Raw genomic sequence first — 144,179 nt, forward strand, 5'->3', positions numbered from 1 at the left:
GTGAGGAATTTCATAGCGGAGATGCCACCTTTTTTTTTTTTTTTTTTTTTTTGTGAATCTCCAATGACTGATATGAATCTTGACCCTTAAGAGATGTTCATGAATTTTTAACAAAACTGAATTTTCTTGAGGAGCATGTAGCCAAGTAGGAGGATAAGGCATGTACCAATCTGCCTCTGATACAAAATAAAAGTGTTACGGTTACCATCAAGGAATTTTGCTCATTTTTTTCCTCTATGCCAAGCATTGTTCTTTTTCACATTTCTAAATTCTTCTACTTCAATGAAGTAAACATCATTTTACAATGAAGGGAAAATGGGATTCAGAGAGGATAAGATACTTGACTAGAAATGATAAAACTGGATGTGTTATGGGTTAGTTTGACTGCCTACACTTGTCCTGCAGGTCTAGAAGGACTACGGGTTGGGTGGGAAGGTAATGAGAATATGAGAAAAGTTCAATTTGACTGGAGAAAGTTGTTCTGGGTCTCTTTAAACTTTTTTTTTTTTAATTTTTTTAGTGTTTATTTATTTTTGAGAGAGCAAGAGACAGAGTGGGATGGAGGAAAGGGCAGAGAGAGAGGGAGGCACAGAATCTGAAGCAGGCTCCAGGCTCTGATCTGTCAGCATAGAGCCTGACACCAGGCTCGAACTTGTGAACCACGAGATCATGACATGACCCGAAGTCTGATGCTTAACCCACTGAGACACCCAAGCGCCCCTGGGTCTCTTTAATCTTATCCCCATTCACAAAGGGCCAGAGTAAAACTGACTTTGTCTTTAGATAATATAAAGCCAGATTGCTTTGCCTTGCATTTTATGAATCACTCTGTGACCATGAGTCTCTTGCTATTTCTCCTTGTTTTATTTTCTCTTTGTAAAAAATTTGGTACTCATATTTGGTTATAAAGTCAGAGATATTCTGGCTCAATTTTTTTTCTGGATCAATTTTTTATCATGATTAGAGATGTGTGGCCCTGGGCAATTTTTAAAGCTTTCTGAATTCTAGTTTCTATATCCATGTAGTTGTGATAGTTTTATTTACCTTTTGTTATTTAATGAAGATTGGAAATAATACATAAAATTTAATAAACATTTTGTCAAGCAGGGATAATAATTATCCTTAGGATAATTTGGGGGATTAAAAACATAAGGTGTATAATGAGAGTGTTTTGTAACATGAGCATTTGTATCTGAGAAAAAAGAATCACTACCACAAAAGTATAAATAATATATATGTTGATTATATATATAGAAAGCCACTCTACACTGCCTAGTGCACAGTAGCTGCTTGGTAAATATTAACCAGTAGGCCATACAGCTCTATATAAATGCTAAAAATAAGACTGTTTTATCACTTTTTATATGCTATTTTAAATATAATATACATATAAAATCAATTCATGATTTTTCATAGATTTTCAGAAAAAAGAATGAAACTCCATAATTCTATCATACAGAGACATAGTAGTATAGCTGATGCACATATACACATATGTGATGAAACATATGTGTAACTGTTGTCATACCTGATTTAAATGAATTATTTATGTACCATTTGACAATATTTACATCTCTTGACATCAAATTGTTATATGTAACATGTCACCAAAATTTATTCTTTAACGTTTGATTTATTAAAAAAAACCTTTTTTCTATTGGATCTGTGCATAAATCTTTGACTTTCCCCCTCATTGTTTACTATAGAAAAATTTCCATCTCCAAAAGTGAAATTGCTGCACTAACAGATATGTAGATTTCTCAAGTTTTTTCACACATCATTTCAACCTGCCTTCCAGGAATGTTGTCCTATGGCATTCTTCACTTTTTCTTTTATAAAAAAAAAAATATCTAAATTCCAGTTAGTTAATATACAGTGTAATATTTGTTTCAGGTGCACAATATAGTGACTCAACACCTCCATACAATACCTGGGGCTCATCACAACAAACGCCCTCCTTAATCCCCATCACCCATTTAACCTATCCTCCCACCTACCTCCTCCCTGGTAACCATTAGTTTGTTCTCTATAGTTCACCTTTTCTGTACTATTTGGAAAAGGCCTTCAGTTTTCTTCCTTTTCTTCTTTTTTCATACTGGCAGCTACTCTGGAATCTCATGTAAATTATTGTGCTGAATGTCAAAGCTTTGAAGATCATTCACACAATTTTCTGTTTATTTAAGAGCCTTGTCATTTATTGGATCAGGAAAAATGGTCTTATTTTTATTTACTTATATCTTATTCCTTATTTTTATGATAGTATGCATTTAAAAGTATGAGGAAAGTTACTCTGGAATTTCAAGATTTAAATCTATCTTCCTAAATCCAAAAGTGGTTTAATATGCCAAATTTAGCAAAGTATACACATTGATTTATATCCATTTTTATCGAGCTTCAGTTGAAAATATTTCTGCCACTAAAATGCCTATTAATATTAGTGCCAAAAGCCTAAAATTACTATAAGAAGAGTATTTTGGAAGTTGGGACTCCTGAAACCTTTAAATCACTTTTAGTATGAACTTAAAGTTAGTCCTTTGGGATACAATTATTTTGTGTGCTTGTGTCACTCTTCTAAAACCAGCTACTTTTATCTATAGCTCTCCAAAATTATCTTTGCATTAGGAGCTAAGAAAAAATAATATGAATAACACATTTACCAGTTAAATGAAAATAAAATTATAACAAGTGACATCATCAGTATGTATTAATACTATTCAAAAAAATGGATTTGTATTTATTATTTTGGTAACTAACTGCTTATGACTTATATGTGCTAAAATAATGAAGGATAGCATGAAGATATGTAATGATGCTATTGACTGAATGTTTATGTCCCCTCATAATTCATAAATTGAAACCTAATCCCCATTGCGAAGGTATTTGTAAGTGATGCTCTTAGGAGGCAGAGCCCTCATGAAGGAATTGTTGTCCATATAAAACAGACCCCAGAGAGCTCCCTGGCCCTTTCTGCCATGTGGGGAGGGGACATGGAAAGAACACCACCTTCTGTGAACCAGGAAGTAGGCTCTCATCAGATACCAAATCTGCTGGTAACTTGACCTTGGACTTCTCATCTTCTGGGACTGTGAGAAATACATTTTTGTTGTTTATAAGCCACCCAGTCTATGGTATTTTGTTATGGTAGACCAAATGGACTAAAAAATTGACAATTTCATATTGTAGGGGCAAAACTAACATTTAAAAAACTCAGTATGTTCAGGAAAGTAGAATTAGGCATTTCTAGTTTGTAGTAATGATGTTGAGTCAATATTTCTGTTTTATTCACAAATATATCAGTGTTAACTAATTGGGGGACTTTTTTCATTTTGGTTTCAATGAAATTCAGTCACATCACACTTTCTTGTAAGTCTTTTTGGCTTCATTATTAACTTCTCCTTTCTGCCTGAAAAGCCCATCATTCCTAAAGTGATAATTCTTCCTGAGAAGAAGACTGTCTCTTAAAAATAGAATAACTTTATGGGATATATAGGAATGAAAAGTTAGGACAATATGTAGGTTCATGGAAGAGAGGGTTTATCAATAGAGCCTGAATCAAACTACTTGAGAATAATGTAAAATTGTGCAAGGGTTATTTTCCCTTTCAATACGAAACTGTTTGTGGCTCAAAAGAATTAAATATGATGTTAGGGGAAGAGCTAAATAGAGCCCAGCAAAGGACAGAGATTAGAGCAAAACGAGAAAGGCAAAGACTCCAATGTTTTCAATGCAAATCTGATAAGTGGGTAGTATTTAATATAAAGGAACCTCCTAGGTAAGTAAAAGTCAGCCAAACACTGTCAGTGTTATTTTAAAGGGAAAGATTTATAGAAGAACCCTGTTGGGGGGAAAGGGGTTGTGAAACTGTGTAGAAGGAAAATAACATATGCAAAATGGTAGACATAAAAGCTGAAATTGAGAATTCAGGAACATCATGAATGTGGAAACAGGTGTTAAGGGTAAATGTCAGTCCTCCAAAAATTCCCACACTCATTTGGAAGGACAGTAAATTTCCTTTGAATGCATTGGATGAGGTTGTAATAATTGTACTTAAATCTTAAAAGACAAGGTGATCTCAATCATATTGAAGGAGTTAGGGCTGATATTTGAATTTTGTCATAAAATAATACTTTATACCAAATCCAGTCTTACAGAAAACCATCATATCTGTTTCTTGCATATATGATTTTCTGTTTAGAATGTTAAAAGATGTTATTTTTTTATAAAATATTAGTATATGCTAGTTTACTGTTTTGATAATATGAGAATATAATTTGGCTTTTGTTAATTGATGTACTTGCTTAACTTCTTATTTATTAAAAATAGACAATAAGAACATACTTTATATTAAATTATTAAACTGGTCATTCAACAAATATTAAGGACTGATCACAAAATATTGAGGAAAATAGGCATGATCTCAGGTCTCAGAGAGATCACATTCTGCTTGGAGAGACAATAGTCAAATAAGAAAATTAAATTAAAGATACAACCATGCCAAGCGTTACGGCGAAAATACATATGTATCATGAGAGCATTAGATTCAGATCAGGGAATTTTCCTTAAATAAATTTTGCCTTAGCTGAAATCTTACTGTTGCATAGGAGATAACTGATGAAGAAGAAAGGGGGAACACTACCAGAGGAGGAAAGTAGAAGCAGAAAATTGGTGCTGCAGAAGGAAGAAGTTAGAACTTTCCAGAACTATAAGAAGTTCTGTATTGCTAGAGCACATGGTGAAAGGGGACATAAGGTATGATATAAGCCTGTAGTTATATGGAGGGTACCATTTCATGCTGGGATATTCAGTCCTCTTTTAATAGTTTTGGCTTTATTTTATTATAAACCATTAGAGAATTTAAGTGTACCTAAAAGAAGCCAAAGTTGATATGATTAGAATTTTATATTAAAGAAAATCCCTATTTTTGGTTTTAGAATATAGATTGAGGGGCACCTGGGAGGCTCAGTCAGTTAAGCATCTGACTTCAGCTCGGGTCATGATCTCACAGTGTGTGGGTTCGAGCCCTGCGTTGGGATCTGTGCTGACAGCTTGGAGCCTGGAGCCTGCTTCGGATTCTGTCTGCCCCTCTCTCTGTCCCTCCCCCACTCATGCTCTGTCTCTCTCTCTCTCTCTCTCTCTCAAAAATAAACATTAAAAAAATTAAAAAAATAATATAGATTGAAAGTGTGAAGAAGTAAAACAATCTAGGAGTCTATTATGGAAATCCATATGAGTGATAATAGTAACTTGGGTTATTATGATTACTACGCAAATTGCTAGAGTGAATAGATTTGAGGTAAATAGTTAAACTTCAGATCATAAGTGTACATTGGATATTTGGAGGAATGGACAAAAGAATGGAAATAGTTAAGAATGACATTGTGTTTCTTGCAGTACTCAACAGGGGGTAGAGTCATTCAATAATACAGGCATCTCTGAAGAAGGGAAGATATAGGAAGAAAAGATCATGAATTTATTTAGAATGGGTTGAACAACTGGTGGTGGCTTTGAGCTATTTAAGAGGAGATATTAATGGGAGTTGGACATAATAATATGAAATAAAAGAAAAAGTCTAGGCTAGCTGCAATGACTTCTGACACCAATTGCTAAGATTTAAGCCATACCTCACAGGTTAAGGGCACAGTCCTCCACAAGACTACATTCCCTTCAGACACCAGCTGTAAGTTCAGGGGTCCCCAGACCACTCTCACTTCCGACCAGCTAACTTCTAATTTGAGAGATCCCATTATCTTCTCAGATTCAAGAATTCATTAAAACAGCTTACATAACTCAAGAAAATGCTAACTTATGACTATGGTTTTATTATAACAAATTGATTAAGGTTAGAACCAGCCAACGGGAGAGATGCATAGTGCAAGATCTGGAAAGTTTCCAAACGTGAAGCTTCTCTTGTCCTCTCCTCATGGTGTCAGGACAGGTTAACCTCCTGGCACACTGATGTGTGACAGTACACAGAGTACTGCCAACCAGGTTTTACCTAACCTTCTGTATCCAGAGTTTTTATTGGTGTTTCATTATGTAGGCATGATTGATCAGATCATTGATCACATGACTCAAACTCAAAATTGGCCTTCCTCCCTTCCTCAGAGGTCAGATTGATATCACTTGGCTCAAGATCCCAACCCTCTAGTCCCATGGTTGGTCTTTCTGGCAAGTCCAGCCCCGTCGTGAATCATGTCATTAGCATAAACCCACCCAAAGGCACCTTGTTAGCTTATACCTCTAGTTGTGGCATAAGGAGGCCACATGAATGACAAAGACACTCCTATCACTCAAGAAATTCCAAGGATATGCACATTATCCAGGAACCAGGGACAAAGGTCAGACATTTTATTTACACATTAACAGAACTGTGAGGAATCTACATCTAGGCAGTTGTCACACCTGGAGGTAAAGATACCTTATCCAAGTATTTGCATGTTGAATTTGGGAATGGTTTTAAGACTACATTGAGGTTTTAGAATCTCCAACACTGAATGCTAACTCACCTTGGTGCCTTCCCTAAGGGAAAGGAGTATCAGGCTGGTGAGGGCTTCCCTGGCCAGGTACACGAATGGAATTCCTCCTGCTTGTAAGGGATGGAGAACACTTTCAGGTTGGGCTATTTGTCCTGTTTTTTTTTCCCAGGCTTCCTCCTGCATACCCTATGTCTCCTGGTGAGAGGTTGGAAGGAAGAATCAGAGATTAATGAGGCTTCCCAGACTAGAGTGCTTTTTGTTGTCTCTCTTGGCAGTGCTATCTCTCTTGGTATTATCCCACCAGGAGGGGATTTTCAGGCTTTGTGGAGAAGGAGGTGGCCTTCCCTGGTCACTTACTATTAAAAGATCTCTTGATGATCTACAGGCTCACCTGGAGTCTTTGGCAGGGCTACCATTTGCTCTGTGGAAGAATGGACCTACTCAGGATGTCTTCTGCTGCTAGGTTGAGAGTAGGGGAAATGCTGGGTCAAGGTTTCTTTCTGGTGAATGGAGGCCATAATACCACTAGCCACTGTGCTCTTCTTCCAATCTAGGGATCCCAAACTACTTAGCCTCCTTCTTAGCAGCTTTGAATCCTTTCCTTTGCTTACCCCTGGCATTATTCCAAGGCTTTATAATTAAAATTAATGAGGGGGAAAACAGAAAATGGGGCTGTTTCATCTTGTCTGGACTGAAAGTCCCAATGAGGTTAGTTAATAGTTCTTGCTTATACTATGAGTCATCTTAATAAAAATTTTACTCACACTATGCATTTATGGACTATGTGGTAGTTTCTTAATCTATAAAACTACAATGAAAAAATATAAGCAAGTTTATCTTTGGATATAGATATGAAAGTTAATGACAATATCACCATGGTACTTTTAATATTTGAAATAGAATTATTTAAATTGTAGTTCAAACCATGTATATACAGAAATTATTTAAATCCATACATGACCTAAGGAGTCTGAATCTGTTACATAATGTTATTAAGTTAATTGAGTTAATTAATTAATTAGAGAACAAATTGAGGGCCTAACATTTGCTGCTTTCTATTCTATATCTAGTGGATAACAATGATTAAACAGATAAAGCCCTTTGCCTCGCTAAGCAAACATTCTTGAGAAAGGAATGTTTTTAATATGTTTTCAAAATAATACAGTTACTATATTTTAAGGTTATTTTAACTTAGAAGAGCAAACTCATCAAGTTTATACTAAAAAATAATTTATTAAAATTCTGAATTCTTAAGATTCACTACCTATTTTGCAGTTATGTTTTTATCTTACTTTTATTCTTATCTTTAATCTTGAATAAAATAATCTTAAATTTCCAGGTTGGATTACTTAACAAAGGCATTTCAGGGCAATTTCTAATCTCTAAGCTCAATATCATGAGCTAATCAGGTAAGGTATAATTTCTGACAATTTATGTCTAAATAAATGCTTGGAAAAACAACCCTGCAGAGTTATTTTTTCAGATATTTTAAATTCTTACGTGTTTCATTTTCAAATAAAATTACATTTCTCACCAGTGATGCAAGTCAGCCTTATAAATGATATCATTTATAGAGGATGGGTATGCAATTAATATTAGATGAGTAATAAGGGCAAACTTAATTTCACCTTAAAGAAGTAAAAGCTTATTAGCAAAAATTCAAATCTGACACTTTAAAGCCAAAAAAAAAAAAAAAAAAAAAAGAAAGTTCAGAGAACTTGATTTTGTATTAGCACATCTACTTTTTGCCTCCTGGGTTATACTAGGCTCTAACTACTGCCTTCAACACCATAATTTAACACTAGGAACTCACTCTTTCCTAATGACACAATCCTTTGAGCAATACACTAATAGATCATGGGCTGATGATGTACATTAATGATGAATCACACTAATATATCATTTTCTCTGTCACACAGGTGTTTTATCAGATTAATTTCATCGGTGCAATGACCTGTGATGATGATGCATTGCTGAAGGATGGTGCAATTCAGAAAGAAATGAAATTTGGAATTAAACCTGTATTCAACAGCTTTAAGGCTCTATTGAAAATTTTGTAGAAACAATAGATATGAACGGGATATGCATAAATATTAGGTATATATTCTAGTATTTAATGGACAGAGTAAAGCAGCTTATATTTCTATTTACAAGTTATTTTTAAAAAACACAATAAAATCCTGACATAGCATCTGACTTCTTGACAAGTAGTTTCTACCTGAGTATGAAAGAATCACACTTATATCAAATGGTTTTCTGTAAAATTAAAATGTTGTTGTTTTCTCTTTTTCTATACTTAAGTAAAATTATTAAAGTCAGCAGTTTGATTTTTAATTGTTTTTCTTACTTGGTCATTTAGCAAAGTATACATTTAGTGCCATACATATTAAGTAAATAAAATATTTTACATAGTGGATTTAGGTCAATTTAAAGAGATTTTTGAAAGTGTACTATACATATCTAGTCAAAAAGAATATATTAAGATGATATTTTCTCTTGATATATATGAAATAACTTTTTAAAACATCATTAAGAGGATTTTAATTAGACTTCTAATGGTGATAATGAAAAAAAGTGCTACCTATATTCTTACTACATTTTCATTTTTAATTATAAAGTTGAATAACAATTACTATTCTACTAAACTACTTTTAAACAATTATCACCTATATACTACTGAAAATAGTATTAAGAATATATTTAATCATGTATTTCAGAATGTTTTTTTAATGAAACAACTGTTTTGCTTTTCTTCAAATCAAAACCCAGTATTTCAGAGTATCATGTAAATATTAACATTTACATTATAATTCTTACTATCATTTTTAATCCTTCATCAATTGCCATAATGTTCCAAACTGATCTATATCTATGCCTGACATGCATGGTTTTTCTGTCACTTTACAATAAATGCTATGTTTGTCATATTAATATTTAACATAAAATATCTCTGCTTATTTAGACCATTGAGTCAATTTATTGACTTAGGACATATCACAATGTTGATTGAAACATAGAAATGATGTTGTACTTTCCTACTAGGCATTTGATCTCACCCAGAAGGGATCTAGTTGAATACCAAATCCAACATTCTATAAAATGATGTTGTCTCTTCTATTTCTTATCCTTAAATCTTTATTTTCAGACAAGTATAACTATCTCATATTTTATAATTCCATCACATTGGTTACCTGGCTTATAGAATAAGAGTTATAACAGTAGGAAGGGAAAGTGGAAGACTGCAACTTTCCCACACTTGGTCAAGATAGTAATCTGAAGAAATATTTCATCTTGCAGGGAAAGGAAGAAGTTAGTGCCTCAATCAAAGATTGAAAATATGCAAAGACAATGTGTCTATCATATTCCCATTTAATATTTTTAAAGTTTTTATTTAAATCCCGGTTGGTTAACATACAGTATATTAGTTTCAGGTGTACAATACAGTGATTCAACACTTCCATAAGCACCCGGGACTCATCATAACAAGTGCACGCCTTAATCCCCATCAACTATTTAACCCATCTCCCTGCCCACCTCTTTTCTGGTAACCATTAGTTTGTTCTCTGTAATTAAGAGTCTGTTTCTCGGTTTGCCTCGCTTTTTCCCCCCTTTCTTCATTTGCTTTGTTGTTGTTTTTTAATTCCACATAGGAGTGAAATCATATATTTGTCCTTCTCTGACTTATTTCACTTAGCATAATACTCTCTAGCTTCATCCATGTCGTCGCAAATGGCAAGATTTCATTCTTCTCATGGCTGAGTAATGTCCTATTATATATATACACGACATCGTCTCTATACATTATCAGTTGATGAACAGTTGGGCTCTTTCCATAATTTGGCTATTGTTGATAATGCTACTATAAACACTAGGGTGCATGTATCTCTTTGAATTAGTATTTTTGTATACTTTGGGTAAATTGATAGTTATATAATTGTGTTCATGGGGGAGACCAGCTTAGAGTCTTCCTACGCTACCTCTGTCTTCCTCTTTTTTCAGGGAGTTGCAGAACTTGGCCCTTATGAGTGTCCAGGCCACCTTCAGGAGCTGTATCACAGATTGCCAACTCTTCCAACCCCCCTGAAGTTAGGCACCCCATTTAATTATTTTTCTTGGATTTAGAAAAACCAATTGGATTGTGGCAGATGATGATGAACTACCACAAAATTTACCAAATGGCAGTCTCAATCACAGTTGCTATATTAGAAGTAGTATGTTTTCTGGAGCAGAATGACATAGCCGTAACAGTTGCTGCATAACTACTTACCTGGAGAATTCATTCATCTCAAGCTTCAACAGTAATGAGAATCAAAAGAATAGATATATTGCTGCCACAATAAAATCTCACTCAGGAGTGTCTCTAAGGACCGTAGAGGAAGAATATCCTCCTAGATGGGATGGTTGAAACATATACCCTTACTTGTTCTCTTTGTATGGAGAAAGATGTAGAGAAGCTTGAGGTTTTGATATACATGACTCCTGCATAGTGACAATTGGCTTGGTACATTTTCAGTGACAGAAGGAAGAAAATTAGAAAACGGAATGAGAGGAAGTCTGAGGAAGAGACATCTGGATGGTAAAAGACAGAAGACAAAGTGGGCTTATTTTTTTTTTTCTTTTTCTCTACAAGTCAATGACCTCTAGAAGAGGAAATCTGAATCTAAGGGGCCAGCATTACTCATTCTTTAGAAGTCAGCCAGCTTCATTTTCAGCCACCTCAGTGCTGGCACAATGGGCATATAAATGGGTTGGCTATGGTGGCAGAGGTTATGGCCAGGTATGGCCTTAATAACATGGATTCCCTCTTATCAAGGCTATTCTAAATACTGACACCACAGAATTTATTGCACATTGCCAGTAACTGAGACTGATGCCATGTACTTAGTAGGTACTATCTTTTGATGACTTAAGTCTGTCACTTAGTGGTAGATTACTTTGGAGACATATTTTTCATCCTCAAGTGTCAGTGATTTGTCCTTAATATAGAACTGGTCTTATCTCCAGATGTAAGTTTACCTTTCCTGACCCTTATGTGTCTCCCAACCAAACACTTACAAATGTCTAATTAATTGGCATGGTCATTCATATAACATTGACTCAGACAAGAGATTTATTTTACAAGGGCTATGTGACTATGAGTATATGATCATGATTTCCACTGGTTTTACAATGGATCCCATATATCTGAAGGGATTGGCCTAATAGAAGAGTGAAATAACTGTTAAAGACTCAGCTGAGACACTAGCTTGGATTATCAATCTATGGATATATGGTGTGTTGCCAATTCCTGATAAATAGTGACATTTAACATTTTAACAGCTACAATACAAGAATCTGGGAACTGGGATATGAACATCACATTGGTTCCTCTTAACAATAACTTAAAAAAATTAACTTGGAGAATTTGTGCTTTCTGCACCCCCTCCCCCTGCCCTGCCATTATTTTACAATCTATTGGATTAGAGGTCCTTGTTCCTACTGGCAAAATACTTCCTCAACAGAACATTGTAAGGGGTCCATAGAAATTGAAATTATGACTACTACTCAGCCACTTGGGACTCCTCCTTCCAGTCAACCATTAAACAAACAAACAAACAAAAAGAGTTACTATATTGAGGGGGATAATGGCCAATTACCATAAGGAGCCATAAGCTACATGGTGGAGGAAGTTAAGAATACATCTGAAACTGGGGAATTTACTGGGATTTCTTTTGGTTCTTTCCTACCATGTAATAATTGCAAATGGGCAATTGAAACAGTCACAGGACAATGGTAAAGCAAATATGGGCTAATAACTTTTGGGAAAAAAGATCTGGGTCTATCCACACTGGTAAATAATCTTGACCAACCCAAATAAAGCCCAAAAGTGAGGGGAATTCACTATGGGTGGTGGAAAAAAAAAGATGACAAATATTAATCATTACCTGGGGGACATCTGCTATTGTTGAAGAAGACACTATTTGGTTTCTTTTTCTATTAATTGACTTGTATTATTTCTTTTAAGGGATTGGGTTACCACCTTGAATAGGCTTTGTGGTTGACTGGCCTTAATAGAGTTGAGTGGTATGAATAATTAACTTCATCGGTCACCTTTTGGCACAATGTAAACCTAAGGGCTTTTTCTGGCTCCTAGCACTGCTGAAGCAACTATTTTGAAGTAGCCTTCTGGGAAGCTTCACAGATAAAATGCACAGTGTCTCAGCCTGAGCTTTTTCCTGCCTATTACTTCCATCCCCTGAAATTCTCACCTCTTTTATCTATCTATGTGGAATGCCTGTGGGAATCCACTAAACACCAACACATATAGAGTCTTGAATATTAGGGGCTTCAATGTGTAATACTGTCCTTAACCACTAGGGAATAAAGGCAAAAGATAAATATTTCCCCCTATGTCCTTAAGTGGGATTATTCTAAAATGCATTTTAAAGATCTCAGGTAGATCAAGCCCCAATCATCCTTAGGAGGGGTCAGTCATAAGATATTTTTTGATTAGTTGTCTGCCTGTCCCTCTTCCAGTCTCCCAAATGTTTATTGAAGCCAAATTAATTACTAAAATGCTATGCTCCTATACTTCAGTTTTCTTCTATCTTGCATACGAAAGAAATTTCACATATTGCCTGCCTTCTAAGTGTCTGTGACTTATACTTTGAGCTACTGTACAAATTTTTATATCATTTATATAGCCTGTAAGAATCATACATAAGGGAATAATTGTTAACTGTCAAATCACAGTGTATTTCTAATCATATTCCATCAGTAACACATGTTTTACATTGTTAAGACATCCTGTCTGAAAAACAAAACTCTGGAATGGAATGTAAAAAGCCCATTCTTTTAGATGGTTTGAATTATTCATGAACACAGCACCTTGTCAGCACTTAGAATGTAATCAAAATATAAATGATGCATGTGCATGTCGTGTCCAAATTCCATACTGGATATTCTAAGTTATACACAAGTATCACTATCTTTTAAACAGCAAAGCAAACTTTCAACTATGTAATACAGTTTTGTTAAACCTAATTAAAATGTTTTTATGTTTAAATTTACCTGTCACAGTCTTAAATATAAACTATTAACAATGACTCCATTAAAAACTCAAGTATGCTATCTAGTAGGACATAATGAACTACTTTAAACCCTTTCAGAAAAAAATTGACATACTATTTCTGTATTTTTCTGATAGGCTCTCATGAGGTTTCTTGAAATTTCACTTTATATTAACAGATCACCCTAAATAATATGTTATTCATTTTATTATGTCTAGGAAATTTAAACAGAAAAATTCACTACTTGGATTGTTATGCATGAGGACATAACATTAATTTATTCTGTAACTAGTAAGTAGTGTATATTATAAAAGTATACTATGTTGTGCAACTAGTAAGTAGATTTTATGAATGTATGAACCTAAACTCCACTACCTGAATCTGATATTAATTTTGGAACTAGATAGGGATGTAAAATAGGAAATGAGATGTGTACAGATTCCAGTATATGTATATACACATATATACATACACATATGAATGTATCTGTGTATAGACAGATAGTTAATGAGTTCAATATTAAATGGGGTAGAGAATTATTTGACAAAATACTTGCCTTTAAGCAGCATAGGGACAAATAAGGAGAACTGATTATCATCTGGGAAAAAAAAAGAAAAAAACAGTGATAAAGGAAGTGATAATTGGTGCTAACTGGAATGGAAATTCATGATTTATGTATTTAGATATTAATTCAATTACATTTATTAGCATTTCTTATATGTAAGGTATATTGCATGCACAGAGTATATGATGAATGATGAAGACAGATAATACTTCTGACCTTATAAAGAAGCTTCAAGAATAAGATTGTTGGGATGGATCAGATTATAAAAAATTTACTCATAAGAGACACACCTTAAATGTAAATATCCAGAAATATCAAAATTGAAAAGATGGAAAAAGATATTCTCTGCAAACAGTAACCAAAAGAAATCTGAGAGACCTATATTAATTATAGTAAAAGTAGACTCCACAGAAGCATTATTAGAATGCTTCATAATGATAAAAAGATATATCTCCAGGAAAATAAATAAATCAAATTTTCATGCAATTAAATTCACGCTTTTAAAATATATCAGGTAAAAATTGCCATTTCTAAAAGTATGAATAGATAATTCCACAACCATTGTGAGTTATTTTCAGTACTTCTCTGAGAACTTGACAGAGTAAGTAGACCAAAAATTATTATAGACAGAAGATTTGACCAACATGATTTAAAAACTTAACCCTAATTAACACATATAGAATAATGTATCCAACAGCTGGAGAACACATTATTTTCAAGTGCACCTAAAAGTTACCAAAATTGATCACATAATGAGTCATAGAATAACATTTCAACAAAGTACTAAGGACTTAAATTATATACAGTAATACCAGTGAAACTAAAAAAATAATTTCAAAATATACCTAGAAATATTTGAAAATTAGGCAATGCGTTTCCAATCTACCCATGTTATGATAGCTAATTTCATGTATCAACTTGACTGGATCATGAGACGTCAAGATATTTGATCTAACATTATTTCTGGGTGTGTTTGTATGGATGTTTCTGGATGAGATTAGAATCTTAATTGGCATATTGAGTACAATAGATTGTTCTCTTCAATGTGGGTAGGTATCATCTCATGGAGGGCCTGCAGAGTGAAAATGTGGAGAAAGAGTAAATTTGCTCTCACTCTGATTATGTGGAGCTGAGCCATTTATTTTCTCCTGCCTTTGGACACTGGGACTTACACGATTGGCACTGCAGTTCTCAGAACTATACCATAAGCTTTCCTGTGTCTCCAGCCTGCCTGCAGACAGCGTTTTATATACATAATCTAAAGATACATTATATTATTTTGTTAATATATTAGATATTATCATCATGTATATATAATATTACATATTATATTATATATGTAAATATATTATTGGTTCTTTTTTCCAGATAACTCTAATACACAGGGAACAGATGCCATTGAAAATTATTTTAAGTTTGGTGATAATAAAAATACAACCTAGAGGGGAGCCTGGGTGGCTCAGTGCATTGAGCACCCCACTTTGTCTCAGTGAAGTCACGATCTCCAGGTTGGTGAGTTTGAGCCCCGCATCCGGCTTGCTTCTGTCAGTACAGAGCCCACTTTAGATCCACTGTCCCCCTCTTTTTCTGCCCCTCCTCTTCTCTCTCTCTTTCTCTCTCTCTCTCAAAAATAAACATTTATAAAAAAATAGTCATTTGTTCTGGGATTAACCACTTTTATTCTTTTTTCTCTCATTCCACAACTAATTGTCCAGTTATGCACAGCTTGCCTCCATGAAGTCTCATCTGCTCCATTATTTCTAAGGCCACTACCAACAAATCATCTCAGGTCCTAATTTTCTCCAGCTCACTGAAAACTACTGAAACGTAATTCCTGTTATGTTCATTCATCCTAGACATAGTTGCCAATATAATCTTCCTGATGTAGTATTTAGCTTCCTTATTTGCATATATAAGCAAACTTAAATTCGTCTTTAAGGATATATAAGAAATGTCTCAAATCTGTATTGTGCAACTGTCATGTGATATTTCCTTTATATAACTGGACTCATCCAACACCCACTGTCACCATGCTTTCCTTTCTGACATCCCTTCTGGATTAATGCCTCCTTTTCTGTCTGTTAACATCTTATCTGTACTTCAAGTTTTATTTCACTTGTTACCTTCTCAAAAAACGCTGATGAGTTATTTCCAACATCTCATCTTCCAATTCTTTGATTCCTTGAAGAAGTAAGTTCATTTTAAACTTCTCTGACAGTGCTTGTATGCTACCACAAAATGATTTGGTTAGTACTCTCATAACCTACTTTACTGTGACTTTAAGTTGATTAAATTATGTTTTACTTTTCTTTGTATCATCAGTAGGGTATAATACATGAAGAAGTAGATGGAAACATCTAAAGATAAAACAACATGTTGAGATTTATTTTGTCTTGTTTTGACATATTGAAGGCCATTTAAATTTTTTTATTGAAGGTAAGCTTCAATTCAAGCTGAATTGAATACTTATGAACACATATATAAAGAAGAAAATATTTGGAATGAATACATTTGTATCACTTGGAAATACTATGAATTAAGTTTTAATTTTGACTCATTGCACATAAAACAGTTACATTATTTTATATAAACATTTATTTTTTTTTACCATATCATGGTTTTGGAATTAATTTTCTCAGGGCAAACCAAATCAAACCAGAAAATTCCTTGCATAATGTATAAATTAGTACAAGCTGCTATAGGAAAATTCTAAATATATTTTAGGATACTGGGAGCTTCCCTTCTCCCTAACCTCTAGTAATTCAGTGCATTTGATAAAATGCCCCATATAACATCTCTAGTGTCTTGCTTTACTTTCCTGAGAACTTATATAGTGTAGGTGAATATGAGAAGTTTGAAATAGGTTAGAAATTGTATAGTTCAATGATTCCAAATCCACCTAAATGCCGTACATGAATTATAATTTCATTATAGAGCAATAAATTTCAAGTATTGAACACTTCTCCAGTTTATACTTAATGAAGTGGCTATAAATTTTAGTCTTTAATTCTAAGGCTCTCCAAATGTCTTTTATGTGGAATATATTTACAAGAAAAATACTATTTAATTCTAATAAAGCATTTACACATATTCATTAGCTACTACAAAAAAAAAACTATTAGGAATATTTTCCTATTAACTTTTGAAATATCAATCTGGAACTATTATTTAAAAAAAACCCTGAACCATAGATATATAAAATACATGCTTTCTAATGATGAAAATTATAGAATAATATTGTGATGGAATTAAAGGGGATCAGTCAAAAGGATCTAAATTAAGTTGTTTAATTAACCTTTGTGTTTAAGAAACTAAAAATAATTCTTACTATCATTCTAAAAATACTCAAAATATATTATTTTTTAAGTTTATTTATTTTGAGAAAGACAGAGATAGCACTAGTGGGGGCGGGACAGATAAAGGGAGAGAGAGCAAATCCCAAGCAGGCTTCACACTGCTAGTACAGAGCCCAATGTGGGGTCTGAAACCATGAAACCGCGAGATCATGACCTGGGCCCAAACCAAGAGTTGGATGCCTGTCTGTCTGACTGAGCCACCAAGACACCCCTCAAAATACATTCTTAAGTAAAATTTTGTCAACCAGGTGTTATTTGTAAGTGAAGAATCACTAAATTCTACTCCTGAAACCAATATTACACTATATGTTTGCTAACTAGAATTTAAATAAAAACTTGAAACAACAAAAATAATGAGTCATAAAAAATTTTTGATAGAGTGACTGCTTTGTTTTACTCTGAATAATTTATTTTCAATTAATTGTATTTATTCCATTTTGAGGAACAGGAATTCTCCATGGAAAAATGAAATTTTATTTATAAAGCAAAATGATCAATATTGATGTGGGAAACAAAGGCAGAAGGAAATGTAGATAAAATTAAGTTTTCTTACAACTTGCAGTCCGTTGACAAATACTTGAGGCAGGCAGAGTACAACATTCCTCCAGGAACCCCCACTGTCTTAATGTTAATTCTTTGCTAGAGAGAAAACAACTTTAGCTTGCCTACAGGTAGGCCTCCAAGATCCTGTGAATCTTCTTTAGCATATGAAAACCCTTTTGGTAACTTCCTTTTGTCTTTACCTCCCCCAACTCCCAAATATATAATCAGTCACCCCTCACACTTGTAATGCAGCTCTTTCTGCCCATGGGTCCTGTCCCAGTGCTTTAATAAAACCACCTTTTTGCACTGAAGACGACATCTCAAGAATTCTTTCTTGGCCGTTGGCTCCAAACCCCAACACTTCAAACCTCATCAAATATCAGGTACTTGAAATATTTAATTGTGGTGATTCATGAAAACTATCTTCAAATAAAGTTAAAAAAAATAAACCAAATATTAAACACTTCATTTTTAAATCTCACCAAAAGCAGCTTAGATTTAACTTTTCTAAGAGCTTTAATTCTATCACAAAATATTTTGAGAGTTATCTCCTAGGAATAAATTTCAATTAAGCTCCAAAAACTTCCCTATTTCTTAAACCAATAATACATTATCATGAGAAGTAAGACAAGAGTAAAAGAAAAGAAAAAAAAATAAAGCATAAAATTAATGCCTTCGAATTTAGACAAGTGAGGATTGTTTTCCTGGGGAAAAAATGGGTAATGGAAGCTGTAATATAGTTGTGATGAATTTGGAGAAATGTTTTTTCAAAATCTTTCTACTTTGTTTTCTCTTTCAGACTTTGTTATAGTTCCATAGACTCAATCAAATGATAACAATGTTCCATGACCAAAAGCAACAAGGTATAAATCTGAATATGGATGGTAGAAAACATGATCTGTCATCTCTCAGGTGCTCTTTAGAAGTGTGGTACAAACATTAAAAAAACAAGTTAAAGATAACATGAAAAAATATGAATTTGCTAACCAAATATACAGCCAGAAGTCTGCTAGTAGTTCGTTAATTGATCTAAGTGATCTGCACACCTCTAACGATAGAACAAGTTTAAACTTGAGTGATATGCCTCAAGGGGAGAGCATACTTCTCAAGACTCTAACTGGAAAATGTTTACTGATGCAGAAAGTACCCAGAGATAAAGTATGTGGTCAAGCTCCCTTGTTCTCGTTCAGAGAACTGAAGACCTGAACTTATGAAATAGAGAATTTAAATGTTTTTAAATAATCAGGAAGAGGTGCAGGTGCACCGAGATTATTATTTGATCATCAGCACTTAAGGTAATAGGAAAACTACCACATGAATCAGCAATATAAATAAACTGCTAAAAGGAAGAGAGAATATATAATTCCAAATTGGATAAAATATCAATAATCATGAAAAGTTTGTAATCCGAATAAACTTAAAGTACTTGTTCTGAATTTTATTAAGTAAAACATGAAAAATTAATAAGAAAATTAAGTTAAAAGAAAATAAAGCTGACAGAAATAAGATTGATAATGAAACTTCAAATCTTTAAAATGCAAATGGAAGAAATGATGAATAAAGATTCTAGGGAAAGAAATGTTTTGGAATATAGATTTAAAAACATTACTGTCTAAAGTCAGTAAATACACTACTATAGATAAATGTATCTATGTAAAGATATAATTACTTTATACAGAAGTTATGACTCATTTGCTGGTCAGAGATTTGGTAAAAGCAAGACCGAAAGATTGTAATGAGGATAGCTAAACAAAATTATGTGAATGGGCTTATCAGAATAAACACCAAGTGTGATAGTATGTATTACTATGAATGCTACCACAGTATACCCACTAGAAAGGCTTTTGATAATTTGGTGGACATTGTGACCACCTGGTAGACTATAATCAACCTCTTTCCTCAGCCACACACATGCTTACTCAATAGGTTGATGAACCAAGTGGCTAATGAGCCATGGGACTGGGACAATGCATAGTTGCAACAGCAGAAATTTCTCATAGCAAGGTTATGGCCCAAACTTGAATACCCAACTGGTTAGTAGCAGTAAACTATTCTTTGTCTCTGGTAGGTATTAATCTACAGAGGTAAATGTGCCACAAATCACAGACTGAAGGCAATGGTTTTTCCTCAGTATCAGAGATACAAATTCTAGAACATTTTTCTTCTCAATAAGCCATGTTTATTCACATAATTTTTTGACTAACTTTATACTTCATTCATCTTCTTGGTATACCATATAGTACAGTTTCTAATTCTGCAGCAAAGTGATGCAGTATGTACCAACACATACTGGATTTACTGATTTTATCATATTCCATATTACTCACACACAATTTGATTTACTGATTGTGCATAGCTTTTTGAAGATTCTGTTAATTGCCATAAAAACATAAAAACCTTACAAGTTTTAGGTTACAGAGTATGATATTGTTCTTTGAATCAGAAACCCATATATACTTCTGTTGTTTCCCATAGCCAAAATGTCTTGTGAAGAGAATCAAAGAAAAATAGAGAATGCATCTGGCTCAGTTACAAAATTTTCTCTCGGTCATCTTAACCCAGGAATCTGCTGGGTTTCAGGACTTAGAACCTAAGGAAGAAATGCCTTTACTCAGGGACCTAATTACAAAATATAACTTTATGGAATTAAAAATTGAGGCAGCCACCACCCTTTGGGTAGAATTCCTCATTCCACTGGAGAAACAGTAACTTGTTGGTCATTGTGATTGATACTTACTATGAATAGATATCAGAATTTCTATCATATAAGGTCTCAGGGAGGTTATGTGCAGTATCCAGGAAATTCTTTGGAGTCATTTCTAGTACTGTCATATTAATTGGACATTGTAAAAGGAAGATCACAGAAACCCCATATGGGCAAGTTTACCAAGATTTTAGACACTTTGGAAATAGAAAGAAAAAACTCCAGCATCTTAAGTCCTCTGCAGGGTAAAAGGACCCAAATAAATAGTTGGGAAAGGTAGCTATAAGTAACACATCACCCTTGTGACCAGCTAATGAAATAAAGATTGAAGTAGCTTTTCATATTTTCTTCTATTTATTTCCAAATTATGTTTGCATATATTAATTTTATATATTATTTTATTTTCCCCACTTACACCAATATTTATGTTGTTGGTGATTATCACTATAATTTAGCTCACAGCTTATATTACATGAAATTCAAAATGTGATTATATTTAAGAAAAGAACATCACTCAAAACTGAGCAGTTTGGTCTCCTTATTTACAGAAGGAATGAGTATATTTTAATATGTGTAGCATTGAGGGTTTTTTTGTTATACCTGTGTCACAAACAATAAGAAAGGGTATTCTACATACCTTTGAGTTTTCAATATTTGAAATATTTGTCTGATAGCATTATTTACCTTAGGAAGAAAATTATCTGCTTATTTCATTAAAACCAGAGAAAGCATTCTACCTTCCAAAAAGAAAAAAAAAAAGAAAAAAGAGAAACCAAAAATTGAAATGAGAAAATATTAAAATAATTCAGATATGAGAAAAAGAGACACTGGTGAACATTTTGAAATTATACCCTCGATATCCTTGATATTTATGATTTAGCTCTTAGAAAATTATTTTTTAGCTTCAAGTTGGTAATTTGTACTATTACCATTTTTTGTATATTGCTATAAAATTTCTCTTTTCAGCTTTTAAATTTATTTTATAAATCAATGTACAACACTTAATGGATAAAAATGATCTATTCATTTTCCCAAACACTTAGAGGAAGATAAACATTAAATAATAATTTATAAATCATTAATATAGTATATGTCTACATTTAGGTTTTAAAAAATGTGGATGATTCTGAAACAAAGTGGTTGATTATGTGTTAAAACTAGTGTGTACTTGCAATTCTAACTAATTTTAAAATGAAAGTTAATTTTTTTCTAGAGTTTTTTGTGGAAAGCGTGCTCTATCATCTCTATTCATAGATGTATCCACTTATTAATTGATATTCTAATATTAACTAATCTGTTAAATAAAATTCTTACAAATTTCATCATAGTTTATGGAATTTTTCTCCAGATTATATGTGACCTAATGTTTTTATGATATACCTATAAAGGTGAAACAAATATCAATTTATTTATTTATTTCATATTCCCCTAAATTTATTTTAACAATATTTAAACATACTTTATATTTTGAACATGGCATTTTAAATATAAAGAGAATATTTGCATATATACATTACTTTAGGATGTAAACCTTAATTTTTTTAATTATTTGAGTGACATGAATATAGACCTCACTGCAATATAAATAAAACCATAATAAAATAAACTAAATTTATAATTTTATAGGTAATAGGTATAATTGATAGGTAAGTTCTGGGAACTTCTCCAAAAGTTATTTGAATATTTTAAGGCAAAAGAGAATTCATGAAATCTAGCATTTATTTTAGAATTATCTGTAGACATTCACCATAAACCATATCTAAAATTTAAACATGGTTAATCAAATTTTGACTTCATTTTAATGATGTGAGCACAGTCTGTTTTAGGTATACAATGTAGCCAGGAATAATACTAGAGTGGGAAATTCTATCTCAGATATAAATTGGGAATACTTCAGGTAGGCAAGTGTTTAGGATTCCCTCCAGAGCCCCTCTAGGTACTCTTCTTTTCTTCTTCTTTTTTTTTTTTTTAATTAAAGTTTATTTATTTTGAGAGAGACAAAGCACATGAGTGGGGGAGGGGCAAGGAGAGCCACTCCCAAGCAGGCTCCCCACTTCCAGCATACAGCCCCATGCAGGGCTCTAACACACAAACCATGATCATGACCTGAGGTCAAGAACCAGATGTTTAACCAACTGAGCCACCCAGGCACCCCAACACTCTTTCTTTTAAAAATTCTCAACCCTTTCCCAACTCCCCTCTTCCTATTGGAGGTGGGGGTGTCCCAAGGTTCCTAGTCCTAATCCATTCATCCCTGGGAGCTTGAGTTGTGGGGGGGAAATTTGCTCCATCTCAGATACCCCCTCCAGAAGCCATGGCCCTCTCCCAGGTACTCCATTACAACTGAATTATTGCTCCATACAATACCTCAAAGCCAATAATCTAAAAACAAAAGAAAGACAACCACATTAATATTCTCTCCTTTTGTGAATTCCATTTTCTTTATTTCCATTTTATTTTCTCCTATTTTCCTTTGAACATGCCTTAAAAGAGAACATGCCTATACGTACATAAAATTTTAGTGTGACAATTTAAAATGTGTGATATTTATTTATATCTCATCACATATATTATACATATTATATATTTATATCTCATTACAAATGAGAATTTATGCATAACTATAATGGCTGTTGGCCTTTTGTATAAATGTTACATATGTCTGCTACTCTTAACTTGAATAAACTAATACAAGTAATATAAGTAATATCTTTGTTATCAATAAAAGAGAAAACAGGGGCACCTGGGTGGCTCAGTTGGTTAAGCATCTGACTTTGGCTCAGGTCATGATCTCATGATTCATGAGTTCGAGCCTGCTTTGAGTTCTGTGTCTTCCTCTCTCTCTCTGCCCTTCCCCCACTCACACTCTTTCTCTCTCTCTGTCTCTCAAAAATAAATAAACATTAAAAAAAAGGAAAGAGAGAGAAAGCACTTTGTTTTTGGCCTTGGAATCACCAAGGGCAACATCTGACTTTTTTAAAAATATTTATTAATGTTGAGTGACCTATGTTTTTTTCTATATAAAGTACTCTGTGTGGAAATACATTAACTTTTTTAATGTAAATATTCCTCTATATCATGATGGTACTACCTGCAGGCTTATATATCTTTGTCTAGTACAATCTAATCAATATTTTACACTCAATTTTCATAAATTCTGATTACATGTTCAACATTGATATATGAGATCACAAAAGACCTGAATCTTTTATTCACATATGATACTTATTATACTCTTTAAAATACTTGAAGGAAATCCTATTCTTTATAATCTCTTGCTTCTCATAGTCAACTGGTTTACCTTTCTAAATATAATTGTAATATCTGAAGAATTTCCACAAAAAAAAAAAAAAACCAAAACAAAACACAAACCACTAATCTTAGCTCTGAAAGGAAGAGTATGGATAATACAAAGCATTTTTCTTACATAACTTCTATTATAAATATATATATTGAAACCACCCCCAAATATATATTCACATACAAAAATAATTAAAACCACCACCCAGCTACTTGATTTTTAAAACAGTATATGCCATAGTATTTGTATTAAGTCCTTGTGGAAGGTTGCTAGATATGTCTGAGTATTATTTAGGTTAGTTACCATGTCTACTTGAGAGATATTTAACTGCCATCATTGTGAGAATTTAGAGAGATCAGAAAGGTCTAGTGAATGTGTTAGTCACAGAGCTAGTAAGTACTAATACAGGCTGCATGTAAACTTAGTGTGTACTATAGTTTCTTCTAGAAAAAGCTTCATGGAGGAGAAGGGATAGAATTGGATACCATTTGAAGATAAGAAAGGAGAAGGGCACTATGCCTAGCTAAGTGAACAGCCTTAGCAAATTCATGAACTGATATGAAACTTGAATGAGAACAGTACAATCTAGGAAAATAAAATCGTTTTCCAAATATGCACCTCTTCTAATTTCTCTAGGAAAACAATATATTTTGTTTTTGTTTTTGAGGTTTGCAGCAGTAACAAGAAGCATTTTTTATATTCAAATGAGATGGTAAGTCCAACCTAAGTATCTGTGGCAAAGAGGAAATACCTACACAAATCCTTATTAAAATTTACACTACCATAGAAAGTAGAAATATGTCAACTCAAAAATAAATCCAATTTGAATGTGGAATGTTCTTTCAAATAGAATAAAATGCAATTATACGAAAAATTTCTCCACCCTTGACCCTGTATCAAAGATCAGCCCAAATCATTTGTGAAGTGTCCCAGAAGTGTAAATGAAGCCACAGTTTCAGTGTTACAATCAGAGCAGAGACTATCATCTATAATTAAATTATGGATTATGATAACTTTATTACCCATCAACTTGGCATTAAACAGCATGAATCACAGCATGGGGTCTCTGTCGGCTAATGCTCCTGGGATGAGGATCCAGATGAGACCATTAGAGCTGAAAATAAAAGCTAGCTTCTAGATCTTTGGCAAGGAGATAATGTCCTTTGGCAATGTTTATAGGAAAGAGGGAGGCCCAGAACGTAGGCAATAATTCTCCCCTAGGACATATATGTATTTAAAATCATTCCTCAACTCTTAGAAACTAAAAAGAAAAATGGTTTAGTTGCTAAGTGTCTTTTACAAGATATATTTAATATAAGATGTGCCTTCAAAGAGGAGGGTCACTAAATGATGAACAAGAAGAGAGCTATCCTGATGTCTTACCTCTGAAACATATAATGAGAACTAATATAAATAACATAAACAAAACAAACGTTTATTCCTAAACAAGCCAACCACTAGATTTTTTTTCTATTACACATTATAGAATTCTATAATGTGTAGAGTTCTAGTGAAACTCGTTAGTATATGTAAAAAAATTAAAATATCAAATGCTAAATGATTTATTGATACTGCTACTAAAGCATGGTTTTATTATTAATGACTTTTTAATACTTTAAAGAATAATTTCTTTATTGTCAAAAAAGACTTTTTGAGACACTTATTTTTCCTTTTGTGGGTTAAATGATTACATAGCTATATGTCTTATGATTTACTTCTTGGTTGTAATTGAAGTAAGTGATCATTGCCATTTTGCAGATAAAAAGATGAAAAGAGGAAATTTAGACCATAAATACACAAGTGACATAAAATAGTAGATGTAGAAAATGGAACTCAAACCAAAGTCTGCATGCTACTATGTGTATATTATTGCTTCCCGGATGCTGTTCATTTGTTCATGGATCACTCAGTTTTGCTTGACTTGTCAGACTCCTGAATGAAACAATGATGCAAAGACTACAGAAGCGTAGTGTTAATTTGTGCTGTTGTTGCTCTTTGTCTTTCAGAGTAAAATGTTCTTTGTGTTTTTATTTTAAACATCTGAATATGTGAGAGAGATAAGTATTTGAGAAAAGAAAATATATCAATTTTACGGATATTTTGTATTTTACTTAGAATAATCATTTTATATTAAAAAATAAAAATAAGTGCTAAGAGAATAATCTCTTTTACCTTAATCATCAAAGTAAGCTTTGTATCCTGATGGTTTATTCAGGATTAATATATATTGTGGAGGGTCTCATAACTGCTTATATAACACTAGGTAATGTCAAGAAGAAAAAATCCAGTTTGAGAGATACGTTATTTGACATAGCAATAAGACATACAGAAATAGCATAAGACAGTACATATTTAATTATTTCACTGCGTTAAAACTGCAGTTTTGCTCAAACATATTTAACTTATTCCCTAATTCTATATACTTATTTCTATTTTTTTTTGACTAAGTAATGAAAACTGCAAAATTACTTGCATTGCTAAACAATAAATTATAAACTGGTTAAACTATTTATAGATGCGAAACATACCTATTTAGAAATCTGGCTACAAAATACATTTCAGTTAGTTACTTGACTCAGTCTTTCTGAGTGTTTTATACTCAATACCCGCTTTTTCCAATTGTCCTTCAGGAGTCAAACATCCGGTTCTAGTTGATTTTGATGAAGGTGAGTTACTCTACATCATCTGGAAGGAAGCTTGTGCTATTCTTAGTTGCTATAACCAGCTGCATTACTGAAAGCAAGCTCTGTCCTTACACATTATAAATGGATAGCTTCAGATAAGAAAAAGCTATCTTGGTGAATGGTGGCCAGAATTTTGATGTTTCTGTCTAGTAAGTGATAGGGTTATCACTCACATCTCTAGGTGATTTGGGAAGATGGCTGTCTGGAGCAATAGATAAAGACTCATTGGACTGTTGCTGAGGAAAAGAAATCGGAGAGAGGCAAGTGAATTCATTACAAAGAAACATACCATAGTTTTCAAGCTATGGAAAAAAAGGGGGAAAAAACTGTGAAAAATCAACTGCATTTTCTCTTTGATAGGCATGTTCTATGTTATTGAATTGTATATAAGAAATTAGTATACAAAAGGTATATCAAGCTTCTTGTTTATTTCTTTTAATCAAGCAACATGGTGGTACATTTGGAATAAAGTTGTAAAGTAGCTCAATTCAAATGACAAGATTAACTATAAATGATGTAATAAACACAATATGCTCTATAATAGAATGGAGGAGGTCACAAGTGCTAGAATCAATATTCTGTCCAGAGAATTTTTTCCTCTATTTATTTAGTTTTATTTAGTAGAATTATTTTAAAGGAACTAATTATCTATTGGCTTCTGGGGATGTTTAAATTGCATAAATAATAGAGATAAGTGTTAAGTGTTATTTATTGACTAAATATTTTCTAAAGTATACAGAGAGGAGTTCATTGGATGAGAATAGAAAATCCAATCTATGTTGGGAACTGCAACAACAACAAAGTTTCTATGAAAGTAACGGGATAAAAATATTACTAAGTTTGAATTTGAACAATGTGGACTTGCCTCAGGCTTCTTATTAGGAGTGCATCTTAGAAGATATCCTTAATCACTCTGACCCTGTAAATTCAACTTCAAAAGGGGAAGACTACAGAAAGGATTACAGATTACAGAAAGGATTATGGTGAATGAAAACCATTCATTACATGTTATGCCTGCAATAGCAGGTATCCAATGACTACTAGTTATATTCTTTTGTCTTTCTGGAGATTTTGTAATAATTTCTTCTGTCATGCTTGCTAATTATAGAAGGGGGGATATTCCTAAAGTCTGCTGTGGAGGCAGACTGGATTTTGACTCCAGTTGTTATTATTTCAAGAATCATGAAAATAAGTAACTGTAAACTGTGTTTTCTGGAAATACAACTTCTGAAGATCCTGATCAAGTTTTTTAAGGTTGTGAATTAGCTAATCTGATCTTAAAGTTAATTAGTCTTCATAAATGTTAATAACTGAGCCTTAGATATGAGAGTTGTCACATAAATGTTGAAGTAGCTTGTACTGCTATTGAGAAGCTCTATGTCCTTTAAAAATATTTTAGTAATTTTTATGTGTGTTCAATGTGATTGAAGTAAAAACTCCTAAACCTATAAAAACTGCAGCTCCACACATTGAAAATTAGGTGGCATATTTCCTCTTTTTGAGAAATTTGCTTTATCCACTCTCTTGCTGTTAAGTTTCTTTATGGAAGATGATATTTTTTTGTATAATTCAATTAGATGAACCCTCCTCATTCACTTATACAAACTATACTCTGAGAAAATGTGATTTTTTTCCAAAATCAATTATGAATAATAGGTAATTACTAGTGAGTTATCATTTAAAGGATGGCATCCAACTGAACAATGTAGTGAAATAATAAAAGTACATTTCCAAATGGCCTAAAAGTAATATACTTTCCAGACATTCTCTAGAAACTGTTAATACCCTAGAATAAAACTGTAATCTATTTTATCTATTTGTAGGTCACTTGTAGAAAAATTGTTGGTTTTTTTAATGGTTCTGAAATGTGGCTTAATGTCAGTTCTTCAGCATTCTAAGCTGTTAAACATTTGGGGTGATTCTGAATTATGTAACTTAGAAAAAGACAGAGTATATATATTCTTTATGCTATTCTCTATTTCCTCTATAGCTTAAAATTAATTTTATCTCTGAAAATTCTGAACAAGTCACACTAATTCTTTAGTGAATCTTGTGGAGATTTAAAATAGAGCTATAATTTTTACTATGTGTTTTTAATCAAATCAATGCATATTCAATATATAAAACATAAAATACAGAATTGGAAAAGAAATATAGCCATTCATATTTTTGCTATAAAGATATTTCTATGATAGAGTGCCATTTTAATGTATATATTTGCGATCGTTCTGAATTTACTATTTATATAGTTAATATTACGACATAAATGCTTCTCCAAGCCAATTATTACTTTTTAACATCATTTTTAAAAGGTGCACAATATTTAGGGTAATCATATGTGTTGGTTTGCCTAGTTCAGCCTGGTTTACACCTGTTGCTGGCCCTCTGCCAAATCATTCCTTATGTAATGTGTCCAACTGAACGAAATTTTATGTAGTTAATTCAGTAATATTCTTCTGAGTTAATGTCTAAAACTCTTCATGTTTATCCATTTACATAGTTTCCCATATTTGGTATTGCAAAAAAACAATACTCTGGTAACACTTTTAAGCATACACGTTATTTTTCTTATGTAGAATTTATCTTTGGTAAAATTTCCAAGGTAGAATTGACTGAAAATAGTACTTTCAAACATTTGTTTCATATTGCTGAATATCTTTGCTATTTATTTTCTCATTATGGAGTCGAGAGTCTTTCCAACCTGTTTTCCACTACATGTCCTTTATGCTGTCCCCATATAATACTGTCAGTGAACACAAACTCAGCACAAATATTGAACTGTGGCAAAATTTACAGAGTATGGAAACTGCTTTATGTTTTGTAGATGACAAGAGAAATGTGGTTCTCATTTAATTAATGCTTTGCTGCTCGAACACTAATTAGAGATGTTCTTTTTCAAAAAATGTTGACCAAATCGCACTTTAGTAAATGTGAATATAAAATGTATATACATAGCCCTTTGTAGCAATGTGGATGGAACTGGAGAATGTGATGCTAAGTGAAATAAGCCATACAGAGAAAGACAGATACCATATGTTTTCACTCTTATGTGGATCCTGAGAAACTTAACAGAAACCCATGGGGGAGGGGAAGGAAAAAAAAGAGGTTAGAGTGGGAGAGAGCCAAAGCATAAGAGACTCTTAAAAACTGAGAACTAAGGGTTGATGGGGGGTGGGAGGGAGGGGAGAGTAGGTGATGGGTATTGAAGAGGGCATCTTTGGGGATGAGCACTGGGTGTTGTATGGAAACCAATTTGACAACAAATTTCATATATTAAAAAAATAAAATGTATATACACACATATATAGAATAGAAATTAATATATATACATATATATACATACTATATATATATGTATATATACACACACACATTATATGAATTTTAATCTTTTCAAAGTGGTACAAATAAATTTTCTGTTATTGTATTAAAACACTAGATTTACACTTTTAACAGCTTATAAAGTATATAATACTGTATTGTTATATATAGGAATGATGTACATCATCTCCCTAGAACTTATTTATCTTGCATAACTAAAATACTGAAATGTTGATTAGCAACTCCCCATTTCCTCTCCTATCAGCCCCCAACAATCATCATTCTAATCTTTGTTTCTATGAGTTTGACTATTTTAGATACCTCTTATAAATGAAATCATGCAACATTTGTTCTTCAGTGACTAGCTAATTTCATTTAACATAATGTTTTCAAGTTTCATCCATGTTGCCTATTGCAGGATTTCCTTCTTTTTAAAGACTAAACAATATTTCATTGTATGTATATACCACATTTCCTTTAACTATTCCAAAATATCAAAGAGGAGGGAGCACTTCCAAGCTCATTTTACCAGGCCAATATTGCCCTGATGCCAAAGCCAGAAAAAGACACCAAAGAAAACTATAGACTCATATTGCTGATGAACATAGATGCAAAAATCCTCAATAAAATTCTAGCAAACCAAATTCAACAAGGGACATTCAACCTTGGATGTAAGGATGGTTCAAAATATGAAAATCAGGGACACCTGGGTCCCTCAGTCAGTTAAGTGACTTTGGCTTAGGTCATGATCTCACAGTTGGTGAGTTCCAGCCCTGTGTCAGGCTCTGTGCTGTCAGCTTTGAACCTGGAGTCTGTTTCGGATTCTGTATCTCCTTCTCCCTCTGCCCTCCCCAACTTGTGCGCACAAGTTCTCTCTCTCTCTCTCTCAAAAATAAATAAGAGGGGCGCCTGGGTGGCGCAGTCGGTTAAGCGTCCGACTTCAGCCAGGTCACGATCTCGCGGTCCGTGAGTTCGAGCCCCGCGTCAGGCTCTGGGCTGATGGCTCGGAGCCTGGAGCCTGTTTCCGATTCTGTGTCTCCCTCTCTCTCTGCCCCTCCCCCGTTCATGCTCTGTCTCTCTCTGTCCCAAAAATAAATAAAAAAACGTTGAAAAAAAAATTAAAAAAAAAAATAAATAAATAAGAAACATTAAAAAAAATAAAAATACGAAAATCAATCAGTATGACATACCACATTAACAGAATGAAAGATAAAAGTCACGTGATCATCTCAATAGATGCATAAGAAGCATTTGACAAAATTGGTACTGTCATGATAAAGCTCTCAATAAAGAATAGAAAAAAGTTAACTCAGCAAAATAAAGGGCACATACAAGTAACTTTTGAACAGAGGTTATATGGTATCCAATGTCAGATGGCTGACAAAAATGTTAGAATTTAATTGTACAACTTTTCAAGAGCTCTGAGAAGATACAGACAATAAACATAAATATCCCTATCTTTCCAACTAAATAATGTGTATAGTTGTTTCATCTTTTGATCAATAAACTATTATAAAGCATTCAGAATGTTCTTGAGACTTTCTTCAGTGCTAAAAAATCTTGCTTTTCTTTGTTAAAATAACAAACTTGCTAAACAGTGAAGAAATATCTTATTTTTCATGCTAAATTCTATCAATGTTTAAGGGCCAACATAAGTCATCTCTTTCTTGATTAAAACTTTAATGGTATTTCAGGTAGAGGTATTACTTACATTCAAGTGTCTGACTACCTGGGGTTTGTTTCTTTTCTTTTCTTTTCTTTTTTAATTTTTTAAAATGTTTTTATTTATTTTTGAGACAGAGAGAGACAGAGCATGAGCAGGGGAGGGGCGGAGAGAGAGGGAGACACAGAATCCGAAGCAGGCTCCAGGCTCTGAGCTGTCAGCACAGAGCCCGACACGGGGCTCGAACCCACGGACCATGAGATCATGACCCGAGATGAAGTCGTACTCTCAACCGACTGAGCCACCCAGGCACCCCTGGGGTTTGTTTCGTATTCTACAATAACTATCCACATAAATTTGGATGAATACTAAATATCTTTTGGTTTCAGTATCCTCATGTTTAAATTATCAGAAGGATACAGATATTTCTAAGGTAACTGTCTGCCCAAAGGAAAAAAAAAATCTGTAATTTTAGGGGCGCCTGGGTGGCTCAGCTGGTTAAAGTCAATGACTTTGGCTCAGGTCATGATCTCATAGTTCATGAGTTCAGGCCCTGCATCAGGCTGTGTGCTGATGGCTCGGAGCCTGCAGCCTGCTTCACATTCTGTGTCTCCCTCTCTCTTTTTCTGCCCCTCCCCTGCTCATGCATGTGAGCTCTCTCTGTCTCTCTCTCTCAAAAATAAAATAAACATTAAAAAAATCTGTAATTTTGGGGGTGCTTAGGTGGCTCGGTCAGTTAAGCGTCTGACTTTGGCTCAGGTCATGATCTCACGGTCCGTGAGTTCGAGCCCCGCGTCGGGCTCTGTGCTGACAGCTCAGAGCCTGGAGCCTGTTTCAGATTCTGTGTCTCCCTCTCTCTCTGCCCCTCCCCTGTTCATGCTCTGTCTCTGTCTGAAAAATAAATAAATGTTAAAAAAAATCTGTAATTTTATATATGGACACATTTTGTCAGGAATATGTTAATGTATCTGTAATTTGGAGCAAAAAGTATCCTAATGCCCTAATTTTAAATGCTTAAGTTTCAGAGGTTTGTCTTAATTTTTTCAATATAATGATTTTATGACATAAATTCTGTCTGTTAATTAAAGAGAATTCTGTGAAGTGCTTCTTATTTGAATTGAGTCTTATAGTATTTTTACTTTTAGTTATATTATGAAATGCAACAACAATAATCTTTGATAGAATTATCTTTAGTTTATTCAGTATTTTGAAGTAGTTAAGTCAGAATGTACAGAGTTATTGTACTTTGGAAAAACTCTGAAAGGGAGAAGAATATATCCTTTCTCTGAGTATTAAAGAAGTCTGTGAAGACTGAAAAGTTAAAGGAGTTGAAATCAGTGATGATGGGTCAGATTTATCTTTTTAATAAAAATATATGATTTCTACAAGAGTGACCAGAAGAGGAAGGCCATTCAACCATAAGTTGGTTTACTAAGTATCCTTCAATGTCAACAATATGAAATCCATAGCAAACTCATTCTTTCAGAGAATGTTATCCTTGTTCTGGGTTTATAACTGAGGTCAGAGACCAAACCATGACATTAAGCCAAAGTTATTAATTTTTCTAGAAAACTACATAAACATATTATTTAAAAATATTTATATCAAGCCTGGTAAATATTTATGCCAAATTATATGCATTATGCAAATCTTCTAGTTCAACACTGATCTTGTGAATCCTTCTATTAAATTGAATGTGGAAATTAATCTGCAAAAATATTGGTAAATTCTGTGTCTCTTGGTTGAACATGTTTACAAATGTATCTTTTCTTATAAGCATCACTATACTTGGGTTATAATGATATATTTTTAAAATTTAAAATCCTAGTGTATGTATCTAAGTATCTGTATCTATGTTATTTTGATGCCACAATATTTTCAATCAATTTTACAATGCTCATTCCACCTGTTCACACTGGAAAATTTGACTTTTGTGTGGTGAATAATCTAGGAAATCTACCTATATAGTCTCACAACCTCATCATAGGTTTTATATTAAAACATTCCAAAAGTTTGCATTTCACTTAAGTAGATTTTATAAGATACTTTATTTCTTTTTTGTTTAATAGGTATTTTTTTACGTTTATGTATTTATTTTGAGAGGGGAAAAAAGAGAGAGAGACACAGAGAGAGGGAAAGAATCTCAAGCAGGCTCCATGCCAAGCATGGGATCCAGATGTGGGGCTCAATCTCACAATCATGAGATCATGACCTGAGTTGAAACCAAGAGTTGGGTGCCTAACTGACTAAGCCACCCAGGTGCCCCAGGAGACTTTATTTCTATTGTGTTTTCCCTTACTCTGGAAATCTTGTCAAAGGTTGTTATGATTATGTTTTGTGACTTTATAAATTATGTGGATGTATAACTGTATTTGTAATAGTTTAAAACAGGGAAAATAATTTGCTGCAACAAAGCTTCATTTTATCTTTTGCACATGGTTAAATATGTGCACATCTAAGCACATGGCTAATTAGTGGCTTTGGGGGGGCTGAAAAGATGATCCCAACTTGTTATAGTATTATAATTTCCTGAAAATTATAATTGCCACTTTTAATGACACAGTCTACAAAGGCTAATCATACACTGGATAGTATAAGAATGCCAATTAAAGGGTAATGGTCATTCCAAAGGTTAATGCCTGTAACTCTTGAAAGAGAATAAATTGATAGAACACAATCCATTTTAAGGAAAAACTTCCCTCCGATGATGAGGTGATCAACTATCCTACTGGCAATTCAGTAGACATAATCATCTCATCCATTACCATTAACATGTCTAAAAAGTTTTGGCAAATTAAAAGTATGAATCTTTAGCATTTTTTTTAAAAGGACTTACTTTGAATATGATTATTTGAATGACAGAAAAGGAGAGCTGTTTCAGGTTTTGGAGAAGTTAAAATGCATCTAATAAAAATGTCATGGCTGTGTGATGATATTGAAGTGTTAAGCTAAAGTCATGGCCAAATGTCCTACTAACATGCATGCACATATTTATACAAAAACACCACTCGAAACTTAGTTTCCTTTTGAAAAGCTTGAGTTTATAGGATGATACAGAATAAAAGTACTCTGTAAATAATCAGTTAGAAAAAGAACTATCATATTTGAGCATTATGAACCTTACCTCATTCTGAAAAGGAGCTAGCTAAAGTAAAATAAGAGAAATGGTCTGCTGGCTCCTAATTCATGAAGTGACAATGATGAATGAGTGGAAGTTAGCTCCAGCTGTAGCTGTATTTTAGCTCCTAGGTAGCTTTTGCTGCTAGAGGCACTGAAAAAGAACCCCACAAAATTTCTGATTAGCAATAAACAAATACCTTCCTTAAAGTGGTATCTATTTAGTGTCCAACAGGGAATCCATTCATTTTTCTGGGAGAGAACTTTTCTTTTTTAACAGCTATAAACACATCCAAAGACATGTTAAGTCTTTGGGGGCCATGTTAGGTATCTTGGAAACATTGTGATTAGTAGTTTCAGCTTTCCAAAAGTTAAGCAACCTCTCAGAAGAGAGGTTGAAAACACAGTATTTGACTTAATTGTGTTCATCTCTGCACAAGATCTTCAAAAGGGGGAAAAATGCAAAACACAAGGCTAAATTTAGGAGATAAAAATAAACTAGTAATACATACCCGTTGCCTCATTTTTGTCAGGACAGTTTAGCCCCACTTTTAAATAAAAATGTTTCCTTAACATGTACCAAAATCTTATTTTCAAACCCAAAGTCCTCTCTTGATCTCTCTCCTCATTCATATACTAATGGTTGAAATTAAACCCTATTATTTCCACAGCCATAAAATCAGCGTGCCCATGGCCACTTCACTAGATAGCTCCATCACGTCTGTGAAGCAATCATACAGGAAAATGCAGGAATTGCAGAGCGGAGGAACACTGCTTAATTTTGCTGAATTCTAATCCTGCAACTATAAAATGGGAATTAAAATACCTGCCACATAAATTTACTCTGAATATTAAATAAAAATGAGATATCTGATACATCAGAACTACCTTAATGAGTAATCTAACTATATATAATATTTTATCTCATTTACTGTCTTAACTTTTTTCCTTCTTTGGTATTAATCTTGAGTAATTATAATAATTTCATAGTGGCAAACAGAATTGTGAATATTTACTTCTTAATAACTTCTCTCTTTGTCTATGTGCCTCTCCCTCATACATATATGCTGACATATTTCAGAAAAATACTATTTCAACTAACAACAAAGTATTGCCTATTGAATGAAACATGCCTATATATACATTTCCAGTTTAGTATATGTGCTGCCAAAGCGAACACTACACACTTCCAGTTTAAGGAATAAAATATTCTATAAATACAATTGAGTCAACTATATATACCACTTCATTTCCATTATTCTCTTCCCTACCTTTAATCCCAAAAGAAATAGCTTCTCATTAGTTTCAAAAAGATCATTTACATTACTTACTTTCTTACATTTATTGCATATACTGATGGTATATATATATATATATATATATATATATATGTGTGTGTATATATACATATATATGTGTGTATATATATATACATATATATGCATAATAGTCTATTACGTTAAATTTTAAATAAATAGCATCATAAATACAGTAGTCATACATTTTACAGTAGACATTTTTCTGGGGATTTCTTTTCTCAACTAATATTCAGTTAGTGAAATTCATTCATGTTGCTATATAAACATTTATTTCTAATGGAAAAATAGTATTCTGTGTTTTAACTACACAAAACTTTATTTATCCATCGTTATTTAAAGTTTATTATTTTAAACTTATTATCTCTATAAGTGTCTTAGTCTGTCTGTGTTGCTATAACAAAACACCACAGACCAGGTGGTTTTTGAACAACAGAATTTTTTCTCACAGTTATGGAGGATGGGAAGTCCAAGATTATGACACCAGCAGATTAAGTGTTTAGTGAATGCCTACTTCCTAAATGATGCCTTTTTGTTATGTCCTCACTTGGTAGAAGGGGCCAGGGGAGCTCTCTTTTCTATGGAGTCTTTTTTATAAGAGCACTAATTCCAATCAGGTTTCCATCCTCATGACCCAGTCATTTCTCAAAGGCCCCAACTTCTTATCATCACATTAGGTATTAGGATTCCAATGTGTGAAATTTGGGGCACACAAACATTTGGACTATAGCAATGATATACTTACCAGTATTGTTTTAAATATATCCCTATTTTTAAAATTTATTTTAAATATTATAATCAATCATGAACCCACTACTCAAAATAACTAGGTATCTACCAATAACTTACATATCTATGTTCTCACCCTACCTTCCACTGCTTTTTTGTGTGAGTATTGTGGCACGTATATGTATGTGATGAAAAATATATTATTTAGAATTGGTTGCTTTTTTATAGAATGGATGTCAGGTTTTATTTATTCTGGGATTTTTCTTCACTCAAAATTATATATATATAATTATATATACACATATATATAAAATTATATATATATAAAATTATATATATATATAATTATATATATAATTATATATATATCAACTATATATATATATATATATATATATATATATATATATATATCAAAAGCAGACAAGGGCCCTACTAAAAAGAATTATAGGCCAATATCCGTGATGAACATGGATGCAAAAATTCTCAAGAAGATACTAACAAATCAAGTCCAACAGTACATTAAAAGAATTATTCACCACGATCAAGTGGAATTTATTCCTGGGCTTCAAGGGTAGTTTGATATTTGCAAATCAATCAATGTGATATGCCACATTAATAACAGAAAGGGTAAGAACCATATGATCATCTCAATAGATGTAGAAAAAGCATCTGACAAAGTACAGCATCCATTCTTGATCAAAACACCCAACAAAGTCGGTACAGATGGAACATACCACAACATCATAAAAGCCACATAACAAAAGACTCACCTCTAATGTCATCTTCAATGGGGAAAAAGTGAAGAGATTTTCCTTTAAGATCAGGAAAAAGACAGAGATGTCCACTCTCACCATTACTATTTAACATAGTACTGGAAGTCTTAGACTCAGCAATCAGACAACTAAAAGAAATAAAGGGCACACAAATCAGCAAGGAACAAATAAAATTTTTGCTATTTGCAGACAATATGGTACTATATGTAGAAAACCTGAAAGATTCCACCAAAAAAAAATGCTAGAACTAATGCATGAATTCAGCAAAGTCACAGGATATAAAATCAAAGTACATAAATCTGTTGCATTTCTATATGCCAATAATGAAGGAGCAGGAAAAGAAATCAAGGTATCAATCCTATTGACAACTGAACCAAAAACAATAAGATACTTAGGAATAAACCTAACCAAAGGTGTATAAGATCTGTGATCTGGAAATGATAGAACACCTATGAAAGAAATGAAGAGGGCACAAAGAAATAGGAAAACTTTCCAGGCTCATTACTACCTAAATAAAGCAATCTACACAATTAATGCAATCCCTATCAAAACACTACCAGTGATTTTCACAGAGCTAGAACAAACAATCCTAAAATTTGTATGGAACCACAAAAGACTCCAAATAGCTGAATAAATCCTGAAAAAGAAAAGCAAAGTTGAAAGCATTATGATTTCAGACTTCAAACTATATTATAAAGCTGTAGTCACCAAGATAGTATGATACTAGTACAAAAACGGACACATAGATCAATGGAACAGAACAAAAAACCCAGAAATGAACTCGCAACTATATGGTCAACTCATCTTCAAAAAAGCATGAAAGAATATCCAATGGACAAAAGACAGTCTCTTCAACAAATGGTTATGGGAAAACTGGAAACCAATATGAAGAATGAAATTGCACCACTTTCTTAAACCATACACAAAACTAAATTCAAAATGGATGAAAGACCTAAGTGCAAAACAGGAAACCATCAAAATCCAAGAGAACACAGGCAGCCACCTCTGTGACTTTAGCTGTGGCAACTTCTTACTAGACACATCTCTGGAGGCAAGAGAAACAAAAGCAAAAATGATCTACCAGGACTTCATCACGATGAAAAGCCTCTGGACAGCAAAGGAAACAATCAACAAAACTTAAAGGTATCCTATGGAATGGGAGAAGATATTTGCAACTGACATATCTGATAAAGGCTTAGTATCCAAAATCCATAAAGAACTTATCAAACTCAACACTCAAAAAACAAATAATTCAGTTAACAAATGGGCAGAAGACATGACTAGACATTTTTCCAAAGAAGACATCCAGATGACTAACAGACACATGAAAAGATGTTCAACATCACTCATCATCAAGGAAATACAAATCAAATTACAATGAGATACCATCTCAACCGGTCAGAATGGCTAAAATTAACAAAACAGGAAACAACAGATGTTGGCGAGGATGAAGGGGAACCCTCTGACACTATTAATGGGAATGCAATCTGGTGCAGCCACTCTGTAAAATAGTATAGAATGGATATATATATCCACTGTGTGTGTGTGTTATATGTGTGTGTGTTTGCGTGTGTATGTATCCATTGCTGAATCTTCTTTAGTCTTATGAATTTGTCTATTTTTCCTTTTGTTCTGTCAATTTTTGCTATGTATATTTTAAAGCAATTCCCTTTGTATATTTTAAAGGGAAGTGGGTGGAGGATGGGTGAAATGGTGATGGGAGGGCACTTGTGATGAGCACTGGGTGTTATATGTAAGTGACAAATCACTAAATTCTATTCCTGAAACCAATATCGTACTATATGTTAACTAACTAGAATTTAAATAATAACTTGGAAAAAATAAAACTGAAATGTTAAAATAAATTTAATTTAAAAAATAAAAAACAAAAGTCCCATAAAAATTGTACATACTTTCTAATTGAGAATTGAGAGATCTTTATGTATTCTGGATACAATTCTTTTATAAGATAAGTGATTTGAAAATATACTTTTTTGGAGTCTGTGGTTTGCCTTTTCATTTTCTTAACAGTATCTTTTTCAGTGCAAACATTTTCAATTTTGATCAAATCTAATTTAAGATTTTCTTCTATATAGAGTGATCTTGGTGTCATATCTAAAATGTCATTGCCAAACTCAATGTCACATAAATTTTCTCCTAGTTTTCTTCTATAAGTCTTATAGTTTTACAATTTATATTTAAGATGTAGTACCCATTTTGAGTTTTCTTTTTTCTACCTCTTCCCATATAAGGCGGGTGATGGGAATGGGGATGAGATCATGGGTCTGACAAGGGCTTTGGTAGTGGCTACTATTTTCTCCTGATGACATGGGCTTCTATGAGGGTTTTTAGGGCCACAGTTCTTTTGCTCTTCACCCTACAGATTAAAGCAGTTTTTTTCTGTAGGAAGAGGGGGGAGATGGGCCTGGACATAATTTTAGCAGTGGCTGCTGTTGCCCTCCCCAAACTGAATCCTCAGAAGCAGCATTCTCAGGATACTTCACAATCTGTCTTATGAGCCTATGTTCCTGGAGAAAAAGTCTGTGAATGCATGAGAACCTTTTATGTTGTGGCCAACAGGGGTCACACACTTTTCCTGTATCTGACACACAGCCTTTATTAATTATTAAAATTTTCTAGCTGAATCTTCTTTAGCCTTAGGAATTTGTCTATTTTTCCTTTTGTTCTATCAGTTTTTGCTTTGTATATTTTAAAGCACTTTTAGTAAGTCTCCATATATATTGTGACTATGTTGAAATCTTATAGGAGTTCCATCTTATCACTCACAATTGTGTTCAAGTCTACTCATGTATTACTTACATAGCTGCATCAGCATTCTTACATTTAGTGTTTTCATAGTACTTTTGCCCTTCCTTTTACTTTCAAACTATCCTAATCTTTATGGTAAAATGGGTACATTCTCTTTCTCCCTCTCTCCCTTTTTCTTTCTTTCTCTCTATTAAATTGGGAACACAGCTCATTTATTTTCAACTTAATAATTACTAAAACATGATGAAGTCTATACAAATTGTTGTGCTGCTTGAATTGAATCTTACAGGTTCTAATATATATTGTAATTATAATTAGTTCTTAGTGTTTACATTACTATTCTAATTGCTCTTGATCTATGAGTAATTAAGGAAGCCCTTTCCTAAAATTGAAATGGCTTGGGATTTATATATCTATTAAAATTAATATATATATTTACTATATTATGGTCAGAAAAATAAAATACAAATATTTCTCTCATATATCTAATAATCCCCAGTTTTCTCTATTACATGTCCTTTTATAAGCATACTCACATTCTAATATTTCATGCATATTACTTATTATATTAAATATCTTGTTATTTTTTCAGTCCCTAGATTTAAACAATAATAATGGTAACAATAAGGTATACGATTTTTATAGATCCTACTCCATGTCAAGAATACCAGAGTCAGTTTTACACATACTAAATACTTTAATTTTTAAAATAAATCTATGATGTAACCACTATTATTATCAGTATTTCATATGAAGAAATTGAAACACAAAGTAGTAATTTGTCAAAGATACAATAGCTAGTAAAAGGGGAAATGACATTGAAATAGAGAATAGTCTGAAAAATACTTCTTAAAGAGGAATGGTTTAATGTGTACACTTCATTTCTCACATTTCTAACTGGTGATGTTTATGTTTTCAGATCATTATTTCATATGCTAATATTCCCTTAGCTCTTTTAGTATGTTTATTTCTCCAAGTTTAAATTCTTGACTTTTCAGTTCTAGTAATTCTGATTTTGATAGACTGTAGTTGTGTGTGTATGTGGGCACACCCGCGCGCGCACACACACACACACACACACACACACACACACACACACATATTTCCTTTGAAATGATTGTGCTAATAATATATCTTGTTACTTCAGTCTGGAGCTCATTGTCCTCTGGAGATATCAGCTCTTCTCTCAGCCAATATATATTGGCAAAGCCCAGGACCCAGTGCCTGGGACAGCCAATTAATTCAGCGGTAGGGAGAAAACAAGCTCTAATTTGAAGACACCCCCTCCCGCCTGGCACCATAAAATCAGTCAGTCATTTCCTCACCCTACAAAACATTTTATTAGGTCAAGGCTTCATCCTTTGCTAATGAGGAAAAAAGCAACATTGGTGCTGAATGTCTTTAGATTATTTTTTATCAGGCCAGGGGGTTTGTTTAGGGTGGAAAGCAACATCCATTTTGTCATCCACTCAACTGCTCAAAAGGACAGGACAATGTGTACTGGCTTTGTTAATAAAGTATCACAAACAGGTCTAAGACAAATCAGGTGCAGGGCCAGATACTGTTTCTTCCAAGTTAATGATAGGAGAGATACAAGGGGGTAATTGTTTGTATTTCATTCACTCATTGTCTTCTGTCCTAGGCCAAAACCACCACCCAAATATACATAAGTTCAAAGCAGTTTTCCTTGTGACCCAAGTGACTTCTTAGACCACAATGTCTTATTTCCTTTCATATTATCTTTGGGGTTCATTTTAAATAACGGAATGAGTAGTTTGGTTCAGAATCTTGATAGGCACACATTAAATGCCATAAGTGTATATAGCTGAGGAATACAAATTGAGGAAAAGCAAAGAGTATCTGGATGAAAAACAAATTTAAAAAACTCTATGCTGTTTATAAAAAGCACACTATAATGAATTAAATGAAAGTAAAAGGATAGAAACGATACTTATGCAAAAACTAACCCAAAGAAACTGGTATATTAATGCTAGACAAAATAAATTTTAAGATTAATTTTATGAAAGGTGAGTCATTTTATAATGATAAATGGTTTAATTCACTACAGAGACATAAAACTAATAAATTTGTATAAACATAATAATATAACCTCAAAATATAGAGCAAAATTCGAGAGAACTGAAAAGAGAGACAAACATACAAGAATAGGAAACTTTAATGTGTCTTTCAGTAATTTATAGAGAAATGAAAATTGTCAGCCTATAAATAGAAGGTTTGGACAGCTTCAATTTGATATTTGGCCTAATTGAGTAAGCAGCATTGCACTCAACAATGCAGAGGATATACTCTTTACAAGTACACATGGAAAAATTACCCAAATTAACTATATGTTGGTCCACAAATCAAGTCTCAACAAATTTAAGAGGACTCAACTATCATTCAACTGAGCTAGAAACTACTACTGTTATTTTCACTACCTCCATCATTATTACTACAGGCACTACTGTTGTTGATGTTGTTGTTATTATTAGTAGTAGTAATACAATGAAAATGAAGACATCTTTCCAGTGTCACATATTTGGAAATTTAGTAATACACTTCAAACTCATGAGTCAAGAAATCAATATGGAATTTAGAAGATATTTTGAAGTAAATTAGTATAATAAGGTTAATGTGGCTATTGTTAGAATAATGGATCCCAATAAATTTTGCCACCCCATTTCACAATATCTTGTTTCCCTAGGAATGTATCATTACTAGTCTTCAGGTAGATTCTATTTCTCCCTTCTCCTTTCTTATCTGAACTGGTCATTTTTGTCATCTACTCTCAAAGAAGGCCCACAAAGAGCCATACCTCCCAGTATTCAAATTTCTGTATAGACTCTTCCACACTGAAGCTAGGTTGGCCATGTGATTATTGTATCCAGTATACTATGGAAAAGGTCACTGTAACATTTATATGTTTATATTTTGAGGCAGAAAAATTTCCTTTTGTGATTTCAGGAGTTCTGTGCTACTGTGTAAGAAAGCTAACTATCATACTGAAGAGACCATGTAGAAAAACAACATTGGGCGGCCACGTGAAGAAACAAGGCTTTACTACTATATGAAGATAGAAATGCATACCTCCTGGGGCCCTGAATCCACTTTTCCCATTGCCTTTGGAAGAGAGTGTCCAATGTGAATGAATGATCTTGAAGCTTCCATCTTAATCAAGCCCTTAGATGACTACATCCCTAGATGATACCTCTTTATTTCTCTGTCTATCCAACCATCCATCCATCCATCCCTCCAATGAGAAAACTGCAGCTTTCCACTTTCTTGCTATATGACTTTATGTAATCTATTTAAACTTTTCTCTCAATTTCCTCTTCTGTATGAGTATTTTTACTGATATCAGTATTATTTTGGATGTATTGAGAATTAAATAAGAAGAGGTTCAAGGTTTGTATTATAGTATGTGTTACAAGTGCTAAATAAAAGGAATGAATGTTCTCATTGTTAGTATAATTGAAATTATTAAGTATTAAAGAAAAATCTATAAAATTTAAAACACTACAATGACTACAAACCAGAAGCATTTTATTTTCTTCTAGATACAGTGACAAACAAATAAGAAACTGCTTTATAAAACTTCTTGTGCATCCTCTATGAAAATTGCTAACTATATTTTACATTCTATTCTGTAATGTCTTTTATATAAAGACACACTGAAGAAAGCTTTTTCAGATCTAACTACCAGAAGTCATTTTAGTTGTGAAGAATAACTAATATACTTATAACTTTTGCATATTTCATATAAATTAACATAAAATTTCTCTTTGCATTGGGTGTTAAAAATTTCCAAGCCAAATGGAGGTTTTTCTCAAGTAATTAATCAAGTAAACGTATAGGGCTTTTATCTCTGGCATTGTATATTCCATTCTCACTCCAGGTTTTAGGCAATAAAGCTTTACATTTATGAAGTTTGTCTCTAAAATCAAACAAACTATATTCAATCCCTATTAATTTCAAAATTTAATAATACTTCATTCTCTTAAAATGGGGGGGGGGTGGCAGAATACACAGTCCACTTTGAACACAGTGAATATGAACTTTACCGTATTGCCACGTTTTGGCTCATGGTAGGAACAAAGTTAGTCAATGTTTACTGAATGAAATAATATAGAGCATGACATGCATGACATGAAAGATAAGAGCTTAAGTCAGGAAATCTGGAATCAATCAATTTGTAAATTTGCTTTTGACTTTTATTTTCTTTTATATTGAATCCATTTTTATCCAATGGTTTCTCAAGGCTTGATAATTGTGTACTGTATATATATATGTACATATATATATATATGTACATACATACATATCATGGACTATATTTGCTTGCACATAACCACATAGGGTCACATTATACAGGTATAAGAGTTTACACCAGTAAACCTGCTTATCTGAGAAAGTAACAATCCATGCAAAATATATATCCCCAAAATGCAAATCTGGGCTTTATCATTCTGCTCATGACCTTGGACAGTTCCTTAAAACCCCTGGGCTTGAATGTCATCAAATATAATGACAAAAGCAATGTGTTTAGCAATACGAAAATTTTCCTGAAAGTTGTTTACATTTTCTTCTCTACAACTTTTACTTTATTTCCTCTATGATTTATTTAGGTCTTTGGGGAAACACACAAAACATGGCTCACACACAAAAGAAAAACAAGAGTTACAGTGTAGACTTACTATTGTGAAAAATTACATACATAAATAATCTTTTAGTGGAATTTTACATTGTCAGTTTAAATTAGAAATTGTATACACAGAAGTGTGTGTGTATATTTTTTGAGGTAGAGGCTAAAACATGTTAAAAGGCCCATGTAAAATTTCTTCTGAGAAAGATTCAGAAATCTGTCAGGATTATTTATGTCCTACCCCCACAAAAAAGACACATAACAAGGAATCCTTCACTTGTAGATTCTTGAGTATAAATAAGATTTGTATTAAAGTAGCTAACGTAATTAAAAAAAAAAAAGTGAGGGGAAAAACATATGATTATTTTCTCCAAATAAGCACATAATGGAAAATTCTATGATTTTTGATATCTTATGCAATAAATAACATGTGCTTTAAACATCTTCTAATTATCACTGAAATTTCCCTGCTCCTTCCCTAACTCAATTTGAAAATGTTTAAGATTACCAAATACTCTTTAGATAAGTCATTTTAACATTGTATAGTATATATACCTACTTATATGTACACTGATTTAGGCATTTCCAAGAATACAGGAAAGGTATACTAATCTTTCTAATTCTATAAATAAATGATAATGGCAACTTCTCTTTTTAGTGTGTTCTCTATTCCTTTGTGCATTGACATGAAATTCTAGTGAAGATCAAACAATATGACAATTTTGGTAGTTTTTAATATGGGAACATACTTCTCATTGTTATAGATAAGTTTGAGATATAAAGTCTTGTTTACATATTCAGTGAGAAATCTAATTCTAAGCCTCTGGCTTTTAAATGTTTTGCGACTTTTGTTGCTTTGTGACAGTTGTAGCAGATCTTTCATTCATCATGCAGTGTAACTGGCATTCCACCATGATTACTAAACCCAGCCACGGATTGTTAGCTCCAGGGAACTGCAAGGATGAAGTAAAGCTTTTTCAAACTCTGAGTAATTAACAGAAATGTTTACAAGGGGGGAAAAGTGGTATATCAAATTTCCCTTTAAACAACAGTAGATTTTGAACTTGCTCTAAATTTGAATATTTCAACAGTTGCACTAAGATTCTATTGTAAAAGTACCCTATTGCCTGAAAAGCCTTGCCTGAATTTCTTCATTAGCAAGATCATATAAATTATATCAAAAAGATTTACAAAATAACATTTAAGAAAAAATTATTTTCTGCATAAGAATGCAAGGCTCTGTGATTAAGAATAAAAATGATTGAATTAAGTGTTACTCAGTGTATATATAAACTGCTTAAAGTTATGTGTTATAGGAATTGTTGGTGACAAGATGGACTTTTTAAAATCTGGGTTTGGATTACTACCTAAGATAAAATGGGCCAACCTCATCATAACTGTTCATTAGGTTGAAGTTTCAGGGTAGATAGACTACACCTGATCCCCTCAACCTCATATACCATTTCCATCTTCCTTAATTCACAGAATAACACAAGTTATCTGTCAGTTCTGATTTCTGTCTAAGGTAGGTTGACTACAGTTAGGTACATTGCAGGCACACTGCTCAAAACTTATTTGATACAAACTACTAAGTTAAAAAAAAAGTGCCTCATTATTAAATTTTAAAAAATTCTTTAATTTTGTATAAATTAAAATCAATAAGAAGTTTGTAAATATTTATAGATATTCCAAAGTATGTGAAATGAACTTTCTTTGTTTAAAGAAACATTGCTTAAATAAACTTAAATCTCTTTGAGTCTATATAGATAAAATATAAAGGAGTATTTAATCCTTGTTTGTTGAAAAAAATGTTACAAATGTATATGTAATCAATGAGGAAACTTTATTTTTCTCTTAGCTTAAATTAGATGCATATAATAGGCATTCTAAGTTCAATATCTAGTTAAGTGTTTTTTTTTGATAGCAATAGATACATGACAGATGGATAGATAGATAGATGGTCTACAGATAATTTGGTCAAAATATTTACATGTGGATACAAAGTAAATTGTTACTCATCTATTAGGAGCCCTTTCTCTAGTTACCATTTATTTTTTTTTTCAACGTTTTTTTTTTCTTTATTTTTTTTATTTTTGGGACAGAGAGAGACAGAGCATGAACGGGGGAGGGGCAGAGAGAGAGGGAGACACAGAATCGGAAACAGGCTCCAGGCTCCGAGCCATCAGCCCAGAGCCTGACGCGGGGCTCGAACTCACAGACCGCGAGATCGTGACCTGGCTGAAGTCAGACGCTTAACCGACTGCGCCACCCAGGCGCCCCTCTCTAGTTACCATTTATACATATGACCTAAAGTTGATTGTCTGGTTTTAGTTACATATTAGTTACATCCTTCTTGTATTCAGTATGTTTTAAGATGAAAATTCTTAAGTTTGTATTCTTAAAGGGAATTAAATATAAAATGATATATTTACTGAAGTAAGTTATAAAACCACTTGGTCTATTGTATTTTCAATATGAAAAATACTATTATAAGGAGGATATAATGTCTCCATAAGCCAGGTTACTCAGGAAGACACTAGCATGAATCCCCAAAATACTCTTTCAAGAGACATGATGCATATCCTCCATTCTTTCATCAAACTGTTATCAATTTATCCTATTTACTTGTCTAATAATTTAAGCTACATAATTAGATTTTTTTTCAAATCATTATGGTTAAGATGCATCTCTTTAATCTGAGACACTGTGAAGGAACCTTACAGCCCAGTGTTTCTCATCTGCTTACTTATTCCATTATACATTAATCACCTTTGATTTGTTACTAACTTTTTAGACCCTCTTCCATGAACATTAGCACAATTTAATTTGTCTAAATATGTTGCATTTGGCAATTTGGAAGGGACTAAGGGCTGATATAAAAGACTGATACAATATAATACAACACAACACAATACAACATGGTAGAATATAACAGAATAATTTAAAGGAAAGATTAAATTTTAGGTGAACAAAGAACTTGGATAGGCAGGGACATCAAGTGATATGGGGCCAAACAGGACCTGTTTTGCTGACAGTTGACAAGGTGAGCACCTAAGAGTAAAAAATGATCTCTAGGTTAATGCAGGCTTTGGACTGTATGCTTGGAATGAAAGTTTAGGAGAGAGCAGTGGTCGCTACTTTGATTGCTCTACATCAGGATCAACTCTCCAGTGTCCTTTGCCCTCTTCAGAGGGAGATTATTTGCAAGGGGAAGCTCTACAGGCTTATTCTACATTTAGTCAGGAACCAAAGAAAAGTCCAAAAGGCTCCTAGAACAGAATGCCAAACCATTAGGAATGACTTGTTCAGTACACAAACTACAAAAATACATTCTTTATAGAGCAAAATTCTGGTACATAAGACTATTATGAGAATTCTTCACCAAGAAAAAGAAAACAAACCTTTAAATCAGTCTTAATCTGTCCACATTGGGTCATTTTTGGATCACTTAAAAATATTCTTAGTTTAATGTATGTACAACAATTTGTTGGGTTGATTAATTTAAAAGGACTAGGGGCGCCTGGGTGGCGCAGTCGGTTAAGCGTCCGACTTCAGCCAGGTCACGATCTCGCGGTCCGTGAGTTCGAGCCCCGCATCAGGCTCTGGGCTGACGGCTCGGAGCCTGGAGCCTGTTTCCGATTCTGTGTCTCCCTCTCTCTCTGCCCCTCCCCCGTTCATGCTCTGTCTCTCTCTGTCCCAAAAATAAAAAATAAAAAAAAAAAAAAAACGTTAAAAGGACTAATCCAGGATATGAAATGAGATAGCAGAAATTTTTGGTATAATTTAAGAGAAAACATTTAAAAATCATTGGGATGCAAGAATTCTAGGGTGAGTCCATCAGGAGACATAATAACAGTGATTAAAGAGCACCAGCTCTGGAGTTAGAGTGCGTGAGTTAAGTTCCTTTTTGGCTTCGTCACATAAAAAAATGGGCAATACACTAAGCTCTGACTTGAAATGATACTGAAGCCATTTGAAACAGTGTTTGTTAACCTTCAGTCTGCTTAAAAATGTCCTAGAGAAGATTGTTAAAAATACTGATCATTGGTCTCTATCACTACACTTCGATTTGATATATCAAGGTGAATCTGGTGTAGTTGGCAACCATATCAAAATTTAAAGAGTATTTATTTAAAATGCTATTTTTCTTTCCTGAAAAAAATCATTTTGAATTATTTAGAAGTCTTCTAAGTCAGCTGCTGAAGAAATTACTCCTGGGAAAGGTAGATTATTGCACAGCTTGTAAATTACTAAAAATAATATATGCATAACAAAGATCCTCTCAGACATTTGTATTGTACCAGTTCAATATGCAACTAACTAAAAATCTATGATTTGGGAGTATACCTTACCAATATGTTAGATTGAATTATCAATTAATACTGAATGGACCCTATACTGTCAAATGCATATTAATGCATATTATTAGGTCTAATGGGAGAAAATACAAAAATGAGGTAAACTTCCTGAGAATTTTACAATTGTGTTATTTTTAATAATAGCTCAAAAATATGTTCTAGCTTAGGATTTTGAAATGATGCACTTATTTAATTGTCTAGACTAGCACACCACTGATTAGAAGCATACACCCCAAATATGGAGCATGATTAGGCATTGTGATACAGAAAAAGAAATCTCTCTCTCTCACATATATAGTTGATAACATAAGGATATTAAACTTTACTAGTATTTAGTTCATGAATTCATATTACTGCCTTCTCCTATCTCATAAGAAGGTGATGTATCATTTATGGTAAGCAGAGAAAGGTAGAATTTTTCACATGTGGGAGCATTGACAATTGTCAATTGTTTTCCACATATTATAGTTTGCCTGTTTCTGCTTATAATTTACAGATGTACCATGTAACTAGTCTAACATGCACAAAATCAGCACAGGATATAGAGGACTTTGTAATGAAACATAGTTTGAATATAAGCACAAGACCACAAGAAAGTAACAAAGTTGAACATTCTCAATATTTGTATAAGGAATCATCAGCAAAATTACAGTGTAAAACTAATGACAATTTGTAGCATACTACTTAACATTTTAAACAATGTTTCATCATTCTAAGATTCAGATGGTGTTTTTATTTTTATTTTTTTTATTTTTTTATTTTTTTAAATTTTTTTTTTAACGTTTTTATTCATTTTTGAGACAGAGAGAGACAGAGCATGAATGGGGGAGGGTCAGAGAGAGGGAGACACAGAATCTGAAACAGGCTCTGGGCTCTGAGCTGTCAGCACAGGGGCCCAAGGCGGGGCTCGAACTCACGGACCGCGAGATCGTGACCTGAGACGAAGTCGGCGCTCAACAGACTGAGCCACCCAGGCGCCCCTCAGATGGTGTTTTTAAATGAGTGTGAAAATAATGGTTTTGCTTTATTTAGTAAAACACATTTTATGAAGAGAGAAAATTTTAAATAGTTACTTAGAATAGTTTCCTTGGTATTTCACTTTGTTATTTACAATATTTCTGTCATTTATAAAAGCCCTCTCATAGTCATATACTTAAAAAATTGTAAACAAATAATTTAATGTGTTTAAGTCTTTCAAAGAAAGATGTGCTCTAAATATAAAAACAAAACAAAAAAAACATTGCATTTCCCATTAGTTTATAAGAACAATCAAATGACATTAGGGAGAATGAAACTTTACCAGACAGATTTTAACAAAAATATTTGCATAATGGTTAGATTGATTTGGAACCTGATTATTATAATTTAGAAAACACAGTTAATAATGTACTTCCATTTGGACCCATTTATGTATGAAATCTACTTTTTAGTAGCCATTAAAAACAATTAGCAAAATAAACTTCTGAAGTACAAAGTTTTATGCCAAAACTTTAAAATATAATAAAGCATATTTAATCATGCTGCCATTATTTAATAATAAACTCAACATGATTTGAAAGTAAATTGGAATACACATGTGTGGTGATACATAGAATGGAATAAGTCCCACGTTACACCAAAGATTTAAATTCAACAAGATTTTTAAAATATTCTAAAGTATTTATGTTACTTTTATCTCATCCATTTTAACTTATATCTTTGGTTATCTTCCATAATATAAAAAAAAACACAACAATTCAAGTATAGTATAAAGCATTTTAAAAATAAACAATTACATATACATATTTTGGGTTCATTACTTAAGAAATTTTACTGATTAAAGATCAGAAAAGTTTGAAGACTAAATGACTGTTGGCATGAACTTCTTTAGATTGCAACAAGGATTCAATAATCAAAACATTTCTCTAGATTTGAAACTAAGAGATACGGCCATGTGAAACCACACATCTTATCAGTGTACAAGATTTTATTTACTTTTGTAATCACAAACTCTGGAGGAAAAAAAAGATATAATACAGGTTAAAAAGATGAAATATGTATCCTTGTGAACTAAATTAGCATGTCTCAATACAAACATTAAGAACATGATTGAGAAACCACTTACATATATTGGTACCTATTTTGAATATTAGTAGATAATGATTAAAAAGCACTGTAGCATTAAGTGTGAAAAGCACTTTAAAAAAAAAAGTGATTCTGACTCTTGGCTATCTCCTATAAGCATTTTGATGCGCAAAGAGATTTTGGCTAAACTTCTTAACCTTAATGCCGCCATAAGTTAATTAACACCAATACGAATAGACACAACTGTGTGCAGTTTCTGAGTATATAATCTGTGTTTTACATGTAAAACATTTGAATAAACATGCTATGAGAATCTGAACTGTGAAAAATAATCCATGTGCCTGCAAATTCTAAAATATGGAGAAATTTCCATCAGACTATCCATACAAAAATAATACATTTTAAATGAGCTTAGAGCACATAGTTCATTATTTGTTTTTTAAATGCTTTACTACAAACCAACATATAAACACCAATTCTCAATAACATCAATATATTTGAAAATTTATGCAAATGTAAAAATGTTTATTTAGTATAAAACAGTATAGTATAGAATATTATATAGTATTATACATGATTTAAAATAAAGAATAAGTGAACAACATGGAATCATGTAAAATAGAGACCACAAATCCAAATGTCGGTATTTGGATGTGCATTAAATATGTGGGATTTTTTAATGTCTAGAAACAAATATGCTCTCCCCAATTCTTAAGTTTATTTATTTATTTTGAGAGAGAGAAGGACAGAGAGAGAGAGAGAGAGAGAGAGAGAGAGAACAGGAGCAGGGGAAGGCAGAGAGAGAGGGAGAGAAAGAATCCCAAGCAGGCTCCATGCTGTCAGTGCAGAGCCTGATACAGGTCTTGAACTTACCAACCAGGAGATCATGACCTGAGCCAAACCGAAATAAGAGTCGGAAGTTTAACCACTGAGCCACCCAGGCACCCCCCCCCCAATTCTTCATGTAACATCAGCCTTGTGGTATATCACTTGTTTTGCAACTTTTGGTAGAGATATAAATACATCAAACTCTCATCCTAATATACTACAAATACCCAAAGTAGAGATAAAAAAAATGACAGTTGATACTGTAGGAAGCAACCTGAAGAGGTGGGGACTGTGGTAGACGGCAGTGTATATGTCTAGTACTGGCAGCCATTCAGGGACATGGGAAGGGTTTTGACAGATTTGTTTTTGAACAGATACATGGATTTATATGTGAAATCAATTGATTGATTTTTTTTCAGGTCCAATCTTTAAGATACAGTGGAAGAAAAATGATATGTTCTACTGACTACATTTAGTCCATGGACATTAATTTCAGTTTCTAGATAAAGCCTCTAAAAATACTGATTAATGACATTATTCCATTTGCGGGAAATTATTAGAAATTTTTACCACATTTACACCAAACTTTGTTCTCCAAAAGCTGAATAGCTGTTAATATCATGTGAGTATCATAAAGAGATGATCCTCTATGACTGGTCAACTAGGGTGGAAAAGAGAGTGAAGGAGAGTCTTCATAGGAAGCCCAGATAAAATCCAGGAAAAGAAGTTTGCTTCAGGTGTGGTTGTAAAGTTAATGTATGTGATGCAGACACACATCAATTCTACTTATGTATGTAGTTACAGTTCCAATCTAATTTACTTCTCCTGCATTTGAACATTTTTCAAATCCACGAGAGAGTGACTCATCATTAGTGTGGAAAGGCTGTAGGATGAGGTGAAAAGAGCATCATCTCTGAAGCTGTGTATCCTTGGGTGTGAACGTCACTTAGCTATATGGCCTTAAACAATTCACTAAATCTCGGTAAGTTTCTATTTCATTATCATGTCTATTTCAAAAGGTTTATTGTGATGAAAAATATGTGAGGCCTCTGCACCAGTGTTGATAATGGTCCTTGATGAATGTGAGTTTTTCCCAGTGCAGATTGTTTAGATGCCTGTAGAAGTTTAGATGTTGAAAGAATGCATATTTGCATACTACTAGGGTATACACTCAAATGTAGATAATGAGAATGATTCAAATTGTCTGTATGAGAGAGAAATGTGAATGATTAAAGTAAATTAAAACGACAATATAAACTGGTTACTTTATTATCATACATTTCTGGTGTAAATGAGAAATGGTACAGCTGTTACGGAAGATGGTTTTGTAGTTTCCCACAAATGCAGAGATATTCTTACCATATGATACAGAATTTATGTTCTTAGATATTTACTAAATGAATTGAAATCTTATCTCCACACAAACACCTGCACACAAGTGTTTACACAAGCTTCATCCATAATTACTAAATGTTGGAAACAACCAAGATGTCCTTCGATAAGGTTAATGGATAAACTGTGGTACATCCATACAGTGCCACACAGCAATGAAAAATGAGTTCTCAAACCAGGAAAAACATGAAGGAAACGTAAATTCATATTACTAAATGAAAGAAGTCCATTTGAAAAGGCTATATACTCTTAAGATTTTAATAATATGACATTCTTTATTTTTGATGTTTATTTTTGAGACAGAGAGAGAGAGAGAGAGAGCAGGGGAGGGACAGAGAGGGAGACAGAGGATCTGAAGCAGGGTCTGCGCTGTCAGAACACAGAGCTCTAACTCATCCATCTGAGCCGAAGTTGGATACTTAAGCGACTGAACCACCCAGGCACCCCTAAAAATACATTCTAAAAGAGGCAAAACTGGGGGTGAAGGACTCCCAGTTAAGGACAGACTCTTGGTTGCAGCTCTGGTAATGAATTCGCGGATGATGAGTTTGAGCCCTGCATTGGGGCTTCACGCTGGTATTGCAGAGCCTGCTTGGGATCTCTCTCCTCTCTCTGCCCCTCCCCCCCCCCCCCCACTCATTCGTGCACACATGCACACACACTTCTCTTTCAAAATAAACAAGTAAATTTCTTTAAAACAATAAAAGAAGCAAAACTATAGAGACAGTAAAAATATCATTAAAAAAACAGAGACACAGATTGCCATGTAGAAGGAAATAAGTGGAGGGTAATTGAATATGTGGATTAATAAAGAGTATGATTCCATTTATTAATGTTTGATACTGACAGCTTTTAGGCTTCATTCCTTTTTCTTCCCTTTTTGCTCCACTTCTGGAAAAACTGATTAAGAAAATTTGTATGCTCCTTCATTTAGCACCTGTGAGAATTTCAAATCATAAAAGTCCCTGCCTTTGGGAAATTCTCACTCATGCCATACCCCCAGCCACCTTGAGCCAGTTTCCTTATTATTTTTGGACCCATTTGGGAGCCACTCTTCTTTCCCTACAAAGTCTTAACCTTTTTACAATCTTTTACAGTGTGTATGTTATCATTCTCATCATAGAATCAAGTTTTGGGTGGGCGTCCATTTTGTATCTGTAGGATGTTCACAATAGTCAGTGAGTTCTGTGAGTAATATGTCCAGAATATAAGGGGTCTTTTACATGTTTGTCTGTGTGGCTTACTAGTTCTGCTGCCAGCTGACAAGTAAGTGTACTCTTTGAGCTATTGCTTAGTGGCTACCTTGTATTTTGAGCTGTGCTGCTTAAAGTTGCATTTTCAGAGTATTACCCAATCTCTGTCTTAACTGACCTATGTACTGGAGGTTTCAAGAATTGGCCTTTAGCAATAGGATTATGAATTTAGGGCCCTCCTGAAAGGCCCTCCTGGGCCTGAAAGTGGCCCAGGTTCATATGTTTTATCCCAGAACTCTGTGTTTCAGAGTGACCTGTGTGTCTTAGTCCCAGCATAAACCATGACTGAAGCCAGGTTCAGAGAAATAATTCTTACCCTGTGACTGTTGGTGGTGTGTGTCAACCAAGCAAATGCGACAGTGATGGAGGAAGGCATCCCTGTCTTAGAAACTTTGACTACCTGAGGAGCCCCTTGGGACTGACTGAGTGAATAGGAATTCATACGCTACATTGGTGTCTTCAGCACCATTCCACGTTATGGAACTTGCTGGAGAGATGCTATTTTTGATCTCTTAACCAGGAGGAATATTAACATACTCTATAAATCTACCTTGCCTATTGATCAGCTTAGTCAGCCATTTGTCCTAGCCACTTTATACTTCTCTGCTGATCACTTCTGATTTCATCTGTTGCTGATCTCACTACATCTCTGTTCTCCTGAGATCAACTGTCTGGGTAACAAATAATGAGACCCCTACTCCAAAACCATGGATTGACATTACTCTTTAAAGGGAAGATCTCTCTAACTGTACCACATATATAAGGTGTTTTAGAGAACAACTACTCTTCAAGCTGATGCACCAAATTCTGATGGTGCTACTAACTTGACTACCAGTGGGGGAAAAATGCATGGTGTTGCCACTTACTCCTGCATTAACATCAGGGTATAGTTTATCTTATATCCATAGAAACACCTCTGCCATCTTTGAGCCTCAAAGTGTAGAGCCTCCATTCTTTAGACAAAATGTGATGTAGCCCTCACCCAAACACAAAAAGCCTTTCATTGTTTTTGACTCAGGATGAATAGCAGTAGGAAAATCTTTCTATACAAGAAAATTTTACTCTAACCCCTCAAAGTGGCCCCTATGGACCAGAAAAAAAAATCACAATAAGTCTCCAATATTGATTTATTGATTCACAATGACTGTACTTTTTTCTCTAGTAAAATGTGGACATTTCTTGCAAATTAAAACACTTTGTTATAATAGTTCTGTCAGGGAGGATAGAAAAGGGAGTATTTAGGGTTTCAAGGCCCAAAGGTATTTTGTCTCAGGAATTGCGAGGACTCAAACATGAAGCAATGCTTAACTGATTGGGTATTATGCAAGGGATTAAGATGTATGCCACTAGAACTAAGAGAAGATACAAAGCAGGAATAGAGAACTCAAAAACAAATAAGTAGTAAAGTACACACTCTGCCTTGAACTTATAATATCTTAAAATCTAGGAGGGCCATTTATAGCCTATATGCAGTATGACTTATATTTCAATGAAGAGCTATAATCAAAGTGTTGCTACACATATTTAATGAATTGGGAGGCAGAATATATTATCAGACTATGCAGCAATGGAAGCACTCTGGTTAGTGATGCAACTTTCTTAGAAAGAGGGAGTCTTAGAACTTAAGACAGTTTCTGATCTTTGCTTTTATTGAGCAAATTCAGATTGAGCAATTTCTTTTTTTTTTTTCTTTCAATTTTTTTTTTTAACGTTTATTTATTTTTGAGACAGAGAGAGACAGAGCATGAGCGGGGGAGGGTCAGAGAGAGAGGGAGACACAGAATCGGAAGCAGGCTCCAGGCTCTGAGCTGTCAGCACAGAGCCCGATGCGGGGCTCGAACTCACAGACCATGAGATCATGACCTGAGCTGAAGTCGGACGCTTAACCGACCAAGCCACCCAGGCGCCCCCAGATTGAGCAATTTCAATCGATCACTAGGTTAGGTCATAAAATGATTTCTGTTTCAGAGAAGTTTCTGTAATTTCCTGATATTTAAATATCAATAAGATCCATAATGCTTGGTCAGAGTAGTTATATCTATCACCTTTAAGAGGTCAGTTTTGGAACAGCTGTGGAAGATCATTTGTGGCAGTTCATCTACATCTGTAATAGGGAAAGAAGAGTTATTTACTCATTCATTCCCTACTCTCCTACAATTGTCATTCATGTTCACAAACCAATTGAAACCTGTTATCCATCCTGATAGAGGATATCCCCCTGAGGGAGGATATCCCCTTGAGGGAAGTGTCAAATTCCTTTTTTCTTTTTCTGGAGGGAATGGCTCACAAAGATACAGAAGTCACAATATTTTAGTCATAAACAACATCTGCAATCAGAAGAAGGGCCTATAGAGCCACCAGAAAAAAAAAATCAGTCTCCAAATTCATGTTTATCCAGGTATTTTTGATCTGAGTAATATGGACTATTCAATTTTCCATTGAGGTTATAAAATTATCTTCTAAGGCCAATGCAAAGGTGGGTGTGGGAATCATGTAGGGAAGGAGGGAGAGAGGAAGAGGGGGAGATAAAAAGAAAGAAAAAGAGATAGCAAGAGAGGGAGAGAGTGCAAACATGCACATTTATAATCCCCAATGACTCTCAGCTACCTGAGAGCTCATTCCAGACAAAAAGGGTAAGATCCTATGTAAGACAAAAATAATTTAAGAGTTGAAATGCATGTTCTTATGGAGGTTATTGCTAGAGAAGCTGATATGGCTGGCAGATAGTATGGTCTGCAGGGCAACATGACTAACATATTTAAAAATAATTTTCCTTTGGGCATTGTAGTTATTGTTATGGTTTCATTATTATGATAAGATTTATTATTGATCTAGGTGGCTATAAAGGTAATGGCCAAAAATATTTGATTTGGATTTCTCAGCCTAAATGTTTTTCTTTAAATGTGTTCACTCTATAAGGGCCTACACATGTGCAACATAAAGACTTACTACATGAGGCTGTATCTGTTTTTATAGAAAGAAATCCTATATGGGTATTTTAGTAATTCAGTGCCTATTGGACCATTAGCCTTATCACATAGTTAAGCTATTTGTTTTGATCTATATGTCTATAGAAATGTATTGATAGGTAAGTCTGTCTATAGCAAAGAATATCATGTGACGTTCAGGCCATTATAGAAAGAATTCAATGTTTGCTATTTGCAATTCATTGCTAATATGAAGCAGCATTTTATTGGTTCATCCACTTCAGGATGTTATATCCTAACAACCTCAGGTTGTAAGGATATTATCTCTGTTTTTTTCATATTTATTTTTTATTTATTTTGAGAGACAGAGGGTGTGCACAAGCAGGGGAAGGGAAGAGAGAGAGGGAATTCCAACCAGGCTCCATGCTATCAGCACAGAGCCCAGTTCAGGGTTCAATCCCACAAACCAGGAGATCATGACCTGAGCTGAAATTAAGAGTCAGACGCTTAACCAACTGAGCCACCCAGACACCCTATCTCTGTTTTTAACAAGTACATAGCCACATATTTATGAAAATGGCTAAGGTTTTAGGAGTCAGTTTTGTCTGTTAATCAGAAGCATAATTTTCTTAACAAAATGGAACCTTTGAGGGTTTGTCCCATGTTATATGATTTTAAATCAGAGAGACCCATTTCAAAGTGAGAAAGGCTAGAAAACTATGACTTAAAAAAATTTTTTTTAAATTGAAGTGTAGCTGACATAAAAGAGTTTTAGATATGCAACATAGTGGTTTGACAATTATATACATTATGAAAGACTCACCTTGAGAAGTATAGTTACAATCAGTCACTAAAGTTATTACAATATTATTGTTTATATTCCTTATGTGGCACTCTCCATCCCTATATCTTACTTATTTTATAAGTGGAAATTGGTACCTCTTAATCTCCTTCACCTATTTCATCTATTCCCCCATCCCCTTCCCTCTGGCAACCATCAGTTTATTCTCTAAATTTATGAGTCTATTCCTGTTTGGTGTTTGCTCATTTGTTTTGTTCTTTTTACAAAAACAATTATTTATTTATTTATTCATTCATTCACTCATTCATTTATTTATTTTTGAGAGAGAGAGAGGGAGATGGCAAGGGGCAGAAGGAGAGGGAGATAGAGAAAATTATAAGCACGCTCCACCCCAATGTGGGGTTCAAATTCATGAACAACAAGATCATGATCTGAGCCAAAATCAAGAGTCAGAAGCTTATCTGCCTGAACCCCAATTTGTTTTGGTCTTTATATTCCACATATAAGTGAAATCATATGGTATTTGTCTTTCTCTCACTTATGGTAATAATGAGCTTTTTAAAAATGATGGAATAGGTTTCCATTAAGATCCTGTAACAGACCAGTTACCAGTTAGCAGCTACTAAAGACACATAAGAAGCCACAATTCAAACTGTAGAAATACCAAGTGAGTCTTGATGACAAATGTTCTAGCCATCCTAATTTCGGCAAGTAATATTTGCAATTTCCTAGGGTTAAAAAAAAAAAGTTAAGAGACTCCAGGGAAGAATTTAATTTATCATTGCCTTGACTGTATTTACAGCTTCTTTAAAATTTAGATATCTAGTTATTTGGTATAAAAGTTGTAGTAAATTCCCAGATGTAGAAAGTGCTATTTCAAACTTCCAAAGACACCAATTGGTTTTGGGCCAGCTTGTTTGTAGTTAGTAGCTTAAGGGTAAATAATTTATCTTCAGAATGTTCATACAGCAACCAATAGTTCATATTGTATAAGGGTTCCCTCAACCTATTGATAATAGGTTGCTGGCATACCAAACTAAAGGCAGGGAATCCTATTTTTGTTGTCTTTTTGGAAGGCTATAAGAAATAAAGCATTGGCAATATCCAAAGCAAAATATCAAATGCAGTTCTGCTAATACACTCACAATTCAGAGGTAAGTACTGTAAAAGTTATAATGGTTCAGGAAAACAAAAACAAAAACAATCCAGTTTATACCAAAGAAAATCCAAAAAGCTCAGCAACTGAGGGTATCAGGACCTCTGGAAGAGGGGGAAAAGTCAGGGCTGAGTATGAAAATATGAGTTATAAGTGTATTTAAAATACAGTATTTGAAATTGGAAAAAATATTGATAAGTATTTGAAGCTGGGCTTTAGGAAGATGGGAGTTTATTATACTCTTGTCTCCATTTTGATTTATGCTAGAAACTTTCCATAATAAAAGGTTTTAAAAAAAACAGGCTCCCAGGTATTCTCCCTAAATCTGCATAGCTACAAAGATATCCCTAATTGATCCTGACAGAAACTAGAAGTTTATTGTGATGAATGAATAAAATCAAGATCTCTGAATATGCAGGCATCAGAAAGAACTGAGGAAGAGGGTATTATACTCAAATCAAGGGCACTAAACAAACATTTATAACCTAAATGCAGAGACTTCCAGCCTTTTTTTTTCTCCTCTTGGACCACCAAAATAATGAGTCATATTCCCCAGGTAAGATATTAGAAGAATCTTACACAAGGAACCTAACCATTTCAAGAATAAGACTTGAAGAAACCGACACCAGGACTTCTCCCATAAGTAGTCCAACCTGTAATCTTAAAATGCAAGTGGACACACACACACACACACACACACACACACACACAGCTTTCAATTAGTTTTTTGGTTCCCATTCTTAAATATGAGCAGATAACCAAAGATGACTAGATACCTGAAGAAAGCTGTTAAAATGACTGACAAGAAGATATCAAACAAATAAGGGAAAAAGCAACTTGGTAAAACAGAGACTATTTAGGAAAATGAAAACCTCAAACAGCAACAAAAACAACTTGCCATTAATATCCTCAGACAGAGGAGGGGAGATATTGCATCCATAAATTAAAAATACAATGCTATTAAAGGTGTAATTAGAAAACATAAAAAAACTCTCAGAAATTAAAAATGTGATAGGAGAAATTAAAAGCTAAATAAACAAAGGATTGGAAGATCAAGCTAAACACATCTCCCAAACAGAAGACCAAAAAGACAAAATAATAATAATAATAATAATAATAATAATAATAATAAAGGAAAACAGGAAGAAAATGTAAGAAAAATAAAGAATCCCTCCTAAGATGTAATATCTGTAAAACTGGCGTTCTAAAAAAGAGACAAGAGGAAATAGTAGAAAGAAAAATAATCAAAGAATAAATTTAAAATAATTTTCAATAACCAAAACACTTGAGTTTCTGGATTGAAGGACTCACTAAAAAGCTGAGCAAAAAAGATGAAAATAAAGCTGAATCAAGGAACATCAATGAAAATTTCAGAATTCTGGGAATAAAGAAAAGATCTAAAAGTCACAGAAGAAGAGAAAAAAAGGTTATATACTAAAAATCAACAAGCAGATGGGTTTCAGGTTTATCAATAGTAATACCAGAAGTTAAGGAAAATAAAATAATGTCTTCAAAATCATAAGGGAAAATAATTTCCAATCCGGAATTCTATACCAAACAAAAGTGTAAAATAAGTATAAAAATCAACTAGCGATATTTTTAGGCATACACATTATTTTGATTTTCATTCTGTGCATCCTTTACAAGAAAACTAATGAATGAAGTGCTTCACCAAGATGAGGAAACTAAACAATAAATAGGAAGACACTGGGCTCGAAACAAGAAAGAAAAGAAGGAACAACTCAGGATTAAAATAAAGGGAGACATCAGAGTAAGAGTGGAATAGCAGAGTCAGAGAACATTATCCAGATCAAGGAAAGTCAGAAGTTTCTAAGAGATGTCTTCAAGAATATTTAATTGAGAATACCTAAAATTAATAAATGTAATGATAGGGGATTGTAACAGGCAGGGAATAGGGTGTGGAACATGGCAGTTGGGGATAAATTTTGAAAAGTTTTATTTAAAAAAAGTAAACAATGGGGTGCCTGGGTGGCTCAGTCAGTTAAGTGTCTGACTCTGCTCAGGTCATGATCTTATAGCTTGTGAGTTTGAGCCACGCATTGGGCTCTGCACTGACAGCTCAGAGCCTGGAGCCTGCTTCGGATTCTGTGTCTCCCTCTCTCTCTCTGCCCCTCCCCCACTCACACTCTGTCTCTCTCTATCTCTCTCTCAAAAATAAATAAACATTAAAAAAATAAAATAAAATAAAATAAAATAAAATAAAATAAAATAACTAAACAAATAAAAGGAGACATACTTTAGCACCACAGAAAACAGGAAATTAGAAAGGGAAAAGTAATTATGGTTTTCTACATGGCTCAACAGCAAATAGCATTACATAATATAAAAGAAGGAAAGAAAGAAAGAAAGAAAGAAAGAAAATGAAGAAGAAAGAGGAGGAGGAGGAGGAGAATAAGGAAGGAAGAAGGGAAGGAAGGAAGGAAGGAAGGAAGAAAGGAAGGGAGGGAGGGAGGAAGGAAGGAAGGAAGGGAGGAAGGAAGGGAGGAAGGCGTCTGCAATATCCAAAGCAAAATACCAGTATTGACAACACACTCACAAGTAAGGGGTGGGTAGGTAGTAATAATGGTCTCTACTTCCTTATCTAAGCCTTTACCATCCACAGAAGTTTCAGGAAACTTCAAGAATCATTGGCCTTCAAGGAGCACCTGGGTAGCTCAGTCAGTTAAGCATCTGACTGCGGCTCAGGTCATGATCTCACAGTTTGTAAGTTCGAGCCCTGCATCAGGCTCTGGGCTGACAGCTCAGAGACTGCTGCCTACTTTGGATTCTGTGTCTTCTCTCTCTCTGCCCCTCCCCTGTTCACACTCTGTCTCTCTCTCTCAAAAAATAAATAAACATTAAAAAAATAAAAAAAAAAAAAAACAAAAAACAAAACACTGGCCTTCAAGGGCCAGGCAGAGTTATAACACTTAGGAACCATACTGAATAGCACCATTGTTTTAATAAGCCCTCTGTGAGATGATCAAGTTCTTTTTCTTTTCCTGACTGTGGTATTATTTCAATCATATAATTTTGGCAGGCTTTATGGATACAGAATATTCTTGGATGTATACAGAATTGATTTTCCTAAAAGCCACAGGTGTGGGTAGCAATGCATGTATTCAATCAGCATGTTCGGGGTCCTAAAGGTCCATTCCCTTCTTTGGGTGGCTTAGCAGAGAGTTGGCTCAACAGGTCTGAGTTCGTTCAGAAGAAGAATGGGTTAGGACTACTTACTGTGCTCACAAGACTTTCTGTTTTTAACAAGGAAAGTTCTCTGACTAGGCAGTTTTTATTGTTACATAGTTAACATGGATAATTCCTGCTCCCCCTCAAACTAAAAACATAGAAGGTGTTATGTAGATGGGATGCCTTTCTACTGGAACTTGGCTATAACATTCATAGACTGTCAGTGCTTGGCCTAAAGCAAAGGATAATGAGTTTGTGTATCAGGTGTCCTCGGCTAGGAAGTTTTTTCCCCAGCAAGTCCTATATTTTATATCTGCATCGTGGTATGTATCCATAAACATTTTACATGAGAGCATGGCCAGGCCATGATAAGCTGAGACAGCATTATACTCCGTATGTGAATGACTGCATGTCACTTTTTTCCTCGAGAAGTAAAACCCATGGTTCCCCATTTGTTCTGTTTCTCACATTTCACTGAATCAATCAGCTCGTTGTAAAAGAAACAGCCACAGATTAAGTAACCTGAGTTGGAATAGTTTGTTTCATACGTTTTATCCTTTTATTCCCTGCCAATCCTATTTGGTTTTTAATTGTGTAGGGTAGCAATTTTCTAAAATCTTTGTGGGGAAATAATTTAGGATATTATAAAAGAAACATTTGGAATGAGTAAGGGTTTGGTCAACAGCTAATATTTATAAATATTATTGCTAACATACACTAAGAACTTCTTTTTTGCCACTTATTGTCTTAAACTCATTATAAGGGATAATTTGTAATGATCAAGATCTCTATGAGAATTAGTAAATAAATGATACCCTTATGGTACTCAAAAATCTAGATGTATTAACTTATAATTTTAATATAAAAAGTTATTTTGTGATAGTAATAAAGTATATATGTATCTCACCTTTGGTAAAGATCTTTCTAAGTATAAGAAAAAAAAGAAAAAAGATATTGAAAAGAACAATCTATTTGGACACAAAAATACAAAAATTCTGCATACAAAAACACTGTAAACAAGGCTTAAATGTTAAACTGAAAAAAAATCATTGTTATGTATTTGACACACTTGGTAGAAAGGGCTCTAGTATGTTGATAAGAAAATGAGGGACATCTAAATAGAAAAATATTTGAAATACTTAAATGCCCAGCTCATACCAGATACAAATCTACAAATGTACTGTCAGTGGTAAAAAATACAAAACATCTTTGAACACTTGCTTTGCACCTGAAAATGTGCTCAGGAAAAATTTTGCTTGAGCAAAATATGCTCACTTCTTTTAGCACCCACTAAGCCTTTCTATAAGGTAGACAGAGGCATACCAATTTTTCATATGAGGAAATTGAAGCAAAGTTTAAGTAATTTGACAAAAACTATACAACTGGTAAAGATTGTAAAAAAAGAAGAAAAATCTGATTCTGGCATTGGCAACTTAAAGTACCATGCTTTGATGAGAGTAAAGGGAAGCCTGTATTTTCAGATACTGTTGTTAGAAGGGTAAATTATAAGACCATTTTCATGGGCAATATAATATCGTATGTTAACAACTTCATCAACATTTATATAATATATATATATATTTTAATTTTTTTAAGTTTATTTATTTTGAGAGAGAGAGAGAGAAAGCACAAGCAGAGAGGAAATAGTGAGAGAGAGGGAGAGAATCCCAAGCAGGCTCTGCACTGTCAGTGCAGAGCCCAGTGCAGGGTCTTGAACTCATGAACTGTGAGATCATGACCTGAGCTGAAATCAAGATTCAGTCATTTAACTGACTGAGCCACCCAGGAGCCCCCTCAACATTTACATTTTTATCCAATAATCCAACGTCTAGGATATCTGAAACAAAATTAGAACCATAAAACATGTATAAAAATATATAATATAGCTTTATTAATAATAGTTTAAATTAAAAGTACTTTAAGATCCCATAATAAGTAAACATTTTATGTTTCTTAATTTTTTCCTTTTTAATTTTTAAATTTTTATTATTTTAAAATATAATTTATTGTCAAACTGGCTAACATACAGTATATAAACTGTGCTCTTGGTTTTTGGGGTAGATTCCCATGGTTCATTGCTTAATAAGTAAGCAGTTTAGTAAATGTGTTGTTGAATTAAAGGAGAGTTTCAATAAGTTTTTCTTAATTTAATTTTTTAATGTTTATTTTTAAGAGACAGAGAGACGAATCCGAAGCAGGCTCCAGGTTCTGAGCTGCCAGCATAGAGCCCCACATGGGGCTCAAACTCACAAACTGCAAGATCATGACCCAAGCTGAAGTCGTACACTTAACCAACTGAGCCCCTCAGGAGCCCCACAGTAAGTTTTAATTATGTGGAGAAATGTTTATGATGAGAATACATAGGTGTGTGAGGGTGTGTGCGTGTGTACGCATGTATACATGTTCATGTGCATGTTCACATATTTACATGATATATAACATATATGTATATATAACCATTATATACACATAAACACATTATGTACATACATACAAAGTATAAAAATGACAAATGTGAATATATACCACATCCTCAATTTTCTTTTTACCATGTAATCATACACATGTATAGTTAAAAAAATATTAAAATATTTGTAAGATTTTCATCATTGTGAGTATGGATTTATAAGAAATTTTTCATGTTTTTAATTTTTATAATGTCAATTATTTTATAATAAGAAAATATAAAATTACTATACTTAAGATTCATTCTTTTGCATTCATTAAGAAGGCAAAGTGAGTTTAATGATTTAGTTTGCTGGAGCACAGGTATCTCTTAAAATTCATATAATTCACAGTGACCTTCAAAATTTTTTTACTGTGTGGCATTAATTGTGTCAATTAAAGATTTCCCTATATCTAATACTGTAACTTTTAGTGCCCTCCCATTTTGACTCTGGGCTTATCTATGTGAATTGCTTGGCCAACTGGTTATTATTAGCAAGCATGAGACACACAGACGCTTGAGAAGTATGTGCCCATGCCCTTTTGCTGCCCGTTGCCTGAGTGGCTTGCTTCCTCTTCAATTTCCACCATAACCATAAGACGACAGCTAGAATACTATAAGAATGTAAAGGATACATGGAAAAGAGCCAAGTGTCCCAGCAGAGACCATTCTAGCAGCCAGTCATAGTCTATAGTCTACTGCCAACCAACCTCAAATGAACGAATAAGCCCAGCTAAAATCTACTGCAGAATGGGCCAAATCATCACAACTACTTTTCCCACCCATATTTCCCATGAGAAATAATAAAATATTTTTGTTTTAAGCCACTCTGTTTGGGTGCTTTGTTATGCAGCATTATTTTAGCAATGGATAACTGATCTTCCTTGAATGGGAAGTCTATACTAGTCAATACAGTAGAGACAGCTGATGGATTGGATTATTTTGTTTATATAAAGCAGACAGGGAAACTGTAATTCTAAGATACTGGAGTTAAATAAATGGAAATATTCACATATAGAACATATGTAGATACATCAATGTATATTTAAAGAATGTGCCATCTTCCTAAATGTTTAATAGCTGTATATTGTCAATGTTTTTAATTTACAAGGTAGTTTTCTATAGATTATTAGATATGTCTATCTCTATCAAAAGTAAATACCTTATTATTTGTGGGTTTTTATATGTAAGCAAACAAAAGAGTTATATATAAAGAGTTGGATGTTTTAGCCCTAAATGTAATACTCTGTAGAAGCAATTCCTTTTGTGTTTAAAGTTGATATTTCACTCAAAGAAGACTACATCTGTCTTACGCAAATTTATCTTAAGACAAAATTGTTGGATAACTCTAATTACTCATAAGATAAAATCCTGTGAAGTCATTTTAAGTCATTACTAAAACACAGTATCTTGATGAAAAATCAAGATGACACTTAATACAAGAAGAGGCTATAAAAAGTTTTAAAAACAACACATGTCCTGGGTGCCTGGGTGGTTCAGTCGGTTGAGCGTCCCGCTTCGGCTCAGGTCATGATCTCACAGTTTGTGGGTTCGAGCTCCGCATCGGGCTCTGTGCTGACAGCTTAGAGTCTAGAGCCTGCTTCGAATTCTGTGTCTCCCTCTCTCTCTGCTCCTCCCCCACTCATGCTCTGTCTCTCTCTCTCTCCTTCAAAAATAAATAAAAACATTAAAAAAAATTTAAAAAAAAACAACACATGTCTGAAAGTAAAGGCTTTTAATTTATGTCTATACATTTTCAGTCTTGCATTGTTTTGTCAGATAACTAAAGCACACAGACTTGTGTTAATAATTCAGTTTGTGGTTTTTAAAGCAGTGTTTTAAACTGTATTTTAAATCACTGACCTGTATCCATAGTAATAGGAATAGTATTGCTAATTCATCAAAAACATTGAATCATACAACACTGGGAGATATTTAATTCAACTTAACTCTTACATTTGAAGTAATTTGCCTGGAGTCCCACTGCTGGTGCTGGTTTAGAGCTTGGATTAGTATTCAGGTCTCTTGGCTACTCATTTAGTGCTTCTTGCACTAATCTCTGCTCACTGATATATTATTTACATTTCAGAGCTAACCTAAGGCAATTAAATAAAATTATAAGTATATCCTCAACAAGAGCTATGGCTATATCTGTATGCTAATAGACCACAAATCAAACAAAAAAATAAATTATTTTGTAGACAGATATAACTGGTACATATGTTTTTACTATGATTTGCTTAAAAAACTTTTTTTTTTACCCCAAATGACCACAATGAAGGGCGCTTTTTTTTATATTATCTAACTGGCAAAAAGAACATTCCTTCCACAAAGACTACTTTCCTACTCCTCCCTCAGTCATCTGTTGTTTATAATGAATTTTTTAATCTACTTGCCCAACGTTATCTCCTATAGGGATAGCATATAAAGTCCATTCAAGTCTTTGGATCGTGGATGATGCTTCATGTATTATAGGGCATGTGTTGAAGTGCTTATAAACTATTAGTTCACTTACTCTTCATAACAACCATATAAAGCAGGTATTGATTTTATCCTAATTTCATCATGTGAAAATTGAGGTACACAGAGAGTAAATAACTTGCCTCTGCCAACTAAGAAATGGCAGAGAACGGAGAACCTCAGACTGTCTCCAGGGCTAAGCTCTTAACCTTATTCTCTGTGACCACTGAAATCAACTTATCTTATTTACCTTTGTTTATATTTCTCTAGAGCATCGCTTTGCATTTTACTGTGAGGGTTTCAGGATTTTAAGATTGTTTTTCAAAATTGTTTGGCCAAGTAAATATTTTCATTTGAGGCCAAGTTTGCAGTGGTAGGGTAGTGCATGTTCTTAGTTTTCTGGCATTCTTATATTATTATTTTTATAATCTACTACAGATATTTTTGTCTCTGTCAGTATATGGCAGCTTATTAATAAGTTCTGTTAGCATTTGTAGAGGCTCAAAGATAAATAAAGACTAACAATTTGTTTAGATCATTAGAAACATATTGGTATTCCTGTGCAGATTATTAGTTTCATTGGTTGCAATAGACAACAACAATAACAATAACAACAACAAAAACAGCAACAACAACAACAACAACAAAACTCCTTTTTGGGAGTTTAAATACTATAGGTAAACATTCTGAGATCGCCAGTGTCACTGCCTTAGAACAAGCCTATATGAAGACAACACTGACTTTAATATTCACTAATGTTTCTGTACAATTTACTCTTGTAAAGTTGTCTTTAACAAATAATTTTACATTTTTAGGAAGAAAGAGAGGGGAAGAGTAAGAAAGAAAGGGAAAGGAAATAGAGCAGATACACCCTTCCACATTTATGAAGCACTGTATACTAGGCTGAAACTATATATTGGCAAAACAGCTCACTCTGGTGTTACAGAGTATCTATATGAGGAATAGCACTGCGGTTATTTAGGAAGGAAGCTTCTGAAGCTTCTGATGCTTAGCTAAAATAACCTACACTTTCATTGTGGATACTGCTACAGGAAGTATGGTAATAGAGACTATAAGTTCTGTCATAGGTTTTTAGAAGTTAACAACTGTATTGGAGGTATATATTGGAAAAGAATATCAAAAATGTTAATTAAAAACGATGCAATGTTTTTTTTATTTTACATTTACATAGAATATCAACAATATATTCAAATATATTTCACTGAATTTTATGATGGCTTGGGAAAGTTTAGGTAAATGTAGAAGCTGGTGTATTGGACCAATTTTGCAATTTTAAATGACTGTGAAGTCTTACTATAGAAATCTTGCAAGCCCATTACATTTAGCCAGTGAAAAATTTCTGTTAGAGTGGAAAGAGAGGAAAGAGCAGAGGATATAAGAATCAAAGATAACAAGCATGGGACAGAAGACTTTATTCCTTCCTATAATTTGTTATTTTTCTAATATGTTAATCACAATATAAGCCAAATATATAACCATATATCCTGGGCACATAAATATAATTTACAGGAGTTACTTTTTTTTAAGTTTGTTTGTTTATTTACTTTTTTTTGAGAGAGAGAAAGCTAGAAAAGGGCTGAAAGAGAGAGAGAGAGAGAGAGAGAGAGAGAGAAAGAATCCCAATCAGGCTCTGTGCTGTCAGTGCAGAGCCTGACATGGGGCTTAATCTCACAAACTGTGAAATCATGACCTGAGTTGAAATGAAGAGACACTCAACAAACTGAGCCACCCAGGTGCCCCTACATTAGTTGCTTTTTGTTCAAAAAATAATTTTATCTATTTTTTTGCTCAAAAAGTGGCTTAGTACTCTAGTACTAAATCTTGATGCTTGCTTGTTATCAGGTGAAGAAAGCATGCTTTCTTTCACATTATTGAGTTGCCAATTGGGGCTGTATTTAAAATAGTTTATCAGACTTATATTAGGATTTAATTACAGTGGGTTGAATGATAAATAATCACACCGTGTCCCATAAATTGTCTCATGAATCTCTATATTGACAACTTTGACATAATATGTGCAGAGCTCAAACTACTCTAAGACAATGGTAATTTATAACTAATAGTACCTTTTAAAAAATAAAACAAAAAGATTTTCTTCACAATCATTAGGATTTTCTGGGCTAAGAAATAAAATATTAAATATAGAAAGAGAAACTCCATGTAATATAATCAAGTATAGAATAGGATGTATTATGCAATGACCTCACCATTGACCTACCTGAAGTAGGTGTGAGTTACAGAAAAGGCCAAATTTCCTCTTTTATTAGGAGGACAGCAAAGAACAGTCTTAAGTGGACCTTATGAACAAGATTAAATCAAAATATATTTACTTTAATACAATTTAGGTTTTAAATTCTATCAACTTTTACATCAAAGTAAAATTCTTGCTAAACATGATAGAAATTCCTACATTATCAAGTTCTTTTTCCACCAAATTTAATTCCAGAAATCCCAGTTGCTCCCAGTGAAAGCAACATCAATCTCTACAAGATTAGTATTTCTTCTTACACTACTTGAAATAAGTTGAAAGGGCATTAGATTTGGGAATGAAATTGAAGACAACTGCTTTCAGTCTTGTATTAGTTTTATATTGCTGCTATAACAAATAAACACAAACTTAGTGTCTTCAAAATGACACAAAATTATTATATTAGGAACACCTGGATGGCTCAGTTGGTTAAGCATCTGATATTGGCTCAGGGTGTGATCTCATGGTTGTGAGGTCAAACCCCACATTGGGCTCTATGCTCAGCAACTATCAATAAAAGATAGAGGCTCAAAAGCCACATGCAAACTTCCCTTGATCCGCCTGCTCTCACATCTCCGAGAGTTCTCTCTCTCTCTCTCTCTCTCTCTCTCTTTCTCTATCCCTCTCTCTCCCTCTCCCTCTCTCTCTTTCTGACCCTTCCCTGCTTCCACACGTGTGTGCACATTCCACACACACACTCTCTCAAAATAAATGAATAAATATATTTTTTAAAAAAGTATTATTTTACAATTCTAGAAGCCAAACTCTACAATCAGACTTAATGGTCTCAACTCAAGATGTTGCTAGGGTTAATTCCTTCCAGAGTTTCTGAAGGGTGAATCCATTTTCTTTTTTCAGCTTTTAGAGGATTCTTGAAAGTGTGTTTTCTCCTCATCCTATTCTGAGCTCTCACCAGCAAAGATTTAACTTCCACATTTCTACTAACAGTCTGTTTACAATCATCTTTTTTTTCTCCTAGCATTTCACTACCAGATTCTGCTCATTATGTAGTTCCAAAATCACTTCCATACTTTGAAGGTTTTTGTTACAGCACTACTCCATTTCCAGGTGCCAAAAATCTGTATTCGTTTCCTATAGCTACTCTAACAAATTATCACAAACTTAGTGGTTTTTTAATATAAATTTGTTCTCTTGTAGTTCTGGAAGTCAGAAGAGTAAATCAAGATATCCACATAACTGCAGTCTTCCTGAAGGATTCTAGGGAGCAGCCATTTACTTACGTTTTTCATATGACAATCACCTGTATTCTTTGGACTATGATCTCTTCTTACATCATCCCAACTTCTTGATTCTATCATCACATCTACTGACTGGTTTCCTGGCTTCCTTTTATAAGGATTCCTATGATTACATTGAATCCACCTGGAATATCCAGGGTGCTCTCTCCATTTTCAGATCCTTATTTTTATTACATCTGCAAAGTCCCTTCGACCATGTAGAAGTAACATATACAGAAATTTCAGGGATTAGGATGTAAGCATTTTGGGAAGACTATTAGTTGGTCTATGACTAATCTTGTGTGCAAGAAAATTTTCAAAAATCTGGATCAACTAAGATAATGGAATGAAATGGAAGACTTTTTAACTAGGTAAATGATCTGGACATGTTTGATTAGTGGAAAAATATGAAGGAATATTAAAACACACAATATGGGGTTCATATGATGTGGGAGCTGAAAGTGAACAATCTAGGATTTAGAACAGAAGAACTGGGCAAGTGGGTTAACAGGGTGAATAGGGATGGCTAAGCTATTTTTATAAATATATGAATGGAATTGATAAGGCTTTGGCCTTAAGACCAATGATGAAAAAGAATGTCAGCAACGGATAGAACGTAAAATTAAGACAATAACACTACATACACTTGAAAAATATAAGAGTAAGAAATAATATATAAAAAGTATTAAGTACTGAGTGGTATTTAATTAATTATAGTTAAAATTAATCATTCTACATGTTCTGTAGCAAAGTTTTCATTTCTACATAAATCTTCATGTTTCAAAAGGTAATATCAGAATTACTATAATTATCATATTTACATTTAATGAAATAAAAGTGTTACTACTTTAGATTTGCATTTTGAATTGAAGTCAAACTAGCTTCATATTTTTATAAAAATTGATACTGGAATACATTAAATATAAACCTCTGAGAAAAGAATAATTATATCTAAGTTACTTAAATATCAGAGGCTGAATTTCAAAGATTTTACAGAATTTTTGTAGAGAAAAGCATATTTCAGTCATTTTCTCTTCTCAGATTTATAGCAGAGAAGAGAGTAAAAATTTTGCAAGAGAAATTTCAATGTTTCAAAATATTTTTTAAAATTCCTTAAACATTTAATAATAATACACTTAACATTTTAATACATTTTATATTGATATGGTTGCACAGTTGTATTATTCATCTGAAGTGTAAATATTCGTAAGAAAATGATTTCTCATAAACTAGTTACAAGAGGGCTCTAAACAAAAATTAACAAAACTTAGCCTCAAAATTAATTTGACAACATTATCAGAAAATTTCCCCAATTGAAGGAATGCTGGAGGTTAGAAGACCGAGTTAAAACAGAAGAAAGAGAAAGCAAAATGTTTTGCCTTTGTATATATTCAGATTTCTTTTAAGAAAAAACGTATTTAGGATTGGTTTAGTGCTTGATTTTTGTATATCTCTTTCCACTTAATTTTTACTTTTAGTTTTTGATTTTATTTTTTTAGGATTTTTTTTTTCTGGTAGATGCCATAGGGATCAAATTACAGTGTAAGTGTACTACTTAGACTTAATATTATACCACTTCACTCAAAGTATAAGATGCTTGTAATGCTGTAACTCATTTACTTCACATCTTTGTACTCTTATTTCCATTAACATTCTCTTTACATTTACTCTTTCTTTTGCTTGGGATTTATTCCTGTATATCTGAGGTTGAATCAATTCCCTTCATTTTGAAGAAATTCCTTTAACATTTCTTATAGTGTAGGACTGCTCCTGCAGATTCTCTCAGCCTTTATTTTTTCTGAAAATATCTGAATTACAGTCTCATATATTAAGTAGTTTGTTGTTGTTGTTGTTGTATTGAGGATTTGGGGTTGACTTTTCATAGTCAAAAGCTTTGTCTTTGTCTATTGTCATTTGACCTCCATGCCCCTGTTGAAAATTCATACATTGTTCTTACCACTGTTCTCATTATGTAATGTTGCATTTTTATCTAGCTGCTTTCAAGATCTCTTTTTCAGTTATCATGAATTAGTTTGGCTCTTAAATGCCTAAATGTTTTTTTAATTTTTTTTTCATGCTGCCTCTCATTAACTAAGCTTTTTGTACATGTAAGTTGATGTTTTTCATCAAAATGGAGAAGTTTCCATTATTATTTCTTCAAATGGTTTCCAGTGAAATTTTACTCTCCTCTCATTTGGGGGTCTAATGAAATATAATTTAAAAAAACTGAGATTGTTTCATAGAAGCATGATGCTTGTTTTTTGTTTTTGCTTTAATTTTTTTAATGTTTATTGTTTTGAGAGAAAGAGGGAGACAGAATATGAGTGGGGTAGGAGCAGAGACAGAGACACACACAGAAAATTAAGCAGACTCCAGGCTCTGAGTTGTCAGAACAGAGCCCAACATGGGGCTCAACTCACGGTTCATGAGTTCATGACCTAAGACGAAGTCAGATGTTTAACCGACTGATCCACCCAGGCACCCCTTATTTTTGTTTTTTCAATCATTTTTCTTCATTCTTCATAACCATTAATATCTGTAAGTCTGTTTTCAAATTCACTGAACATTTTGCTGTCTTCCTTAGTTGTTACAGCCATTTACTAATTTTAGTTTTCATTTCAGCTACTGTAATTTTTATTCTTAAAATTTCCACTTGTCCATAAAAGACTGTGCACAAATATTTATAGTAGCTTAATTCATAATTTCAAATAACAGCAAGAAAATAAAATGCTCCTCAGTGGATGAATGGATAAACAAACTGTGGTACATTCAGGCAAAGAAATATTACTCAGTGAGAAAAAGAAATTAGCTTTCAAGCCACAAAAATACATAAAGGATCAAAAATGAATACTGTAAAGTGAAAGAAGCCAGTCCGAAATGACTAAATATATATGGTTCCATTTACATGACATTATAGAAAAGGAAAAACTACAGAGGTAATAAAAGATCAGTGGTTGTCAGGGATTTGGAGAGAGTGAGAAACATATGAATAGAAGGAATGCAGGGAATTTTAGGTCAGTGAAACTATTCTATATGAGACTGTAATGGTGGATACATGAAATTATACAGTTGTGAAAATCCACAGAACTATTTGGCACAAAGAATGGGTCTAATGTAAGCTATAGACCTAAGTTAATAAAAATGTGCAAAATATTGGTTCATCAGTTTTAATAAATGTACCATAATAATCCAAGACATTAAAAATACGGAAAACTGAGATGTGAGAATGGGTATATTGCATCTGTATACAATCTGCTCAATTTTTTCTGTAAACCTAAAACTGCTCTAAAAATAGTCTATTAATAAGAAAATATTTTCATTTTGTCTTTTTTTTAGCATTATCATTTATCTGTTGAGGCTCTAAATATGTTAATTCATCTCAAACATATTTCTTAAAGTCCTTGAGCATATTTATTTTTATTTATTTTTAAAAAGTTTTAAATGTTTATGTATTTTTGAGAAAGATGGAGGACAAGTGGGGGAGGGGCAGAGAGAGAGGGAGACACAGAATCCAAAGCAGCCTCCAGGTACTTTAGCTGTCAGCACAGAGTCCAACACGGGGCTTGAACCCACGAAAACGGAGATCATGATCTGAGCCGAAGTCAGATGCTTAACTGACTGAGCCACCCAGGCACCCTATCCTTGAGAATATTTACAATAGGTAATTTATCTATATTTTTAAATAAATAATAAATTTATTTATTTATTTATTTATTTATTTATTTATTTATTTATTTATTCATTTATTCATTTATTCATTTATTTCAAGTTTTCATATACATTCTAGTCTGTTAACATATAGTGTAATATTGGTTTCAGGAGTAGCATTTAGTGATTCATCACTTACATACAACACCCAGTGTTTGTCACAATAATGTCCCCCATAATACCCATCACCCATTTAGCCCATTTGCCCCCACCCATCACCCCTCCATTAACCCCCAGTTTGTTCTCTATGGTTAAGAGTCTGTTTCTCGTTTTTTTTTTTCTCTCATTTTCTAGATGTGGTAGGAATGCCATAAATCTATCTCTGGATCTTCAAACATGTAAAAATATGTTGTTTTCTTGGTCTATCCATCTTGTACTCCTTGATATGGAGAGTATACAGGCAAAAAGCTTTATAGAAATTTTACCCAGTATAATTTTTTTTCCACAGTAGAGTCCTTTTTGATTGTCCCTGCCCCTATTCACTCTTATTACCTCAAAAAGTTGTTTCTATATTTTATTCAGAATTTATAATTGTTTCTGTAGAAGGGTAAGTCCAATACAAAATATATCCCTATTATTGGGAGTAGATATTTCTTACTGGTTTTATTTTAGGAATCTAGTCGGTAAGAGCTTTTATTAGTAGTGGTACTAATATTACTTTATCAGCAGTCTTTAAAATTTGGAGTCCTGTGACAAATCAAAGAAAACAGACAAAATATATAAATATATCAATGATTTCATAATTAAAAGTCACAAGCATAATAAAAATGGGCTGTATCAAATCTGCCTCTAAGTAATACATTTAGACCAAGGTGTAATTAGGTTGCAGCAACTTAACTCCCTAGTAAAAATTTTTAAAAATCTAATTTCATCCCACCAAAAAGACAAGAATGCATTGGCACAAACGTTACAACATGAGAGATGATGGTGACAGAGCCATTAGAAGAGATGGGAAAGATCAGCACAATATTGCAGCCACTATCCTTTGTTGTGAGAATTTGTTTCCTATTTTCCTTATATAAGGTTTCAGAATTTGGTCTCTAAAACCCTTAAATGAAAAGTTTGGGAAAAACATAACTGGCTTTAATAGTGACTCTTGTGAGTGAGTCTCAATTTCTTCTGACTTCTTATGAGGATAAAATATTATAATTTAAGTAAAATCCTATGAAACATGTAATTAATCAATAGAAAATGATAACAGTTTTAAGTGTCTAGAGCAGTTTCTAACACCTAGTAGAAATATTTGTTTTTTTCTCTTCCGTTCATCTCTCCAAAATGAATGGCAACTATAAGCAATCCTACAAACTGCATTTCTTCTTGTTAGCAATAAAATTGAGAAAATCTTCTCATCACAAGTTTTTCCTTGCTGTTTCCTTACTAACCATCATAATTCTAAAGTGCTGTATTTTAGCTGAAACTATGAAGATTAGGAGGAAAGGAAATAATTTCATCTTATTTACATTACCTTCTTCTTTTTCTGTCTTAAATTTTGGAGAAAATCTCATTATGTCACTTTTATCAGTATTTCATTTTAAATTCCCTTCCCACAAGCCACTATGCACGTGCTCTTTGACCTACACTTTCAGAGCACCCTCTGAATCTCTAAAGTCAGTCTTTGAAATGGATCTTTGAAGGGATAGCGTGCAATAGAGCAAGGCAGGTAAGGAAAACTAAGAAGATCTCTGTGTTAGTCCTTATCTAGTCTTAAATCATATGGTAAACTTTGACATATAATTTAACCCTAGTCTGAACCCTAGTTTGACCTCTTTAAAAACTGTCATAAAAATACCTGTCTCACAAGGTTTATTATAAAGAAAAATTATACGTTAGTGAAATTATTGGATCCCTTGTCTTGGGTGTGCAACAAATTACCAAGTATTTTGAGGCATTATCAATTTTGATTACTTTTCTAATCTTAATATTTTAATGTGCTATGAATAATATGGAATTCTATATCAGTATCATGTTACAACTCTAAGATAATTTTAGTTTTTAGGTTGAGTTTAGTCCAACATTATAGATGTGTCAAGAGAAAGGCAATGCCAGAGCATTAAAGTTTGAATTGTTTTAATATCTCTCTGGACAGTTGTTATCAGAACAATTAATTATATATTTCATCTGGCAGGAAACAAACATTATGAAGGAAGAAAAATATTAAAAATCAATTTTTAAATGAAAAAATTTGTCAAGATATTATTTCATGGTCAATACATATTAAAACACTTAAAAATTGTTTAATCTTTATTCATTTATGAGAGACAGAGACAGAGCATGAGCGGGGGAGAGCAGAGAGAGAGGGAGACACAGAATCTGAAGCAGGTTCCAGGCTCTGAGCTGTCAGTACAGAGCCGACACAGAGCTTGAACCCACGAACTGTGAGATCACAACCTGAGCCGAAGTTGGTCACTTAACCCACTGAGCCACCCAGGTGCCCTGTATTAAAACAAGTTTTTATACTATAGAAGTCAAAGGTAATATTCACAAATATTAAAACGTTTGAATTATATTATGATCCATCTAATTTATTTTGCTTGTTATTATAATTGCCTCAAAAGATTCAATACATACCACTCTAAAAATATGCACAACAAATATGGGGGTTTGAACTTCGTCAGAGCCAACAAATTCAGAAGACAAATACCATGTTTAATTGATTTTATTCTAATATACTATGAGTTCAGTGTGATGTTATGACCTTCAGCTATAGTCTTGTGGCTGTTCCCTATTATCAGTTGGAGGCACTAGATTAAAACATGACCTTTAACAATTACCAAAAGAGATCATCTGTGTTTTCTCTATTCAAAGAGTTATGGGTTCTTTTAACCTTTTGAAGAGAACTTTTATTCATCCAGTGTTATTTAAAAACCCAAATGACTTTTTGAGACCCTTTTAATTCTAAAGAGGGGAGATATTTAAAGAAGGACAAGGTGAGTATTAAAATTAAACATTTGGTAGTCAGTGTATAGACTCTTGCCTGTGATGTATTCAAAAGCCTGTGAACATTCAGTGTTAGTGCAAATTGATGTCAACCCTACTGAGAGAACAGAAGCCCTGTGAGTCTGTTGAGCTTCTGAATATTCCTGAAGCCTCTGGTGAGATGTCTGAATTGAAGTTTGTCAGACAGTGTATAAAAGCAAAATTCTTGAATTTACTTTCTACATCAATATCCAGAGACTTGTATTTAACATTTCCAACTGATTAATAAACAGAATGTGAGAAAAATTTGAGATACTGAGTGGTTGGATTTCATCAGAAATTAACTGGTCAATGGAAAGAATTGCATAACTCCAGAAAGGGGCTAGGCTTTATATTTGGGTAAATTTTTTCTTGACTGCAATTTTAAAGTAGAGAAGGACTGTTATTTGACAGAAATGGCATGAGTTTCCTAAAATAAGATTAACTATGGGGGCGCCTGGGTGGCGCAGTCGGTTAAGCGTCCGACTTCAGCCAGGTCACGATCTCGCGGTCCGTGAGTTCGAGCCCCGCGTCAGGCTCTGGGCTGATGGCTCGGAGCCTGTTTCTGATTCTGTGTCTCCCTCTCTCTCTGCCCCTCCCCCGTTCATGCTCTGTCTCTCTCTGTCCCAAAAATAAATAAAAACTTTGAAAAAAAAAAAAAAAAAGATTAACTATGTAAAAAGAATCTTGAAGACCTGGGAGAGAAAATTCTATGAGAAACTGACCCTTAATTTTGCCTATGTGTACCACATAGAAGAATCTGTCTTAGCCATCTTAAATAACATGCAAAATAATATAGTTAAAAAATACATTAAAACAAAGTAAATCAAGTTTTAATCTATGTGGATGAGCCCATGAATACAATATTCTTTGAATACAAAAAAAAATAGACATAGGGAATTTAAATTAATAACACTAAATAGCATAGGGGCACCTGGGTGGCTCAGTTGGTTGAGCGTCTGACTCTTGGTTTCAGTTCAGGTCATGATTTGAGGTTCATGAGTTCATCCCCACATTGGGCTCCACGCTGACAGTGCAGAGTTTGCTTGGGTTTCTCTCTCTCCCTCCCTCTCTGCCCCTCCTCTGCTTGTTCTCTCTCTCTCTCTCTCTCTCTCAAAATAAATAAGTAAACTTAAAAAACACACTACCTAGTATAAAGAATAACTAGTATAAAGATAAGAGGTGTAGGTTTTAAGGAAATTGGAATACATATAATACTGTGTACGCCAAATAACACAGACACCAAATATGAGAAAATTTTTTTTTTTTTTTTTTTTTTAATATATGAAATTTACTGTCAAATTGGTTTCCATACAACACCCAGTGCTCATCCCAAAAGGTGCCCTCCTCAATACCCATCACCCACCCTGCCCTCCCTCCCACCCCCCATCAACCCTCAGTTTGTTCTCAGTTTTTAACAGTCTCTTATGCTTTGGCTCTCTCCCACTCTAACCTCTTTTTTTTTTTTTTTTTTTTCCTTCCCCTCCCCCATGGGTTTCTGTTATGTTTCTCAGGATCCACATAAGAGTGAAACCATATGGTATCTGTCTTTCTCTGTATGGCTTATTTCACTTAGCATCACACTCTCCAGTTCCATCCATGTTGCTACAAAAGGCCATATTTCATTTTTTCTCATTGCCACGTAGTATTCCATTGTGTATATAAACCACAATTTCTTTATCCATTCATCAGTTGATGGACATTTAGGCTCTTTCCATAATTTGGCTATTGTTGAGAGTGCCGCTATAAACATTGGGGTACAGGTGCCCCTATGCATCAGTACTCCTGTATCCCTTGGATAAATTCCTAGCAGTGCTATTGCTGGGTCATAGGGTAGGTCTATTTTTAATTTTCTGAGGAACCTCCACACTGCTTTCCAGAGCGGCTGCACCAATTTGCATTTCCACCAACAGTGCAAGAGGGTTCCTGTTTCTCCACATCCTCTCCAGCATCTATAGTCTCCTGATTTCTTCATTTTGGCCACTCTGACTGGCGTGAGGTGGTATCTGAGTGTGGTTTTGATTTGTATTTCCCTGATAAGGAGCGACGTTGAACATCTTTTCATGTGCCTGTTGGCCATCCGGATGTCTTCTTTAGAGAAGTGTCTATTCATGTTTTCTGCCCATTTCTTCACTGGGTTATTTGTTTTTCGGGTGTGGAGTTTGATGAGCTCTTTATAGATTTTGGATACTAGCCCTTTGTCCGATGTGTCATTTGCAAATATCTTTTCCCATTCCGTTGGTTGCCTTTTAGTTTTGTTGGTTGTTTCCTTTGCTGTGCAGAAGCTTTTTATCTTCATAAGGTCCCAGTAATTCACTTTTGCTTTTAATTCCCTTGCCTTTGGGGATGTGCCGAGTAAGAGATTGCTACGGCTGAGGTCAGAGAGGTCTTTTCCTGCTTTCTCCTCTAAGGTTTTGATGGTTTCCTGTCTCACATTCAGGTCCTTTATCCATTTTGAGTTTATTTTTGTGAATGGTGTGAGAAAGTGGTCTAGTTTCAACCTTCTGCATGTTGCTGTCCAGTTCTCCCAGCACCATTTGTTAAAGAGACTGTCTTTTTTCCATTGGATGTTCTTTCCTGCTTTGTCAAAGATGAGTTGGCCATACGTTTGTGGGTCTAGTTCTGGGGTTTCTATTCTATTCCATTGGTCTATGTGTCTGTTTTTATGCCAATACCATGCTGTCTTGATGATGACAGCTTTGTAGTAGAGGCTAAAGTCTGGGATTGTGATGCCTCCTGCTTTGGTCTTCTTCTTCAAAATTACTTTGGCTATTCGGGGCCTTTTGTGGTTCCATATGAATTTTAGGATTGCTTGTTCTAGTTTCGAGAAGAATGCTGGTGCAATTTTGATTGGGATTGCATTCAATGTGTAGATAGCTTTGGGTAGTATTGACATTTTGACAATATTTATTCTTCCAATCCATGAGCAGGGAATGTCTTTCCATTTCTTTATATCTTCTTCAATTACCTGCATAAGCTTTCTATAGTTTTCAGCATACAGATCTTTTACATCTTTGGTTAGATTGATTCCTAGGTATTTTATGCTTCTTGGTGCAATTGTGAATGGGATCAGTTTCTTCATTTGTCTTTCTGTTGCTTCATTGTTAGTGTATAAGAATGCAACTGATTTCTGCACATTGATTTTGTATCCTGCAACTTTGCTGAATTCATGTATCAGTTCTAGCAGACTTTTGGTGGAGTCTATCGGATTTTCCATGTATAATATCATGTCATCTGCAAAAAGCGAAAGCTTGACTTCATCTTTGCCAATTTTGATGCCTTTGATTTCCTTTTGTTGTCTGATTGCTGATGCTAGAACTTCCAGCACTATATTAAACAGCAGCGGTGACAGTGGGCATCCCTGTCGTGTTCCTGATCTCAGGGAAAAAGCTCTCAGTTTTTCCCCGTTGAGGATGATGTTAGCTGTGGGCTTTTCATAAATGGCCTTTATGATCTTTAAGTATGTTCCTTCTATCCCGACTTTCTCAAGGGTTTTTATTAAGAAAGGGTGCTGGATTTTGTCAAAGGCCTTTTCTGCATCGATTGACAGGATCATATGGTTCTTCTCTTTTTTTTTGTTAATGTGATGTATCACGTTGATCGATTTGCGAATGTTGAACCAGCCCTGCATCCCAGGAATGAATCCCACTTGATCATGGTGAATAATTCTTTTTATATGCTGTTGAATTCGATTTGCTAGTATCTTATTAAGAATTTTTGCATCCATATTCATCAGGGATATTGGCCTGTAGTTCTCTTTTTTTACTGGGTCTCTGTCTGGTTTAGGAATCAAAGTAATACTGGCTTCATAGAATGAGTCTGGAAGTTTTCCTTCCCTTTCTATTTCTTGGAATAGCTTGAGAAGGATAGGTATTATCTCTGCTTTAAATGTCTTGTAGAACTCCCCTGGGAAGCCATCTGGTCCTGGACTCTTATTTGTTGGGAGATTTTTGATAACCGATTCAATTTCTTCGCTGGTTATGGGTCTGTTCAAGCTTTCTATTTCCTCCTGATTGAGTTTTGGAAGAGTGTGGGTGTTTAGAAATTTGTCCATTTCTTCCAGGTTGTCCAATTTGCTGGCATATAATTTTTCATAGTATTCCCTGATAATTGTTTGTATCTCTGAGGGATTGGTTGTAATCATTCCATTTTCATTCATGATTTTATCTATTTGGGTCATCTCCCTTTTCTTTTTGAGAAGCCTGGCTAGAGGTTTGTCAATTTTGTTTATTTTTTCAAAAAACCAACTCTTGGTTTCGTTGATCTGCTCTACAGTTTTTTTAGATTCTATATTGTTTATTTCTGCTCTGATCTTTATTATTTCTCTTCTTCTGCTGGGTTTAGGCTGCCTTTGCTGTTCTGCTTCTATTTCCTTTAGGTGTGCTGTTAGATTTTGTATTTGGGATTTTTCTTGTTTCTTGAGATAGGCCTGGATTGCAATGTATTTTCCTCTCAGGACTGCCTTCGCTGCATCCCAAAGCGTTTGGATTGTTGTATTTTCATTTTCGTTTGTTTCCATATATGTTTTAATTTCTTCTCTAATTGCCTGGTTGACCCACTCATTCGTTAGTAGGGTGTTCTTTAACCTCCATGCTTTTGGAGGTTTTCCAGACTTTTCCTGTGGTTGATTTCAAGCTTCATAGCATTGTGGTCTGAAAGTATGCATGGTATAATTTCAATTCTTGTAAACTTATGAAGGGCTGTTTTGTGACCCAGTATATGATCTATCTTGGAGAATGTTCCATGTGCACTCGAGAAGAAAGTATATTCTGTTGCTTTGGGATGCAGAGTTCTAAATATATCTGTCAAGTCCATCTGATCCAATGTATCATTCAGGGCCCTTGTTTCTTTATTGACTGTGTGTCTAGATGATCTATCCATTTCTGTAAGTGGGGTGTTAAAGTCCCCTGCAATGACCACATTCTTATCAATAAGGTTGCTTATGTTTATGAGTAATTGTTTTATATATCTGGGGGCTCGGGTATTTGGCGCATAGACATTTATAATAGTTAGCTCTTCCTGGTGGATAGACCCTGTGATTATTATATAATGCCCTTCTTCATCTCTTGTTACAGCCTTTAATTTAAAGTCTAGTTTGTCTGATATAAGTATGGCTACTCCAGCTTTCTTTTGGCTTCCAGGAGCATGATAGATAGTTCTCCATCCCCTCACTCTCAATCTAAAGGTGTCCTCAGATCTAAAATGAGTCTCTTGTAGACAGCAAATAGATGGGTCTTGTTTTTTTATCCATTCTGATACCCTATGTCTTTTAGTTGGCGCATTTAATCCATTTACATTCAGTGTTATTATAGAAAGATATGGGTTTAGAGTCATTGTGATGTCTGTATGTTTTATGCTTGTAGTGATGTCTCTGGTACTTTGTCTCACAGGATCCCCCTTAGGATCTCTTGTAGGGCTGGTTTCGTGGTGACAAATTCCTTCAGTTTTTGTTTGTTTGGGAAGACCTTTATCTCTCCTTCTATTCTAAATGACAGACTTGCTGGATAAAGGATTCTCGGCTGCATATTTTTTCTGTTTAGCACACTGTAGATATCGTGCCAAGCCTTTCTGGCCTGCCAAGTTTCAAAGGAGAGATCAGTCACGAGTCTTATAGGTCTCCCTTTATATGTGAGGGCACGTTTATCCCTTGCTGCTTTCAGAATTTTCTCTTTATCCTTGTATTTTGCCAGTTTCACTATGATATGTCGTGCAGAAGATCGATTCAAGTTACGTCTGAAGGGAGTTCTCTGTGCCTCTTGGATTTCAATGCCTTTTTCCTTCCCCAGTTCAGGGAAGTTCTCAGCTATAATTTGTTCAAGTACCCCTTCAGCACCCTTCCCTCTCTCTTCCTCCTCTGGGATACCAATTATGCGTATATTATTTTTTTTTAGTGTATCACTTAGTTCTCTAATTTTCCCCTCATACTCCTGGATTTTTTTATCTCTCTTTCTTTCAGCTTCCTCTTTCTCCATAACTTTATCTTCTAGTTCACCTATTCTCTCCTCTGCCTCTTCAAGCCGAGCCATCGTGGATTCCATTTTGTTTTGCAATTCGTTTAAAGCGTTTTTCAACTCCTCGTGACTGTTCCTTAGTCCCTCGATCTTTGTGGCAAGAGATTCTCTGCTGTCCTGTATACTGTTTTCAAGCCCAGCGATTAATTTTATGACTATTATTCTAAATTCACTTTCTGTTATATTATTTAAATCCTTTTTGATCAGTTCATTAGCTGTTGTTATTTCCTGGAGATTCTTCTGAGGGGAGTTCTTCCGTTTGGTCATTTTGGAGAGTCCCTGGCGTGGTGAGGACCTGCAGGGCACTTCCCCTGTGCTGTGGTGTATAACTGGAGTTAGTGGGCGGGGCCGCAGTCCGACCCGATGTCTGCCCCCAGCCCACCGCTGGGGCCACAGTCAGACTGGTGTGTGCCTTCTCTTCCCCTCTCGTAGGGGCGGGATTCACTGTGGGGAGGCGTGTCCCGTCTGGGCTACTTGCACACTGCCAGGCTTGTGTTGCTGGGGATCTGGCGTATTAGCTGGGGTGGGTAGGCAAGGTGCACGGGGGCTGGAGGGGCAGGCTTAGCTCGCTTCTCCTTAGGTGATCCACTTCAGGAGGAGCCCTGTGGCAGCGGGAGGGAGTCAGATCCGCTGCCGGAGGTTTGGCTCCGCAGAAGCACAGAGTTGGGTGTTTGCGCGGAGCGAGCAAGTTCCCTGGCAGGAACTGGTTCCCTTTGGGATTTTGGCTGGGGGATGGGCGGGGGAGATGGCGCTGGTGAGCGCCTTTGTTCCCCGCCAAGCTGAGCTCTGCCGTTGGGGGGCTCAGCAGCTCTCCCTCCCTTTGTCCTCCAGCCTTCCCGCTTTCCGAGCAGAGCTGTTAACTTCTGACCTCCCAGACGCTAAGTCGCGCTTGCTGTCGGAACACAGTCCGTCCGGCCCCTCCGCTTTTGCCAGCCAGACTCGGGGGCTCTGCTTGGCCAGCGAGCCGCCCCTCCGCCCTGGCTCCCTCCCGCCAGTCCGTGGAGCGCGCACCGCCTCGCCGCCCTTCCTACCCTCTTCCGTGGGCCTCTGGTCTGCGCTTGACTCCGGAGACTCCCTTCTGCTACTCCTCTGGCGGTTTTCTGGGTTCTTTAAGCAGGTGTAGGTGGAATCTAAGTGATCGGCAGGACGCGCTGTGAGCCCCGCGTCCTCCTACGCCGCCATCTTCCGGAACTCCGAAAATTTTTTAGAAATGCATGATTTTAGTAAACATTTCTAAGAATTTGACAAACCCGGTATGCAAAAACAAGGGAAACAGAAGAATTTGATAGTAAACAATTGTTCTCTTTGATTGCTTTAGAAAGAATCATTACTGAACGGAATTTCTTTAAAAATTCATGGAAGATTCACAGTAAATCAATCAAACTCTTTGCTGCACTCCCCAAATGACTGACTGACTGACTGACTGAATAAATGAATGAATAAATAAGAAAGAAAGAAAGAAAGAAAGAAAGAAAGAAAGAAAGAAAGAAAGCGAGCATTTTTAAGGTGATATTCTGATCCAAATCCAAGAAAATTTTAAAAATAAAGTAAATTATAATAGATGTCTGTAAAAGGTGCTAACAGAATTCACCAGAGATAGGATAGGTTTTTCAACGAACTTTTTAAAATGTTTGTTTGTTTATTTATGAGAGAAAGGGGGCAGGGAGAGAATTCAAAGCAGGCTCCTTGCTGCCAGCACAGAGCCCAACATGGAGCTTAAACTCACAAACTGTAATATCATGACCTGAACAAATTCAACAGACCAACGCTTAACCGACTGAGCCACCCAGGTGTTCCATCAACAAACTTTTAACTATTACAACTAGATAGAATGAAAATGTGCCTTATCCCTTACTTCACTTTGTACCATACACAAAAATAAAGAATATAAAGATTGAAGTACCCAGCATAAAAGCAAAATCTCTAAAATCTCTAGAGCAAAGTACAGGAGGAAATCTTTTGTACCTTGGGGAAGACACAGATTATTTAGACAGAATACAATATTAACATATAAAAATAATGAATTGAATTACTAAAATTAAATTACATTCTCTTCAAAAAATACTACTACAAAAATAGAAAGATGAGCCACAGGTAGGAGTAAACATTCTTGATGCATATATCTGCCAACGGATTTATGTTCAGAATATATAAAGAACTTTTATGATTAAATATTAAGAAATTTAAAAATCTAAAAATGAGTAAAAGTCTGAACAGACACTACAAAAAGGAAAACACATTATACATGATAGTCAGTAAACAAGTAAATAAATATTAAACATAAATTGTCACAAGGGAAATGCAAAATAAAGAGCAATGAGATACCAGTTCACATTCATTAGATGGCTAAAACTAAAAATATTGATAGTACCAGATTTGCCTAGATATGAATGCTCGTTTAGAATGCTTGTCATTGCAAGAGTAATTACACAATGACACAATTTTTAAGTAATGACTTAATAATTACACTCCTAGGTATTTATCAAAAGAAATAAAATCATCTGTCCAATATATTCATGCATAATTACAGCCATTATATTTTTAATAGTTGACATGGAAAAAAATGCCAAATACCCATCAACAGTCAAAAGGATACATAAGCTATAGTATGTTCACATGATGGAATCCTGATCAGTAATTTTAGAAAGTATGAACTACTGACTGACACATGTAACTATGTGTCTGAAGTCAAAAAATGTATGCGAAGCAAAATAAGCCAAGACTGCTACCATGGGATTTTCTTTATGTGAATTTCTAGAATTAGATATACTTATCCATTGTAGAAATGAGATCAGTGGTGTGTAAAACATGGATTTGGAGTCAATAATTTACAACAAAGGAGTAAAGGGAATTTCATATGATGATAGAAAAGTTTTAAACTTGATCAACTTGATAGTTATTCTGCTGTATAAATTTTTCCAAATCCATTGAATTATACACTTAAAATGTGCAAATTTTACTTTAGGTAATTTATGCTTCAATAAAGTCAATAAAAATGGACCAAAATAAATGTTGTTTCCTGAATATTAAGAAATATTCACATTATTACAAAATAGGATGTTACTTACTAGTGCCAGGCAGAATTTATTATCAGAGTATAATTTAGCTACATAGATAGATTATCAGGATATCCACCTATCTGTGACTCCAACAAATTAAAGATGAAAATTCATCTTTAACAGTAAACTCTGTAATGCCATTTGACAAAGATTAGTTTTTCTGGATAATTCCATGAAAAATAGAATAGAATAGGAATAGAATATTACCTTTTATAAGATGCAAAAATGTTTATCCTAAAAACCAAAACAGTAAAATGACTGTTAAAATCAACTTTAGAAGGATGTCTATAAGGGGTGCCTGGGTAGCTCAGTCAGTTAAGCATCTGACTTTGGTTCAGGTCATGATCTCATGGTTTGTGAGTTCCAGCCCCATGTCAGGCTCTGTGCTGACAGCTCAAAGCCTGAAGCCTACTTCTGATTCTTATTCTCTCTCTCTCTCTCTCTCTCTCTCTGCTCCTCCCCCATCACACTCTGTCTTTCTCGGTCTCTCAAAAATAAATAAACATTAAAAATTTAAAAAAGAGAAGGATGTCTGTAGTCATAATATCAGTAAACAATATCTCAGATATTCTAGAAAATTCAAGAAGACTGGAAAACAAGCTATTCTAAATTAAACATATTAGGAGAGGTCATTTATGCAGATACTATAATCATACAACTAGAAACACACACACACACACACACACACACACACACACACACACACACAATCTTTGGAGGAACATGAAAGAATCTTGTGTCTCTACGAAGTATCATGAACAAAATCTAGAAACAACTGGCTGAATTCAAATAATAAATTCTGCCCCTGGTAAAGTGGTGGCAGCTGCTGTCTGTGTTCAATTATATTAGCCTAAGCCTTTTCTGGGCTACATGGAAACTGCCACAAATATGTGTAATTCATCCAGAAATCTGAGCCAAATGTACCTTTAGAATTTGGGATGTCCCTCTCTTTTACACTCCTTTCTAGGGTTTTTTTCCCTCATTTCCCAGCTCCTATTATCTTTATCTGTTTGGACTACCATAACAAAATACCACAGAATGGGTAGCTTATAAGCAACAGTAATTTACTTTTCATAGTTCTGGAGAATGGGAAGTCTAAGATTATAGTGCCAGCAGATTCAGTGTTTAATGAGGGCTCACTTCTTAGAAGATGCCTTCTCACTGTATCCTCAAATGGAGGAAGGACAGAGAAAGTTCTGTGGGGTCTCTTCTGTAAGAGCATTAATCCCATTCAGGAGAGTTCCATCCTCTTGACCTAAGTACCTCCCAAAGGCCCTTCATCCTGAAAAATCATATTGAGCATTAAGATTTGGAGATGGGGGGACACAAATATTCAGACCATAGCATTCCACCCCAAACCCCAAAATTCATGTCCTTCTCACAGGCAAAATACATTCATTTTACCCCACCAGTCCCCAAAGTGTTAACTCATTCCAGCATTAACTCAAAAATTTAAAGTCAGTCTCATCTAAATATCATCTAAATCAAATATGGGTGAGACTCAAGGTACAATTAATTCTGAGGCAAATTATTCTCTAGCTGTGAATTAGTGAAATTAAACAAGTTAGGTGCTTCCAAAATGCACTGGTGGGATAGAATGGGTAAACATTCCCATCCCAAAAGCGAGAAATAGGAAATAAGGGTGTTTCAGGCCCCAAGCAAGTCCAAAATTCAACAGAGAAACAGCATCAAATTTTAAAGCTCAAAATAATCTTCTTTAACTGGATGTTGTGAATTCCAGGCCCACTGAGGCAGGGGTCCTCCCTTCTAGACATGCTGGGGTGTCCTCAAACCCCCTGGCTTTGCTGGGCACAGCTCATGTAGCTACTCTCTGTGGCTCCCCAGAGCTGGAATCACAAGCTGGTGGCTTTACCTGCTTGGGTCTCAGGGGCAGCCCAACACTATGGATCCACTGGGCATTGCCCTACTGGTTGCTTGGTCCTTGTTATAGTCTCTGCCTTGGGTCACATGTCTGTAGCTCCAGCATATTCCATCCTTCAAAACCTAGGTGGAGGTAGCCATGCTTTTCTGGCTTTGCTGGGTAGACCCTCCCCCCCCAACAGCTTTGAGTAGGGGTCATCTGACCTATTGAATCCAGGCAATGGCCTCCCCTTTTGAAACTGAGGAAGCAGTTCTCATTACCTCTGAATTGCCTTTGAGGAACTTCTCTTAATCTTAAAGAATATTGCATATTCTTAGCCAAATAGCTCTATGGTTCCATCCTGTAAAATATAAATCTGGCAGGGGCACCTGGGTGACTCAGTTGGTTAAGGGTGTGACTCTTGATTTTGGCTCAGGTTATGATCTCATGGTTTGCGAGACTGGGCCCTGGTTGAGCTCTGTGCTGACAGTGTGGAGCCTGCTTGGGATTCTCTCTCTCCCTCTCTCTTTGTCCCTCCCTCACATTCTCTCTCTCTCTCTCTCTCTCTCTCTCTCAGACTAAATAAAAAATAAACATTAAAAAAAAATACAAGTCTGATAACTGTGGAAGGCCAGACCCCGGTGCCAGGCTGAGACCGGGTCGAGCAACGACTCCCTGTTGACTCAGCCAACCCGGTGGTTCCCCCTCCCATTCCCCCACTTGCAAGGGCATACGAAAGCCTTGTCAAGGCTGAGAAAGTTAATTCCTGAAGCCTGTGGTCTGCGGGTGTTGGCACTAATGTTACCCCCCTTTTTCTACCCCGGGTCAAAGAGAAACAAACATGGGAACTGTGTTTTGCTAGCAATCTATCAACAAGGTCTTGTTGTGACCCGTTTAGAAAGTTCACAACGTACACAGAACTAAATGTTTTGGTTGGCAGCGATCATGTGAAACCTTTTTATTCTTAGAATGACCTGATCCATAAGATTCTTGCTATAAAAGATTGTGTACAGCAACAATAAAGCCGTCACTTGGGCCATCAGCCCAGAGGACCCTCCTGTTCCCAAACTCTCTTCTCTTCTCTTTTTTTTTCTGACATTCCCCTACCCTCAGGACCCTGATCTTGGTGTTTGTTGCGCCGGTTGCAACAGATAACCTTCTTTCATTCCTGCCTGTCTCCTTTCCCTTTGGTTCATGTTGGCTATTTTCATGCTAACACGACTGATTAAGTTCATGGTTCACACTAAAACTAATCCATCCAGGTTGCTTAACAAAATACTGTAGAACAGGTAGCTTATAAACAAGAGAAGTTTATTTCTCACAGTTTTGGAGTATAGGAAATGCAAGATTATGTTGGCAGCAGATTTCATGTTCAGGGAGGGCCCAGGGATTTCTAGCTGTGTTGACACATGGTAGAAAGGGCTAGGGAGATCTTTGGGATCTCTTTTATAAAAGTACTGATTCTATTCATGAGAGGAGCTACTCTCATGACCCAAGCATCTCTGGAATACCCCACTTCCTAATACTACCACACTGAGAATTTGGATTTCAACACATTCAGACCCTTACACCTATAGCTGCCTTAACTTTGCCCTCTAGTACCCAAGAAATGAGACTATAGATTTTCTTCCTAAGTTTTAGCTAAAAGGTATATCCCCCCCTTAGGCTAAAGGACATAAGAGAATGCACCCATCCCACACACGCACGCGTGCGCGCACACACACACACACACACACACAGAAATTTATCCAGTGACTTCCCTTTTATCCAAGCTTCAACTTCTTTTCAGTATGTGTTTCTACTAGTTTGTTATTCAGTGCCTTTAGACAGTTTTTGTTTCATTTGGAATTTGTTATCTGCAAAAGGGATAAATTTTCTTTCCCCTGGAAAAGTTTTCATGATATTAACTGGTCATTACCAGTGATATTAATTAAAGATGAAAATTGAATAATCATGCATGATATGCTAAAATAATATTTCTTAAGCATTTTAAGTACAATGATTTATATTATACAATTTTATTTCCATACTCATTTGTTGTACTATGCTGTGTTTAACAAAAATAGAAATTGCAAATTTTTAAATAAAGATTTAGTTTTCAAAATAAACTCACGAGGATGATATATATTTTTTAAATGTTTATTTTGAGACAGAGAGAGAAACAGAGAGAAGGGGAGAGAGAGAGAGAAAATGCAAGTGGGGAGGGGCAGAGAGAGAGAGAGGGAGAGAATCCCAAGCAGATTCCATGCTGTCAGACAGAGCCCAACGTGGGGCTTGATCCCAGGAGCCCCAGGATCATGAAATCATGACCTGAGCCGAAATCAAGAGTCTGAAACTTAACCAACTGAGCCACTCAGGTGCCCCAAGAATGATGTACGTTTATAAATTAATATACATATATATTTTTGTAGAGAGTGAATCTAACTTTATCAGTAAAGCAGTTTTAAAGTAAATCAATAAGATGAGAACACCACTTATAAAAGTGATGTCGCCACCTGTAGTAATCACATGCCTTGAACTACATAGTTCCTAAAATGTTTTAACTTGTAGAAAAAATATACTTAAATATTTGAACACACATTAGATCCTTATTTAAGATTTAAATTTGTTATGGCATTGGACTGCTCTATAAGAAAAAGTTGAAAATGTTGCCTACTGATAAGACTGAAGTGTCGTTGCAGCAAGATCTCAGCATTCACCTTCTAACTTGTTGAAAAGAAGATTCAGCCAGTGTGAAGTCATAGAACATGTGCTTATATCTCAGTCAAAAGGAAAAACAATCCTGAATTTGAATGTTTTTTCAAATTTCATTAGCTTTGTCCAGGTGACAAAGTTAATCAAATGCTGGACTAAACATTAAATTTGTTTTCAGCGCATTTTTTCCCCTAACTTATCGTAGTTTGAGATGTCTCCCCTTTGACTTTAATACTATGTAAAATGAGAAGATATGTAGAGATGTACAGGTATAACTTATGACTGTGGTGACCATATAATTTATCAATTAAACTGTGACACTTAAGAGTGAGGGTGTTGCTATCAGTAATTACTCTGGAATGTCAGGAGGAAGCTAGAGCTATAGTTAAAGCAAAGATACATGGACCTGCAACCATGAAGGCTTAAATGTAACTTACATCTGCATTCTCTAATTGAGGTATAATTTTTAATACTATTATTTAAAAGAAATGAACAGGATTTGTTTTTTCTCTGTTATTAATGGATTTTTTTCTCTCAGTCCAATCAGAGAGAAGCCAATATGGGCTCCAAGGACACCCTCTGGGCAAGGATCATTGTTATTATTTTTGTCTAGCTTGCTCACTATTGGTATACTTCAGGTTTTTTTTCCCTTCTCACCTGCATTATGGTGTATTTGTAACATGTTCTGAACTTGCCTGCCAGTTTTGACCTCGAGTGCAATATATACTCTTAAACCTCTTAAATACCTCTTTATTTAACACAGAAAAACTAATTACTCACCATGAAGTGCAAGGCACTTTTTTTTCCCTTGTCTTGTTTCTTGTTTTATTCTTGTCTGCCACTTTGCTCATCTTTCTCTCTCTGTCCATGATTTTGCACTCTATTCTCAGTCAAACACACTCCTCCATTGATTCAGGCTAAGTCTCTGTGTACAATTTATTTGCTAGGAATATAACTGCTCTCCTTACTATGTGGTAAACACGTATTCCTGTTTGAAAATGTAGTTCAAACTTTGACTCTTCTATCATGATTTTCTTAACACATCTAAATGTATGATGTGTTTATTTATGGATTAAAAATGTGTTTTTTTTATAAAACTTACATATAAATATAGTTTTAAAAATGTATATTTATGCATTAGGAACCTGAAAAACATAAGAGATGGGGCATATCTTTCTCATTTTGTATCTCTGTTGTCTCTTTCACTACTTTTTTAATAAGTGCTGATAAATATTTAATGAAATAAGTGACACTGCCATGAAACTTTCTTTTGCTGCTTATTGCCAATTTACCTGTGGCTTCGCATCTCATCTGTTATAAAATTTTCATTTTTAAAGAATTTTGAGGAGTGCTTGGGTGGCTAAGTTGGTTAAGCATCCAACTTCAGCTCAGGTCATGATTTCACAGTTCATGAGTTTGAGCCCCACATTGGGTTCTGTGCTGACAGCTCAGAGCCTAGAGCCTGTTTCAGATTCTATGTCTCCCTCTCTCTCTGCCCCTCCCTGCCTGTGCTCTGGGTTTCTCTGTCTCTCAACAATAAATAAACATTAAAAAATTAAAAGCTTTTTAAATTTCCTGACATTTTGGTAAAATTTTAAAGTTAATATATTGGGATTTAAAATTATATATTTTTGTCTTCTAAAAGCTTACAAAAATTTATTTTTTAAATATCTTTTATTCCAAGTCTCTGTACTCACTCTAAGAAATGTGTAAACTGATATTCTTTTTTACCAAAACAGAGGAATATGATTTGACTAAATATAATTATTTCAACCTGAAATAATGCATTACAGAAAACGGTAAATTAAAAAATGTGTGGTTTTAATGTTTGTTAAAGAATAAAAATAAAATTTTACCTAATATGTGGATAACTGATTGGTATAATTAACTGTAATGAAAGTATAAATTATTCTGTGGCATATCTCATTATGGTATTACTTTGAATGTACATGTAAAATGGAGAAATTATATATAACATAATTTACCAAAAAAAAAAAGATTTTGTAAGATGAGGTGGAAAATAAATCTAAAGATAAATTAAGCTATTCCCCTTGGAAAGCTGATATCCCTCAATTATTTTATTAATTTTGATCCATTTAAGTCACAGAAAGTAGACTCACAATCTAAACAAGCTATACTTAACAAAGTATCCAATCAACTTTATCAAAGGGGTATGTAAAATTACCTAAAAATCATTCACCTTTTTGGAGCACTATCCTAAATAATTTGAGTATAGGGATGACATTTAAAAGTAAAGGAGAAAAATGGGAAGAGAAGATTATATAAGGAGATGCATTTCCTTCATTCAATTTAACACTATCATTTTTCTTAATTATTCTTGACTTTTTACCCATTTCATCTATTTTCCATGAGCTCCCTTCAGCAGTTGAAAAAAAACAGGGCAGTTACTTTTCAGAACAAATTGTCTATTGCTGTCTTTTTAATCTTGATCCTACCCCTCATCTATAAGCAGATAGCATCACCTGTCTATAAGCAGGTGTGTTTTTACCAATAATTTCTATAAATGCATTACTGAAGATTGAATTAGTTTCTTAAACTAAATAAGGCAGTGAGGCACTTGCTTATATCCACTACTTTACAGGTAATATCTTTGAATTTGTAACAAAGTGTGTTCATTTAAAAATATGTCTATGTATTTACAGTTATAAAATTATAAATTAACTAATACTTCAATATTAGAATTATAATATAATTATTCAAATTAAAATTGTGAAGAAAACAAGTGTTGTATTCAACCCATAATTATTCATATGTAAATAAAAAACCATGAGGACAAATAGTGAGAAAGAATAATGTACTAACATTATTTTATATTATATTGGAGTTTTAAGATTTTATGGTGATTCTTTAAACTGATCTTTGATTTTTAATTATTGTCAATTATTTCAATAAAATCAACAACACAAATGAAATTTAATGATTTAATTCATGTTGCTACTTAAAGTGCTTTATTTATGTATTCATATCTTAAAAATATTTTTAGGAGGGGTGTTCAAAATATAATCTAGATATGAGGTAGATTGTTATTTATTGTATTATTTTAAAATTACTTTTTTAAAGTTTATTTATTTATTTTGAGTGAGAGAGAGCATGAATGTATTCAAGTAGGGGAGGGGCAGACAGAGAGAGGGAGAGAGAGAATCCCAAGCAGGCTCAGCATTGTCAGCACAGAGCCAATGGGGGCTCAGTCCCACAAACCATGGGATCATGATCTGAGCCAAAACCAAGAGTTGGACGCTTAACCAACTGAGCGACCCAGGTACCCTTAAAATTACTTTTTAAAATTTAAATCATTACTCTAAAAATATTGGGATAAATTGTTCTATATTTTATAGAAATCAATGACAAGTTTTGAAAATAAAGTATATAATAAACATAAACAAGTGTGCTACTTGTCACAATATATATACCATAAAATCACAATATTTTAGAGAATGGATGGAAACAGATGGAACACTTGATTTTACATTTAGAAAACCTGTATCACCGCCAAGTTGGTTTTTGAAAGTAAACCATATAAACTATGTTTTTATTTTTTTTTTTTTTAGAGACAGAGTGCACACTAGCAGGGAAAGGGGTAGAGAGAGAGAAAGAGAAAGAGAGAGAGAGAGAGAGAGAGAGAGAATCTTAGGCAGGCTCCTCAGAATGGAGCCCAACAGGGGGCTCTATCCCATGACCCTGGGATTATGACCTGAGCTGGAATGAAGAGTTGGACACTCAACTACTGAGCCACCCAGGCACGCCCTATATCAATTATTTCTTCTGTTTATACACCTCACACTCAGCAGACATACCAATAATTCTACTAGAATTATTTTATTGAGTATAATTGCCTCATCAAAATTTTTCTAGGACTTGACCAAATAATCTACTACTAACCCAAAGAAATTCTAACCTCAATATTCTTCAATAAATGCTCTACGTACCCAGATGAACTATCATCCTTCCACAAAAAATTATTTATACCTGGATGATTATAAGACTGGAAAAAATCCTACCAATAACTCAATAAATAAAATTATATGCAACAGGAATCATATGGTGGCCTATTATTACTGTTTTGAAAAGTGACTCATAATAGAAAACTTTCATGAATACTATTAAAATATGATTATTTCCACCAATTTAAACCAACTAATTAAGTAGTAAATATAAGATTATTACAATCAGTGGAAATTCTCTGTTGAATATTTAGCAGTAAAAAATATTAGCTAAAATATTTGTTGATAAATAATAACATTTATATTACCCTGTTAAAGTTTATGATAAGACTCAGAATCAGATATGTTACCTAATTCTCAAATTTTATATGAAAAACAAAAAAAAATGAGTTGATTTTATTTAACATATATTGTATAAAGGAGCATTTTTCTGAACATAAAGTTAATAGTTACGTTAAATCATTTGTTAAATGGCAGCCCATAAAGAGTTGTATTCACTTCAATGTGTCAGATCCCTTGAGATCACACACATACATATAGATATCCATACATGTACACATATATATACACATAAACATATACACACATATGTACACATATGCCTATACATTTATATAGAGATAAAATATAAAAGAGTATTTATATAGAAACATTAATTGATGTGGGAAGCAGAGTGTATAAGTTTAAGTATTTACTGAATAATGAAAATCAAAAATTGACAATGGCATTTTTTGAGGGATGGAGGGTAAAGAGTCCATGGCACTCCACCAAAGAATGGAAGGAAAACCTCATTGCAACTAATACGATTATTAATTAGAGAAAGCCAGGTCAGTGGGAAACTCTTCTCTTGCTCCTTTTTCCTTAGAAGCTAGATATTTTTTTTTAGTATGAGCTAGAGCTCAGCCCTAGCTGGATATTGATCCTCTAGGGATCCTCTATTCAAAAAAGATAAGCTATTATTTACCTTTCAGTGAAGACTTAGATATTCTATATCAAAATACCTAGGAGAAGTAAAAAATAAAAACATAAGTGAAAAAGTCCTCACAATTACAACAGCAAAAACAGAAAATGATCCAAAAAGGCTATTTCATATTTATATAGGATAAAAATCACTACAAAGATAAATGATTCTAAAAAATAAAAATTTACCTAACATTGTGATTTAAAAGTATATAAAACAACTACTGTTAATTGATGTATGGATAATTGACATATATACAATTCTTGTGGAATGATTTAATTTATTTCTGTTACAAATGGATGAAAGAACTTGAAAAATTAATTAGGATATGAAACACTGAATGACAAAAATAACAAGTTTGAGTTAATGGCCATGTAAAACATTATTCCTAACATAGTGTACAGATTTTACTTACACATATAAGAAATATTTAGAAGTGTTGTTGGGTATTAGGCATTAATAAAGAGAAGACTGCACACGAGAAAGCTAACACTGGAATCAGGAAGACCGGGAATAAAAACAGGGCATGGCTTTGAAATAAGATCCTCTCAGTAGGGATCAGTATCCTCACATCTATAATGAGAAGGAAGGAATGGGCAATCCCAGGGACCACTTCCAGGTCTAAAATTCTATAAATCTGTGGCATATGATTTGTCTTTAAAACATGGTCAGTGCTATGCAAAGAAAAACAAGTTTTGGTGTAATGATCCTAATCTCTACTTGACTGCAGCTGGAAGTTGATATCATCACTGCATTGGAGTCATAAAGCAACTGTAGTTGGCTCTTAAGGCTGTTCTGACATTGATTTACTTTCCCAGTCTGCACAAATGTGGAGATTTATGTTAAGGTAAAACACAACACAGATCAGCATGCCAGAATCACAATTTGTTTAGCTATCCTGTAATGTTCTGAGATTATCTTAGGGGGGTGCTGGTGAGTGGGCAGTACCATTGTTAGTCTTGGACTCTGACACCAGAACAGTTTGCCTCTTGGCTGGCTCCCTGATTTATGCACTCTGTAAGCTGGAACTCAACACTTAACCTAAAGTGGCTCAGCTCCCTTATCTGCAGAAGGGGGTATGTGGTAACATTACCTCTTGGAGAATTTTGTGAAGACTGAACATTTAGAAAGTCTTGTACTTAATGAGTTGTTTATAAGTACTAGCTATGATTATGTTAGCTTTTATCTTCCCAAGGATCACTACCCTGGAAATGAAAAAGATATGTAGAATACTACTAGGATGAGAATTTAGCTTATATTTTTTTCTTTGAAGTAATTAAAGAACATGTTCACTTATAATTCAGATCTAATTTGTAATCTGTCTTAAATAGAAGATATACCCTAGGTAACCTAAGATCAGCATTAAGCCCAAAGTTGGTATCATTCACCTCTGTAGAAGTAGCTCTATTGGAAGAGACAGTGTACACATTTTATTTATACATAAAAGAAATATTTAGAAGTGTTGATTGGGCATTAAGAAAAAAATCACAGTTTCAAAAATCTTAAAACATATATAAAAATCATTACTGTAGAAAGATACTCTGTTCAAACCTTCTACTGAAAATAATGGAAATTACGTGATGAAATAAGTTTTAAATCTTTTATGAGCATTACAATACTTGCAAGATAGCAAAAAGTTATCAGGCCAAAAATATCAGTGATGATCAAAATCAAAGAAATTAGCAGATTACTGAAGCTGGTTTTGTCCCCAAATTAGTTGGCAAATGGGGAACTTGAACAATTGGTTTTCAAGATCAGGGAGATACAAGGATGAGAGAACAAATTTCAGAGTCCACCTAAATTGTGGAGTCTAATGAAGAAACTAATGATGACTTTCAATGTGAGGGTGAACCCAAAATAAAACTGCACCATCCTCCTTCAGGAAATGTTGCTTTAAAGTTAAGCATAAGTTTCTTTGATACTAATCAGAGCATGGAAAAATGGTGTTGAGAAGTTGTAAATATAGCGTCTCTCCTGTAGACAGTAACCTCAAGTTCACCTTAGGCAGAGAAAAAATCATCAAGCCATTAATTTAGTTTAAAACAGTTTCTAAATTTAATGCCTTCTGAAGCCTGGCAACAAAAGTAAACAAAGATACTCCTTAGAGTTGCCCTTACCTCATGATCCCTAAAATGCTCTAATACACAATTTTCCTGGAGAATGATTGACTCAGCATAGACACAAGCAGAATTACAAATATATATAAATATAAATATATATGTGTGTTCATTCACATATATATTCATTTACATAAAATAAATGTAAGTGCATATGTGTGTAACAGTAGGAACAGACATGAAAAGACTTCAACTATTGGAGTTATCAGTTACATATTAAAATATAGGAATCCACAAGACAGCAAAATGATATTGTCATTGTACCAATAGAAATAATTGTAAATTAGAATTCTGTATGCAGAAAAAACATTTCCATGGAAACAGAAAATTTAGATATTTTCATACAAACAAAATTTGAGAGATTTTACCACCAACAAACCCAAACTAAAAGAAATTTTAGCAGATATATTTTAGGCAGTAAGACAATGCTCATGGAGTGAGTCCCCAATACGTAAGAAATGAAGAATAAGAATAGTATAAGTATATGCATAAATATAAATAGACATTAACCACATAAAATAATATTAATGATTACTTCTAAATTTAAAAGAAAAAAGATAAAGATTTTTTTTTTTAATTTTGGAGAGCGAGAGCATGAGCAGAGGAGAGGGGCAGAGGGAGAGAGAAAGAAAATCTTAAGCAGGTTTCATGCTGAGCATGGAGCCCAATGCAGGGCTCATTCCCATGACCCTGGGATCATGACCTGAAGCAAAATCAAGAGTTGGAGACTCAATGAACTGAGGGACCCAGGCACCACGTTGAGAAAGATTTTTTTTTTGATGTAAGGGCTAAATAGATTTAAATGTTTTCTAATTTTGCATCATCCAGCTACACGGTATTTTTTTTTAATTCTAGTATACTTAACATACAATGTTATATCAGTTTCAGGTGTACAATACTATACTATTCAACAATTCTATACATTACTCAGTGCACATCACAATAAGTGTACTCTTAATCCCCTTTACCTAATTCACCCATCCTCCACTCACCACCCCTCTTGTAACTATCAGTTTGTTTGCTGTAGTTAAGAGTCTGTTTCTTAATTTGTCTCTTTTTTCTGTAGTTCATTTGTTTTGTGTTTCTTACATTCCACATATGAGTGAAATGGTATTTGTGTTTCTCTGACTTATTTCACTCAGCATTATACCCTCTAGATTCATCCATGTTGTTGCAAATGGCAAGATTTCATTCTTTTTCATGGCCAAGTAATATTCCATTATATATATATATATATATATATATATATATATATATATATATATATACATACACATACATACACACACACACTATCCCTTCTTTATCCATTCATCTACTGATGGATGCTTGGGCTGTTACATATTTTGGCTATTGCAAATAATGCTTCAATAAACATAGGAGTGCATATATCTTTTCAAATTAATGTTTTTGTGTTCTTTAGGGAAATATCCAGTAGTAGAATTACTGGATTATGGTAGTTCTATTTTTAGTTTTTTGAGGAACTTCCATACTGTTTTCCACAGCAGGTGGATTCCTACCAACAGTGCACTAGGGTTCCTTTTTCTCTATATCCTTGTCAACATTTGTTTCTTGTGTTTTTGATTTTAGCCATTCTGACAGGTGTGAGGTGATATCTCATGGGGTTTTGATTTGCATTTCTCTGATGATTAGTGGTATTGAGCACCCTTTCATGTGTTTGTTAACTATCTGTATGTCTTTTTTGTAGAAATGTCTGTTCATGTCTTCTGCAAGAGGGTACATTTTTTTTTTTGCAATAAATTAAATATAGATTATAGGATTTCTAGTAAAACTAGAAAAGTAATAGAAAAATATAAAAGATGTTAGAAACAGAAAATAGTAGAAACATCCTGTAAAATGTTGGAGAAAAACTAAAATAACAATAAAAAAATTCTATCAGTCCAAAAGATGGGAAGAAATAGAAAAATAATAGAAAACATGTAAAAATAAAAATCACATAGTTTGAGAATCCAAATATATTAGCAAACATGTTAAATATAAATGGATTAATTATACCACTTAAAAGATAATGCTTACAAGATTACAAATAAGTGATATTCTCTCCATATGGTAAGAGTGAACAAAACTCAAAGGACTGAATATTAAGCATGTTGTCAAAGAGCATGTTGTCAAATCACAGGGAACGGAGATAAAAATCAGTGGCAAAGGATAACTTAAAGTCCCATAAGTTTAGAAAACTTAAAAGATAATTCTGAGTAAATAAAGATTGAATAATAAGTCATAAGAATATTAGCAATATTTCAAAATACACTATAAGCAAAATGATACATATAAGAACTATAATAGTCCTATATAAAATAAATAAAAAAATAGAGATTTGTATACTTTAAAGGCTAATACTACTGAAGAAATAATGAAAATTACTAAGTTATCAATCTATCTCAAGGAGAAACTTTAAGAAAAGCAACAAAATAAATACTCAAAAAATGTAAAAGGGGATAATAAAGAATGGTAATAATAATAATATAATTAGAACTCAAATATAAAGTAATATATAAAGTGATAATAATTAGAACTCAAAGTGATAATAAATTAGAGCTCAAATATAATAGAATCAAAAAGAGAATATGTACTTTGACAAAACTGGTAAAATTAATACAAACATGAAGAGATTGATTTTTAAAAAAAGCACAAGTGGACCTTGTGGGTGGGTCAGTTAGTTAAGCTTCAGACTCTTGATTTCAGCTCAGGTCATGATCTCACAGTTCCTGAGCCTGAGCTCCGCATTGGGCTCTGCTTGGGATTCTCTCTCTCTCTCTCTCTCTCTCTCTCTCTCTCTCTCTCTCTCCCTCTCTCACCGTCCCTAGCCCCCTCACATTCTCTCTCTCTCTCTCCCAAAATAAATAAATAAACTTAAAAAATTAAAAGCATAGCTACCAATATCACCAATAAAAAATGAATTATAGTTGCTATAAACATTAATATAGTCAGAATTATAAAAAATATGCAAATACATTTGAACCATTAAGGAAACAAATTTCTAGAAAATTATTTCTTGCTAAATTAAGTACAAAGAAATAGCAGAAATAACGTAAAATTATATTAAATTACATTAAATAATTAAAATATTCCAAGGAAGACCTCTAGATCAGGATGACTTCAATGAATTATGAAAAACATTTAAACCAATAATTAAACATTATCAATAATATTATTAAAAATATAAAATTACATAATAATAATCAATTATCACATTATTCCCAAAAATAGAAAAAAAGAGAACTCTTCCAAATCACTTTACAATAAAAAAAAAATTCAAACCTAAGAAGGACAGTAGTAGTAAGATAATTAATGGGCCAATTTCACAAAGGAAACTTAATGCAAATATCTTAAAATGTTAGCAAACAAAATCCAACTATATGAAAACTTGAGTTTATTCTTAATTTATAGAATTGAACTTACTATAAATTAATCTTTGGTTGTTTATAAATTTCACTTACAAGCAATTAAAGCAATCAACTACATTAAGAAATTAAAAGAAAAAAACTCAGAAAGTTATTGCCAGTGAAATTCCCCAGGAAGTCAGCCCTGAGATGGAGTTGTGCTGCAATGCATACCTAATGGCAGCCTTAATCAACTCCTTTAGAATTGTCTGGGTTTATACACCTTTGCCAATCCATCATTTGATATGGGTTGCCCTAAGAGGAATGTGCTGTTAGGGAAGTAGCTCTCTGAAGTTGAGGTATCCAAAAAGGAACTGATAGCTGAAGATTGTCTGCTGACAGCCTTCCCAAACTTGGTTTTCCCATCAAAGATACACATAAACTCCACGTGGAATCTTTTCCTATCATTTATATTTCTAATACCAGTGTCTGCTGGAAGTTAGGGCTCAAGCATGAAGGCTGCTTTCACTGTTGCCTGTGCCTGATGAAGAGTCCTTTTAGCAGATTTTCATATCACCTAATATACAGTATGAGCAGTATTTCCAGGTGTGTAATATGCTGCCTCCAGAACATGAAGAGGCCTATGAGGCATTGTGTTCCTTCTTCATGTTACAAGCGTAAGATTGCTAATTTTTCCTTTGGAGGATGTTTCAAAACATGCTTCTGCTGACCACTGGTCTCCTAAACATTTTGTTGATTTGGTAGGAAAATCTGTATAGGGTTTATCTCCCACCCTCAGAGGCTTGTCATAATATCTCTAACTTGGTACTCCATTCTTCCTCAGCTGGTCTGATTAGCAGGAAGTCAACAATAGAGAGGGCCCATGTGATATTCTGAGGGATGATCAGGCAGTATTGATCTTTTGGACTCATCAGTACAAAGGGTGAAAGAGTCATTAGAAAACCCCTGGTGTTAACATACAATATATACTGTTGCCCATTCCAGGTGAACAACTACTGCTATCTTTTTTTCAGATAAGGAGAGAAAAACAAACAAAACATATTCAGCAAATGAAAGGACACATCCCAGGTATCCATGACTATGTTAATCTTCTCTAGCAAAAGCATCACATCTCTTGTGGTGTCTGCAATTGGGGATATTACATGGTTATCCTTGTGATAATCTACTGTCATTCTTCAATATCTGGCTGCATAATTAAATGAAAATATGACCCAAACTATAATCCCTGCCTACTTTATACTCAAAAGTGGCAATATATTCTATAATCTCCTGAGGAAAAATACTGGTTTTTATTTGTTTTGTTTCTAATTCACTCTCTTCACCAAGGACCCTGTACAAACTACCAATTATGTCTACTCTAGTTTTAAATTCATGGACCAGGAAAATGCCCACTGGGTGAATTACAGAAGTAATTGTGACAATGAAAGTCAAATCTTGGACACAATTCCATTTATTACATGGAATAAACATGCCCAATCTAATAAAGATGGTATTATGATTCTCCATATCTTTAGTTATTCAAGGAATTTGAGTTCTAAAATCATTTGAGCATTTCCCCTTTTGCAGCACATAGTTATCTGAGGATTACACTTGCTATGGTATTGCAGGATCCTTCCTCCTGAGATTCAAACTCTTAAATCACAGAATCTGAGTCCAAAAAGATTTTCAGTCCCAATAACTGGCAGAGATGCTGACTTTTGTTTGGGTGATATCCTTAGCCACCAGGTCAGTCACTCTTTCTTTTACTGAATGTTAAAAATATGAGTAGGATCCATGTAGGGTACCCAATTATTTTTCTCTGGGGTGTCATGCTCTACAACCACAGATGCTATTTCTAATACTTTCCTTAGGTTAGGTTCCATTTGTTGCCCTCTTGACCTTGCCATACATCACAATAATTGCATCCACTTGACTTGTCAATACTTAAGTACCATTGGTTCAGAGTCCTATCTATCATCCTGATTGCTCTCAGTTAAGCCTACTTCTGTAATGGCCTCTCACATGGTCAGGAGTGACCTACAAGGAGACACATCATCAAACTTTGGTGATGCTGTTGCCCTTCTCACAAGCATATTCCCAATTGACATGCTAAATCGTATACTAACTGTGTCTTCAACATAATTATCACAAGTTTTAGGCATTTACATAAAGTAGCCACTCTGGTCAGCCCAATTTCTTTTTATTTTAGTTCTTCATTCACTGTATGAAATGTCAATTCTGACATTTCAATGTCACTTAGAGTAGGCTACCACTTTTTTCATGTTTCTATAAAGTTATCCTAGTAGGAAACCTGTACATTGTTCTGGGCTTGTTTTCTAAATTGTTAAATCCTATATTACAGGTCAGTGCTCCTAAATCAATAAATTCTCTCTGGATGAAAGAACTTCAAAATTCAGTCCCTCACATACTCTCCTAGTTGCTAGTGGTACATACTAGTTAAGTTTTGCAGATCATTTAAGTTTCAGTCCTTTTCCCTCTCTTCTCTGATAAGGTCCAGCATATCTTCAGCAAGGAGTGCTATAAATTAATGCTAGTTGTAGGCCTAAAGGGAAGTTGGAAAGATCCTGATTAGGAAATGGGTTATGCACCCTTGCAGTACTATGCAATATCTTAGGCAAGAGTGTATGCTAGTGAGTAATGTGGAGGAATGACCATTTCTGTGAGACCAGTAGGTTCAGAAGGATTGGGATATCCAAGATTATCTAAGGAATCAAGCTAGATATCCCTATCTCATGTTAATGTCCCATTATTTCCCAACCAAGGGCCTGACCTTCACCTAGCAGATCAGCTTTGTTTGGAAATTTAACTTTCTTTTAAATCCTATGCATGAGCCTCATTTTTTTTTCTGCTTTCCCACTGCAGGACATGAGAAAAGCTTTAAATGCTGCTATAAAACTAGCATTTGCAGGTTAAAACCACGATTTAACTGTCCTATTCTCTAAATCACTAGTAACAAAAATAAGAATAACAACTGCCACTTACCATATATCAGATAGGTACTTGGAATGTGGTAAAAGTTAATTTTCACCAAAAAATGAGACTATTCTGTGGCTTACTTAGTAGGCAAATTTCTAGAGAATAACTGATTGTTCAGCTTATACCTACTGCACATCTCTGGATTAATCATCTATGTCCAAAGGTTTCATGAGAATATGACTGCTCCCTGTTGTTATCACATAATCAGACTTAGAGTATCAAATGAAAGGGAAAAGGAGTCCTCAAGGAAGGGATTGATAATAGATAGACACAGTTTTAGATATCCAAGTACTAATAAAAGAAGATGCAAAAGATAACAACAGCATTGCAAAAAAATTATACATTTTAACTACAGACAGTAAATATTTATTAATTTGAATCTATTGATTAATAATGTAACTATTGAAACCAAAAAAACAGACTGGGCATAGAAGAGAAACAGATGGTTACCAGAGGCAAAGTGGGTGGTGGTACGGGTATGAAACAGGTGAAGGGGATTAAGAGTACACTTATGTTGATGAACAAGGAGTAATACATGGAATTGTTGAATCACTATATTGTACACCTGAAACTAATATAACACTATATTTTAACTACACTAGAATAAATATAAAAATAAAAAAAAGAGAGAGAAAAAAGAAATCAATTTAGACACAACAGGGCTAAATTATATTATAAAAGGAAATATATATATCCTAAGAGTGTTTAAATTTTTAATACTAAGAAGTATCATTTTTAATGCAGTCATTTATGTGACATAAGTGGCATGCATTCTTTAAAGTATATTATCTAAAAGATTCTAGTTGGTAGCTCTTCTTTTCAGTAGGGGAGCATTATTAATTATATATTTGCATTAATGAGTCTACAAACATAAACTCACATTAACATACAGTTTTTCACATCTAACTTAGTCATCAATTCAAAATTAAGAATATTTGAGAGGTTTTCTTTTTACATATATTTACAACATATATTTACTTACATATATATATTTACATATATATACTTACATATATATACTTACAAATATATATATATACATACATATATATATATATATTACTTATAAACCAAAGCATTGGAACACATGGAGTACTAAAGAATTCTATGTTAATTTGGGATGATATTTCTATTTCACTATTGATTAGAATATGTGAAGCTGTTAACATTTTACCTTCTCCTATTATTCCCATTCATGTTTATCATATGTAATACGGTTCTATTACACTGAAACTGGGCTAGCAAATGCAGATGATTATTGGATGTAAGTTGTAAATTAAAAAGTAAACACACTGCTTTTTTTACTCTTCTATCTAAAGGAGTTCCTTTAAAATTTTGATAGCAATATCATTTTAATTAAAAAAAATGAAAACATGTGACTATCATACAGCCAATATAATTAGAAATTACTACTGAGTTATTTTTTTGAGCTATGAATAGGAGTAACAGACACACTAAATAGTGATGTATAATTCTGAACACTATCAATTCACTAACTTGATCTATGATAGCATAAAATATCTCTATGTGTGGTTTATAGAGATATATACAAGAACATCCATGTATACAAACACACACACAAGAATATTTTGTGTAATGAGATTTTTTACTGTTATACATATTATAATTTCCTCAATCTGTATCAACAACTACCTTGAAAAGATTGAAATTTAATTCATTTATTATAGATCATGATAGAATGCAAAAAAAGCTAAGTCTATTTAATATCCCTCATAAATATGGCTCATTTTTTGTAACTTACTGTTTCTTCTTAATTCCATGACAGGTAACTCAATGAAGTCATACAGAAAATAAAACAGTTACTGTATATCATGCACGAAATTCTGGATGATAATGAGTGTAGAGTATACAAACAAGCGAACAAAATTCAGTTTTGCTTCTGATTTGTGGATAAAATTCAAAAACACAATTTCGAAAGCTAACAGAATTGGCAAATATATCAAAATGTGGACAACATTTGATCATATCACCTAGAGCCCAATTTTTCTAAGCATCCAGCATTGACCCCAAAGTGCTAAGGTGAGTTAGATAGAAATACCTGATGTCAGTCAAGGGGAATAGCTTGATTGCTCAGCCATCCTTTACAATCTCCCACTGAAACAGGTAGAGGTGAAATGGTGTGTATAGCAAAGTCATGAAGATTGATGGCACCCTGCTGCTTCCAAATGTACCCTATCTGCATGCAAACCACTTGACACATGAACTGATGGAAAACAAAGAGTGTTTGCCCAGGAAAAGTGCTTCAGCAAGCTTAATTTCCATAGCCATTTGCACAGCAAAAGCGAGATCTAATAGGTCCCAGAGAAATCAGAAAAGCCACGATAAGAATTCAAAGCCACAAACTAAATAAAAAGAGATTATTAGCTACATTGCAGTAGGCAAACAGTAAAGTCTTAAGTGATCAATACTTGACGAGAGACATGCCACAAACTTCATGTATAGGTCAGGCTCACACACCGTTTTTTAAATAAATCGACTGACTCCTGGACAAGGCACATAAAATGTCACTTTTTATCTTTCAGTTGATATTTTCCTCCAAGAGGAAAAAACCTATCTATTCACCTCCCTGAGAGATTTGATCGAAAAGATAGTCACTCCTGATATAAGGTTTAAAGGGGAAAACTGCAACCAAGTGGAAATTTTTGTCAGTACCTTAATCTCTGATTTGTAGAAGGTTTTGCTTTGGGATATTTGGTGTGTCTGAGGATTGCCACCAAAGAGCCCTTCTGTTCTTTAATGGCTGCACTAAATCTTAACAAACGTGAGCATGAAAACTATTGTGCTGCACTTGTGAGGCATATATCAAAGTTATATTTTTTAAAGCTTGGGAAGGCAGTTGAATCATGCATGCTCTTTATGGAGCTCTGATCAGGCTGATAAAGGCAGTTCAGCTTCAATAAATGCTTTTTAAGTGAATGTTTTGGAAACTGAATAGGAAATTCAAAGCTCAAACTGTTGCCAAACTGCTCCCACAGCACTTTGATCACTTTGTTTCTGACATTTTGTTGAAAATGTCTTGTTTTTATTAAAATGTTGGCATCTAGAGACCAAGAAAGTTAACTGTAGTCACTGAAAATATAATATACAGTAAATCATGGAATGACATGACTTATTAAGTACTTTGTATACATTCCTTAAAAAGAAAACTATTTCCCTGTGGGGTCACACACAGCATTGCACTTGTCTGAGAAAAAGTTCATATTGTTAAAAGAAAGACAAGTACAGAAGATAAATCAAATACTAGCACTTTGCTTCAGGCAAAAACTAAAAGAAGTTATACAGCTTTACTATCCAAAAGAATAGGAATACTATAAGACAAAAATTAATAAAATTAAAGAGATATGCTGAATCGAGAAGCATACATTTGTATGCTGCCTTTAAATTACCATCACAGAACGTAACGTATCTTTAACTCCCAGGACAGAGAAGATAGAATATTATGGCCCTCTCAAATTTACATGCCAGAGGACTGCTTCTATAATTAGTGATGCTGATTTTTCTGATCACAGCATCACAGTTTAAAATGTATGGCATCTGCAATTTAGGTGTTGAGTTTATCTGAAGAGTAGGATTTTTGTGAAAACCAAAAATAGTGAGCTGAAAGTTACTCAGAGATACACACATCAGTTTGAAATCAATAGTATAATTTCTTTATACATTCAGATATATGTAAAAGGTATAGAATAAACCTTTATGTTTCTCTCACCAGCAAAATAATAACTTGAAGAAGAATAAGCACTATATGGCTTTCTTTCTTATTCTAGGTAGAAATATAATCTTTCTAACATTTACCTAGATAACATTAGCTGCAATTTTTAATCTTTTTCAAAATTTTCATCCCATTAACTTTTTAACCAATGATATCCCCCTGAGCCACTGCATTAATTTGTGATAAGTTTCATAGTTGTTTTATGCTCTGTAGTATCAGAGAACATGAAGTAAAATGATAGTCTGAAGAGTTGGGGGCTTAAACTCCAAATCAAACTAGCGAAGAAATACCAAAGATAGTGTGTGTAAACATATATATGTGTATATATATATGTATACACAGTTCCTACTAAGAGCATTTATGATTGCCCTGAGTATTTAGGACAATCCACTGATATGTGTCATTGTTATATGCAATTTAGATTAATTTTCTGATTAAATAATTATAAAACCAAAGATTTGATTGAAAACTCATAGAGTTAGTTCTTTCTTTGATAAGGATGAGTAAATAGTTTGACACAAACCTCACTCAGAGAACTATTACTCAACAGTAATAATCTTCCTGAGTAATTGAAGACACTGCAGAGTTAAGAGGAAATCAAAGAATTACCAGACAAAAATGCTAGAAAGGAGCAAAACCAGAGAGATGAGCCTGGCAATAGAGACTGCTTTTCTCCTGAAGGAATTTAATTCTGGAGGTGGTGGCTGGAAGTCAGGAGGTGGAATAAAGCTTTCCTAACATCGGCATATTCTTTTCTTAACTTTCTCTAGAGTGATGTTATCTAAAATGTCAGGGTAGGAAGTTCTAGGGGTCAGTTCCTCCACCAAAGGTACCAATGAGCTGGGAAGAGAGACTGGAATCAAATAACTCAAAACTCTGGTACTTAGGTGGACACTTATAACAATTAGGAAAGTTTGGATGCATGGAGAGATTGCTACTCTAAGGAAAGACAGTGGTATCCATGAACAAGTCACCATATCTATTCTTCAGGCCTGTAAAAGCTGGCAGCTGGGAGTACCTCAGCTCTGGGAGCAGCTGGCTGGTATAAGGGCAGGTAGAAGGGCCCTTGTTGTCCGAAAATTTGGAGTTGTGTACTTGTTAGTACAGCAGTACCCTGAGGGACTGGTATAGAAGTATGCCTTGGTTTCAACACTCTGGCCACAGTAGCTTGACCCAGAGACGTCTCTCAAAAAAGGTTAAAGAGCCAGTGTATTTTTTCCCTTTTTTGACCCAAACATTTAAGGAAATCTTAGTTTAGTCACTGGCAGACCACAAAGATAACAGAACAGAAGCTTCAGTGACTTCACACAACAAATCAGAACCACTGCAAAAACAGTTTGGGAAAGTCAAGAATAGATAGCTCCAGGGGTGTCTGGGTGGCTCAGTCGTTTAACTGTCTGACTCTTAATCTCAGCATCTCAGCTTACATCTTTTTTTTAATTTATTTGTTTTTGAGAAACAGAGAGAGCAAGTGGGGGAGGAGCAGAGAGAGAGGGAGAGAGAGAATCCCAAGCAGGTTTTGTACTGTCAGCACGGAGCCTGATAAGGGGCTCAAACTCACAAATCCTGAGATCAAGACCTAAGCAGACTGTGGCTTAGTCAGTTAAGCATATGACTCTTGGTTCAAGAGTTCAAGCCCTATGTTGGGCTCTGTGCTGGGTATGAAACCTTACTTTAAAAACAAAACAAGACAAAACAAAACAACAAACAGATAGCTCCAGACTTCAGCAAATTGAAATAAAATATCTCTGAGGAGTTAGAGAATAAGATTTCCAGAGTTACTACATTATAATACTCTGGATGTTCACTTCTCAATAACAAATAATATGTGTGTGTATGTGTGTGTGTGTATCTATATATCTATATTTATAGACAGATACAGATATAGGTATAGATATAGATATAGATGATATAACAAGGAAACCGGAAAGTATGACCCACTCATGGGGAAAAAAATGACAAAAACTATGTCTGAGGAAACCCAGGCATTTGAAATTCTAGTCAAAGACATTAAAACAACTATCTTAAATATGTTCAATGAGCTAAAGGAAATCATAGACAAAAAACTAAAGGAAATCAGGAAAATGATATATAAAAAAATGAAATATAAATGAACAGATATAAATTATAAAAAGGAGCCAAACAGAAATTTTGGAGCCACAAACCACAATAACTAAAAAAATTTTTTTCACAAGAGGGTTCAGTAGCAGATCTGAGCAAGTATATGAAAACATCAGTGGACTTGAAAATAAGGTAATTCAAATGATCGAGTCTGAAGACTTGAAAGAAAAAAGAAAGACAGAGTTGAAGAGAATTATGACACAAGTAAGTATACCAGTATAAGTTTCATAAGAGTCCTAGAAGGAGAAGAGAAAGAAAGGGACAGTAAAAATATTTGAAGAAATAATGACTGAAAATTCCCCAAATCCGATGAAAGATGCGAATACATATACTCAAGAAACCCAAAGCAACAACAACTCCAAGAAGTATGAACCTACAGAAATGCACATTGAAAAAAAAATAGGCAGAGAGTTAAAACCCAAAGGCAGAGAGAATTTTGAAAACAGTAAGAAAGAAACAATTCATCATATAGAAAAGAGTGATCAGTAATCAACTACCTCCTGACAAATAAGACCCATGGACCAGGTTACTTCACTGATGAATTCTACAAAACACTTAATGAAGAATTAGTAATTCTTCCCATGCTCTGCTAAATAATTGAAGAGAAGGGAACACTTACTAACTCATTCTATGATGCCAGAACCACTTTGATATAAAAGCCAGATAAATATATTGCAAGAAAAGAAAATTACAGGAAATACTCCTTATGAACATAGATGCAAAAATCCCCAATAAGATAATAAATGGCAAACCACATCTAGAAGCATATTATAATGATTATGCACCATGACAAACTGGTTTCTATTCTAGACATTCATGAGTTGTTTGGTATACAAAAATCTATCAGTGTAATAACACATTAATAGAATGAAGGAGCCAAAAAATGCATGGTCATCTCAACTGATGAAGAAAAAATATTTGACAAAATCCAAAACCTCTTCATGATAAAAATACTCAATAATTAGGACTGGAAGGGAAGTTATTCAATGTGTTGAAGGCCATATATTAAAAATCCACAGCTAATATCACATAAATAGTATAAGACTAATAGCATTCCCCTAAGATCAGGAACAAGATAAGGATACCCACTGATACCACTTTCATTTAACATAGTACTCAAAGTTCTAGTCAAAGCAGTTAGGAAAGAAAAATACACAAAAGACATACATCCAAATTAAAAAAGAAGAAGTAAAATTTTCTCTGTATACAGATGACATAACCTTATATATAGATAATTCTAAAGTATCCAAAAAATAAAACCCTTAGAACTGAGAAACTAATCAACAAAGTTTCAAAATATAAATTTAACACTCATAAATCAGTTCTTCTTGTGTATACCAGCAATGAACAATTCAAAAAGATAATTAAGAAAACTGCCTTTCCAGTATCATTTAAAATAATAAAACATTTAGAAATAAAATTAACCAAAGAAGCAAAGGACCTCTACATTTAAAAGTATAAAATATTGCTGAAAAATTTAAGGAAGACACAAATGAATGGAAAGAAAACCCATATTTGTGGATTGGAAGACTTAATATTGTTAAGATCTCAATACTTCACATAGTGATCTACAAATTCAATGCAATATCTATCAAAATGTCAATGACAACTTTTTGCAGAAATAGACAAATTTTTGCATAAATTCATATGCAGTTTAGTCAGTTCAGGCTGTTATACCAGAATACCATATACTAGGTGACTTTAGCAACAAACATCTATTTCTGACATCCTAGAAACTGAAAGTCAGAGATTAGGGTGCTGGCATGGTCAAATTTTTGGTGAGGACCTTCTTCCTGGTTATGTCCTGATACCACTCCTTGGGTGCATGAGAGAGAGAGAGAGAGAGAGAGAGAGAGAGAGAGAGACAGAGAGAGAGAGGGAGAGATCTCACATCTCTTTTTGTTTTTATAAGATCATTAATACCATCATGAGGATCCCATCCTTATGATGTGTAATAACACTAATTACCTTCTAAAGACCCAACCTCCAATTGCCATCTTACTGGGGATTAGGTTTTCAACATACACATTTTGAGAGGATGCAAACATTCAGTCCATAGCGATATGAAACTCAAGGGACTAGAGATAGCAAACAAAACAGAAGAAAAAACCCACAGAAACAAAAACTTGAAAAGGATAAACAAAGTTGAAAGACTTATATTTCTTGATTTCCCTGATTTCAAAACTAACTACAAAGCTATAGTAATCAAAAGTGGGTGGTAGTAGCATATACACCAGTGGTATAGAATAGAAACCAGAGAAATAAACCCTTACCTACATAATCAGTTGATTGTCAACAAAGATGCAAGACCAAATAATAGTGAAAAGACAGTCTTTTCAACAAATGATTCTGGCAAAACTGCATGTCCACATGCAAAAAAAAGTAAACAAATAAAGTTGGACCCTCATTTTACAAAAAAGAATGAAGTTGGACCCTTACACCATATACACAAAACAACTCAAAATGGATTAAATAGCTAAATTTCATAAAACTATTAGAAGAAAAGAAGAGAGATTTTTCATAATCTTGGATTTGGCAGTGATTTCTAAAATATGACATCAAAATCACAGGTGATAAAAGAAAGGATAAACTGAACTTTATCAAAATTAAAAACATTTGTGCGCCAAAGGACACTATGAAAAAAGGTAAAAAAAAGACAACCCACATAATGGGAGAAAATATCTCAAAACCATATATCTGATAAATGATTGATATACATACTATATAAAGAACTTTCACAATTCAACAACACCAAAAAACCCAACTCAAAAATGGGCAAAAGTCTTGAATAGACACTTGTCCAAATAAGATACATAAATGACCAATAAGCATAGGAAAGTATGTCAAACATTATGAGTTATTAGGGAAAGGCACATCAAAACTGCAATGACCTAGCACTTCACATCCATTAGAATGGTTATTATTTGAAACGAAGGAAGGAAGGAAGGAAGGAAGGAAGGAAGGAAGGAAGGAAGGAAGGAAAAAGGAAGGAGGGAAGGGAAGGGAAGGGAAGGGAAGGGAAGGGAAGGGAAGGGAAGGGAAGCAAAAGGAAAGGAAAGGAAAGGTAAGGAAAGGAAAGGAAAGGAAAGGAAGAAAGGAGTGTTGGAGAGCTGCTGTGGAAAATAGTTTGGTAAGTCCTCCACAAAGTTAAACATAGAAATACCATATTACCCAGCAATTTCACTCTTAGTTATATACCTCAAAGAACTGAAAATGGGGACTCAGATATTTGTACACCAATGCTCATAGCAGAGTTATACATAATAACCAGAATGTGGAAACAACCCAACTATCCATCAACAGATAAACAGATAAACATTAGTATATCATTCAGCCATAAAAACAATGAATATCTAATATAATCAGATCTTCAACAGATGAACCTCATGAACATGTTTTGTGAAAAAGGACAAATATTATGTATTTCCACTTACAATCAAGTATCTAAAATGGGCAAATTCATAAAGACAGAAAAAAGAATTGAGTTTAACAGGGGCTTGAGATAGGATAATTAATTGTAAAGTATTGCTTAGTGGTTATAGAGTTTCTGTTTTGGATGATGAAACATTTTGGAAATAGTGGTGATGACTACACAAAGTTGTGAATATACTTAATGCTTTGAATTGTAAATTTAAAAATTGTGCATATGGTAAACTTCATTTCATGTATATTTTATCACGTTAAAAGAACAAGTAAGAACCATGCTCTGGCTATTTCTTCTATTTGGATTATTCTCTTCCCAATATATACCTGGCTAACTCTGTTACCTCCTTCACATTTCTGTTGAAACTATTTTTCACTGAAGCCTACCCTAACCACTCTATGTTTAATTTAAAACTCCAACATAACCACTCCTTTTACTTCCTTATACTCCTTTTCCTATTCTTCCTCCTTTTATAGTACTTGTTTTTGAATATACATTTTTATCTCATTTTATCTTTACTGTTGTGTTTGTTAATCCCACTAGAAATTCAATTTCCTCAAATTATCTTTGTTTTATTCAAATACAAACAATAATACCTATCACATAGATCATAATAAATACTTGAATGAATGAATGATTTAAGTGTTACACTGAATAGCACACTTCAGAGGAAGTATATAAATGATGGTTTTCATTTGGAAATCAAACATGATTGATTAATCAAACTAGGATAACATGATAACATGTTGGGGTTTTGTTATTATTCATAGTGAACTAAGACATTTTTCATACTTAACTATTGTTAGGCATTGCTTTTGTTACCATTAATTGGCTGAATAATATAATAAGTCTTGAGTTATATACTGTGGTTTCATTTACTGGGGGCACCCTGGGAAATGTGTAGCATGTGAACATATTAAAATGAAGACATTTTATTCTTCACTGGTTTTCTTGTCCTGTATTGTCTGACAGCCCTGCCACATAGGTTGAATGTGGAAACACAAACATTTATCTAATAACCTATAGAGCAATCACACTTCTGCCACATATTCATTGATTTGGGGGAAATGTCTTTTGATGTATCATAGAAGAACGACATTGTATCAAGGCTAACCTTAAGAAAAGAGACTTGTTAACTGAATCAAAATTAGCCTCTGTGGGTGTTGAATTGAAATCAAATTTCTGTTAAACAGAGCCCCAAGAAATCAATTGTAACCAGCAGTTAATGACCAGTTTGCTAACAGCTTGAGGCAAGGCCAAGGGCAGTTAACACTCCAACAAATTAGTTGTTAACTGGGCTAATGACTGATTTTGCAGGGATTATTGCTATTATAAACAGTCATCAATCTAGCTTTACCACTGAGTTTGTAGCCAAAAAATATTTTTATGCCCCCAGTTTGATACTCTGAATTCTAGTTATTATGAAAATCTAAAATCATATAATGTTAGATTTCCTGCTTTGACAGGACTAAAAGTAATAAAACCTCCTTTTCATTTCCTTATTTGTAGTTAACTAGATGAATATATAAATTTCTGATAGCTGATAAGAATCATTAAGAAAATATAATAGGCATAAGTAAATCTTTTCTAATTTTGAGTGTACATTTGTCATCAATTTGTTAAAACATGTATATCAAGATCATCAGGCACCATAAAAACAATGTTAATTTACTATCTGTATCAAATTTTCCAATAAAAAATAGAAAGAATAAAATAACCAGATTTATATAGGAACAAACTAAACTTTGGGAAACTAAGTCCTAAAGTATTTTAAGAACAAAAAAAAAAAGCTTTCCAAAGCTTTTGGAAATAAATATTAATCTTAAATTGTAAATGTTATTTTAAAGTAAATTCCTTATTTACTTAGCAATAAAAGTAAGTGAAATTATCTTTATATTCTGATTTTAAAAACAAAAATATAATATTAAACTGATCTCTCATTTTGTTTTATATTATTTTGAAATGTTTGATATTAATCAGCTTTAATCAATTGCCTATATCTCTGTTTTTTGTAATATACATTTTTACCATATCGTTGAATAATGTGGTTAAATATTTGTCATACTTTTAATTGTGAATTTCATTTTAAGTGCAGTTACAGAAATGTCATCACTTAAATGTTTCAACATAGCTTCCTTTAAGTATTTCACAAGTGGAGATACAGCTACTTGAAATACTAATATGTTTTTATTGTTATAAATATATTTTTAATTAGTGGGCTATAATAAAAAAGTTATTACTGGTTTTACTACACTCTCCATAGCAAAGTCTCTGTAGTAAAGTTGCATTTCAAATTAAGTAATTATTTGAAAAATTAAAATGCACATTAGTTTGTTTTTCTTATACTACAGTGAAAGAAAACTATGGTTACCTTTGTATCATATACCTCCATTCTAAAAGATATTTTCTATTGAACATAAAAACATATTCTAAATTGGTTATATAAAGTTAATGCCTAGAGGTAATTGTAATATTAAAAAAGCATAATTTTAAAAAGTCATATTGAAGACCCACATAATTAAAGATAACTATAGAGAGTATTTGAGCAATTATCTTACTCTAATTTTTATATGGGCATAAGAAATAAGGAAAATAATGTTCATCTTGAATGAATCTATTTGATTGCTTTTCAATCTCCTTGAATCTTCTCTGTAATAAAGTTAAAACAAAATCTGAAAAATCATTTGAAAGGTTTTTTACAAAATTTCCATTTATTTCAACATTGTCTCTGGGTTAGGTATTTTTTAATATTTCAAGCAATCCTTGTGACCTTTAAACTGATTGAAAGCATATAATTATTGCCCTAACCTCTTAATTTAGTAAGCTTCAACAAATTTCTAACTACTTCAATTTAGAATTATTTTCAATTAAGCTTATAATCTTTGAAAAGAGGAACTTTATTTTTATTCATATTATATCCTTAATGAAAAAATAGTCTAAATTATTTACACATGATCGGTTTTCTTCGTGGGATTATTGAGATATAATTGGCCTACAATATTGTGTAAGATTAAGGTGTACAATGTGATGATTTGATAAATGTATATATCAGGAAAGTTTACCACAATTAAGTTAGTTAACACATTCTTCATCTCACATAATTACCATTTTTTTGTTGTTATGTTGTTATGGTGAGAACATTGAAGCTCTCCTTTCACAGGAACAATCAAATATACAATACAGTATTGTTAACTATAGTCACCATCTTATATATCAGATTCCTAGCATTTATCCATCTTATAATGGAAAGTTTGTATCTTTGATAATACAATATTTACTTTTTCTTTTTTCTTTTCATTTAGCATAATGCTCTCAAGTTTAATCCACATCAAAAATGGCAAAAATGTCTTTTTATGCCTGAATAATATTTAATCATATAAATATATACCAAGTTTTCTTTATCCATTCACTTATATGGATATTTAGATTGTTTCCAGTTCTTGGCTATTGTGAATATTGCTGCAAGGAACATGGGAGTACACATATCTCTTCAAAATAGTGATTCAGGCAAAGTAGGAAGACTCTAGGTTTTCTTTATCCCATGAATATAATGAGGTAACTATCAAATCGTCCCTAATACTCAGAAGTCAAGATGAAGACTGACAGAACAAACTCTATAACTAAAGGTAGAGAAGAGGCAGCATCAGAGAAGGTAAGAAGTACAGAAATGTGGTTTGTAAAAGAAATAGGTAGTGGCCACTGAAGTGAGGAAGGAGCTGCTGTCATGGAGAAGGGTGAGAGACAGATGAGCACAAAGGGAAAATGAACTCTGTTACCAATTGGTTTGGAAAGATAGAGGACCTGAATTTCATGAGTTCTTGCAACCAGCAGGGCTTAAAGTCTAGAGTTAAAGGGTCAGTGTGCTTGGTTCTAGAAGAGCTCAGAGGACATTGGGACTGCTCTTAAAAAGCAGGGCAAACACCCTACAGGCATATAACCTGGAAGAAGCAATCTAAAGAGTGCCTGAAACACACAGTAGGGAGGTTAGTTGCTCATCCTAGAGCACATGTCAGAGAAGCAATATTCTCAGAAAGACCCCTCAGGGTACAAAGGAACTGGCCAGCACCATTTTCCTCCTCCATCCCTCAGTATAAACACAAAGACACCTGTGAAAACCAGACAGTGCTCAAAATTCACTACCTAACCTGCTTACACCAAGCCCTGCCACCCCACATTCCAGATGAACTGTCATTCCCAGTTATACTTGCCTTAGCCTCAGCATAGCAGGACCCTTTCCCCAGATTACCATCCCAAACCCCTGCCAACACTGTGTCTTTCAACCCATAAATTTTGCAAGACCTCGGTTCCAGTGGTGGCTGTGACAAGTCTCATTTCACAAGCAGACCAGAGCACACCTAGTTAAAACTCATCACATTCAGGCCAGGGGCCAAATACTGCCCACAACAGGAAAAAAGAGCCTCTGCAGACCACCAGCCTGAGCAGTAAAGAAACAAGGACACAACAGCAAAGCAATTGCAGCACACCCAGACACATTATTGGAAGCTCCAGGCCCTGTGGAATGGGAGACACTACGTGGCGCAGCACTACAGGACCTATTCTTTATAAAGTCATTACCCTGAAAAACACGACATGTAATGACTTTCCTAACACAGAAACAGGTAAAAAAACTCAAATACAATGAGAATACAGAGGAATTTGTCCCAAATGAAAGAATAGGACAAAGCCATGGCCAGAGATCTAAACGAAACAGATAAAAGTAACATGCCTGGAGAATTTAAAGCAGTGATCATAAGGACACTCAATTGATTTGAGAAGAGTGGAGAACATCTGTGCAACCATTAACACAGATATAAGGAATAACATAGCAGAGATGAAGGACTTTGTAAACTAAATGAGAAACACTCTCGATGGAATGAATAGAAGGATGGAAGAATCAAAGGAACAAATTAATAACCTAGAAGACAGAGTAATGGAAAATAATCAAGCTGAACAAAGAGAGAAAAATAATTATGCAAAATGAGAATAGACTTGGGGAGCTCAATGACTCGATCAAATGTAATTACCATTCATATTATACGACTCCAAGAATAAGAAGAGACAAAAGGGAAAAGAGAATTTATTTGAGGAAATAATAGCTGGAAACTTTAATCTGGGGAAAGAAACAGATATCTAGATCCAGGAGATGCAGAGAACTCCCAACAAAATCACCAAAAAAAGATCCACACCAAGGCATAATGCAATTTAAATGGCAAATAAGTTAATAAAGAAAAAAATGGTAAAATATAGTGATAAGGAAAAATATTAAAAGAGGGAAAACAAAAGAAGAATTACATACAAAGGAAATCCCATAAGGCTATAGGCAGATTTTTCAGTAGAAACCTTCCAAGCCAGAAAGGAGTGGCTTGATATATTAAAAGTGCTGGAAGGGAAAAACCTACAGCCAAGAATAGTCTATCCAGCAAGGCTATCACTTAGAATAGAAGGAGAGATAAAGAATTTCCCAGAGAAACAAAAACTAAAGATTTCCATGACCATTAAATCAGCCCTATAAGAAATATTAAAGGAGAAATTTTAGGTGGAAAGGAAAGACAAAAAATGACAGTATGAAGGTAGGAAACACAAAGGCAGTAAAAATAAATATTTTCCTATAAAAAATCAATCAAGGTATTCATTAAATAAAAGGATGTAAAATATGACACCATATACCTAAAACATGGATAGAAGAGAAGTAAAGAATGGGTTCAAATTCAAACATCCATCAACTTAATATAGAATGGTATATGGAGAAAGTGTTATTGTGATGGTAACCACAAATCACAAACTACTAATAAATATGCAAAGAATAAAAAGAAATAAATCCGAATCTCTTGGGGATATATTTTAAAATATATATTAATATTAGTTTGTGCAGGGTGCCTGGGTGACTCAGTTAGTTAAACATCCGACTTCGGCTCAGGTCATGATCTTGCAGTTTGTGTGTTTGAGCCCTGCATCGGGCTCTGTGCTGACAACTCAGAGCCTGGAGCTATTTTCAGATTCTGTCTCTCTGTCTCTCTCTGTCTCTCCCTGCCCCTCCCCCACTCACACTTTGTCTCTCTCAAAAATAAACATTAAAAAAACTAAAAATACTAGTTTGTACAAATAAATATGTACACTGTGATATTATATGACACAATTTTCTTATAGCCTTGTTGATTTGTACTCCATTTTTTCTGCACATCCTTAATAAAGTATGAATACAACTATTCTTGATCACTTATACTTCTTGTCTATACTTATGATATTGGAAAATTGTATGTAGCATTATGAGAAGCAAGAGTTAGTATTAACCAGTATCTATTTCTTTTTCAATACAACCTCTTGATGTTGGCTGGGTTTGTCCCAAAATGTATGTGTCTAAACATAATTTAATTTTGGCCTAACTGATTTTATCTCTGTCCAGAAGGCAGACGCCTATGTAGGTCACATGCAACAAGTGGTTAATGCTGATAAATACAACTTACCAAAATCCTTCATAAATTCTCATTATTCACGATGTATAAAACCCCAAAAAATAAAATTACAAGAACACTTCTGGGCTACACACTCCCTCCTTAACTTTATCATTACTTCTCCTTCAATATCTTCCTCTAAATCTTTGTTTTTATTTCCTATTTCCCTCCTAAGTATATTACCTCTTTATGGTATACTTTTAATATTTTCTACTGCAAAGTTTTATGTACATTTAGTTAATAGCAGAATGGCAGTTATTTCATCTCTTATCTCTTTCTAATGAAATTATGTCATGATTATATTTACTTATTCGCTTTTAGAAGAAACTCAGTGGACTCAATTTGGATATAACTGTGTTCCATAGCCTTCTATAGGAAGCCAAAGTCTTAAGAATGTATATATGTACACACTCTTGTAGCTTTTCAGGAACTGCTGAGAACACAGAAGTATCAATAATAAACTCATCATATCTGGAGAATACACACTGTGTTACAACATTATTGTCTTCCTTTTATATAAAAATGTTAAAGGAGTTTGTTCTGTTAACTCTTTCATATGAACTTTCATAACCACAGTTTGGCATACATATGGAATGAAATTTAGGGTTTTTAATCAAATGTAGCATGTTTACATATTTAGACTAGTCATTTTGTTAGTTGTTCTTGTCTTAAAGATACCTATGAAACGTCACTGAGAAGACAAATCTCCACTTCAACTGTTTGGAAAATAATAATTGTCATAATAATACCAGCTTCCTTGTTGAGTGCTTACCCTGTTCAAGTCAACTTTACCTGCATTATCTCATACACACATGGACTGTAGTGCTGTGACATCCCATGAGCAGAGAATTCTGTAAGACTCAAAATGTGTGGAAATTCAGTGAGACTCAACGCCAGTATAAGGTCAAGAGAGACTATACTTTTCATTTATATTATAACTTGCTTCAACCACAGAAAGTAATGGCATTCTAACTAACATGAACCATCAAGAAACCCTATCATATCGTTTATTACCTATGTTACTTCCCATATTAGCTAACTACTTATCCAGAAAATAAAGGCATAGAACAAAAAAGAAAGATAAAGTATGCCATGATTCCTTTTTTTTTTCACACCTTCCTTAATCTTCAGTAAGTTTGGAGAGTTGATAGACCATACACAGATCATGAAGAACATGAGAACAGTTCGGTAAATTTAGTGTAGCATTTCCACTATATATATATATATATATATATATATATATATATATATATATATATGAATTTTAACATACAGATAATATATTTTTGGTGATTCTGAATATAAATTAAGTGCTCTTATATTTCCCTGTTAAAATCACATTGCACAATATAAAGATAAATAGGTAATTCATGCCATTTTTTTAATTTAGAAAAATATTAAATCACAAATTAAAAACACTGTGACAAATCAAGGAAAAGACCACAGAAAAAAAAGAAAAGAGCTGTATATTTTAATATCTTTAGAGACGCTTTTTTCCTGTTTTTTGAACAAGGTAACCACATTTTCAATTTGCTTTGTGCCCTGCAAATTATGTAGTTGACCCTGAAAGGCAGTGTACTCTCACAAATGGAGTTTGATTTTAGAAACATTTAGCCTTAGGTTTGATTTATAGCTTATCCTTATGGCTGTGGGTATATGGATAAGTTACTGAATCTAAATTACTGAGTTACATTTTATTATTCTTGAAGTAAATACAATAGCATTTTCTTCTAAGAGTCTTTGTAATGATAGAGTAAGATGAGTATCTCCCCTAATACGGTACAGAATAGGTGTTTATTAACTGATATGTTCCATTTCCTCTATTTCACCTTCCATTCACTTAAAAACTGAACATAATCAAGTTTTATTCTAATTATAGAGTAGACACCTTACCACAAGCCATGATGTGGGAATGATACCTGGAAACAGTCTCATCAATCTAACTTTAATCTTTACTCTCAAAAGCAAGAGAGTGCTATCCCTTCTATCATAAAATAAGAACAAGAACAAAAGAGCCAGGTTTTTATTGGGCCTCAAACTCTTGCTATATTTGAAAATTTTCATCAGTCCCTTCTAATAAAACAAACAAAAATGGTGCTCTTTCTCTATCCTATGCTCCTGGCATCAGATATGGGTAGATACTAGGGTCAAACTTTTAATGGCAATGCTTTAGTTTGAAACCTTAATACCAACTACACTTGACCCTGAATAATATGAGGGTTAGATGCACAAACTTTCAATTCAGTAAAAAATCCATGCACAACTTTCAACTCACCAAAAACTTAACTACTAAAAGCGAACTGATGACCAGAAGCCTTGCTAATAACATATACAACACACATTTTATCCATTATATGTTACATACTGCGTTATTACAAAAAGGTAAACTAGAGAAAAAAATGTTATAAAGAAAATCATAAGGAAGAGAAAAATACATTTACAGTCCTGTACTGAATTTATGGGGAAAATGCACTTATTAAGCAGATCCACACAGTTCAAATCCATGTTAAGGGTCATTGTACTTTCATTCTCAACACTTTTCCTTCCCGACATACTATCCCCTATGTTCCAGGGCTTACCCAACATTAGAAGTATCTTCTTCTCTAAGCAAGATTGTGTTTGGTTAATTTATATAGTATTTTATTGCAATAAAATAGAAATATCAGGATTCTAGGAAATGTTAAGCTAAAGAGTTTTCTTTCCTATCAGCACGATTGCAAGGAATATTTAGATATTGATCATTCTGCCATTGCTTTGTGCCTTCATGAAGGCATTCTTCAATTATCCAAAGCCTTGTGAACCTCACATATGAATATCTCTTTACGAGATATGGGTTGACCTTGGAGAAATTACCATGGTGCAGGTGAGTTTCTGCAGAAGAACCTCTGTAAGAATATCTTGAGAAGTTTGCAAAGTAGAAGTAGAACTGTTCATGGAATCATGTTCTCAGAGGAGGAGGAACATATTACTGTTTTTTGAAAATATTGCATAGCCATCTGTCTTATTGACAATATGTATTCTTAGGAGTAAACAGAGATAAGCATACTTAAAAACATCATCCTCAGTTAGCGATCTCTTTCTCTATCCCCTTTCCAGCCACCCTGCCCAACCTCCACTTTCTTTGCCATATCCAGCAGGAGAATATAGCAGTAACTAGGAATCTCAGGTCTCATAAAGAAATAATTTCACTAGGACTTCTTATAAAATCCTCTATATTTCCCCCCATTACTCAATTCATTGCCTTCCATGTTTGCCTCCTCCAAAGGAAAGAAAGAAACATTAAAGATGTAAAATAAGCATAAGAAGGACCTAATATTTTGTAGCTGTATTAAGTTTTGTTTATATGTTGTGGGATGTAGGACATGAGGTTGCTCATTTATGTTAGACATAACTTTGCATACAGCATTCTCCATGTGGAAAAAGTAAAGTATGGTGTTATAAGAAGGAAAACAGCCAAATGAACCCAAGCAATCAAATATTATAATCTGGAATGGCTACTGAAACTTAATTTTGCTTCCATGGGATCTGCCTTCTATATTTGGAATATTGAGATTTGAGCCATATATTAGAGTACATATCCATATAGATACATAATACAAATATAACTTTTGATTTCATATTTTAAATCATGTCATTTGTTAATTTGTAAATATGATCTTCTTTAGCATGTGAAAAATTCCACATACATAAAATTAAACTTGTGAGTATAAATAAAGGCTAAACGTATGTTAGGGTTTTTATAAAAGCATTATCTTTGAGGAACAGTGCACAATTTATTCTATGATCTTTAATTAAATCAGCTCCAGAAATGTTCTGAGATGTTAATGAGTCTGAGTTTCTCTTATCTTTTATTTTGACCTTCAAGTATGACATTATTTCTTCTTTGAAATAGCATCATGAGTGCTGATATGTAAAGATATTCAATTTTGGAGATATATTCTATTAATTTTGCTTTTTCTCATTTTAGAAATGATCTATTATTTTTACTCTGAGGAAACAATATGTCATTCCTCAACATAGTTTTAGAGTTTTCTTTTAGATGAATTTTGGAATAAAAATATGATGGTGTATCAACTTAAAATTTTAGTGATAATAGGTGTGCAAAAGATAACATAATATCATCAAGCAACATTATATGTGCTATAAAATTGGTATCAGACAAGTGCTTTGTGAGAAAACGTGAGTTTGTCAATTACTTTTCTCTTTCACTAGAATATTGCCTTAGTTACCTCACAAGTCTTTTGCCATGTAAGTATCAGTTCCACTAATTTTAATTTTAACATATTCTAAGAAGTCTAGTCAAAAGGTATATTTATCTTCAATATCAAACTTGTACTCTCAATATTATTCAGGCATTTTCTTCCTCAAATTTGAGAAACTGTTAAAACCTTTTATGGCAAAATTGAGATTTCCTTGTCCTATTTAACTCTTCTATTTAACAAGTTCCTTGAAGGAAGATCATGTATAAGAGGCTTTCACTTTCTAAATTAATGGAATTAGCATTGACAGGTAAGCAGAATAGTTTAAAAGTCAGGAATGCAAGTGCTTTAAAAAAACTTTGATATTACCTAGCACAACCTTAATTTTACAGAACAGAAAAGTGAAATCTACAAATACAATGATTAACTCAGTGTCAACCACCTAGGAGGGTCTTAATGAGTACTAATTAATTGATGATGATTTGCTGTGTACTTTGAACTTGCTACCAGTTTTCACATATTAAGAGCAATATGTAAAATACTGTACTAGGAATTCCTGGAATTACACACATAACAAGGTAATATCTACTCTCAAGAAGATGGCATTTACATAAATAACAGAATATTCAGCCACTCAACATTTATTGGGTGCTTACAAGGTAGCAGTCATTGTGTGGTTAAGGATTCAGTGGTAGCAAAGCCAGCAATCAGATTCATAGTTTCTAGAGCTTACAGTTAGTTAAAAGAAAGCTAGTTAAAAACTGAATACATCAGGGAGAAGCCAAGAAAGCAGAACAGCATGGAAGTTTTTTGTGTGTCTCATGTCCATGAAATACAGCCAGATTAACACTAAACCACTCTGCACACCTAGAAAACTGATTGGAGGATCAACACAACAATTGGCACAACTTGACCACAGAATTCAGCAGGTACGTGGCATGGAGAGGTGAACTTGGGGAGCGAGAAGCCGCAGCGGGCAGGGAGGTGCTTTTGCAGGTCAAGAGAGAGGACAGAAATGGGGGGGGGGGAGATACAGGACAAGCACCCTTCCCCAAAAGCATCTGGAGAGAAAGTGGAAAGTTGGAAACAGCCACAGGGACTAAACTATAAAGGGAGAAAGGAGAAAAGAGAGGGGTTAAATTCCATTAAGACTACAGTCTTAACAAGGGGAGCGCAAAGGCTGCAACTCCCCAGCTTGATACCTGGTAGTGCTCTGGTGGGAAGGGCGAATCCCCAGGAGCAGAGTGGGGTCCAGGAGGTTCTTGGGCCACAAGGAAGAAAGCAGTTCCACTGTTGGAAGGACATTTGGTAGAGGCTGTTGAAGCCACTTGGTCCCAGCAGACCCCAGAGAACTGCCACATTAGCTGGTGCTGGAACAAGGTCCTTAAGGGTGAAGTCTGGTGCCAGATGTGTGTTATAATTTTCCATAATCCCTGAAAAGCTGCTGCTACACTGTCTCATGAACTTTTTCTGGGGCAGGCTGGCACCTGGCCCCAGTGTCGGGGCACAGGCAGCATCAGGGTCCAGCAAGCGTTTCTGGGTACAGCCGACATTTGGCCATTGCTCGGTGAGACCCTCCCACAGAGGGGGAAAACGGGTCAAAGCCACAGTCCTTCAGAAGTAAGGGGCCGGGGAAAACAGCCTCATCTGAGACAAAACTCAGGAGAGGTACTGCCTGTGGCTTGGTCATGGACAGTGAAAAAGTGGGGAGTGGATAAAAGCTGAAGACAGAGGATGGGTGTGGAATTGCTGATCCAGGAGAACAGAGCTGTGATACTAGAGCACCCAGGATAGCTGGGTGACGCCATTTTCACCACTCCCCTGCATGTGCATATGCACCTATGGGCACCACAACCCACCCCAGTAGGCTAACAGCGCCATCTAGTGGAAAATGGAGCCTTTACACTGAGCCCCGCCCAACTGGGCCAACCTCGCTCTTCAAGAACACAAGTCTCACCACCTGCTTAGTTTATGGACTATAAAGCACTTCATAGTCTGACTTCTAGGGGAAACCAAAGAGATTTCAGTGCCATTTCAATCTGGTAGCAGGTCCATCTATTCAATTTTCTTTCTTTTTTTTCTCTTTTTCACTTCTTTTCTTTTTCTTGAATACAGAAAGAGAAAAAATTCATTTTTATTTTCAATTTTTATTAAAAATGTTTTTCTTTAATTTTTTTACCATATTTCTTATTTTTGTGTAATTTTTTTCAAATTCTATTTTAATTCCATCATTTTATTTTAGTCTACTGCAGTGTATTCACTTTTTCACATTTTCAAACGATTTCCATTTTTTTCTTTTTTCTCTTTTTCGTTTCTTTTTCTTGAATACAGAAAGAGAAAAAATTCATTTTTATTTTTAACTTTTATTAAAGATATTTTTCCTTAATTTTTTTCTACTATATTCTTTAGTTTTGTGTAATTTTTTCAAATTCTATTTTACTCCCATCATCTCATTTTACTCTATTCATTTTTTTCAAATTCTCAAACGATTTCCTCCCCCCCCACTTTTTTTTCTCTAATCTGTCAAACTGCTTTCAACACCTGACCAAAACACACCTAGGATCTAGCATCATTTCTTCAATTTTGTGTGCGTGTGTGTGTGTGTTTAATTTTTTAATTTTAATATTTTTTTAATTTTAATTTTTTTAAATTTTAATTTTCTATCTCACTAATTCCTTTTCTCCATTCAAAATGACAAAAAAAAAAAAGAAAAAAGGAATTCACCCCAAAAGAAAGAGCATGAAGAAACGACAGCCAGGGACTTAACCAACACAGATACAAGCAAGATGTCTGAACCAGAATTTAGAGTCAGGATATAAGAATACTAGCTGGAGTCGAAAATAGATTAGAATCCCTTTCTGCAGAGATAAAAGAAGTAAAAAATAGAATGAAATTAAAAAATGCTATAACTGAGCTGCAATCACAGATGGATGCTGCAGCGGCAAAGATGGATGAGGCAGAACAGAGAATCAGCGATATAGAGGACAAAATTATAGAGAATAATGAAGCAGAAAAAAAGAGGGAGATTAAGGCAAAAGGAGCACAATTTGAGAATTAGAGAGATCAGTGACTGATTAAAAAGTAACAAAATCAAAATCATAGGGGTCCCAGAAGAGGAAGAGAGAGGAGAGAAATAGAGATGGAAGGGTTATGTGAGCAAATCATAGCGAAAAACTTTCCCACTTTGGGGAAAGACATCAAAATCCAGGAAGCACAGAAGACCCCCATTATATCAACAAAAACCGACCATCAACAAGGCGTGTCATAGTCAAATTCACAAAATACTCAGGCAAGGAGAGAATCATGAAAGCAGCAAAGGAAAATAGGTCCCTAACCTACAAGGGAAGACAGATCAGGTTTGCAGCAGACCTATCCACAGAAACTTGGCAGGCCAGAAAGCAGTGGCAGGATATTTTCAATATGCTGAATCAGAAAAACATGCAGCCAAGAATTCTTTATCCAGCAACGCTGTCATTCAAAACAGAAGGGGAGAGATTAAAAGTTTCCCAGACAAACAAAAATTAAAGAAGTTTGTGACCACTAAACCAGCCCTGCAAGAAATTTTAAGAGGGACTCTCTGAAGGGAGAAAAGACAAAAAAGAAAAAGAAAAAAAAAAAAGACCAAAAGCAACAAAGTCTAGAAAGGACCAGAGAACACCACCAGGAACTCCAACTCTACAAGCATCATATTGGCAATAAATTCATATCTTTCAGTACTCACTCTAAATGTCAATGGACTCAATGCTCCAATCAAAAGACATAGGGTAACAGAATGGATAAGAAAACAAGACCCATCTATATGCTGTTTACAAGAGACCCGCTTTAGACCTAAAGACACTTTCAGATTGAAAATAAGGGGATGGAGAACCATCTATCATGCTAATCATCAACAAAAGAAAGCCAGAGTAGCCATACTTATATCAGACAATCTAGACTTTAAAATAAAGACTGTATCAAGAGATGCAGAGGGCATTATATCATAATAAAGGGGTCTGTCCACCAAGAAGACCAAAGAATTGTAAACATTTATGTGTCAAATGTGAGAGCACCCAAATATATAAATCAATTAATCACAAATATAAAGAAACTCATTGATAATACTACCATAATAGTAGGAGACTTCAACACCTAACTCACAGCCATGGACAGATCATCTAATCAAAAAATCAACAAGGAAACAATGGCTTTGAATGATACACTGGACCAGATGGGTTAACAGATACATTCAGAATATTTCATCCTAAAGCAGCAGAATATACATTCTTCTCCAGTGCCTCTGTAACATTCTCCAGAACAGACCATATACTGGGACACAAATCAGCCCTAAGTAATTACAAAAAAAAATCGAGATCATACTGTGCTTATTTTCAGACCACAACGCTATGAAACTCAAAATCAACAAGAAGAAAAAATTTGGAAATTTAACAAATACTTGCAGACTGAAGGATATCCTACTAAAGAATGAATGGGCTAACCAAGAAGTTAAAGAGGAAATTAAAAAGCATATGGAAGTCAATGAAAATGATAACACCACAACCCAAAACCTCTGGGACGCAGCAAAGGTGGTAATAACAGGAAAGTATATAGCAATTCAGGCCTTCCTAAAGAAGGAAGAAAGATCTCAGATACACAACCTAACCTTACACCTTAAAGAGCTGGAAAAAGAACAGCAAATAAAACTCAAAACTGGCAGAAGACAGGAAATAATAAAGATTAGAGCAGAAATTAATGCTATCAAAACCCAAAAAAACAGTAGAACAGATCAATGAAACCAGAAGGTGGTTCTTTGAAAGAATTAATAAATTGATAAACCACCAGCCAGTTTGATCAAAAAGAAAAAGGACAGGACTCAAATACATAAAATCAAGAATGAAAGAGGAGAGATCACAACCAACACAGCAGAAATAAAAATAATAATAAGAGAATATTATGAGCAATTATATGCCAATAAAATGGGTAATCTGGAAGAAATGGACAAAGTCCTAGAAACATATACACTACCAAAACTGAAACAGGAAGAAATAGAAAATTTGAACAGAACCATAATCAGTAAGGAAATCGAATCAGTAATCAAAAATCTCCCAAAAAACAAGAGTCCAGGGCCAGGTGACTTTCCAGGGGAATTCTACCAAACATTTAAGGAAGAGTTAACACCTATTCTCTTGAAGCTGTTCCAAAAAAAAGAAATGGAAGGAAAACTTACAAACTCTTTCTATGAAGCCAGCATTACCTTGATTCCAAAACCAGACAGAGACCCCACTAAAAAGGAGAACTATAGACCAATTTCCCTGATGAACATGGATGCAAAAATCCTCAACAAGATATTAGCCAACTGGATCCAACATTTGCATTAAAAAAATTATTCACCATGACCAGGTGGGATTTATACCTGGGATGCAGGGCTGGTTCAATATCCACAAAACAATTAATGTGATTCATCACATCAATAAAAGAAAGGACAAGAACCATATGATCCTCTCAGGTGCAGAGAAAGCAATTGACAAAATACAGCATTCTTTCTTGATAAAAACCCTCAAGAAAGTAGGGATAGAAGGATCATACCTTGAGATCATATATGTCATATATGAAAGACCCAACGCTAACATAATCCTCAAAGGGGAAAAACTGAACGCTTCCCCCTTAAGGACAGGGACAAGACAGGGATGTCCACTCTCACCACTGTTATTCAACATAGTATTGGAAGTCTTAGTCTCAGCCATCAGACAACACAAAGAAATAAAAGGCATCCAAATTGGTCGGGAGGAGGTCAAACTTTCACTCTTCGCAGATGACATGATACTCTATAAGGAAAACCCAAAAGATTCCACCAAAAAACTGTTAGAACTGACTCATGAATTCAGCAAAGTTGCAGGGTACAAAATCAACGCACAGAAATAGGTTGCATTCCTATACACCAACAATGAAACCACAGATAGAGAAATCAAGGCATTGATCCCATTTACAGTTGCACCAAAACCCATAAAATATCTAGGATAAATCTAACCAAACAGGTGAAAAATCTATACACTGAAAACCATAGAGAGCTTATGAAAGAAATTGAAGAAGACACAAAAAAATGGAAAAAGATTCCATGCTCCTGGATAGGAAGAACAAATATCATTAAGATGCCAATACTACCCAAAGCAATCTACATATTCAATGCAATCTCTATCAAAATAACACCAGCATTCTTCACAGAGCTAGAACAAATAACCCTAAAATTTGTATGGCACCAGAAAAGACCCCTACTAGCCAAAGAAATCTTGAAAAAGAAAACCAAAGCTGGAGGCATCACAATCCCAGACTTCAAGCTATACTACAAAGCTGTAATCATCAAGACAGTATGGTACTGGCACAAGAACAGACACTCAGATCAATGGAACAGAAGACAGAACCCAGAAATGGACCCACAAACGTATGGCCAACTCATCTTTGACAAAGCAGGAAAGAATATCCAATGGAATAAAGACGGTCTCTTCAGCAAGTGGTGCTGGGAAAACTGGACAGCAACATGCAGAAGAATGAACTTGGACCACTTTCTTACACCATACAAAAAAATAAAATGGATGAAAGACCTAAATGTAAGACAGGAAGCCATCAAAATCCTCGAAAAGAAAGCAAGCAAAACCCTGTTTGATCTTGGCCACAGCAACTTCTTACTCAACACGTCTCCAGAGGCAAGGGAAACAAAAGCAAAAATGAACTACTGGGATCTCATCAAAATAAAAAGCTTCTGCACAGCCAAGGAAACAATCAGCAAAACTAAAAGGCAACTGATAGAATGGGAGAAGATATTTGCAAATGACATATCAGATAAAGGGTTAGTATCCAAAATCTATGAAGAACTTTTCAAACTCAACACCCAAAAAATAAACAATCCAGTGAAGAAATGGGCAAAAGACATGAATAGATACTTCTCCAAAAAAGACATCCAGATGGCCAACCGACACACGAAAAAATGCTCAACATCACTCATCATCAGGGAAATACAAATCAAAACCACAATGAGATACCACCTTACACTCGTCAGAATGGCTAACATTAACAACTCAGGCAACAACAGATGTTGGAGAGGATGGAGAGAAAGAGGATCTCTTTTGCATTGTTGGTGGCAATGCAAGCTGGTGCAGCCACTCTGGAAAACAGTATGGAGGTTCCTCAAGAAACTAAAAATAGAACTACCCTACGACCCAGAAGTTGCACTACTAGGCATTTATCCAAGGGATACAGGTGTGCTGTTTTGAAGGGGCACATGCACCCCCATGTTTATAGCAGCACTATAACATTAGCCAATGTATTCAAAGAGTCCAAATGTCCATCGATGGATGAATGGATAAAGAAGATGTGGTGTGTGTGTGTGTGTGTGTGTGTGTGTGTGTGTGTGTATGTGTGTATTGTATACGATACAATGCATTGTATACATTGGTGTATATGTGTATATGTGTGTGTGTGGTGTATATGTGTGTGTGTATATATATATATGGAGTATTACTTGGCAATCAAAAAGAATGAAATCTTGCCATTTGCAACTACATGGATGGAACTGAAGGGTGTTATGCTAAGTGAAATTAGTCAGAGAATGACAAACATCATATGACTTCACTCATATGAGGACTTTGAGACAAAACAGATGAATATAAGGGAAGGGAAACAAAAATAACATAACAACAGGGAGGGAGACAAAACAGAAGAGACTTACAAATATGGAGAACAAACTGAGGGTTACTGGAGGGGTTGTGGGAGGGGGTATGGGCTAAATGGTAAGAGGCACCAAGGGATCTACTACTGAAATCATTGTTGCACTATATGCTAATTTGGATATAAATTTAAAAAAATAAAAAATTAAATTAAAAAAAAAAACAGAATACATCACAAATACAATTACCAATTATAGTAAGTGCTATGAAGTAAACAGATGACATTATGAGAGAATATATTCAAGAGAACCTACATTATATTGAGGTCTGAGGAAGCTTTCTCTAAAAAATGTTATAAATAGGATCTAAAACAAAACAAAAGCAAATATGGGTAGTTTTCTGGAACAAGAGAAAATTTTGTATGCCTGAAAATTGAAAAAAAAATCAATCTGGCTAGATCTTAGAAAAACATCAAGAGGATGACATTAGAGAAAGCAGGGATGGAGGTGGGAGAAAATTAATCTAAGACCATGTCTATACCAATGATTTTGATTATTTTAAGTGAAAAAAAAAACATATAGAAGATTTTAAATAGACTCATAATTTTGTTGTCAAAATATATATAATACCAGTGTAGGTTCTTGTAATTTGTTTACAACATTTTTCTGGCCCTTGAACTCATCCCTTACCCTACCTGAGCTCCTTTCTTATATGGTTTTGTGATGAATTTTATTATCATATGGCAACTTAAAGTTAAAAACCACTCCTCTAAACCTCCAGATCTATATCTAAGTAAAAGATTACAGGTTTTACCTTTAATATATAATTTGATCGGGCTGGCCTTGCCTATTGTTATTTCAATTGACAAATCCATAGGTCATAGAGAGTTATCACCCAGAAGCTGACCAACGATTCTTAATATATGACTTGAAATGAATGTAGTTTGATTAGTATTGAGGTACTATTACATGTACTAAGGCCAGAGATGCCAGTGATACCTAATTCTTGCATTGGTTGAGTTATATCTACTCATGAGATATCTGAAGACACTTTAAACACAATGGATGTTTTTTTCAAGTACCACTCTATTATTTCTAAGCTTAGGCCCAATACTCCAATGCAAACTGTTTGTTAAAACTTGATGAAGTATGTATTTTACGCTGATGCCAAAATTCACACTTTCTGTCCTTATAATTCCACATAATGATCTACTAACACCCACAGAGAGCTACGTAAGATTGGGATCTGAAGACATGGCATAACAGAATATATATGTGAACAAAAAAAAATCTATGGATGGTAACAGGTCCCACTCCATTCATCCCATTGATTTAGCCATATGGAAAAACAAAATAAAACAAACAAACAAAAATAAGTGGAGAGAAAGCCACAATCATGTACTTGTCTTTTTGTAATAATAATTCTATCCATGAGCAATCAAAGTCCTACCAATGTTGAAGTCTCTCAATATCTTTTTGAGAGTGAGTGGAGGAAAATGGTAGAGAAGGCTGAAGAGCTTGATTGTAACCCCTTTTCCCCCCATAGACACCTATGTTGATGTTACTTTAATTCTTTTGGTTAAACCATTAAGGTTATGTGATTATGTGACTAAGTTCCCTTAGCTATCAATCACATGGTGTTAAAGCTACTGTACTATTTCAACAACTTCTAACTTTCAATATATTTGTTAAACTATCATTATGTCATTACTACCCCCATTTATTTTATTGTAATTAAAATTGAATAATATAAAGCCTTATAATAAAATGAAACAATTTGAAATTTTATAACGCAAAAAGTCAGAGTACCATCCATTTCCCACCTGTTACCAACTCACCATGCACATTACCTAGGAGTAAACTTTGCAAATATTTTGGTGTAGGATTGTATCACTAATCAGGGTTTAATATTTGTTCACTATCCTTTTAAAAGTTCTTAATTTTTATGAATGCATACTTTTACATAAAACAAAGTTTACCCTTTTTGTAAGTTCTCTGAGTTTTGACAGTAATGTCAAACTGAAAATATAGGATATTTCTATTACCCCCAGAAGTTCCCTTACCTCACTGTCATCCCTTTCCCTATCCTCAGCCAGTGCAATTACTGTCCAGATTTTTTCTTTTAAATTTTTCTTTTTCTAGAGGATCATATAAATGAAGCCATAGGATACCTATGACCATTGCTGCTTTTTGGAACATCAACTTTGTATTTCCTAGAAATGTCTTATGGAAAACATCCTTTCATTTTCAGTAATCTGTTCAAATTTCCTTTTAAATTGTTTCTTTTTTTCCTTTTGTTTCCCATTCAAATCCAATTCTATTTTCAAACAACTACTCAGATTTTATACTTATTTAAGTAATATATCCATTTAAATAGGATAAATTCTAAATTTAAATGACCTCACAGGCCTGTGTAACACCTTCAGCCTTCCAATCCAACAAGGAAAATTTGTATTTCCTGGTTTAGCTCTAGAATCCTGTAACATGAGTTCAATGTAACCTAATTTTTTTTTTTTTTTTTTTTTTGCCCTTGTGGATCTCAAAATCCTTTGTGGCCAGAACTTACCTCTTATAGGAAATTGAAGAAAAATACATACTAGGGACTCTTTTTCTTGGTAGCGGAACAAAATTAGCTATTTGATAAATATGGTTTACTGAGTTATGTGACTGTTTCTAAATGTCATATGAAAAGACCATAAGTGAAAAAAATAACACTTCAAGACATTCTTTCTTGATGACATGCATTGTTTATTTTATATGCACTATAGTGCTATTATATAGTCTAGATATAGTCTATGATACTGAGGTTATAGTCTCTCACATGCTCTGTAAATATATATGAATAGAAAATTAATGACTTCAGCTCTATTTGCCCGCTGTCCCCTCTTTTCCTCTCACATAGATTGTCTCCTTGTTCCTCCTTTCTCCTTTTTTCACTGTTTGTTCCTTAGTGCTATTAGGAATTCTCATTACTTCAACCTAAGAAAGAAATGGTTGCCCTTTACCCAACCCCCAAGAATAGAAATAAATAAATTAGGACTTAAAAATATAAGCCTATGTAGCACTAGTAAACATTGCAAATGCTGTGAGAGTACTGCTCCTCTAATAATTGAAATCATTTTCTAGATATCGTGTAATTAATTCCTATTACTTTACGTTCAACTAGAAAAGTGGTTTGTGAAATATCTCGATCAATAAAAATTCTGAGTGTTGTGTTTTATATGTGTGATTTGATCATAGTCGTCTAATAATAACACAATAACAAATTAATCTTTCTCTCAAGTTCTTCATGTGTGTGCTTTGTCTATCATCAGTACAGTATCATTTTTCTCAGCATGACCACAAACACAAAAATCAAAATTAAAAGAACATTTTATGTGGATTAGTTTAAGTGTTGTTATCTTTGGTCATGTTGTAAGATTTATTTCTCTCTTTTCCTATGATTATATTATGTGATATGGTGAAGATTTATGCCCCTCCAGGTGCCTATGTTTACAAATTATGGGAATATTATGAATTGCAATTGTAAAAGAAAGGCACAGTAATGTAAGAACTTTTGTACACTTTCTCATGCTTTCAGATAATGACAGTTAACAAAGAAGAGCTGCATAGTAGTCTTCAAAATAAAAAAAAATAAACTCTACAAAAGTTCCAAGACGTCTAATTTAACTTATGTGATTTCTTTCCATCACTTCATTGTGGTTTTAGTAACATGTAAATATAAGCCATTTTAAAATATAAATTTTTAAAGCAAGACCATAAAACAGCATAGATAGTATTATCTTTTAACCTCTTTGTTCTCTAGCTCAATAGCAATAACAAGATACATATTAGTTCCTGTTGCAAATAAGGTTAAGAGACTGAAATTTGGTCTCTGGGTTCCAAGCTTTGTTACGTCTTTCCTACCTGTCACTGACTTGCTATTTCAGTTTCATGGCTGCCAGTATTAAGAAAAAAAATATACAGCTAATTTCAGTTTAAGAAATATTCCTCAAAAGAACACAATAAAATTCAGGCTAAGTAGTAGGTTTCTAGAAATACACCAGCTAACTACAAAGAGCACACACATAAACATTCATTAATAACTTTGTAAACCACCCTTTGTTTCAAAGATAGTCAGTTGTTTGTATATGTATTTTAATGAATTTTTTAAAATGTCAGGTATCACAGGTTATAATAAACTAAGTTTAGGATAAATTTGATAATGCACAATAAATGTCATCTTATCTGAAAAGACAGCATAACTATACAGTGAAGTTGCTGCACCTATGGGGATGGAAACCAAACAGTACTGGAGCAGTGGCTGCTAACAGGGTCCCAAGCACTAGGATGATGATTTTAGATTCACTCAGAGCAGTAAGTACCACATTTAAATTACTGTATAGTGCAACTGAAAATATTTTGCCTACTTATTATCTGTGTGTGTGTGTATAATACATTTATAAAGACACGTTTATGTTTACATATAGAGAAAAAGAGAGAAAAATGAAGGCAACAAAATATTTCCTGCCTCTGTGTTAAGCAATGCTAATAACAATAAAAAGTGACATGAACTTGCTGTAGGAGATAACTGTTCTTGGGAGATGGGTATGTAAAACAACTAACAGCTTTCCTGTCAGGTTTAATCATGTGCTCACCAACACTCATATCCAGGCTCATTCTTCTCTGTGATTCCCAGTCCAAAGATACTGTGTCAAACTCTGACCATCCCAAGAACTTTTTTTTTTCCTCTTTCAGGCTCTCCTCAAAATCATCCAGTCCTTAATCTCAAACCCAATAAATATCCTTCACTAATCTTCCTATTTTGAAACACTTCCAAGATTCTGGGAAGATGGTCTTAAAACCGCCAATAGTTTGAATAATCTTCATGCTGTTGCACTCCTTTATCATGTTTTTCTGGAGATTTTATGTGTGTGTGTGTGTGTGTGTGTGTGTGTGTGTGTGTGTGTGTAGTGCATCTGTATGTGCTTGCATTTATTTACATATATGTATTGCATTATGTATTTTCATATATGCTACACAAGCTATATTTAACTATAAGCATAAATAAGAGCTAAAACTGTATGTCATATATTGAATGTTTATAAATTGCCACAAAATGTACCAAGCACTTTGTCTCTTTAATCCTCCTATAAACCCTATCAAGGAAGCAATAATGTTATAAACATTTTATAGGTGAGAACATTTGGGCTTATAGAGGTGAGATTATGTGCTTATTATGCCATGAGTAAGTACAGGAATTTGTGCCCAAGCTTCACAACTCCAGAGTCCAATATACAAACCACACATTCAGTGCCATGCAGACACATATAAGTAAGGAACTTTAGGCAAAACTAAAAGTCAATCATAAGATGTGCCTTTATTTCAAATTTTGATATTTTTTTAACCATGGATATTTTGTATTGATTATTACCTTAAAATACTGCATTAAAATATTTATCTTGATTGCTGAGTTTTTAGCATCCCATTAAATTTTTTACTGAAGGCAACTTCTTTACTTCACTTGCCTGGCTCTAATTCTGCCTCTGTGACATATCCATTGTCAGTAGCATTAGAGAAATAAAGGGTCTGATTGAAATTTTTGATCCATCACTCATTGTTTTCATGAGCTTGAGAAACTTACATAATCTATTCCTCCATCTATGAAGTGGGAATTATAATACATAACATATGATGTTACTGTACATATTCAACTAGTAATTTATAAAGTGGTTTACAAAGACTATTCAAATATTATTACCTTTATTTCAATGGATTTGCTACAAAGTAAGAGAGCAGTGTAGAAACATGAGTCAAATGATCATCAGTTCTTTCCTGTAAACATTAATCCTAGAATTTATAAACATTTCAAGTATGTCACTAAACCAATGTTCATCCTCCAAACAATCATGTTAAGGATACTTGGCAAGGAAATTTATACACATTTTATTGCTGAGGAAAATAAGCTGTCCCAAAGTAATGAATTTAGAAATTAAATCACTCTCTTCTCTCTCTTAGTTCATTGCTGAATTCTGTCCTTGTAGCTGCCCTAATTATCCAATGAAAATATGGATATAACCTGAGAGGCAAATTAAAATTACTCTAATTTTTATTACAAGGCCAACATCATGCTTCAACTGCATCAACAAAACACCTGTACATTTTCCTTTCCATTATCAACAACTTTGTATATGGCTATGGAAGCCTGAGCTAAACCAAACTGACACTGTACAATGGTTATGCAAGATACTATCATTGGAGGAAGCTTGGTGCATGGAAAAAACAAGCTCTCTGTACTATATATGCAAATTCTTTTGAGTTTTAAACCATTTAGAAATTATTTTAAACTTAACTTTTAAAAAGCTTGAGAAAGAACATGGGAGAAAATACTTCAGGGAGGGAGGAGTCACAGGGTTGCTTTGAATGATTTTTGGACACAATATGTAAAACTTTGTGTACTTACCTGTTTATTTCTCAATTTGATAAACAGACAAGTGTTAGTCAAGCAGGTATCTTTAAAACCTCTTGTTTTCTTCTTCTTCAGAACTATAATGAAAATGAAATGAGCTTAAAAATGAAATATATCTTGGGAAAAAAGTAATCTACAGCTGGCTACTTAATCATTGGAATAACATTATTATTTATGTTGAGTTACATACAGGTTGAGTTACATACAGTTATGCATAAAACTTGAGATTATCTATTAAAATATACTAATTTTGTAGATAAGAAAATTATTTCTAGTAAGAGCTTTATTCCCCTTGCTAGAAATTCCAAAAAAAAATCCCATACCCATATATTTCTATTCACAACACTCTGAATTTTGACAAATTCATTTCTATCTTACAACTCAAAATAAACAAGAAAGACTGAGTAGCTAAAATAACTTCCCAAAATAGCATGTATTAGAAAACTAAGATTTCTACTGGGGCGCCTGGGTGCTCAGTCATTAAGCATCGTCAGACTCTCAATTTGGCTCAGGTCATGATCTCACAGTTAGTGATTTACTCTCCGCATCAGACTCTGCACTGATAGCATGGAGCCTGCTTGGGATTCTGTCTCCCTCTCTCTCTCTCTGTCCCTCCCTGCTTGCTCTCTCTCTCAAAATAAAAAATAAACTTAAATAAGATTTTTACAAAAAGGATTTTACCACTTTACCATGAAAAACCTAGACTGATGTTCTAATTCTAAAAAACTTAATTTTTTAACTCTTAATTTCTTTTTCCTTTAAGATATAATTCATGTACCACAACATTCACATTGAAGTTTGAAGTGTACAAGGAAATATTTTAAAATGGAAAAAGAAACCCACAAACAAAACCAGCAACAGAAACTTTCTGTGACAGAGCACAGTGGCTGGGCCTAGCACTGAAAAACTTCAAAGCAGCTGTTATAAATATATCCAAAGAACTAAAAAACATGTTTAAAAAAAGTACACAGGAAAGCATTAATGACAATGTTTCTCAAATAAAAACTATCCTTAAAAAGAAATTCTTTTTTCAAAATGGGAAATTCTGGAGTTGAAAAGTATAATATTTTCACTAAAAAATGTAAGTATGGGAGCTCAACTGTACCTGTGAGCTGGCAGAAGTAAGAACTGGGTAACTTGAATATAGATGAAGACCTATCATGCAGTCTGAATAACTGAAAAACAAAACAAAACACAAAAATAGTGAAACCAAATGAATACTCTCAGGGAAATGTGGCTTTATCAGCATATGTGTAATAGGCATACTAGAAGAAGAGAGAAAGAATGGAAAAAAAAACAGTTGGAAAAATGATGACCGAAAACTTCTCAAATTTTGAGAAACATTAATCTATATATACATTGAAGAAGCTCCACAATTCCAGTAGAATAAATGACAAAGAGATCCATACCTACATGTATCATATTAAAAATGTTGGAAGACAAAGATATGAGAAATTTTTGAAAGCAACAGGAAAATAAATAAATGACTTATTGTCATTAGGTAACTTCAATAAGATTAACAGCAATCTTCTCATCAGAAACAATGTAGACCTGAGTCAGTGGGATAAAAACTAAATGAATTGTTAAAAGAAAACAATAACAACAAAATACAAGACTTGTTAACCAGAATAGTGTAATCAACAAAACCACCTTTCATAAATGAAGGTAAAATAAAAATATTCTCAGATAAACAAAAACTGAGAAAATTTCTTGCCAGTAGATTGCCTTAGAAAAAACACTAAAGGAAATTCTCAGGCCAAAATTAAATACAGGTAAATGTATATATTTCTCATTTCTTCTCTTAACTAATTTGAAAAGCAACTGTGTAAAATAATATGTATGCCAATGCATTATTGGGCCTATAACAAAGAGAAATAAAATATATTTGACAATAGGGTCGGTAAATAAGGAAATTAACACAGCAAAACCTATAAATATATGTCTATTCTCCTTCCCCCATCCCTCAGGTTCTTCATAATATAAAATTTTAAAATGTGATAATTACAACACTGTATTGTGATTGTGAGATATATATATATGTGTGTGTATATATACATACATATATACATATATATGTATATATGTGTAACAAAATTTTCACAAAAAGGGAAAAGAGGGAATAGAGGTAGACAGAGTAACAATTCTATATTTATCTGGAAATGAGGTAGTATAAACCTGAAATTAAATCTGATAATCTATGATTTATGTTAAGACCTAGAACAGCTAACAAAATAACTCAAATAATATAGTGAAAAAAATTAAAGGAATTTAAGCATGACCTAAAAAATATTCACTTAATGCAAAAACAAAACAAAACAAAACAAAACAAAACAAAACAAAACAAAAACCTAATAATGAAATCAGTTAAAGAGAAATGTAGGCCAAAAGGCATTTTACTTTAAAAACTTAAAGGAAAACATCAAACTTAAATCCAAATATATCAATGATAACATTTAATGTGAACAGAAAAAAACAATACAAAGATATGATAAAACTAGTCAGATTGAATAAAAAAGAAGATGCAACAATGTATTATCTATAGAAAACACTGTAGACTGAAAATACAAATAAGTTGAAAGTAAAAGGATGAAAAAAAGATCACATGAAGGGGAACTATAAGAAAGCTGGAGTGGCTATACAAACATCTGAAATTTAAAACTTAAAAAATTTTATTAGAAACAGACATTTTATAATGATAAACGGGTTAATTCATCAGGAAGACTTAAAAACCACAAACAACATATGCATAAAAAAAAAAAAAGGATCCTGTTGACTTATGGAAAAGATGGCAGAGAAAGAGGATCCTTGGCTCACCTTCTTCCATGGATATACCTAGATAACACCCACATCAGTGTAAATAACCCCAGAAATGACCCAAAGTCTGGCAGACCAGATTCTCCACAGCTAAATGTAGGGGAAAGGCCACATCAAAGGGCAAAGATTGGGAACAAAACTAACCCACATGACTGTCCTCAGGAGAGAGGGGTTTCGTGGACACAGAGAAAGGAAAGGAACAGACCCCATATCAGGCACCCTGGGCACTGGCGACCAGCACTGGGAAGAAAAATCCTTATAACATTTGTCTTTGAAAGCCAGAAGGGTCTGTCATTGTGGGTTCTTGAACTCGGTGGGGCTTGACACCTAGAACTTCGAAGATCAGCCAGACCCACTTTGGTAGATCCTAACGGCAAGGGGAAAATGAGTCCCTGCCCTTAAAGAGACAGCACAAAAGGCAGCCATGCTAGATGCAGCATGAAGGCAGCAGTTTGGAGGGTGCCTGCGGTGTTCTGGAGGGAGATTTGTTTGCTAGTCGCAGAGCATCTGCTGGGGAAGTGAGAGTCTTTGGGAAAATTCTGAAGGAACAGGGGAGCTGCTGGGCATCATTTCCCCTCTCTGCCCCCCAGCCTACATACGCAGACACCTGAGGGAGCCAGCAAAGCACAAACATTCTCCACCTAGCTTGTTAACAGCAGACCAACCCCCTGGCTATTCTATGGACCCACCCCCTCCAGCCAGACTAGAAGCCCATGCAAAGCAGCAAGACAAGCCTGGCAGTGTGCAAGCAGCCTCATCAGAGGCCAGCACTCCTCCAAAGTGACTCCTGTCCTGAGGAGGGAAAGATAACCACATACACTATTCTGACTGTTGCCCCAACAGTGGTTTGGGAGCAGATATCTGGTCTGACTGCAGGCTCTACCCACCAATGAAAGCTTCTCAGGACAACACAGTGAAAGTACCCTGAAGTTTGGTGTTACCATATCTTTAGCAAATGGCCTGGTCTGACTCAACTCAAGGACAATGTGGCCCCAGACTGGCTGACTAACAATACAGGTACCAAATGCTGCCAACAAAAGGCAAAGCCATTGTAGACAATTGGACTGAAGGCCAACTTGGTTCAGCCACAAGAGCAGGGTGCAGGCAACACACACAGAAGATACCCATGAAGTGCTAGGTTCTGGTGAACAGGTGACATTGCACTGCAGGGCACTACAGGACCTCTTCTTCATAACACCACTACTTAATAAGCAGGAGATGTAGCTGACTTTCTCAATATATAGAAACAGACACAAAGAGTTAGACAAAATGAGGAGACAAAGAAATATGTCCCAAATGAAAGAACAGGACAAAATCACAGGAAGAAAGCTAAACAAAATGGAGATAAGTAATATGTCTGAAAAATAATTTAAAATAACAGTCATAAAGATACTCATTGCACTTGAGAAAGAAGTAGAGGACCTCAGCAAGGCCCCAACAATGAGATAGAAAACAATTAAAAAAAAGAGAGAGATGGAGAACTCAATAACTGAAATAAAAAATACACTAGATAAAGTGAAAATAGATTAAGGAAACTCAGGAACACCATCAAGTATAATAGCATTTACGTTATAGGAATCCCAGAGGGAAGAGAGAAAAGGCAGAAGTTTTATTTAAAGAAATAATAGCTGAAAAGTTCCTGAATCTTGGAAGAAAACAGAAATCCAGATCCAGGAGCCACAGGGAGCCTTGAACAAAAATCAACTCAAGGAGGTCCACACCAAGATACATAGTGTTAAAGTGGCAAAATATAGCAAAATGAGAGAATTTTAGAAGCAGCAAGAGAAGGGGCATCTGGGGGGCTCCGTCAGTTAAGCATCTGACTTTGGCTCAGGTCATGATCGCAGTGGTTTGTGAGTTTGAGCCCCAGATCAGGATCTCTGCTGTCAGTGAGGAGCCTGCTTCAGATCCTCTCTCTCTGCCTCAAAAATAAGTAAACATAAAAGCAGCAAGACAAAAGGAAACCATTTCATATAAAGGAAACATCACAAGGCTATCAGCTGATTTTTCAGAAAAACCTTTACAGGCCAAAGCAAGTGGCATGATATATTCAAAGTTCTGAAACAAACAAAAAACAAACCCGCAACCAAGAAGCTCCACTCAGCAAAGCTATCATTAAGAATAGAAGAGAGGAATTTCCAAACAAAAATTAAAGGAATTCATGACCACTAACCCAGCCCTACAAGAAATGTTAAAGGGGACCCCTTGAGTGGAAAGGAAAGACCATAAATAGGAGTAAGAAACGTAGGAAGCAAAAAAGCAGTAAAATTAACTATATCTTTAAAAATTAGTC

The sequence above is a fragment of the Panthera leo genome, chromosome A1, assembly GCF_018350215.1.
Source record: "Panthera leo isolate Ple1 chromosome A1, P.leo_Ple1_pat1.1, whole genome shotgun sequence".
NCBI lineage: Eukaryota > Metazoa > Chordata > Mammalia > Carnivora > Felidae > Panthera > Panthera leo.